This window comes from Astyanax mexicanus, chromosome 6 (genome assembly GCF_023375975.1).
Source record: "Astyanax mexicanus isolate ESR-SI-001 chromosome 6, AstMex3_surface, whole genome shotgun sequence".
Taxonomy (NCBI): domain Eukaryota; kingdom Metazoa; phylum Chordata; class Actinopteri; order Characiformes; family Acestrorhamphidae; genus Astyanax; species Astyanax mexicanus.
This window is the reverse complement of record NC_064413.1, coordinates 32,397,016-32,508,642: the sequence shown is the minus strand read 5'-3', so window position 1 is coordinate 32,508,642 and position 111,627 is coordinate 32,397,016. Positions and strand designations below refer to the sequence as shown.

Sequence of the window (111,627 nt, the reverse complement as noted above, 5' to 3'; positions counted from 1 at the left end):
CACTTAGTGAAAAAATCGGTTTCTACCTGTAGTGTAGAGGCGAGTCCGGATTTACTATGGGAAGCTCTAAAGCTCTGCTCACTGGTTTCACTCAACCATTTTAAACTTCTAGTCTCTACGAACCGTTACACAGCCTGTAATTTTTTTACCGTCAATTAACTTTAAAAAACTTTACTTCTTATCTTATATTTTTAGTTGCTGATTAAGTATATATTATCATTTTATTTTGAGGATGTTATCACTGCTATCTATGCTGATGTCTTTTTATAAGTAAGATTTTTTATGGCTTGCTTACAATCTGTAAAAAAAAGAGGGTCTGTGGAAATCAGTGAAGATTTTTTAGGTAAAAACAATAACAAAAGAAAAAAAAATAACAAAGTTTGATAAAATGGTGTGAGACAACCAATGTCTCTGGAGGCTCTAAATAATACTACAGACTATTTTGTCTGGCATTTCTTTAAATTATTACAAAACAACTCTTTTGTCTTATTTACATATGCAAAGCCCGAGACATGTCTATAGTTTTTATAATATAGCACAGTGTTAATCACAATTATTAGATACCAATAATAGTAATATTAATAATGGTAACAGTGATAAGTGATGCATTCATATATAAAAAGACAATGTACTTATCAAAGCAAAAAAAATAAGTAAGTCATATTGACAAACAAAGTTTCCCACTCATCTCAGTTACAAATTGTCACATTGCTCTCATTAATTTTAACAATTCTTTTTCAGAATTTGATCAGGACATTACTGTTCTTATCGCAGCTCAATTTATCATGGCCATACATACACATATATTAAAAATAAATTAGCCAAAATATGCATACAATATTATTTCCAATACTGTGTTGTTGGCTACTGTAAGGTCAGACAAAAGCTCTCATTTTAACTTCCAAGGTATGAAAAATTTAAAAATTGCATTAAATAATTAATTCTAAATATATAGTTATTTATCACAACAGGAACTGTTGCAGTTTATTCAGGTTTTCGAAAAGACAAATTGGAGTAATCAGTTGTGATTTCCCGTTGTGTCACCCTCCCATCCAAGGAACAACTGTTCATTCATTACAGTATCAAAATCAGATTTGGTGCTTTCCGCACCCTCCACCTACAACACAATGTAGATGGGCTCAAATCTCCAGAAGGTTCCTTATGGCCATCGTGCTTTCCATGGGACCAGTTTTCCCTATCACAATACATGCAAAACAGCAAATCCACAGATATCCTTCTTTCCTTCTGACCCGTCACTCTCCCCGCACGTCCACCTACACTCTTCTGCAAGCTCCTTGACTGCTGCACCAAGACTATGTAGACGTGCAGAGTTTTAGAGGATGCCTCCAGCAGAAAAAGGACAGTAGTATCTAACATCTTTCATGCATATTTTTGTCCCTGTCCCTCCTCACCCGTGGGCTGGTGACCTCCACATGCAGGGGGGCAGCAGAGATTCCTGGAATGTTAGAGACAACTAGACAAGCTGAAGTTGTGTAACAACAAGCAGTGTAGGCTGACCTAGAAGGATGGGTGGAGCCAGCTCTGTGATATCCAACTATAAGTGTGCTCTAACAGGACCTCTCAGCACTGAGGCAAGCACCTGTGGCTGAGTGTGGACTGCTGGGATTGCTTTGAACACCTTGAAGCTTCTTGACTTTAAAGAAGAGAGAAATCTGATAGACAAAACAAAGAACAATGGCTCTTTACAGTATCATCTTCTTCTCTGTTAGCTGCTCTACAGTTCTGCATGAAGGTAAGAAGCTGGGATGATATAGTTTTAACTGTTCTGCTTGCTTAGGATTTGCTAGAGGTTTCCTTAGAATTAAAACTGACTTATGGAAGGATAATAACATAAAATGAATATTTGTCTCAGGTGGAAACTGATTTGTTTTCTTTGAAAATGAATAAAGCTAGGAAGCAAATAAAAAAATATTTTTAACAGTGTTTTTGTAGATGTATATTTTAAAGACACATAAAACAAAACTTTACTAAACAAAAGTAAAGAAAATGACTGATATGGTTGATATCTTGTGTATTATATATATATATATATATATATATATATATATATATATATATATATATATATATATATATATATATAGGGGCTAATTTGCCCTTAATTGTCCTATTGTCCTAGTGCATTATTTTAGTTGTGTTGCTGCATGATACCATATTTTTATATAAAATAATAAAAAAAAATTCCTTTCAGGGGGTTTCAGCAAAAACCAACCTCTCAACCATAATGATTAAGTCAGCTGTAAAAATGTGTCACACTTTCAGTAGCAATTCTGCTTTGAAAAGTCAATAAAAGTAGTTTAAGTAGCATAATTGCTCCTGGAATTGAATCCATGATTATGTAAGAAAACATAGTTTAGTTTGCACAGCCTGGCTCGAACAGAGTGATGTTATAAATCAAAGCTGAAACGTCAAAAGGGCCACAGGGGTTTTTCTTCATTCTGATGCACAGCCAGAGACCATGCTGGAAGGATTTGGCCTCTGACACAGCAATTGATTGAGCAGCGTGTCCTCCTTCCGTCTTCCAGGGTTAGGCCTGCCTGTGATGGGACAGTCAGATGCCAGTAACCTGGAGCCGTCACACCGAGTGCGGACCAAACGATGCTCCTGCAACAACCAGCTGGACTCAGAGTGCCACTACTTCTGCCATCTGGACATCATCTGGGTGAATACTCCAAGGTGTGTACTAATACATACACATATGTAAAGAAGATAAATATATTCCTTTAGATTTACTTCAACTCAATTATCAAAAATAACAAGAACAAAGTGTAGAATATTGCTTGCTGCAAGTGGCAATTGTTTAAAAAAATGTTCCATTAAAAATGCATCTGCTATTTTCAGTGTTTTGAAGTATAGCTTCTAGGGAAATATACATAAATGTATTCCTTTAAAAAAAACTGGTTTCTTTTAGTTGGATGGTTGTATTTTCTCATAATAAGAAGTGACTTATTTGTTATGTTGTAACAAAATATATGTTTCTAGCTTCCTCTACTTATGCAAAGCATGATTAAACAAACACAAGAATAAATAAATGAACAAATGCAATAAATACATTCTAAGAATATCTCTAGTCAAAACCCTATTAATAGATACAGCTACATTAAGTACACAAAATTTCAAACAACTACTTGATTCAAATTATGTGACAAAATCCCATTTACACATGGATAATAGCCCAACTTTATGGAACATACACTACACTAAATGTAGCTGAACTGTTGTTGTCATTAATTTACATTTATTCATTTAATGCTTGTTGCTGTTTATATTCTATCATTTTACCAATGACGCATATCAATTATGTTGTACGTTGGTAATATTTATGGCTAGTGATGGACGACAGGTAGATAATGGTCTGTTCTTTGGGTTTTAATTACAGTAAGACAACTGTATATGGGCTGGGCAGCCCAATCGCTCGACGGCGAAGATCCACAGACCGCTGCCTGTGTGCCAACCCTGCTGACCAAACCTGCAACAGCTTTTGTGCTCACAGGTAACACACACACACACACACACACACACACACACAAACACACACACTCATACACATACACACACTTAAGAATGGTGCCTGAGTGGAAGCAGACAACACAGCAAGAGCCTGCTGTGATTGGCTACGGCCAAGATTAAGGAGATGAGAGGGAGTTTAGTTGAGGATTAGTCAGGGTCAATTCAGGCAATTCCAGCCCAGAATTGATACAACTTGATCAAGAAAAAACAAAACTGCTATTCCTGTAAAAAGTACTTTTAAAAAAATAATAGAAGACATGTAAGTATTATTTGCTCTAGCTTTGGATTTGGATTTTAATGTAACTCAACCTCTAGATTTTATTATCCAATAAAACCCCCCAAAACAATACGTTTCTAGGCTTTTTACATCCTAACTAATTGACATGGCTTGTGTTGCCCCACACTTGTCTCAATGGCGTGGTAAAGTGTGCGGTTTATTACAAGAGATCAAACTCAATTGTCATAATGACTCAATTGTCATAGTTGCTAAAATAGACCGCTGTGGGACTCCTGCATTAGGATTAATAACTGAATAATAAAATCAGGGCTCAAAAGGTAAAAGCCATAACACTCCGGGCGCATTACATGGCTTACTGTTTATTATAGAAAACAAAAAAAACTAAATATTCCATCCATTTTTCCTTCAGCTCAGAGGATGCTTCTCCCTTACTGAAGATTGAACCTGATTCAGCGCAGGACAATTCATCACATCTCAAACCAGACCTCCAGGCTGCCTTGGAAGATATTGATCCAGTGGTGGTAATTGAAGGGACTGAGGATGGCCCTTGTGCAGATGTTCTGACATTCCTCAGGTGGGTTCACAATCTCATTCACTTCACTTGTTAAATGTATACTGTCACTTTCTGTCAGGTTCATTCTAATTCACTCCATGTTTCTCTCTGTTCACAGGAGCCTAATGAGAGCTAAATTCAGAGCCATGAAGAGGGATGCGCGTCCTGGGAAAAGGGGTGCCAGGGTCCATAAACATGGATTCAGATAAACCCAGTCTGAAAACAGCACTGTGGAGCGCGAGCATCTGAACAAATGGCAACCCTCATGTACTGTGGGCTGGCAGAACAAACAAGTGTGCCCTGTTGGAAAAGGCACACTCAGTGGGAACAGAAAGGCTTACAAAGGCAGTGGTAGTGGTCACTGAAGTTGTAATGAAGCCTTTGATTCACGTTGGCTAGTATGGGAAGAGGAAGTAAAAACGAAGAAGTTAAAGGTTTTAGTGGATAAAATGGCTTTGCTTTACTTAAGGCATTATAGAAGCTGAAAGAAGTAACAATGCAGGGACAATTGTACTGGAACATTTAGGCTACGTTCACATTACAAGCCACATTTCTCAAATCAGATTTTTTGCTCTTGATGGTCCACATTCACAAATGTAAGTGATCTGTATCTGTGTGTAATGTGAATGAATGCCTCACGTGCACACTGATTTGTGTATAAACCTCGCCTTCTTCACCAACAACAAAAAAACATCAAATTTAAGAGACGTCTTTATAAAGGGAAATAAATGCGTTAGCAGCTCATATGTGGAGCATCTTTTGCTCGAAGTACATGTTCAGGTCGAAGAGGTGAAAAAAGGCCAGGCTGTTTGCTTTTGCTGTTTTTGCAGCTATAGCTTCACAGCTGCACCAAGAGATGTGTGGATATAAGAGAGACGCGTGTAGCGCATGCGTAAAAGCAAAGAGACGCATGATTTGAGATCTGATTTAAAAATACATTGTTCACACAGCCATAAAAAATTGGATCTGAGCCTGAGATTTGAGTCACTTCAGCCTGGTAATGTGAACGTAGCCTTTGTTTAAATAGTTGGACACCAGCAGGAGTGTTGACAAAAAAAGCTATATTGACAGTGACTGATGTGAGAAGGAAAAGGAAAGAAATTATGTTAGCTGAAGTTCAGTAGAGGGTGTATTTTGGCTTTTGGAAGGAACAAAGTGTACTGTATTGTTATATTACTTTTGCCTATGGTATGCAGGTTAGCTTATCAGTCATTTTGACAGTGGGGAATGTGTAACATTTCTGTTTGGAAGAACCAAAAATTTGAGAGATAAAGTTAGTGCAAGTATAACGTGTCTGTCAGCCAAAAACTTTTTGTGGCTGTGGCCCTACTCCCTCTTTAGTATTGCACTGAATAGGGAGAGACGATTTAGTTGACCAAGTAGCACTAAAAGCATGAGTGAATTTGGACATTTCTTCATTATCAACATGTGTAAACATAGTCAGAATAAAAGCGTAAGTGTCTGAGCCGTGTTTAAAGCTCTGTGCACACCTGAGACTCCTAACTAATACGGGTTTATATGAGCAAACACAGTCGGAATTGTGAGAATTTATATTTTCCTCAAAATCACATTTAAATTCCACTTTTTGATTTTTGGAGCATTTCTATTGATCCAGTCACCAAAAAATTTGGAAACAGTTTAAATATCTGCCAGATTTACATTATGTCAAAAAGTGAACAGCAGCAAAAAGGTATTTTGATACAGTCTACATTTGTGTTATCACTGAAAAACATTAAAAAAAAAAAACCTATAAAGCCTGTATGGTGTCTTGAAGATTGAGGTGAGCATTGTTTTCAATACACGTTTGTAATGTAGATTAGATGTTTGTTACTTGTCATAACAACAGTTTATAATAGGAGTCTGGTTGGCCAAAAACTCTTTCCTAGCCATAGCCCCGAAGTCAAACGTTGATTGGTTTTTAATCACTTAGTAAGTGAACAGCAGTGAACGTATTGTTAGACTGTTTGCAGTGCAGAGCTTGCAGGAAAAGACAATTGAGAATTGGCATGAAATGACTCATGAGGGAGTTAGACTGGATGGTCATAGGAAAGTTATGCCTGGAAAGTGCAGCAATTGTCTTGGAAGAGCTTTGTGTGAGATGTTTGCATTGTGTTTACTTATTGTGGGTCATGAAGTTCACAGTATATTAGCTGGCATCAAATTAGCCAATATAATAACATATATCGTTTGGAATAATTTACTTAACATATTCAGTCATTTATTTCAATATTTATTTTAATTATTTATATCTGCACATTTAATGTCTGAAGGAAGTAGTAAATGCATTTAATCAATATAGCTACAGTGATTTTGCATGAATTTAAAAATAAATTATTACAGTGTGTGACTACATGATTGATTCCTGTTTTATTTATATTGTTATAGTCTAAATTGACCAGTCACTGTTTCATATTTGTAGTGACTGAATGTAATAGGTTTCTTTTCACCTGTCTGTATGCTAATAATTCGATATAAAATCAAATAGTCTGTTAGCCTGGTCTCTAAATTAAAGGTAATAATTACAACTAACCTAACACAAGTGGAATTTTTACCTCAGCCATTAAACATAATTGAAAGAAATAAGTGATTCTAACTTTATTCTGAATAAGGTTTTACTATAGTCAACAATCAATAAGCATCAACACTCAGTTTTTATTAATAAATTTAGTAAATTATAGATTTAAACAGTCGGTGTGCTGATGAAAGAACAGTACACTTTAAAGAGCTTTTTCAAAGAGCTGATTTCAGGGTTGAGTCTATTTTTAAGTCTATTTTGTGATTTCAATAATACATGGTTCACTATTTTGGAATTGTGTGAAACAGTTTACAGTTTAAAGAGTCATTCTACACACTTGTAAAAAAATGTGGTGAGGTGAATTTTGTGATTTGTAATGACAAAAAATAAAACAAGTGGTTGCTACTGGGGAGTATTTAAAACTCTGTAAACTTTAGAAATGTCCTGCTGCTGGCCCTGAAAGAGTGAAATTCATTAAAGATGTCACATGTTTCACAGACATGTGCTGTGTATAATAGCAGCATTCCATGGAAAGAGTAATGAAAAGAATGCCTGGACGCCTGTTAGAACAAGACAATTACTGATGCTAGCAGGTGAATAAAGCAGGAAGCGGCGCAAAGGAGTATGGGAAAGAAAAGGCAGACAATGGCCATGTGAGAACAACAACATGCCTGATGCATTCCCCTTCCCTTATGGCTACTCCACCTGTCTGTGTGCCAAGTAGATCCAGAAGAAGATTGGAGTGCACTGAACGCATACAGAGTCAGGGTCCAGATACTAATTGCTTTTATATACTGTCTTTTTGACGTTAAACACAGCCTTAGATTAACAGCCAAAGTTCCAAATGCGAATTAAAGTCAGACCAAATCCTCTTGAGCAAAAAGAATCACAGTTTAGATGACTCTTTAAAACATCATGTGATATGCCTATCATGCTACACTTACAACCTCTGTTTAAAAAAAAATATTTCCCTTTTTTTATACTATTCACACCTGAATCACAAGCTTTCTACATTTCATTGTTTATGATCATTGTTTCTGTTATAAGATATGCATGAGACAAAGTTAACCCAGATTGTAAAGTCTAGGAAGTCTGGCATGCTGTTTCAACATCTAAAACTGCAGTCGCCAAGTCTAGTATAACAGCATTTACAAGGACATAATGGTGTGTACAAACCAATTGTTCTAGGCAGCCCATGCTTTCCTCTTACCTTTCACCCTGTTCACAACTTTATAGCAAAATCAAATGCAAAGTGTATGAGATTGTATCTTCTTCAAGAAATATATACACTTATTTACCTACTTGATATTATTTATATATATCAGAAATCAGTATTTGGTGGAATAACCCTGGTTTTTAATCACAGTTTTCATACATCTTGGCATGTTCTCCCCCACCAGTCTTACACATTGCTTTTGGATAACTTTATGCCACTCCTGGTGCAAAGATTCAAGCAGTTCTTCTTGGTTTGTTGTTTTAAAGTTTTCAATTTGGTAAAAATCAAAGAAACGTATCATTTTTAAGTCGTCTCTTATTTTTCCAGAGCTGTAGATCAAGAATCAGAGATCAAGAGATCAGATATAAGACAAAGGTGATTTTACCATAAATATACTTCAGCTAAAATGTGTCTTCTCAGAAAAATATCTCAGTAATCTCTACTCGTGAGGTTTAGTATATCTCTCAATTATGTCTCACATTGTGGTCAGATTTACCACAATAATAACATGTCCCCTGAGACATCAAAGATCAACAACTGAGAAATACAATTTTTCTTATATAAAACTAAATTGTCTTTATGGCCTCTGTCTGATGCTTTTATCCACAGCAACCTGTGTTTAAATCATTTTACGCAGGGAGGAGAATGTTGTGTAAAAGCGACTTTTATTGGTGTTGCATAGTGTTCTTATCCAGATATTGAACTCTAGTCTGCAAAAGAAGAAGGCAGTGCCCACTATACACTACACACACATATATAGTTCAAGGGTGTCCAATCTGCAAGAAACCGAAGTGGGGGCAGGTTTACATTCTAAATAAACAGCAGAACAACTGAATAAACATGTGCATGTAAAAAGTGATGTTTGCTCTACCTTCAGCTTTAGTTTATTTCCATTTCTCAACTTCTGAATAGAATGTATCTCTGAAAATTATTAAATGTAAGCAAAAACGATAAGATAAGTTAAGATAATCCTTTATTAGTCCCACTGTGGGGAAATTCGCAGTATTACAGCAGCAAAGGGATAGCATGGCACTCAGTACAAAAAACAGGCAAAATAAGCAGCACAATATATACAATATAAATAATAAAAGTTAAGAAATCTTAAGACTGTATTTACAACAAAAAAAAAAACATCGCCTCTTAGTTGAACAAGGAAATGAAGAAATATTTTACATTATGTTACATTGAAAAAATTATCATTTCTGTAAGTGTGTAGTATTTAAGTGTGTTTGTGTTTTAAAGTTCTTCATCTCAAAAAGGTTAGACTAAGGTAAGGTTTTATGTCCCTTAAATAATTTCAAGGAAACAGACCATTAAAGGGACTTAATAAATAGGAAATATTGAAGAGAAATTCTGTACTTAAAGGAACATATAATAAGGGCTTACGACAAATATTATTTGCCTAAGAGAAAGCCCTTAGAGTACACCTGCATTTATTCTGCAACCCACTTTTCTTAAAGGATAGTTAAAGCAACTACCAGGCACAGAGCCTGGTCTTGTGAGACTGGAAATAACAGCTTGGTGAGGTTTCAAAGATGGCCGCCCAACGAAAAGACATAGCTCATCTCATTATGACACATTATGGAAGGAATATAAGATACTTTACGGCTGCTTGAAGACATTGAGTTTGAGGTGATTATTATCATTCATCCTATTATGAAGAGTTTCACCCTGAGATCTGCGACACAGTCTATTTCACCCCTTTAACTATGTCTCCAAAGCCCCCAAGGCTCATCAGTCACTGCTGTCCCAACAGTCAAAAACAGGATGTCTTTTCACATTCCATCTAGATTCTGTCTCCATAATATGAGAAAGTGAAAAGTGCATCAGGGTCAATAAGAGGAAGCGATATGAACTCGCATGAAGGGTTGATAATAAAGTTATTAAACTGTGAACCTTGTGTTTACCTTTCAGTGAACCTGCGCACACAATAATGTTCAGCTGTATATTGAAAATTCCAGCTGTGCTTTACTCCATTCTGAAGTAGTTAAGGAAATTTGTGCATTGTATTAAGAAATGTGTGAATATCATTTGGCATTGTATAGACTTAAAATCTGTGTGCATTCAGTTATAGCTACGCAGTCACTAATATCATGCCTCCCCAAATACACTGTGATGCAGAAGCATATCGTGTAACTATTGATCTTAACAATACTTGTCTGCATTCCTGTCTTTATATTCCTTCAGGTTCTACAGTTCTACCTGACTGAATTACATCAAGCTTGCAACCACCATTTATTTATTTTTATGCAGAGAACTACCCTTTTATATTGGAACTGTAAACTAAACTTGCTGAAGGCAAAATAATCTCCTTTATTTTTTTCCCTTTTCCTTGAATGCTGATTAAAAAACTGGGGCAATCTTTAAATGGCAGCAAACAGAAATATATCAAGTAAGTTAGGGTGATACTGATACTGTAGACTGATGTCTGCAAGTGTGCCTGGTACTGTACATTGTTCAGAGGTGTCAAAAGTATTTACATTCATTACGGTTTAAGTTACTTCTGTAGAAGTTGAAGTATAGCTTGAACTCGAGCTTTTTACTCAAGTAAAAGTGTAAAAGTACTGCTTACTTACATTATTTAAAGTAAAGAAAGGGGTACAATGCCATTAAGGACACAGGAGCCTATAGAAATGTTCAGCTAACTGCCTTTCCACCATCAGGTGACACAAACATAACCTCCTCCACTGCTAACTTATGCTACACAATATGCTGTTTATATGTTCCACTTTTTTAATATCATTTTTTGAATATTATGGTTTTGGACACTATTATTTTCTACTTAAAGGTGACATCATTTAATCACTATTTTAAAAGGTTCGTTGATGCATGAACACAAGGTATGTGACTGGCTGTGGTGAAACATGGCCTCTGACTAAAACACACTACTTTTTCTTTTATGGTGAGTTCTGCTCTGAATTTCTGGTTTACGGCACTGAATTCTTCAAATATCAGAGCAATTTTCGATTTTTTGTTTTTATTTCTCACATAACAAGTCATTTTTTTAGTAGATGTGCCAAAACGGTAACAATTTAATGCAACATTTATTTTCAAGGATATAAAAATGGAGTGCACAAGAAGCTTGCTTTAACCTTACAAGTTTTTATATTAAAACTTCCCTCTGTAAAAATTGGCACAGGGATATTGTATGTATTTGGATATCTAACAGAGTCTGGTGGCAATGTGCTGTCTGCAGTGTTATTGATGTACAAAAATATTGTTTTACTGCTTTATTTTTGGAATTTTCCTGTTTGACGGATTTATCTTTTTTAAAGGAAGTGACATATTTGAGAATCATGTAACGCTACTTTTATGTATTGACCTCTAACTGGAATTCAGACCATATCACATGCCTGCCACATGTCTCATTGCACAGTACAATAATTGAATATAAGGCAAATCACATGTTATAAGAGTTATTTTGATAATCATATAGGTAGTAATGTGTACACAAGTATAACTAAAATTTTGAACGTAGATGCTGAATGTTCTAAAGGTTCTGAATGTAAGACAACTGGCACAAGAGCTAATGATTACCTATGATTTATACACTTATATTTAATGATCTTTAATCCTGGGCTTGCAGCACACTGAAGCGACTGACACATATTGTCACAATGTGGATCCTCACACAGTTTCAAGTCGTGCCAGAATTCAGCTGGATCAACTTGTGGTATGCTGAGTGAATTATAGCAGGGAATTAATATGGAATTTTTAGATACTGACTTCATTGGCTTTTATATAATAGTTTGATATGTGGAATGAGTTTGGCCTTCCTCGGGTCAGACACTGAAACATCAGAGCACACTGAAGCTTGCTGCTGTGACACTGACCTTAGTCAACCCCTTTCACCTTCTGGCCAGCATCGGTCTGTACCCACAACAGGAAGTGTCTGTTTCCTTAAGGACCCAAACAAACAATTGTCTTTCTCTATGTCCCCTTCCTGATAAATGATGGTTCTCCATCATTATGTATGTGCTTTTCAGGGGTTTGCGTGACCTGGCGACCTATAAAAATAAAATATATGACTGCTGTATTGTGTCTGGAATTTACACATTATTAATGTGTGTAAAAGGTTCCACTGGAACATAAAGGCCAAAAGGCTTAGAGTTAGTGTCAGTAGTATCAGTGGGATAAGTAACAGGATGTTGGAAAACACTAATAAATTGTAGTCAAGGTAAAAAGCTATATAGTGTCATCCATTTTCAGATGTGCCATGTGTTCTTTACAATATTAATGACTACATTTGGCCAAGGTATCTAGGATTATGAGAGAATTGGGGTAATAGCTGACCTGTGGTACATGGCTCATTTTTAACCAGAGAAAGCCCTACAAGACATACAATCACATAACACAAAAAAAACCATTATTCCTAATACTTATACTTTCATACATGCAAAGATACACCTTAACTAGGCCTGGACAATAATTCGATATCGGTATTTATCGCGATAAGAAATGTTTCAATAACGGTGATATCAATTTTGTGGTATATCGATATGTATAAGAATCACGGACAGGCGTTTTTACTGGCGTCAGCTCGCCCCAGAGCGCAACACTTTCAGCCCCCGTAGCTGGGCTACGTCAGTGCGTGATGACGTAGCCAAATAGGCTAGGCTAGGCAAGGCTAGGTTAAAATGGCTAGGCTCGGGTCCGCTTCGCTACTCAGCACATATGTCTCGCGCTGGAGCCAAACGGAGCCGGGACGAGCGGATCCAAGGCTAAGGTAGACTCGATTCGGTCGGTCCCGGATCCTCGAGGCCGGCCGCGGGTCCGCTCGCTCGGCCGCGGGTCCTTGAGGCCGGCCGCGGGTCCGCTCGCTCGGCCGCGGGTCCTCGAGGCCGGCCGCGGGCCCGCTCGCTCGGCCGTGGGTCCGCTCGCTCGGCCGCGGGTCCGCTCCCTGGCCGCTTTGCTGCAAATTGTGCCGGAGAGTGCAGCCGACCAGCAGCGGTAATGTTAATACATCTAATCTGTTCCACCACTTCAAGCAACTCCACTACATACAATATTTTTCTTATACTGACTGAAGCACTTTTGTAGCTTATGTTGTAACTAAGTTATTCATAGTTGATAGAGCCTGTAGGTTTGTTTATTTGACGGGAAAATCTTGTCGCCTTATTTATAAAGGCTTCTTGTATTCTATATCCTAGTTGAAACACTTGTTTTAATCTGTTAAAGTTGTTCACAAAGAATAAGAAGCTCTGCCTCTGTTGTAATTTAAAGTTATTTTTATTGGTAATAGTTATATAGGCTTATGTTTGACAGGGATGTCATGTTATTATTTTGCTATATGCAAATAATATTGAGCATTCATTTATTTTGACTACTTTTATTTCTAAAGTATTAAAGTTTTTGTGAAAGGAGGTTTCAAAGTCTTAAATTAAATTTTCAGACAGTAGTAGGTACAGATTTCCATTAGATAGATAGATAGATAGATAGATAGATAGATAGATAGATAGATAGATAGATAGATAGATAGATAGATAGATAGATAGATAGATGTGCATATAATGAGGGTATCTGATGCCAGCAGGATTGCAGGGCTTCTTAGCAGTTTTCTGAGGCCTTCAAAGTATTTATATCAATATCGAAATTATATCGTATCGACCGAAATTTAAGGAATATATCGTGATATAAATTTTGGCCATATCGTCCAGCACTAACCTTAACTAAGGAGTAACTGCTACCAGATATTAATTAGTTTTATTCTGATTGGATTAGTTTGACCTAGGCATGTGGGGGACATCCTCAGTTAGATTAGTCCCATCTAAATATGACGTCAGTCATTTTCACCGAATTGCGAGCTTCTATGTCAGTAAAGACACTGTGAAAAAGTAGTTTTCTGAAGTAAAAAGATGAGCAAGAAGGAGAAAGCTTTGAGCCAACATACATATTGGTAACCAATGTAAGAACCCACTTAAAGTAATATTAAAATTTCAGTTTAAAAATTAGCAACCACATGCATGTTTATTAAAATTATTTGAATAATAATTTTTTTAGACAAAATTTCCAATATTACTTTAAGTGGGTGAATAGATTGGTTACCAGCGTGTTTGGACAAAGCAACTCCCATCTCTGTCACCTATCCTGAGATTTATTGTCCCATGTGAATAGAAATATAATGAAATATTCCGTACGTAACCACATTAAACCTATTACAAAAAATACTTTTCAATAATCAAATATACCATATCTCACAGCTACTGTGTTATCACCTTAGTCCATGATGAAGGTAAAGTTATCTGCTGAACTGTATGCAGCTGATTAGGGTCCACTCCACATTGCTCTGTGTCACTTTCAGCAGATGACTTTGCATGTGACTATATTTTAGCACAGACTGATTGTCCCTACACTGAAAAAAGCAGTATTGCATGTTATTCATTTACATAACTTTATTACAAAACGTATCCTTGTCATTCCTTTTCTTTGTCATTGTCATGTAATCTCTGCTTAGTCATTTAGAAATATGTATAACTAGAAGTATTTCCCAATTCTTGAATACCTGAAAAAAAGTTTGTGTAGATGTCTATTATTATTAAAGAGACATTGTGAGTGAAGCTGGTGTTGGGTTTACGTGGGGATGAGTGTAAGGACTGAAAGGCGGGCTTCTCCAACCAGAGAGAGACGAACACATCCAAGGTAAGTGATAAGTCCCAGTGATTTTTATTTTTCGTTTTCAGCACGCAGCAAAACAACCAAAGAAAAACTGTACAAAAAGAAAGAAATGTAATAAGTTTAAAAAAAAAAATGATGAGGGCTATCTGACTAAACATCAGCCAGTAAAGGGCTACAGCTGGCTTGCTGCATAAAAACCCGATCTCCCTCTATCAGCACCATTTCCCCTTGCCACGAGGCACCCAAACCAAAAAACCAAAAAAAAAAAAAAAAAAAAACCTTGTTTAGACACGCCTCCCCTTTTAAGGCCATAGCCCCTCCCACCGAGCAATTGGCTGCCACCATTAATAGGGGTGTCTAAAATATACAAACATACACAAACCAACAATAATCTATACATTACTGGATCCAGTTATTTACAGACGTCACTACATAACCAAAATAATATTACCGGTAAGTATCTCTACAACAGTTTATTAATCACATTTCCCCTTTTCTTCCCCCACAGGTTTTACGGAGCCGTAGTCCAAACCCCCCCTCCCCACAAGTGAATCGAGGGCCCTTCGATCACCCCTGAGAGAGCTGGAAGACCACTGAGGAAAGATATGAGGTGAGTATTTACAGGTTACAAACAATAATCAACATGATGTATACAGAAGTGCTGGTGATGTGTCAGGCCTATTGACAACATCACAGACATGTATCACAAACTCTCTATACAGGGCTCTCTTCTGAGCTTTTATCAACATCTGAATAAGGAGAGATTTCCTCACAAATACATTCCATCAGAATGCTCAGATTATTTTGGTCCACAGACAATGTGAACAGACCTTCTCCATGCTGAACTTTCAAGAACTGGCAAATTACATTTGTATCATGTCAGTCAGGGATGTGCCATATCGTATCGTACACAATAATATCGCCAACATTTTTAAATATTGTGAACGATATTATACTCTGAAATATCGTGCCATATCACCCACCCCTAATTATCACATTAGGGTACTACTTCTTTCTGTTTTTAGCAAAAGAAACATTCACTGTTCTCACTTGCCATTATATATCTACTAGAGACAGATTATATCTGTCCAGCATCATTTATTTTACTTCAGTCCTGAATATATGGAGATATTTGGAGTTTATTAATATTAATATCATGACACTCTGGATCATTGACTTCTGTTACAAATCTGATAAATTTGATCCTTGAATTTTTAAATATCTCAGTTTGTGGTGTGCTATATAATATGGTATGCAATAATAAAATTGTATTTTCTTTTTGTTGCAGTAGTGTATTCTTGAAATATATATATTTTTTTTATTCAGTGTTTTGTCATATCACCAAGAGTACAATTCTACAAAAACACCAAGAAATATTGTGATATTATTTTAGAGCCATATCACACACCCTTAAAGGTCAGTGTTAATTCTGACAGGTAAATTTGGATTAAAGCAATTTATTTGTATTATATACAGGACAGACAGAGACAGACAGACACAGACACACACACACACATACTTAAATAGATATAATTTTAAATTACTTATGACCTCATGTGGGCCAGATTTCCAGATGTGGCCCTAAGGAATAAAGCCATAAAGTCATAACCATTCAATTTAATGGCCAAGCCATAAACAGCATACAGGTGATATGTATGGAATTTAAACTCCTGCATTTTAAAGCACAGTCTTGCTTGTTTGTGTGCGCACTTTAAAAGCCTGGGCATGCAATTTGATGGCAGACATTTGGCTCTAGTTTGAGTTACATCAAGGAAAGAAAAGCATTTTCTAAGACCTGAGCCTGAAATATACAGTAGGTAATATTCATCACAGACACTTATATTATAAAAAAAATATTATTACACTATTGTTCCACACAGCAAAATTGGTAGTGTTAAATTAACATTTGTAATATAAAAATTAACAATGTGTGTAGGTAAAAAATTTAAGTCTTGTTAATATTCCTTTCCCAGGAATGTGATTATATTAATGTCAATATTGTAAAGGGTGTAGTTTAGAAAGTTTCCTAGTTTAAATTGTTTTTTTACTCTTGAAACTTACTGCGTATACAAAATCTGTTTTTCAGTTGGAGCACTGAGGTTAAGCAGCAGATGTTGTGGGAAGGCATGCTAGACCTCTAGCAGCTGTCCACTATGATATTCCAGAGTTTTCTGTTTGCTGCATAGTCTCTTACTGTCTATTACTGAGCTATTATTAGAGCAGAGCTGTGGAGGAGGTTGCCCAGGAAGTATTTGCTTACAGGGCACTGTACACACTGGGAATCTCATTAAACATTATTAAAGTAAAAACAGACCAAGGAAATTCTCCTCTGCATTAATTATTGGCTTAAATCGACCCTGTCGACACTTAAATTCTCAATGTAAACATGACATAATTATCTAATTTACCAATGTAGGTTTACCTGTCAGGTTTACCTCCTGAAATATATCCATACCAAATACCTGTGCTTTCAAAAGATATAAAGTACACTAAGTATAGCTGACTACAGAGAGAGTCATTTACAGCATGCTTCCAAAGTTGACTTTACAGTACCCATATCTAAAGCAATTAGCATTTAGCAAGTAGACTCTTAAACCCCAGCCACACAATAACACAAAGACTTCCAGACTTAACTGTATCTCATGTAATCACTATTTTATTTCCTCAACAATTTTTGCCCTTTTTTATAGCAAGGGATGCCAAATAATATGAATGAGCCAATATGCTGAACTTCAGTAAAACATCAGTTTTATTTAACTTACTTTAATTTATGAAATTAAAGGCCATGGGAACACATTTTTATATATTGATTGTTTTTGCATAATACTAAACATGGGTGTTATATGAAGCATTTAGCAATGTTTAAATAGAAAACACAGGGCAGAAATGTGATAAAACACTCATGAAATGCACTCTTCAGACCTCTCTGAGAACTGTGTGGACGTGGTCATAATTTTCAAAGAAATAGACTGACAGCTGTCTATCACTGGCAAACAAACATTTGTTTAGATTACAATGGCAACATATGCGGCCTTGAGATGGAGAAGATACTCCACTTGCACTTTGGCTTTTTTAGCTTAGATGGTTGCCAAGTTACAGCTCACAAGGATGGATTCAGACAAAAGGTGTTATCTTCTAAAGTGTGCATTAGATAAAACTACTTGACTTGACTAGATCCAGATGTAAATACCTGGAAAAAAAACCTTAAAATCCCTTAAAAGTGATTTTGTCCCTCACTCATCTTTTAATATCATACCCAAATGTTTGCAGTTTACAGCAGAAATAAAGGGATTAGCCTCACTGCTCCAACACTTTTGGAGGGGAATGTATTCATTTCTGCATGTTTCAGCCATGGGTCAAAACTGTCAGACTGCACTTTTTTGCACTACTTTGAAAATGTACCTCTACTAGCAGTAAACAACCACAAACTGCATCACAAATGTTTATAAATATTAATTAAGGTAGCTGAAAACAAAAAGAGAGAGAGAGCTGTGAAATCAAAGTGCATTCAATTTAAGAGAGCTAGCAAACTGACGAAGGAGAATAAGCTTATAACTCTTGGGCTAAAACCCCCCACCTTATCCCCATCTTACCCCAAAAATATGGGAAAAGGCACTTCATCATTCCAGAGAACACAGTTCCACTGCTCTAGAGCTCAATACAGAGGTACCCTATATCCCTCTAACATACAATAAGCATTAGACATTGTGCCAATGGGTTTATGTTCATTTGCTGCAGAGTCATTTTCTAATGGCAATACTTCTCTAGAGGGACAAGACACACTGTCTCATGCATTTATTAGAAGTAGCATCCACAAATATTTGAACATACACAGTAAGTTATTTTAAAGGAATTCAAATATTTAATAACTACTACAAATTACAGAACTAATATGTAAGTTATGTGGTTAAAACTATACATTGGTGTAGTGGCTCTTGGTTGCACTTTTTTCCCTACAATGAGGTAATGAATCAAAAATCTTGGATAAACATTTTTTATTTAATTATCTGTTACCTGTTAATTAATTCTAATGTTATCGATAAACAAGCAAGAAATAAACATTACTAAAAGTCACAGTGAAATCACTTTAGATCATGTCTTGTTGTTTCTCTCTAAGTTTAAATGAAGACACACTCCACCACTGAGCTATCTGGCACTTCCTTTCTGAATCGATTATTTGATTAATACTCCATCCTTCCCCTCCTATTTATTAACTTGGTTCTTCCATTCAGTAGACTTGAATGTGCAGAAAAGCAGCAAAGTGCAAATAGTGGAGTACACAATAATCTAAGGAGAACAATCTCATTTAAAACTTCGAGTAAGTATACTACCAGCTATAAGCACATCTATGATGTAATATGTATTAGCTTATGAAACCATCTGTTTACGTTGCTATTTTTTCCTAAATACCATCTATTCATTTTATTACACTAAACCCATTTAGTATCTACAGTGAATTTATTGCTATCTAGGATAATTATAATGGTTATATTACTGTGTTGTTAAAAATTAACAGTTCTATGCGACCAGAACACTTAAACATTAAGATTAACAGAAGAGCCACTTTTAGACATGAGGACTGAGCTCAGAGACCATATGAACCATATAGAAGTTCAGATACAGATTTTATATTTAGTATTTTGCTGAGACAGGATATGTCATTACACGTGAATTAACAAATTCAACAGAAAATATCTAAAACATACAAATTACTTAATCCATACATACTATACATTTCAACCATGTTAAAGTAGACCAATCAGAACTTCTTCTCTGCCATTTTTAATAATCATAAAAAACTGTAACTTTAAGTGTAACTGTATTAACACAGGTTCATTTCTTATGATTTTGTAGCTGTCAATCCTTTCTTTACTGTTTATTTTTTACTGTAGCTACATTTGATGAAAGTGTTATATTTTTGTTATTATGTATTTATCCAGAAAAAAAAATCCCAAACATCAGCACCTTGGGTTTATTCTACAGTGTTCTGTAAAAACATTAGAAACTAAGATTAATCTCCTCTAATATTCCACTGGATGGCAGTGTTGCATTCTATTACAATTCTTAATTCAATCCAGATTTGTCATTTGTTAATATGGTTCTGAGCAGCAAAGCATCAACCATCCACCATGAATTACAATACTACCAAGAATACACATACTATATATACATTTGTTAGAAAATAAAGTGTTTTTTGCCATTATCTCAGTTGTTATAGTTAAATGGCAATGTTTTTCAAACAATGTGAGCTGCATAATTAAGTCATGTTTAGTAAGGGTTAATGAAGAACTAAATGAATATGTAAGCAAGAAAATAAAACGCTAATTTAACCTTTATTTTCAAACAGTGTTTAAATATATAGTGTGTTTAGAATTGTCTACTTGAAATTGTCTATATTAAGCTATGGTAAAAGGTTTTTTTTCTTAATCACCTAATTACCCTAATTACCCTTTTTTACATTTTGCACAGCTACCTATTATTTCTATATTAGATAAGAATCATATACGTACTGGATTATTGGTAAGGCAGTATGACAAAGCAGATTAATAAAGCACTCTTTATATTTCAATATAATTAGGCTATTTTCTTTTTGTTACTATTATCATTACAACCAAAAAATAAATAAATAACAACAAACATCACTAGCCTAATGTCAGAATTCTTGAATAGTGGTCATATGTTCACAGATTAGGCAATACATGTGCAGCTGTTTCTATTGTGTCCTTCATTATATTGTAGAAATTCGTAGTTTGCTCATTTAGAATGCTAATATTGTGCAACCGTAATACAACAAATTCTCTTATAATGATGTACCATATGGAGTCACAGACTAAAAAGGGCACTGTATAATCTTCATAATCTCTATTTCAGAAAGGTATTGGTCTCTTGTGCCCAAACAAGTTTATCCTGGGTATATGAGTCACTGTGCTTCAGGTCACACACTCACTTTCTGTTATGAGCATGGGTTTCAAAATTGAGGAGAATAACATAATATCAAAAATAGGCCTACCTTTAAAATGAGCTTGGGGAACGGGTTGCAGTTCTTCTGACTCTGCTCCTTCATTTGTGTCGCTGGAGTTCTCTGTGGTTAAAGAATTCCAAACACTCCATCTAAGGTAGATTGGCCTGAATGGAAGTAGGAGTCTTGTTATTAAAATGACAGTCTTTGCTACAAGACCAACAAGAAGAGCAGATAATTCCATTTCATTGAATTAATGTATTTAATTACATGCTTCACAAAGTGTAAAGTTTGCCTTAACCTGCCCTACCAGGCCTGATCTATTTGTGCAATGAATTATCAAGTACAGTGAGAAACACAATAAATGATGGCACCAGATATTTTCATTTCCTAACTATATCAATATTTTTGCTTACACTTTCCCACTATGATTTCACCATGTGCATATTATATTCTCAGCCTGTGTCTTGGTACTTTTTTTCAGTTTAGATTTAAAATTGTAGTAAAGCTTTTCACAAAACAGAATCGTCAAAAACAACTTAACATGCCCACTCATTTTTTGAGTTTTACTGCTCCCACAAGCAAAGCAGTCCAGAACTGGGGCTGATAGTAAACACAGCTTCTCTAGAGGCTCTAAAAACAAGTATAGACTGAATTAATATTCTTAGTGTATATTATTTAGTATATATACTAAATGTTTACAGATTACTGATAGCAAATTTACAACACATACAGTATGTTTGATATGTTAAGCATTATTTAAATGATTTTATGCATTACATTTGTTGACTATTAAAGCTTTATTCCCCAACAACAATAACAGTTGAGACTCGCAATGTTTTTTTTTTTTTAACCTGGGTCCAAGTTGGCTTTTCCAAAGGGGTCCAATCATCAAATCCCACTTTATTCTCACAGAGATCAAATGTAGGGCCCATGCATGTAGTGTACAACCCAGATGGGAATCATGTTTAACCCCTCCTGACATTCATATTTGGTTCAACATGGCTTGGAAAACCAGAACTGCAACAAATAGTTATTTTGGGAGGTACGTATACTAATCTTTTTAATTAAAAAAATCCTAATGTAGATTGGTCTGAATGGAAGAATAAATCTTTTTATGAAAAAATCTCTGTTAGAAGAGCAAGAAGAAGAGCAGATAGTTCTAATTTAAATAAAATAAATACTTTACAAAGCGTCAACTTTCCAAAGACTTAAATTGCTTCTGTTTGGCTTTACCTGTTCTACCTGTTTTGATTTAGCAGTACAACTAATTATCTAGTACAGTAAAAAAAAAGTCAGAATTGCTTTTCCTGTTAGTTGATGGTTATTTCTGCTTTTTTTTTGTTTTTACCTCTGCTTTGCATGGATTTGGCTCGTGTTCCTAGCTTTCTCTATTACTTTAAAACGACAGACACGGCTAAGCCTGAGATTTATTGCATTTAAATACCTAGAGGACATTAAATGTTTTGATATTTGGAGAATAAATATTTAATGTTGGTAAACACGCTGAATGTAATTAAAGTAAGCAGCCCGTATCCCTCCGCCGCTGTGTTTCTGTCCTCAACCCTTTACTTAGTGAATTAAATTACACATAAACGGCTGGCTTACAGTTAAGTTAATTGATTTTTAAAATTAGTTGGATAAATGTTCAGGTTCCCAGCTTTAGGTTAAACATACAGGCTCCACATTGGCAGCTTATGTTAAATTAGCGTTAGTTAACTATGCCACTAAGGAGTTGTATGATATGAAATACGAGTGTAAAATAAAAGTAATAATTATTTATGACTTTAACAGTTTAGATAAAACTTGCCTCAGTGACTAAACCTAAAGTATAATAGTCCCGGGTTTAGCTCATATGGGTATTTTGTATCTGTATTCAGCAGTAAATCGAGTTAACGCTGCTCTCCTACTCGCGAAAAGCCGCAAACAGATTTTTAACACTGCGCGGGGGTTCGCTTCCTTCGCAGAGGCTCATGGGTATTGTAGTTCTCTGAGTAACGGTGGTGACTCATTCGCTTTGGCAGCGTGGACTACATCTCCCAGGCTGCACGCGGGCTGGTTTCCGGCGCCGTTGTGAAAAAAGAGAAAAGTTTGAGTAGTGGGTGTATGTATATGTATGGCTGAGAGTGAGAGGCGGAGAGGCGGCCGTGTTTGTGGAGTGATAGAGGGAGAGAGGGAGAAGTAGTAGTGAGAGAAAGAGGAGCGCTGTGCTGAGCATACAGAGAGCCGCGGGAGAAGGTAAGAAACGGCGCGAATAAACGAGAAAACAGACCGAGTCGCGAGATCAGAGCGAAGTCTGAGAAAAAGAACAAAAAGAAGGATAAAAAAACGAGCATCTGCGGACCGCCGCGTCTCTTACAATGAAACTTGTGGAACGTGATTTAGGAGAAAGAAAGGGCTGATTATAGAAGCGCTCAGCGGTTCTTGTGCTGATCCCAGTACAGCAGAGATAGGCATGTTTTAATCGGACTCTTCCACTGTTTGGATTCATGGATCGTTGGTTGTAAACTTGGCTACAAAGGGTGGCTGTGCTTTCTGAGAGATACAATGGAGCAGCAGCATCGATGCTTCTCTGCTTCTCTACATGGAGCTACCAGCATCCAACAACAGCGCTGTTTGGAGCTGGTGTGCCTGTGCATGCCTTCAATCAGTGCGATCCATCCGTTTGATTATGTATCCATCCACCCATCCATTCATCCATCTAGTTACATAGCTAGCTATTCATCGTCCAGACTTAAGTTGTACGGTACTGGATATTATGTTGTTCTGCAATATATGTTGCAACTAGGCTGGTTACAGTAAAATGTCTCTAGCAATAGACTTCTCGTTCAATATATGCACATGACCTCAATACTTTCTGCTGACCTAGATATTGGCAATTATCTTTTCATGCATGTTTATCTACATAAAAATGTCACTGATATAGCGATCGGAGTGACACTAAAATACACTAATACACAGTCTGAAACAAACATGTCTCCCGTTACATTGCCTTTTGTATCAACAGACCCTGAGTGCTTAAAATTAGTGTAGTTTCATTTGGTTTTATTTATTTATCTTTTTTGTCTCGGCTCCTGTTTCTGTTTCTCTCTCGTGTTTCAAAACGATAGAAACCGCTGATTTAAATAGCCTTTAAATGCCCAGAAGACAACTAAACATTTAATTGTTTTGATATTTAGAAAGCAAATATTTAATTTGGGTGAACCGTCTGAGTGTAAACTTAAGTAACAGCGCTTATTCCTTTGCCACTGTGTTTCTGTCCCCAGCACTTAACTTGCAGGGCATTACATTATTTTTATTTATTTCTTTATTTAATTATTTAGGACAGTCTAACATTCCGGAGTTTGATTTCTTAATGAGCAATTGTGTTGAAAATTTAATTGTGTATTGCAGTTATTTATTTAAGAATACAGAAATTCTCCATAAAATAATAATCCAACATGTCAAAATAGGTGTTTTGATCATTTTACAGGTTTTACCATGAAATGTAGCTTACCTAGTTGTTTAACTTGACAGTTTAACGTCCTGCGACGTGACCATCGAGCACGTGCACATGTTCTGCGATGATGATGATGCTAAAACGATACATTGTGCAACCTTATTCCAGATCATGTCCTTAAACTGGGTCCTTATTCTGCCAGATTACATAATATATAAGTGCTTTAAGATGAGAGGAGTGAGGAGGGCAGCTCTGCTGTCAGAGGCAAGCACTGAACCTTAGCTGTAGCTATATAGCTGTGTGGTGCAACATCTTGGAGCTAAAACTGAATGGCCACTGAATGAGTGGATTGACAGTAGATGAAAGTGTCTGTGTGTGTGTGTGTGTGTGTGTGTGTAGTCGCTGGTTTTGTGTAAACGCTGAAAAAACAAGGAGGTGTCTCTGAAATCTTTTTCTTCTTCTCCTTCTTCTCAACACACAGCAAAAGCTCGCGGCTGTAACGATAGCTAGAAGTATCTCTGTGGTTCCTCCTCCTCCTCCTCCTCCTCCTCCTCCTGCTGCTGCCTGTAGCCTGTAGCGGCTCCTGCTTTGTCAAAGATGGCAGTTAGCTGGTGTTTAATAGCGGACAGATCTCGAGGTGAGAGGACTGCCTGTCTCTGTGTTAATGTTAGGGTGATCAGTCTGTGTCTCTGAGTGACTGAGTGGAGGAGCAGGGCTCCTGGTTTCCCCCGGCAGGTTGTGAGGTTGTGACTGAGATCTTCATCAGCTGAGTGAGAGCTGCTCCTCAGAGCTGTCAGAAGCGCCGCACGTGCGAGATCAACATGCAGGGTCTGTTTCAAGGTAGGATGAAGGGCAGGTTTGATGCTGACAGGAACTTGAACACTCTGGTAGCATTAGTATTAGCCAGGTTAACATGATCTGCCCTTAGTAACTGATGATGACCATCTTAAATCTGTGTGAAGTTTGCTTTATTTCCAATTAAAGCATTTCTTTCACAGTTTATTGCACACTAATCCCAAATATAGTCAGAGTTTGTTGTTGCTATAGTGTTTTTTTATATGAGGACACTAGAGTAGAGGTCTGTTTGTATTGCATATGGTTATGTGTTTTATGTGCATGTTTATGTGTAATATAACTGTATCTTTAGTGGTAAATTGAAGTAATAAACTAGTACTTGACAGTTTAACCTCCTGCGATGTGACCATCGAGCACGTGCACATGTTCTGCGATGATGATGCTAAAATGATACATTGTGCATCCTTATTCCAGAACATGTCCTTAAACTAGGTCCTTATTCTGCCAGATTACATAATATATAAGTGCTTTAAGATGAGGGGTACTCCAAAATATACACTGCCTGGTCAGAAAAAAAGTCACCATCAAAAACAAAAAAGCTCTAATACTTCATATTTCTTTGGACGTGCATTCACTGTGGCATTGTTTCAATAAGCTGCTTCAGTGTCACAAGATGTATTTCAGTCCAGTGTTGCATTAATTGTTTTTACAAGATCGTACATTGATGATGGTAGAGTCTGACAGATTCTCAATAGAGTTAAGGTCTTTTTCTCTTAACAAAAAAATATGTGCCAGTTCTACACAAATATTAAAGTTAGCTATATAAGTGCCACTTTCTTTGACTGGGCTGGCAGACTGTGTCTTAAACATAAGAAATGGCTATCTAAGGATAGTACAGCTAAGCTATCATATTTAAAAGAGAGCTGTCAATAGCGCTGCTACGTCAGGACATATTGTTGCCTGTGTGATTTGGTTACAGAGGATGTCCATCACTAGACTGCCTTCTAGAACACTGAAGCTGGAGACTGGGTGGGCTTCAAGGCATCAAATCAGCTACCTCCAGTTTCAGAAAGCCTTCCATATTTCAGTATGGAATCAGTGGGCTTCAGGCTTAAGGTTTGCAATTTTATCACAAAACTAAAGAGTAAGTCCCTTTAGTGGGAAAAAATGCTAACTTAAATTCACTTAGCCTAAGTGGAAAGAGCCCTGACCTCAAACGCTAGTCAGTGCACTTGACACCTGTCAGGGTGTTTTTGAAGCCAGTTTATTTACAGCTCTATTAATTCACTTCCATTAAGAGGCAAAACTGTGATATCTAAATGGACCTGGTTGGATGCAAAGCATTGTATGATGGTTTCCAGCATGGCTGTGGGGACAAGGTTCATGTATGTGTAAGTGTGTACGGTTTTGAAGGGTCAGCTACAGAAAACCGCAGGTGATGTGACTGGAGGACTAAAGTTTCGAGAGGACAGTGGAGAGCAGCGTTTTGGGCTCCTTGTTAAGTGGGCCATGGGTCCCTGTGGTGAACAGAGCTTTTCTGGGACAGGCGTGGCTATGACGTACAGACGGCCCGGAATGGGAACGAACGGAGCCTTCCGCTTGTTCTAGAGGGGGTCCAAGGAAGTGGAGGTGATCTCTGATCAGAACTGCGTAGAGGAGGGAGGCAGCAGGTTCCGCTTTACAGCTAGCTCCCACACAGACGCAAATCTGACCAAACTGAATCCAACTGAAGTTCTACCCATAGATAGAGGCTGACATCTGGAGCAACTTCTGTAAGTATGAGCAGGTGGGGTCAGCTTTCCGAGGAGTACTGCACTCCACAGCATCTTCTCCCCCGTATTTGGCAGCAGAATGCGAAACTGGAGCTCGCTGTTGGCCTCGAGTGTACATAGATACTGATTTTTCTCAACATTTGTTGCTGGCGGTTTCTGCCCAAATCTGAACTTGTGACCGAGGTGCTACATCTGAAGGTGGGATGTTATTTAAAGATCACACATGTGTTTCCATTGCGTAATTGTGTGGCTATGAAAGAAAAAACTTGCCAGTTAATATTAATGGAACAATTATTTGCAGAAGTATTGTCTAATTTAGTCTCTTTTTTGCGGTCGTGTTTGAAGAAGAAATCTTTTTTTGGTGCCGCAGACCGATGTGGGACACCAAGCCTACTTTTATGTGTGCTAAGCTATTCTTAGACTTTAAAGATGTAGGCCCAGTTTTTTTTTGCACAAGTCAGTGTCAGACTTTTAATAGCGGACGGATGCTTTTATCAAGTTTTCCACTGTTGTTTGATGCTGTTTGATGCTTCATGGCTTCTTCTTTCCTCTCAGTCTTGGACAGATAGACTGGTTCTCTGAACTCGTGTATTTTGTTTTGGGCTTGCTGTTATAAACTTGGTTTTTGGCTTATTACTTTGTTGCTGTTTCTAGGATTAGCCCTACAGTTGTTGTTCTCTGTCAAATATTTAAATACTAAGGGTTTGTTGAAAGTTTGTGGAAATCATCAAGGTCACGCAATGACATGCAATGACATGCAATGACACATGCTCACTGATTCATAACGCTAGTAACGCAGAGTTTCAGTCCATTTATAGTTAGGGATTTATGACTCTGTACGCAAGTGCTATGAAACCATACTGCTCTGTTTGTTTGCCACCAAATAAGTTCCCTGTTTAATTTACAGTACATCTGATGGTTGTTCCCTGAGGGTATTCTTTTTAACAGTCACATCTTAACTGGTGCATGGTGGCTGATGAGGAGTTAACGCTCAAACAGGAACTAGGCCAGTTACATCCCATTTTCACACTTCCTATCCTGAGGGAGGCTGTGGTGGTGATGCGGGTGGTGTGTGTGTGTGTGTGTGTGTGTGTGTGTGTGTGTGTGTGTGTATATGTGAGGGAGGGTAAATATGACCATGTATGAGGTAACTGGCACTCATGAGTGTGGTGAAGTGGCATGTGCGGTAAGGGTTTTTTTTTTTTTCTTTTTCTTTTTTTTTTTTAACCAAAAGGGAATGATCAGATGTTATCATGCCTAGCTAAGCTTGGCGCTGAAACTAAATACATGACATAGTCAAGACTCTGCAAATATGTGTCTCGCATGTAGACAAATCACACAAACCCACACATTTTGCTGCTTTGTTGTAGGAAGGGAAGTGGCCTGCACACTCTTCCATATCCCAGTGTGTGACTCACCACAGCTGAAAGGCTTTGGGTGCTGGGGTGTGAGAATAGCAAGCAGGTTTGCAGTAACCGAGACACTGACATCTGTTCTCTTACAGGATCGCCAATCCATTCACTCAGCATTTATTACAGCTGCCCCATCATGCCGTGTAGCTTGCCTCAGTCTGAAGTCATACCCCAGCATTAGCCCATCACTGCAACATTAACTGACATGTTCACAGACTGTGTTATGCCTTTTGGCAATTATTTATTTTAAATGTTTGCTTTTTTATGTAGAGCACAAGCGCATTTGAAGAATTAGCATAACTAGTATTTGGATAAATCCCCTTAGCAAGTCACACCTGCAGCAGAAGCTCTTAGTAACCAACAAGCTTCTGGCAGAATCCTTTTGGATGTTTTTTTTGTTTGTTATTTTTTGTTTAGCTCTTTTTAGGCTCCTGCTTGTTTGGGGGCACTTTGGAAAATCCATATGTGTCCATGTTTCACCTGTCTGGCTGATTTGAGGACATCCCATTTTGTGCACTGTGTGCTTGATGGTTCTTGTGGTGTTCCTAACCACCTTAACCAGTAACCTTTCTGCTAATGGCCACCGTTTGTGTCTTCATCCAGACCTTGACGACGACATTGCCACATCTCTCAAACGTTTTTATGTACATACAGTTATATAAATCAAAGATCCTGGACTCAGTAGGTGTTTCAAAAAGTGACATGTCCCAAGTGACATTTAAACAGGTGTATATCTACAGTCATCCTTCTCTACATTGAGCTCCCCGGACTTTCCCACTGTACTGTGTGCTGGTCAATTAAATGAGTGTCAAACTATTTTTACGTCATGACGGAGAAGCTACCAGCTGTAGTCATCCATGGTCACCAGTGGGAAGTTAAGAAACCTTGGCCTGCTATTAATAATAAGGTGTGATTTTTCTTATTAAGGATGTTGGTTGGACACCCCTTGCTCCCCACAAAAAGAGTAGTAAAAAAAACATTAAAAGCCAAAAATCATCACGACATGCATGTCCATGATATATATGTGTATAGTATATACAGCTCTAAAAAAATTAGAGACCACTTAAAAATTATGAGTTTCTTCGATTTTTCCAAATTGAAAACCTCAAAAATATAATCAATAGGAAGATGGATGATCACAAGCCATCAAACCAAGCTTAACTGCTTGAATATTTGCACCAGGAGTGGCAAAAAGTTGTCCAAAAGCAGTGTGTAAGACTGGTGGAGGAGAACATGCCAAAATGCATGAAAACTAAAACTATATTTCACCAAATATTGATTTCCTAACTTGAATATGAACTTGCTTTCTTTGCATTATTTGAGGTCTGAAAGCTCTGCACCTTTTTTGTTAGTTCAGCCGTTTCTCATTTTCTGCAAATAAATGCTTTAATTGACAATATTTTATTTGGGAGAAATGTTGTCTTTTTTTTAATAGAATAAAACAACAATGATAATTTTACTCGAACATATCTATATAAATAGCAAAATGAGAGAAACTGATTCAGTAACTGAAGTGGTTTCTTAATTTTTTTCCAGAGCTGTATAGTGGCATGCAAAATATTTTAAACCTGAAACTATATTAAGTGTGTAGGTAAGATTACCTTATTTCCAAAAGGCAGCATGATGCATTCCTTTAGGATTATTATTATTATTATTTTTAATTATGTTTTAAATATTATTTGTTAAGTCGTGTGTAGAAATAAGAGCCCTGAAACAAAGGTTTTGTACCCCCCAGCATGATCAGTAGGAAAGCTTAAACTCAACAAAAATGTAAAGTCTAATAAATAACTAAGTTTTAGGCATGATGGGAACCTACCTGATTAGTATGTAAAGATTTTTTTAAGAGCTTTTGATTTTTGTTTTTTGAGACAGGACTGTGTCTAAATGCATTTTTCCAGCTCGCTATTGAGGACTGTGTTCCCACCTTATTGTGGTTTGACCATATAAGGGAATTATCTCCATGACCATCACAGCACATCTGCTGCCAAGGTGGCCTTTTTATGGTTAAAATGACAAATTACACAGTCATTATATTTACTCGAGCATCTAATAAGTAAGTGTCATTTTATTGTAGCTATTTAAAAATATGTAATTATATATATGTAGTAATATACGTGGCTTGATCATAAAGTCAGCTAATTTATTTTATTTTATTTTATTTTTTTTGAGAGGAATGCTTAGAATTTCTGGCCATTCATGCTTTCTGTGTTTCCTGTCTTTATTGTCTCGCCATCTGAAGTGGTTAACTTGCATTTACACTTTTGGGCAGAATTCACGGTTCCTGAGGAAGTGCTGCACGGTCTTTGGATTATTTTGGTGTCTGAAGCCTCAAAAATGCGAGTCTGCCGAGGCTAACTGTCGCAGCTCAAATCATGCTAACCTCAGCCTTCTTTGCCCCGACATTAACTCTCTGCCTGTGAGGATGTAGGCCATCATGGTTAACATAAGCTAAAGTTAATGGAGACCCGGCTTAACCATCACTTTTGTCTGAAAGTTGGTCAGTGATAATAACCCCCATTTAGCATTTTACACAACCACAACAGCCTCGTTCTTTGTGGTTTTAAATGTGCTGTAGCATTTTGTAGCCCTCTGCTTTTTTTCGCTATGCAGTGCAATCATGAATATTTCTCTCTCATTCTCTCCCTTTCTTTCACACAAAAAGAGGCCCACACTGAACTGTTCTGTACTGTTCTACCTATGCCTTATTCTTCATATAACAATGCAGTATACCCCCACCCCCTCACACATGCTGGATGCAGAACCTATATTCTTATCCTGACCTTCATTTTCCCTGAAAGAGGCCATAGTTTCAGCAGATCTGCTCGACTTAGCAACACTAAAATAAGCTGGCAAACCTATGCTCTTCTCTCAGCACAGCACTAGGCCTTCAAACAGAAGCACCCGGTTGGAACTGCATTTGTGGTTGTGAGCCAAAATGGTTTTAAACCGTTGTTTAAAATGCTGAAATGCTTTAAAAAATAGAAACCCAGTCTAGCGAATTGATTGCACCTTCCATGAGTCATGCAGAGAGAGTGAGCTAAATAGGGCTGGTCTTCTTCCAGCGTCCTGTTCTCGTTCTGATCTGCTCCTGTGATTGGACTTGAGAGAGAGAGAGAGAGAGAGAGAAACTGGGCTGAAAAAGCACTGCTGCCTGTCTCCCTCCAATCGATCGCTCTGACTCGGGAGATATTCATTAGCATTTCTCACTCTGAATTGCTCTCTTTTTTTTTGTCTTTCTTGTGCGCTCTTCCTTTTCTTCACTCTTTTGCTTTTTCCATCTTCTACCCCTTCTCTTCTTTGTCACTTGTGTCCTTGTTCTTGTCACTGTCCAGCTTGACATGTTGTCTCAGCTTCAGTCCTTCTTCTGTGATTTCTTTGTGTTTTTAATTTGTTTAATCTTGGCTTCGTTATCAAGGTATCTTCTGACCATATACATAATATAGAAAATTGCTGAATTTGAAAATTAATAATATAGGAAATCTATCTGCTATCTTGGTTCATTTGTTTTTATAAAGGCCTATGTACACAGATTAGCCGCAACATTAAACCACTAATGGGAAGTGAAGTGAAGTGAAGTGAAATGCATAAAATCTGATTCAGTCTCCTTACTAATAAAGATTAATGTGCTGAAAGCAAGGAAAATGATTTAAGCATACAGATCTGATTGACTTTGACAGGGACAAAACATCTCCAGACCAACCAGTCTGACACGTGTGTGCAATATATACATATATAAGGAAATATGGGCTAATATAGTGTAGTATAGCATAGTATAGTATAAATCAGTATATCAATAAAGGCCAGTATAGGCTGTACATGGGGCTGTATGTATTCAGAAACGTAATGAATAAGCATAAAATAAGAATAAAAATAATGAAACAGTACCTAATAATACTGTTATGCACTTATGGATTGAAATGTCGCCATATATTTGAAAATGTCCCCCCCCCCCCCCCCCCCCCATACATGTTTTAATGTACATTTTTACATTGTGCAAAAACTTGGTAAGTGTAAAATTCTGCTATAGGCACCTAAAGCTTATTGGTACATAGGGTAAAGGCCAATTTATGTTTCTGCATTGATTCCACACATACCCTGCTCCATTGCCCGAGACACCCCTCCTCATAAATGTAACAGTTCATCGTGGACTACAGTAGCTGTAATTGTCTGCCGTACCTCGTGTTCCTGCCCAGACATTCCCGCCTTCATGATTTAAACTGCAGAGTGACATAGAGTCATGAACACAGGTATGCAGAAGGATAAACATGTACAGCTGTGAAGGGAAAACAACATGTTGAGTCAATGCTTAAGGAATTGATGGGATTTTCGACCAGTCCACAGAAAAGCTGCTGTATCCCAGTTTGTTAAAAAGTCCATGCCTTGATTGGTCAAATCTGTTTTTGGTATCATAAGGGGGATTTACATAACAATATTAGACATGTGGTTTTAATGTTCCGGCGGTTCTGGTGGTGTAAATGAACCTGGATTATTTAGACATTGTACGACGCCTGAGTCTGAATCATTACGCTTCTTTATGGGGCCACTTGAGCATGTCTTGCTTTATTGATGACTCCCATTAGCCTGTGATCACCCTGTCTCTGTGTGCTAGCTTAAGTGGTTCTCTGTCCCTGTTTATTCAGTTCATTCTCTCTCTCTCTCTCTCTCTCTCTCTCTCTCTCTCTCTCATGTAGGTCATTTGTGGACAAGAGCTCATGAGCCTTATCTGCTGGTCTAAGACCTGTGAACTGGACACACTGAGGACGAGCAACCCCTTACAAGGCCAATGACCTTCTACGTTGTACGTTTCTACTGCTATCCACTCTTAATGCTCATTGGCTGTGGGTGACATAGTAATTCAAACCTGGGGCCATTTTTTTAAGAGTAAACTCATTAATTGTGTCTTATTCATATAAGACTATTTGACCTAGTTTACTTCATCTGCATTGAGTCCAAGTGTAAACATGCCTTAGATGCACTCAAAACTGATACAAATGTGATCGCTCAAACCACTTCAGGAGCTGGTGTGAAGTGGTAGAACCCCATGTTATAGCAGTTTAAACACATCCATCTCTCCAAGATGCATTTAATATCCAAAACCTCCTCTAAGTCTGACCAAAACACCAGTAATAATGGCTGTACAGTGCTGGGTCAAATGTGTTTCAGTCAAATGTGTCTCAGATTAGTCAGACTGAAACCTGAATGTTAATAGGATCCCTAAAAATACTGGCTACCATATTTTTTGGTTTATAAGGCGCACCACCAATAAATGTTTATTTTCTTGTTGATTTTTATAGATAAGAGGCACCGGATTATAGCAGCTGGCTAGTCAGCCACGATTAGCAGCACTAGCCAGCTGTGGTTAGCAGTGCTAACCAATGCCGCCCGATAGCGGTAGACTGAGAACCCCTAAGTGTTTCGGTAACCCACTATCAGCTAGCGGTTTGTCCCATGTAGCTTGCTTGAAAAATACAGTAAATGCATTCACACTTGGTAGACTAGCTGCTAGTTAATAGTGATAGTTCCCTTGGTTACCGGAACACTTAGGGGTTCTCAGTCTACCGCTATTGGGCGGCATTGGCTAGCACTGCTAACCACAGCTGGCTAGTGCTGCTAATCGTGGCTGGCTAGCTCTGCTAATCGCAGCTGGCTAGCGCTGCTAACCGCCTTATAATCCGTTGCGCCTTATCTATGAAAATTTAACAAGAAAATAGATGTTTAGTGATGGTGCGCCTTATAAACCAAAAAATATGGTAGCAAACATTTTTAGGGATCCTATTCACATTCTAATAACATGTTTCAATCAAGTGTTTTCTTGATTGAAATAAGATGGCCCTGGAATAAATCCTTTTCATACCTATGAGTTATTGTAAACCTGAAACATTGTCGTTTTAAATACCATAGTAAATTTGATTATTTGGAAGAGTACCTTCACCTAAACTGGCATTAAAACTCATGAATGAAAGCATGCCCTGTTTACATGGCCTGCTATAGCTTTTTTTTTCTTTACTAATTCTAAGCTTATGCCCCACTCAGTGTGGACTCCAAGCCACAGCATCCATATTATCATACAATCAGTTCTATAACTACTTCTGTAATTTGTCAAGCTGATTAAGCTCCATTAACTTCTGCTTTTCATTTCTGCCCGCAGGATCTACTCAGTGGTTCGTGTCAGACTCTGTGATGGAAAATCGGGGTAAGTGATTATTTCTCGAAGCGTGGGCCCTGGTTTGTGTTCTTGCTTTGTCACAGAGGGGAGCGAATGGCTGAGGAGAGCTTGTTGAATGTTTATCATGCTGAAGAGACCTTGGGTGTACATCAGGCATATTGATATATGTTTGTGCGGAACATGTCTTTGTGGAAATAGACCTCTCGTTAAAACTGGATTTGTGGCATTATGATAGCCATTTGATACTAAATCTTCATTCATTTTATCGACATGCAGTGTCCGTGAACATTAACAAGCGTGATCACTTCCCATGCTTTCTTGGAACAAGCATAGGTTATTTGTCTTTGTTATTGCATTGGAAAGCTCTATTGATTCAATTTCATATCAAATTTGAGCGTCAGGGAAATAATCATATGAAGGTTCTACATTACAGACTGTGCTTTTGTATCTCATATCTCAGAAAAGCAATTCTATCAAGCTGCTAGGCGACATCAGACCTTTGTGTGTCCCTTTCCTCGTGCAGCGTTTTCCAGGTCACAGCAGCGACAGGTTCTGGGCTTGGGCAGAACCAACCAGCAGGCTCTGTGTGTTTGGACCAGCGCCCCTGTGTAGACGCTGTAACTGGGACACAGAGAAATAGGGCCGTGGCTCGCACACGAGTTGCTTTATTTCCAGTAGAACACATTTTCAGTTTTGGTCTGGAACAGTGGGTGTATTACCAGTGTAGGTTCTGAACTTGGTTGAGGTTTGAGATCTGGATTTAGTTATTATAGCGATCTAGTTATTTATTTATTTTATTCCCCCTCTCTTTCGCTTTTTCACTCTTGTTTGCATTCTCATTGCATTCTCTCTCTCTCTCTCTCTCTCTCTCTCTCTCTGTCTCTCGTGCTCTCTCGCCTCAGAGCAGCATTATTGTTGCATGGTTTGGGGATTTTATAGTTGCAGCAGGAAAGAAAGGATTGTTTGTGCTCGACTCTTTGTTGTTGTATCTAAACCTCAAGCATTGCCTGCTTTCTTTTACATCAGGCATGTTAATCCATGGATTGTGTAGTTATTGTGGTTTAAGACTTAACCTTTATTCACTTTTTGATTAGTAGAAATAAATAGAAATGTATAGTGAGAGCTTGTTGTATTTAAGTAAGCAATAAAATGCTATTTAATTTTACAAAATCTCCTGCCCATATGTGTATTGCTGGAGTGAGAGATAAAAAGGTGAGATTTAAGGTCACTTTTATGCTTTTTACTTGCATAAATTCAATTAAACGATACAGTCAGCATCACTTATCACACTTGCTATCAGTTGACTCCGTGTTCTATCTTTGCACAAACAGGGAATTATTAGCTCTACAGGTCAAGGATAGCAATAAACCAAATTTAAAGACTGACTGCCTTTCTCTGTGTAACATGCAATCTACTGTTGCTTTCTTTGGTCTCAATGTGGCTTTATACAAAACTACAATTTATGAATATTTTGAGTAGCCCTGCAGACAAATCAACAAAACATAATGCAATTATCTAGATACTCACCTTACCAGTTCTGTTCTAATCATAAAAGTACCTCAGTAGTGTAATTCTAGCCATAAATTACCCTAGCAGTAGTAAAATCATGTGTGATTGAAATACATGAACAAACTGATCCAAACTGTGCTACTGAAAATGTAGAATATTTCTGAAGACTTTTAGTTCAATACAGATTGAAGATGCATGAGTATCAATTCTCATGCTTAATTACTCGCTTTCCCATACATAATCGCAAACAAGGTTTTAAAAAAATACTTGTTTAGAAAAGGAGAAAACAGATTTATATAATGCAACACAATTAACAAATTAACTTTTGCATTGCACTACTACACTAACAACTACACTGTTACATAAGTAGGTATTGGCAATTGCAAAAATAAACATACTTGTACTCAATTGGGGAAAAAAATGTTATGAGTCCGTAGTCCTAAATAGTGTATTAACTCAATGAGGTATATTAGACATAGGTTGCAGGTGAACCTTATGAAACACTGATTGTAGAGCAGGGTTTTGTACACTGTTTCTGCTTGAGCCTACAATAAATTGATTCATGGTTTACTTATAGGACATATTTATCTCAGATTCCCAATATTAATGTAACTTGATTGATTATCCACAACTAGCCTTGTAATCATGAGATTGTACTATGCCAAACCAATTATCGAGCTTGACCTAAATATGTTTTAGTACATAAAACAATTTGCATAAGTTGTCACTTCATACATTTAGCTGAACAGAAAATAATAATAAAACTTTGGCCCCGATCAGTACTGCTGCTGCCAACTGCGTTCCACAGAGTGAAAAGCACTGGTGAAGAGAAAAGTGTGTGGAAACATGAAACAGAAACGTCAATGTCGTTTCCAGCATCCAAATATCATAACATATCTCAAATGCTAAACATGAAGCAGACCTTCTTTCTTCTGTTGTTTGGCAGGCTGACTGTTTCATCCTCTCTCTCTCTCTCTCTCTCTCTCTCTCTCTCTCTCTCCTCTTCTGCACTCCTCCCAGTTCTCTTGGCTCTGTTCTCCCTCATGTGCGCCATTGGTCTGTCTGAAGGCCTGCTCCATTTCTGATGGTATCTGTGCTTAGCCTCCAACCTGGAGCTGGACGCTTTTACGAGTCGAGGCCAAACGAGTTCACATTTCAGATCAGTAACTTTATGGAATGAATTAAATTGATAGAATGATGGGGGGGGGAATTATACTGGGCAGCTTTTTACTGCTGGGTAGTACAGTGTGTGTGTTTTGGCTCCTCCTCCCGTTCTCCTTGCCTGTCTCTCGCTGGGCTGAGGCCTGTGAAATACTGTGGGAGCTCCCCCACTGCTTGTAATTAATCAGTCAATTAAGTGCTTAGAACAAATCACTGAGTGGGTGAAGTGGAGGCTTTTAGAGGGAGTGAGACATATTACTCATGTAAGGCAGCATCCCCCTCCAATAATTTTAGTCTGTCATGTGATCATGTTATAAAGCTACGCTTCAGCTTCACACCCATTTCCTCTAATGGGCTGGATAACCTTGTGTGCATGGACTTCCAGTGAATAACCACTAGAGGGGTTTTACCTGCTGCTTTCTGTAGGAGGCAGAAAACTGGTGACATCTTTTATGCAGGAGTTTAAATGATTATGGTCCAGTTGAAATGGATGTGCTGCTTTTTTGTTGTTAGAATGTTCTCTGTCAAAGCATATTAAATAAATATTAATCCTAACAGACTTAGAAAGAGTTTTAACATTTTTAGACTAAATAATTTGACAGATTTAGATTTTGTCTGGTTGTCGAGAGCTCTGGTAGTCCTATAATAAGCACTTATGTTTATTCACTTTTGTTTCAACATTATAAAGATCAACATTATACCAGTGCCAGTGTTTTATACAGCTTTTAGATAATTAGATGTAGAATTTCTTCATAGCAACAAAGTTTTTTCCGTATAGAAATGAATGAGGTGGAATTTTTTTTCATCTTTTATGCTAAAATGATAAATATACTTTAACACCCTGACATCAACATAAGGTAACAAACTGATAACTTAAACACCTGACCAGTCACCTGAGCAACCGCCTGGGATACAATAGCAGCTGCCTCACAGCCAGCTAGCACTACCATGACTCACTGTACCTCTCAACTAGCATCCACACAGGAACACCACAGCAACCATCTAGGATACTATAGCAACAACCTAGTAACAAGAACACCAAAGCAATCACCTGACATAACATAGCATCCACTAAGCAGTCATTTAGCAACACCATAGTAACTACCTGGGATACCATAACGACCACGTAGCAACACAATACCAACCATTTGGCAACATTTATTGTAGCCAAGACATAACAAAAATGGAGAAAAAGTAAAGTACTTTGGATCATTTACAAAAGATTAAACTGTAAAAATGAAAACATTTGAGAACTCAAAATTTCTAGGCAACTTACTGCACTAGATTTTTGAATAAAAAAATAAGAGAGTTGTGCCAATTAGAAATCTTCAGTTCAGATAATTATTTTTTTTATATGCATAAAAACGATATTATTAAGTCTCAACAGCTTCAAAATTCACTTTGTGTTGTTAGTTGGCCTCATTATTCTAGGACTAAACTAAAACAACTAAAATAATTAACTTAATTTAACAATTAACAAATTAAACTCACATAATGAGCACAGTGCTATACTTTTTGTTAATTTAAGTTAGCAACTGTTTATATTAGCTTGCAGTAATGCAAATATGACCAGCTGGATCCAGCTAGCGTATAGTCAAACTCAGCAACACAAAATGCAGCAAAGTTGCTCTTATAGCCTTCAACACTGTGGCCAGGCAGTTGAATATTGTATAACACATTTTTAAACCCCAAGAGAAGGCAGCAGCCTGTGGGGATCGACTACACACTGATGGTGAGTGAGAGGTGGGAGGACAAGCCCAATATGGAAATAGCATGACCAACATTAAATGGAAAAACTCTAATTGTTTAGTAGATCCCGTTTAACTGAAGATCTAACTGAGCCTCAATTGTCCTTGATGAGGGTTTAACTAAAATGTGTAAATTTTGCCAACACAGATGATTTAGTTAAACCAACTTTTAACAAGAAACTTAATAACGTGAGTTGAGGTGAGTAGTTTGCTATAGTTTACGGTGCAATCCAATATTTCTTGTTCAGCTGACTTAAAAAACACATCAAGGAGAACCATTTTAGGTTTTGTGTTTCACAGTGTACCTTAAACCAGGTGAATAATATATATATATTTTTTAAATAGGCACCCAAAGGGTTTTTGATATAAGGGATACCCTATAGGAAAGTGCTCTCTGCATTTCAAGTGATAAATGGGGGTGCTGGGAAATAGAGGTAAAAAATAACATATATTTTTATTTATGTTCTCTATCCGAGCTTATAATAGTGGCATAATAAAAAAGTGCATTTTAGAGTCAGTATATTTTAATGAAAAAAAAGATTGTTTTTGTTTAATATGACTAGTATTAATCTCAGGTTGACTTTAATAAACACATGAATTAAAATAAGAATGATTTTCTGTATGTCCTGTGCTGCAATCCGTTTTTGATCCGTACGAAAACATCAAACCTCAGTTCTTTTGTTCTTCCCTCTGTATGAATCAGTGGGATTCCACTCCACTCTTCGTGCTGCTCACCATATTGTTCTAATTAAGTGGCTCTCAGTCTTTCACCAGAGTAGCCCCTTAATCTCTTCCCTCGCCTTTCCCCTTTCTCTCTCTCTCTCTCTTTCTCTCTCTCTTAACTAACACACACACTCGCACTTCTTGCACTTTGACCCTGACTCTCTGGAATGATAGGCATCCATCTGGAGTCCTACTGATCAGCAGGCTTATTTATAAAGTCACAGAGAGAGAGAGGGAGACAGGGAGGCAGGGTCAGTGTAAAGGAAAGGGGTGGGGAGAAATGGAGGGAGGAGTGAAGGACTCCAGGACCGAAGAAGGGAGGTAATGTTGGTGAGTAAGAAACTGAGAGAAGCAAGGAGAGCTGTAAAAAATCAGTGGCCTGGACGGACGGACAGACGAACGGATTGTCTCTCCTTCCCGTCCTTCGCCAAACAGCCTTACTGGCTGGTTTAGAGACCCTTTAACTGGAAATTTTAGAACAAGCCAGAGTTGAGCAGGTGGACCCTGTTGTTGTCCAGAGAGGAGGTGTGCCCGTTCCTGGGCAGGGCAGAACACTAGGCCGTGAGGGCCTCGAGCATGGGACAGAGCTTCTCTCTGGACACTGCTGCTCAGAACTTCAGTACACACAATGGTGAGTCACGTGCGCTTTAATACCTCTGTAACAGAATCTCGTTTCCCTTAAAGTTATAGCTTTAAGGAAGAAGAATTTAATATGTTTTTATGTTTAATGTATTGAAAAGGAATCGCTATTCTAAATGCATATTGTAGTGCTGAATCTGTACCTTTCATAAAAGTTTCAAATACACATATATTTAAGTAAAAAAAATGTAAGTCAATGTGACCGTACTTTTGTCTATTTAGTAAGATGCCTTTGTATCTTAGACCAGTTAATATGAGCAAAAACAGGACGCTGAGTGGTCCAGCAGTCTAAAGCTTCCATTACGATTTTTGAAATCCCTGGTTTGAATCCCAGTTATGCAGCTTGCCATCAGCTGCCAGAGCCCTGAAAGAGCACAATTGGTTTGGTCTTGCTCTCTCTGGGTGTGTAGAAAGTACGCTGACATCCCAAAATGGCACTAGCATTGTGTCCCATGACTTTTGCCATGTTAAAGATAGTACGTTATAGTACGTTTCACAAAGTCTATGGTCTCCTACGTTGAACGGTGAATGTGTGTCTGCACACATGGACAATTCTAGCCAGAAACGTCTGGTTACGATCATTACTACTTTCTGCAGCACTATCCAATGTGCATGTTAATGCACTCTATAACTTATTTCTGCTACACTTGATACTTTAGATTGAAGAATATTAAATGTCAACACAACTATGTAAATTGAATGCCCCATCCATTGCAGGCGGCACTCGATCTGACACATAATTCACATTGCCTTGCCATGAGCACACTGGCCAGTGTTCAACCTCACTCACAGGATAACACCTAACAACTTATACACTGACTACTGGGATAGCAGCATGTGTATTGATTATAAAGGTCTCTTTGAAAACAACTTGGCAACCCCCACACCTGTAGCCTTTAAGTAAAATGGTAGAAATTAGAACACAAACATGGTGGGAAGTGATGTGTTTTTGTTGATGTGTTGTGATAAAATGTTCACACATTGTATTTAAAAAAAGCTCAGTTGGTTTTCAGATAAATCAGCAACAGCTGGGGGAGGGGTGTTTATCATCCCATAGTGCAGGCTGCTCAAGACATCTCCAGGAATGTGGAGTTTTCTGTGTGTAAAGTAAGATAAAAAACAGGGCTTCTGTCAAATCTCTGCGACAACACACCTCTCTCATTCTGTCTTTAAGGAAACCGTTCAGTAAGTAAGTAAGACTTTAAACCTTTTCTTTTTTATGTATTACATACAAACAGAACACAAAAAACACAAGCATAGATGATTTTTCAGTCTATATACTGCTATATACTGTTAGACTGACTCCACACTCTTTTCTATCCTTTAAATAGTGTGTTTCATTTTTAAGAGCTCTAAAAATGTTTAATGTTGAACTGTAATTGCTGCTCTTTGCAAGTGTTTGTAGAATCAGCAGATGTTGCTGCTTTTCTTGCTTCAGCACTAAAATCCTAATTTTGAATGACTTTGTCCTCAGGAGTATTTATGTCTAAGAATTGTTTGGGGCTTGAGTTCCTGCCATTGTGATACTTTCAAACAATCTGGGTTTTCATCTTGCTTTCACTTAAGTTTCACACACGTTTTTTAAGAATTGTGAAGGAAACTAATTTCCAGCGGTCAGGATGTTCTTTGGCTTGTTTATGGGTATAGAGACCATGATCAAAGTGCTGACTTTATCTCGTTTCTCTTGTGTTTTTGTGTGGTTTGTTGACTGAAGTGATTAGAGATGACTAAATTGTGTTTGAGTCGTTATCACAGTTAGTTTTGTAGAATTGTGAAAGATTCCCTAAATCACATACAGAAAGGACCTTAATAAACGTTTTTGTTCGGATTTTCATGGATGTTGCATTTTGCTTACTTCCATTGTTTAATGATTTCTAGTCAGTGATGTGTATGTATCACCTAAACTCTTGTGTTTTTCCACAACGAAGTTTCTTTCTGAAGTGTTCTGAGACTTGTCTCTCAAAGGCAAGTTTATTATATAGCCAGTCTTCAGTCTAACCCTGCAGTTTTAACAGAATTTTGTGATGAAACACATTTACTTAAATATACAGCTCTGGAAAAAAAATAAGAGACCACCAAAAAACTATGAGTTTGTTTGATTTTACCATTGAAAACCTCTGGAATATAATCAAGAGAAAGATGGATGATCACAAGCCATCAAACCAAACTGAACTACTGATTTTTTTGCAGCAGGAGTAAAAAAGTTATCCAAAAGCAGTGTGTAAGACTGGTGGAGGAGAACATGCCAAGACACATGAAAACTGTTTTCATTTGATTAAAAACCAGGGTTATTCCACCAAATATTGATTTCTGAACTCTTAAACCTTTATTATTATGAACTTGTTTTCTTTGCATTATTTGAGGTCTGAAAGCTCTGCATCTTTTTTGTTATTTCAGCCACTTTTTTATTTTCTGCAAATAAATGCTCTAAATTACAATATTATTTTAAATTTGGGAGAAATGTTGTCTGTAGTTTATAGAACAAAACAGCAATTGTTCATTTTACTTAAACATTAAACAACAAATCAGAGAAACTGATTCAGAAACTGAAGTGGTCTCCTTTTTTTTTTCTTTTCAAAATGTCCTGTTCCAGAGCAGATTCAGTGTAGGAAATGTTCTGCCCTGATTGTGATTGTTGACAATAGTTTGTGTAATACAGTGTTCTGAATAAGTGATGAGCAAGCCTTTTCAGTGCCTTAGACCATGGCCACTCTTTATTTAGACCAGCCTTTTCCAATCTAAATGTAACTTTGTGCTTTTAAATCTTAAACTTGGCAGTGAGCAGTTTGTCCAGTCAGATACCTCATGGAAAAATGTACCTATAAGTCTAAAAAAAGAGGTTACTTAGCTAATTGAAGCTGAAGCACGTGTGGGTTAGGTACTGTGCTTTTTCCTAGCTTACTCTATTGCTTTAAAATGATAAAAAAAAAACAGCTGGAAGTGGGATTTAAATGCTTGAAGACAGTTATATGTGAAATATCCTGATTTTTAATGAGAAGTATGTAATCTGTTGTGTCTGTCACTTTTGGTATCCAGAGTGAGTGAGCTGCCTTTAACTCTCCGCCTTTTGGTTTCTGCCCACAGCACTGTGTGTAGTGCATTCTAGTAACAATATAATGAGGAGCCAACAATGGAATCTCCAGTCGACAAAAAAACGAGTCAACAAATTGTTGCAGCCCTGCCTCATAGTGGATAAATAAAGTACTAAATTTAAGCTTTTGTGATGGTCAAGTCAATGTCCTGATGTAAACACTATTGAAAAAGCAGGAACTGGAACATTTGTTGAATTACTGTAATTTACCTAAAGCTTAAGAAGGAGTTGGCCAAAATGTCTCCACAGTAGGGCTGCACGATATTGAAAAAAATACATTGTAAATATAATTTTTTCGATTATATATATCATGATATTAAACAATGCAGGGCTCATGACATCACCAGCCCCGCCCCCACCTGTGCACTGCCTCGCGTCTGGACTGATCAAAAGCTGAGTCAGCGCCAAGCACTCAAAACCCAATAAAACAGCAAAACAACAGTAATCGGCACTTTAACCAGGCATTTAAATGACTTTTTAAAGGTAAATAAGAGCGTTTTTCTTGGATTAAAAGCTTGAATTCAGCTGTAACTGGAAATATCTGCGCAAAACTGTGTCTGACTGAGGTGCACAGCTTTCGACATGATCACGTCCTGCGACGCGACTATTGCGGATGCGCGCACCGTGATGACGATGCCTAAACCATATATCGTGCAGCCCTACTCCACAGCGTTGTATATTTCTGATTAAAAAACACAAACGTTATTACTTTAATGGGGGTGTAATCAGCTATTGAAAAGAAGGGGCAATTACTTTTGCACACAGGGGGTTTAGATTAGTTCTAATGAATTTAATGCATGCATAAATGTCTCTCATATTGTTTTTTATTCCTTCAGGGTCCCTTTTATTCATTATTAGATTTTGGTTTTCGGCGCAGTGGCGTTCAGTGTTTTTAAGATGAGCACAAATTTAGGAATTCAGAGAAGAAGCGAGCACTTTCCCGGCACCGTATGACTTCATGCTCCTCCCCTGAGAAATAAGCTGTAGTAGAAATTGCGTTTTATTAGATTAGACTTCAAACATGGAATGTTGGTGTTGGAATTCACTTCCCACCATTACATCACACATTTTTGTCTCCTGGGCGGGCTGAGCTGCTTCTTCTTTCACCAACTTAAACATAGTTTATTTATGGAGAGAAGCTTCAAACCTGAATCCCAATGATCGCTGGGTTGTTTTCCCTCCGTCTAGAGTGAGAGAGAGAGAGAGAGAGAGAGAGAGCGCAATGTCCTCTTCAGTTAAGACAGAAAACACAGCTGAGGGTCTCTTTTTGAAGGCAGGCCCCTTTACTCTTCTCATCCAGCTGACCAGCCAAACAGTACGGCTAGGTTTCGTCTGACAATACAAGACTCTTTGTTTTTACGGCAGTCTCTAGTTAAGCTTGCCCTTGCCGTTGCTGGATTCGCTTACGGCTACCACGGCTCATTTTGCTCACCAGCATCTACTACAGCAACACAATATAGTGAAGCTAAGCTATAAAGATGACAACTTGTATAGCCTTGGCTTCCGTTGCTGGTTTCCCTGGGGAGACTTTTGCTGAGATGTAAAATGTTCTAATGGTTTAAGTAACGTTAGCAGCTAGCACCGCTGGACATGTGATCCTGTTGTTTTGAATAGATGCAACTTAGCAGTACTCCTGGCAGTGTTGCTGGTTGGAGGGGGAGGGGGTGTTGAGCGCAATCATGAGAGGGAAGAGGAGAGGGAGGGTGGTATTCCTCAGGAGTCGTCCCAGCGGAGCTTCTCTTACGTAACCACACAAGCTGCTTCAGGCCTCACGCCTGTCTCTAAAACAGTGATACAGCTATCTACACGCTCTCTCTCTCCCCTTAGGAGAACAGCATACACACCTGATTCCTTCTGCCCTGGACCTGAGTGTGTGTGCACACATCCCCCACACTGTGTTTGTTTTGATTTTTATATCCACACATCATGTCTTTACAGTATGTACCAGTACATAATACTGTATTGCAAATGTACTACAGTGTACCAAAAGCAAACACACTGGTAAACTGATTATTTATTTAAAATATAAACATTATTGGAATATTGAACAGACCTCTAATTTTGCACTCATCATCAAAGAAGATAACAGCTCTCAGAAAGATGCTGTTCGGAAGAACAATTTTGTAAGATTACCAGGAGCAATGAATGATTAAAAATTTAGACTGACATTTGCAACATTTATTGAGCTACAGATACAAAAATAGTGTCTTGCAGTTGTTCATCACCACTGACGAGTCTCTCTTTTATCTCTGCCAAGTTTGTGTGTGCAGGCACTGTGGTTAGCACCAAGATCAAAGGTTTTTTTTTTGTTTTGTTTTTTTTTTTCATTCATTGCGTGTCAAAGAAGACCAGGTTTTGTGGTGTGGGGTGCAATTTTGTATGATTCCAGATCTAGTCCCCTCTAGTCTTTATTTACAGTCACTTTGACAGGCCAGTATTTGATTAATAAGGTCCTGTAACCAGTGGCCCTGTATTTTCTGAATGCACATTTCGGTGCAATATTTAATTATTATTATTTTTTTTTTTATACACAAACAGTGGTAACAAGTCGCTAAAACATCAATAATGCGTAAATCTATTAAAAACATGAAGAAAGCACAAACACCATTGCTCAGAGATGAAGATTCATCAACAGACTTCAAGCTAACAAGCCTTAGTACCATGATGCACCCGTGGAGCTGCAGGGGGAAGGAGAAGATATATCTGCTTAAAACATTATTCTGGCTATTTGGCTTTAGACCTTGCCAAAATATATAATTTCTTGTTCCTGGTAACATTTTCTTTTGGAATAACATTGAAATTTGACACTTTGCTCTAGGCAAATGTCTGTCTGTCTGTCTGTTTTACTATTATTATTGTTATTTAGGTGTGTAATGGTATGTGAATTCTTTGTGAACGGTGACTGTACGGGGGTCACGGTTTGGTTCGTGCACACATGTGCAGAATACACGGTACAGGCAGCATAGGAGACTTGTGCTCTGACTGGAAGCTGGAGCACACAAGCAGAACCGCAGGTCATTCAGACTGTCCACACACAGCTACCAGACGCCTGTCGCTTTCCAGTATGAACGCAGGGTTAGGTGCTCGTAATAATATTCTCTCAGTAATATTAGGAAAAATATTTGTGGTTCAAACAGTTAAAGTAAAGCTGTTGTTTTGTTTTTACAAAACGCCACTATCATGGTCATTGTTTGTTTGTTCCAACAAGATCCAAAAGATGGATCCTCTTATGATGACAGTTGGAGAGAACCCTGGTTTTAAGCATTTAATAAAAGTGCTCAAGCCTTTTTACAACAATCCATCCCAAAAAACAAAACATGGTTAGAAAGAAGATTCTACCGAAAATGTACCAAACTGTGGGTTTAGACCGAGGTGTGAACCAAACCATGAATTTTCTGTACTGTTACACCTCTACTATAATTATTTATGTATGTGGAAGAAACAGTCTCTTTATCTCTCTCTCTCTCTCTCTCTCTCTCTCTCTCTATCGCTGTCTCTATCTTTCTCTCACACTCCACACACACACCATTGTTTGAGCCGTTGCTGTCTGTTTTACAGCTGAGATTGTGATGTGTCCTGTTGAGCTTTATACACAATTCCCAGTGTAGGGAAGAGGAGGAGCCTTTCAGTAAGCTGTGTGGTGGCTTTCCTGAGTACGTAGATAATTGTGACCGGCTCTGTCTCTCTGTGGAGGACAAAGAGATTCTGTTGTGTGTGTGTGTGTGTGTGTGTGTGTGTGTGTGTGATGGCTGACAGGGGCTTTTCAAGATGAGCAAGGAGTTCATGCTGAGAACCATGTTCCAGGCTGATTGGATGTTGTTAGGAATGGTTCTGTTTTTAAAGCTGCATTGCTGCATTGGCTCTTACAGTCAGCTGCGTCCTCGCATTCACCCTTTCTCAGGGTTAGGAGAAGTTGAGTGCTACAAACCTACAGCCTGCTGCAGTGTGCCAAGGTACACAAAAGGCCAGGGTTTCAACTACTGACACTGCTTTTTGGATGTTTTAGTCCGCAACAGTACAAATCTGACTAACTACTTAAAATATATCTCTATTCTTAGCATTAAAACAGCATTTCTTTGTGTTAAGGAGAGAAGGACAAAGGGTTTCTTGATGATAATTAACAAACAAATAGAAACAAAACTATGAAATATAAATATATACGTGTATTTACTAAATGTGGGCCTCTGTAGTTTGCCTGCCACCATCATTGCAGCACTTGATTAGCCTGTTTGATTATGTGCGATATTCTTTTAGATAGCATATTTATATACTATTTCATATTTCTGAAAACAGCATTAATTACATACTCCTTTTTTTATTTTTTATTTTTTTGCCTTTTGCCATTTAATCAAAAATCTGTTCAGTAGCTGTCAGACAATCAAATATCATAATTACTTGAAGGTCTGCTGGTAGCTAGACAAAATCAGGACTGTGTCTCATTAGGGCAAAAAAAGTCAGATTAGAGTTACTTCAGCCTGTTAATGTGAATGTAGCCTAGATTTTGTTGTTTACTCTGTACAAATTACAAAACTCCACAACTAGTAGTTTGTAAGTTTCTAACTTTATTTCTATTAGGCTTATTACAGTTAATCGTGCAAAACTGACCTGATATTAGAAACGATAAGCTGGATATAATACTGTATTTAGCGCAAAAAAGCACGCAGTCTCTCACTGTGGGTTAGTACAGTGTTTTCGATTTAGTAAAGATTCTCATGTACGAATAAAATTATGAACTGCATTTCAAGATACTTAATTTTAAGGACTAATATCTCTTTTGGTCAGTATGCACAGTATTTCAGCATTTCTATCTATTTTATCAGAAATCAAAAAGTGATGCGTCATTTCAAATAAGTGCATCAGGGGAGGGATATCAGTCTGCGCTGACGAAGGATGAGTGGTTCACTATCTGATGCTGATGTTGTTTTTACACATCTGTTCTAATATGTTTTCCACTTCACACTGGTGTGGTTACTGGGTGGGGGTCCCCTCTATCAACCCTCCACCTCCCCTTCTTCCCCGTCGCTCAGGATCAGGGTGGAGTACCGTTTCCTCCCTCTGTTTCCCAGGCCTTGCCTCCCTCCAGCCACCCCCCCCCCCTTTCTCGCTCTCTCTCTCTGTATCTCTCTCTCTTTCTCTCTGTGCCACTCGCACAGTCCTAGCACAGGATGTGATGCCTGCTCACTCCTCTCTCAGACGGATATTATCCACACGCTGCGCGGTCTGCATCTGCCTCTTCCAGATCGGCTGTTCTCTCTACCCAGAGCTGCTGTGAGAGATGCGAGGTTGATTTCGGTCCAGTATCTGCGTTCTAGGCTGGAGCTTCGCTAGACTGCAGCGTTTGTTTTTTTCCTCACACTCTCCCTCTCGAGACCAGAGGACTGGGACTGGTGTGTTGTTGCGATCTGTGCCGGCTGATCTGTGTCTGGGGCTAGTTTTGTCTCAGCTCTGTTCCTGTCTCGGATTTGGACGGTTGCCCGAGTGGGGCTCGAGTGTACTGTTCTGCAGGATGAGTTCGGCGTGAGAGACTGTCAGTGTTCGTGTGATTGGCTGTCACTGGCTTTAGTGACGATACTTTTAGCTTTCAGTTTCTCCTAAATGTAGCTCTTGAGTAGGTCTGTCACATTTAACATTGATTGATTAGACATTGAATTGGCAGTGAATTTTTGCTTATTTGCAAGATATTACAACTCTGGATACGTTTAATACTTTTTGTGAGGTGTTTTTTTAGACTTTTGGTGTATCTTGTTCTTAAAGTTTAATACTTAGCCATTCTATTTTACTACTTAATTGAGTGTAAAACAATTAACTCAATTTACTATTTAACATCCTTCAAAATGGGGTAATCTGAAACAAAATGGGCTTGTGTCTCCGTCAAGAAACCTATGAATAACTTTATATGTGGCAGTGACTTAAAAAAAAAAAGAAAAAATGTATTTTCCTCTTTTTCTTAGCTGAAATACATAAAGGTTATGTTTTTACTTTTTTCATTATAAAAGCTGCTTGTAAGGTTAAAGGGAGCTCTTTGCTGTTAAAAGAATAGCTAAATTAACTTTTTTTTAATACATTGGTTTAATATATATATGTGTGTTTTTCTGTTTGAGCATAGTTGTGGCAGCCTTAAAAATTAAATAAATATTAGCTTGCATATTAAGTAGCTCTAAATGGTGTTGTTTGCTACTATTTGGCACATTATCTACAAACTCTCTGTAGTAGTTATGATATTTTGAAAATTATAGGAATGAATTGCATTTATTGTTTTAATTTTTGACAAAATCGCAGTTTATCCTATATTATCAACAGATGTAATGCAATGTAATTAGCAATGTAATCAGTGACTGTGACAGTCCTATGTCTGAGCATGAGAACTTTTCTATTCGCCCAGTAGACAGAAGACTTTGGTCTCCCCCAATTTCTGAAAAAAAGATGACTCCAAGGCCTAAATGGTTTTTGGGCGCTAGAAGATTATAGCTGGTCTTTCCACAAGGATCTAGCTGGCTGGCTTTTCTTTTTGGGATCTTCCAGACGCCCCTCCAGTTTCCCCCAGGCTCTCCAGGACAGGACAGGGGGGCGTACAGTGGGGGGGCGAGTTGTGGACACCTCCGCGTCCCCATGGCCTGCTGCCTCCACACCCGTCGCCATAGCAGCTGGAGCCCAGGTAGCGCTGCTCTCCCACTCACACACTTATGGATGGTACTGTGCAGCCTGTGTCGGGGTGGGGGATGCAGACTGCGTCTGAACCCGGCCGAGTGCGTCTGAGCTCGCTCTCAGCCTGTCTGTGATGTGTTTTTTTTTTTGTGAGTTTTTGATGTGCAGAAAGAGGAAGTGCAGCGAGAGGGTAATTCAGATTTGCAGCTGCAGATCTCGTTACAGGAAGTAAAGGGGGCAGCGGGTCTTATATCACTCATTAGCAGTGGATGTGATGTATGGCTCTGAGGGCAGATTAACAGACAGATCTACTTATCTATACAGATCTATTTATTTATAGTATCTCATTATTTACCACAGATAAAGAGAAGTATTGCAGTGTCAGTTTTATCCACCACTGAAATATTATAAACAGAAATCAGGAATATAGAGCATTACGTATGATATTTGAATAGTCTTTTTCAATTGGTGAATAATCTTTACATTTAAGTTACAGGTTCTGTAGAACTTTAAATGGTTCTGAGCTCTCAGAGACATCTCTATTATACACATGTTTCTTTAAAATATTATTTTAAATATTGTATTAATTAAAAATTATGAAGTAACACCCATGGCATAATGTTGTAACCAAAAAAGAGATAAAATAATTAGGGAATTGTTTTATACTGTACTATAGATTCTTTAGATTCTTTAAAGTAACCACCTTTTGCTTTCATGACAGGTCTGACAGACACTCTTAGTATTCTCAGTCAGCTTCATTAGCTAGTCAGCTGAAGTTGTTTTCCATCAGTCTTGAAGGAGTTCCAGGAGGGGCTGAGCATTTGTAGTGTGCTTTTTCTTCACTCTGCAGTGCGAAGTGCAATTTCTATTTATGTATTTGTTTATTTGCTCTAAAATTCAGTTTTTGCTATTTGTTCCATCATTCTTTAAATGTCAATACTATTTTTAGCCACTATCTATGTGGTTTGCACTTTTTAGTCAATTACTGAAAGTGAGGAGAGGCTGTCATCACCATTTGGTATTTTTGTACATCTATGTTTCTCTTTAATTCAGCATTTGTTAGTTTGCAGTTTGTTGCTTTGTGCTATTAATCTAAGATGTAGTAGTACAGTCCTACTGCTTACCTCTCTAATCCCAGTGCACTTGTCTCTGTCAGGGCCAGATCAGGTGTTGTCCTGCTTAGAGAGGGTGTGTCGTCTGGGTCAGGGGAGCAGTGAACAGCTGGCCGCTGGGCTGGAATGTGCGTGGCATGTTGTGGGAATCTCTTCGCAGAGCAGCGGCGGTGCCGCCAGGACATCCTGTGTTTGCTGAGCTGGACGCTGAGCTGCTGGCAATGCTAATGCTAAATTATAAATATTTTGTTGCTTTGGGAAGAGCCAAATCAGATAGGAAAAACTACAGTGCTGACAGAGACCAGATTTTTTAAAAATCCCATCTGCTGTGCTGTAAAGGGACCAGACTGATACAATTCATTTGCAGTGTGATTTTTTTGCCAGTCATGCAAGGTTTCCTCAATCACACAGGTGCTGAGAGAATTATTTTAGGTATACCTGAACATGAAGACTCCTGGTGCAGCAAAAACACTCTTCTAGTAGAAGCAGAAATGTACTTGTGAATAACTCTGTACTACTCTGTCTACTGGGTTAGTATAGAATCTTTGTTCACTGTCAATGACTTTTCTGTATTTCTCAGCTTCTTAAATGCGTGTAAAAAGTGTGTTTTTTTTAGGTGTGGCTTAAAGTGTAAATGTAACTTTCCAAGTATACCAATATATAATATGCCAGTTTTTGCACAGAGCTGCTTTAAACTATGACCTTTTAAGGTACTGTATACTTCAGCTGTGATCTGACTGCTTTGTTATAGAGTGATTTATTTATTTATTTATTTTATATATAACCCTATTGATTTTTTGTTGAAAATTCAGCTTAGACCCAATATGCCAAATATAACAAAATTACTAGGACTACAGATGCTCAACTTTAGTGCTCTACTCTTATAGGATCTTATAGGAATGTGAGGTTTTTCTTTCCTTTTTTAAATTTTACCTTAAGTTAATAAAACACTTAATAAAACACATTGATTAGAAGTGAATCCTGGCCAAGACAGCAACATAAACACCAAAACTACACTCAAACTAATAACAAGTACAGAGTATACAGAATATGTATACACATACAAAAACAGTTGGAGTAAAAGCAGAGTAATGTCTGTTTCAGTTCTAGCCTAGCAGAGTTCAACCCCGTCACATATAGAACATATCCCATGCTGACTGATGGGTACAGTAAACACGAGCTGGTGAGTGGTTGTGCAGTGGTTCACAGTCGTGTGTGTTGGAGGAATGTGAGTTGCTGGTGAAGTGTGGCAGCTGCTGGCGGGGGACGAATGAGGCTCTGTGCAGGGGTATGTTTGCCTTCAACTTCATCTGCCAGGAAACACACTGCTGAGGAGTTTAAAACAACAGCCATTCTGATGAGCCTCAGCAACTAGATGTGTTTGAAACGCAGTGAAGCAACATGCAAGGGGGGGGGCGTGGCCTGAACCTTTGCAGTGTGGTTGCCAGGTTAGCCTGAGTGATATTGTTCAAATCGCAAACTACAACAAACTAAAGATCAGTTAGTACTGTCGGTGTCCCTGTGTCGGTGTCCCTGTGTCGGTGTCCCTGTGTCGGTGTCCCTGTGTCGGTGTCCCTGTGTCGGTGTCCCTGTGTCGGTGTCCCTGTGTCGGTGTCCCTGTGTCGGTGTCCCTGTGTCTAATGCCCAAGTTAATATAATCACGAAAGTATTGCATTGATTTTACTCTGAACATCCTCACCATCATTCCACCAAAAATTTTATCTCCAAAATAACTGCTTTTTAAAACAGAAAAGGGTGAGAAATTGAAAAAAGGTTTTTGGTGAGAATATGTAATTACACTCAGTCGTACCAGGAATGGTAGCAGAATTTATTGCCATTTATTATATCATTTTCCATCACTAATCTCAGGAACACTATTACTTTCAATTCAAAAGAAAAAAATCGTAAGGACTGCCGCTTTAAACTATGGTATGTTTAAGCTATGTTTAAACTCTGCTAATCTGTTGAAGTGTTGATACAAATAATGAGACATATGATTATTTTATTCACTACTTATGGTTGCACAGTTCTCCTGATGTATAACAGAGATAAAGATGAACAATGTAGCTTTGTAAACCTGTTAACCACATTTAGAAATAGTTTTCACAGCAGTGCAACTGAAAGTGGCTTTGTTCCTGTTTTCCATTATTCTGTGAACAATATTGTTCAATTTCTTCCTTTTACCAGTTTTAATCTGTGCTAAATGTGGTCAAAACCTAAAGTTATACTCATATGACAAACAGCACAATGGGCAAATAAATAAATACTGAATTATTGATGTATACATGTATTTATTCCTGTTAACTGACTAATAGAGCAGCTAACACTGCATTTCTGCACAGAGTCAGCAAGACTAAGCTTAGACACATCTGTTTGTGCAGCAAAATGCACTGATTTTGCTGTACCGACAGAGAAAGTGTGAGATTGTATCTTTTTTGTAATTGTCAATGATAATAATGTTCAACAGAAAGTAAATCTATTTATATGCCAAAGAGGAGAGAGGTCTTTGGTTACTGCTTCACTAATGATCACTAATGATAGCCCAGAAATGTGGCTGTTCTCTCCACAAGTGGCACTGCATAGCTCTTGACCTGGCAACATGTTTAGGTCCCATAAATAAGAACTTTTATATTTTGATTGATTTACATCAATCAAAAGTTTTTGTATAATTCCTAGTTTTCAGCACAGAGAGACACCAAACACATTTCAGTTACAAAAATGCTTATTTATACAACCGTCAGTGTATTTCTTCTGTGACATCATTCAAAGAACCATTTAACTCATCTTTGTATTGAAGAAGTTTTATGAAAGATTGTTCACATATGAGCGTAGCTGCTCATAGACCAAAACATATTTCTTGTTGTCTGTGACAGAGTTTTACTGTAGTGTTCTCAAATGTGACCTTGTTTTAATCCAACCCAGTCGAATTCTAGCAGCTCTCTTGAATAAGGGGATTTCATAACCACCATTGATCTGCTGCAATGTGCCATTTAACCATTTTTAGCCTGTTTGCTCATTCTGGCTTTAACTTTGTTCATCTCTCTTTTCTCCCCCGCTTTCCTTTCAGATGATGAAGGCGACCACCAGCACAATACCACAGGGAGTGAGGGCGGCAATGCGGGGGAAGGCACCCCTCCGCCCAAGCGCAAGGGCAAGTTCTCTACCCTGGGCAAGATTTTCAAACCCTGGAAATGGAGGAAGAAGAAAAGCAGTGAGAAGTTTAAGGAAACTTCAGAAGGTGTTTATTTCCTCTTGCCATTTTATGAGCCCCTGTGTCCCCACTGTTAAAGTCAACACATTCTTCTGCTCGCTTTTAAAACTGTAAAAGTCTATAACGGCTTCTCCATGGCTTTTCCATCATGCTAACTGTTTAACTCATAGTAAACCTCATAGACTTACCATTGAGATTCTGTTGTGTAAAAAAAGGAATTATCTGGAGTCAGTATGTGTGTTGTAGTTGTGTTGTAATAGTAGAAGCAGTAATGCTGTTACTGTTATTGTCCAGTCTATCTGAAGAATGCAGACATAGTTTAGGGCTCCTGAATGGAGCAGCACTTAACTGAATGGAGTGCTCGCTCTATAGGTTGTTAGTTAGATTTCTGGCAATGGTGCAGCATATTCACATCCTCCTTTCCCCCAAAGCACTTAATACAATGTTAACAGATGGGCTACAGCAGGTAGAGGTGGTGACATTTCACATTACTGAGAGGAAGCACATGCTTACCTTCATTTTTCCAGTAATGGAAGCATTATGCATTCGGGAAACATAACTAAAAGGCGGGATTATTATACAGTGATTATTTTGGGGAGAACTTAATGTTGTTGTTATTATTATGGAAATTTCAGTACATTTAGACATTGTCAATTTTAAAATATTTCCACATATCCATATCCTTTTACTCTCCTGATCTTTGTCAGCTATTTAAAAAAAAACAAAAAACAAAACAGGTATTTCCAAAGAGTTTACAGACTTTTTCTTACAACAGTTACCTCAGTAAACACTGGTTGAAAGTTTATGTGCTGCGTTTTCCCAACAGTTCTGGAAAGAAAGATGTCGATGAGAAGGCCAAGGCAGGAGCTGATAGAGCAAGGCGTACTGAAAGAGCTTCCCGAGAATGGTAGGAAAGCCCCTTTAGCCATTTTAAAAATTCCTTTAGATTAAACAACATTTTGTAATTATGGTGTCCCTTAATTTAAGTGTGCTATACCTGCTTTTACCCGTCACTGGCTGTGCATCCACTCATCTGTTCTGTCCAGCAACCTCCTTCAATAAGGTCATAGCAGTCACAGCTGTTGCTATACTGTCCCTAACCCAGAGGGAATAATAAATTCACCAGATTGTGAGACAGATAAAGGAGGGAAATTCAATTTGATGCTTTTTTGACTGTCTAACTTCATATTTTTGGATGAAAATGACATGCCGTTTTTCTTAAGCTGAGAAAAGTGGAGCAAATTGTGCCCTGCAGCAAAAAGCTTTGAAAGTCATACACTGGATGCTGTGGAGGCCCATTTATCTGAGAGGTATTCTGAAACATTGCAAACTCACTTATGTGAATTGCCTCTATCTGTTTTATACCTTTATAAAAAAAGTTCTTCTCCACCTTTCTCTAAGCTGATTTTAAAAGATCAGTCTTGCTCTCTATCTGTGGTCTTGCTTTATTTTATCATTTTGGCAGTCCTCTTTGAGCTGTATGTGTTAGCGTCACTCTAAGATGATGTTTGTTTATTTATTTATTTGTGGAGTCTTTTATTTTTTATAGAACTTACATATTTGTGTTATTTTTTTTCTTTGTGACAGAGGTAGACGAGGCTCATGGCCCTAAGCAGCCCTATGTGAAGAATGGCCACACGCTTCCTGTAGGGGTCAGCGGTGGAGGTGGGAATCGAGGTCTGGAGCCCATCCGGTCCAATGTCGAGTCGGAGCTCAGATTGAACCAGCCCTGGCTGTCCCAGCCTGAGGACAGAAGGATTCGCGCACCCTCTGACGGAGAGCGTCGTGGAGCAATGGGCGTCCGAGCCACCGGCCAGGACGAAGGGAGGAGAGGAGGTCGTAGCAGTGCGGACGAGTGGAAACCCAACCTCAGCTGGCAGGTGGAGGAACCTCGGCGCGGAGGCAGAGGAGATGAGCGAAGGCCCGGCCTGACCAAAGCCCCGTCTGAGGACTGCCGTAGGACACGCCCTGAGCCAGAGTGGAAGCCCACACTCCCCCGCCACTCTTCCACTGAGGAGGGTAGAGGAAGACGAGGTGAGTCTTCAGCCTCATGTAACTTCTTAAACTCTACACAAAACACCAGTGCTTAAACTGTTTTCTAACCACTGGTATATCTTGGAAACAACTCAGCCTTTTTGCATTGCTTTTCATCTAGTTAATCTTTGTTCTAAATCTAATGGAGCATAAGGGGTTAACATACCTGATTCAACTTCTCACCTTTAACTGGGTGTGTGGATAAAATTAAAACTACTGAACACAGCTCAACATGCGCTGTGTGTCAGATGAACACAGGAGTCCCTTAATTTCATTCTTGCTACAGTAGTATTCATAGAATTGGGAAAGTAAATTTAAGTATGGTATTTCCTGTTCTTGGAGATTTCATTTAAATTTTAGGAGAGATAATTAATAGGTTTTCTCTTGTACAGCTAGGATTCCATTCAGGGTTCGGTTTATATAAATGGCACAAAAAAAGTCAAATATTAAAGAGTTACTAAATTTAGTGTGTTAGTTACAATGACGTTTTTATATGCCATTTTCTTTAATATTTTTAGATATTTTTTTATGTTATTTGACATCTGGGTGAAAACCTAGGGTCGCGTTGCTCACAGAAGTGTTAAGCCTAAATAGCGCCCCTAGTGGAGTGCATTAGCCTGTTTAAGAGTAAGGCTGTGCAATATTGAAAAGACAAAAAAGATGTTATAGGCGCAATATTTTTATTCTGTCAAATATAATGCAATAATCTAAATGTAGGTGCTAACACACAATATACAGCTATATTAGAACTTAGTGTATCCAGTATATTTGTTATAATTAATAGCATACTGCACCACTTTGCTACACAGAAACTAATACATAAATGTTGACTTTTATTTTTACACAATGTTGCTGTGGTATTAAATTCTCAGTCTGTTGTTTTATTAAAAAAAAACACAATCATTGTTATTGTACACTGTGTTCTACAGAAGTAAAAGTAATTTCTTCAGTAGCATGTTTACATACATTTGGAAAGGTACCAAATTAATCTAACAATGTTAAGGTTTATGATTCACTAAATTGTTTGCATACAGTCAGATCAATATTAATCAGTTCATGTTACTTTCTACATTACGGACATGCTAAAGGTACCCAAATAATCCCTTTTGTTCCCACCCTCCACCTCCTACATCCCACTAAAGATATCTGTCCATAGATGCTGATTGACCACCTGAAATTAAATGGACAATAGTACAGATCAAGTACAAGCATTGCAGTTGCAGATTTTCATTTCATTCATCTACACTCTAATCTTATATATTTAATAATGCCTCATTAAACATTGTGTTAATGTATTATTGCTGTATCTACTGTATGAACCTTCAAGTCTTTTAACTCGCTCTCTCTAAAGCTTCCTCTCACCTGCTAGTGCACACTTTTCCTCCAGCGCTTTCTCCTCATCTCCTGGCCCTGCTGGAGAGGAGAGCGGCTGTGCTCCCTCGGGTCCTGCTCCAGCTAAGATTCTTATTTAGGAACAGGGGAGGGACAGCTCAGCTTATTCTCTCTTTCCTTCCTAATTAACACGCCTGTATCGTTTCGACTTGAACCTCTTTAGATCATACTCGTTCCTTTTAGCCACAAACCTCCTTCGGGGATACATTGCCTGCTCTATCAGCACTAATAGCCCATAATAATGTAAATTTAAAAAGTCCTGTCAGGATCCTAATATTGACTTTAGTTGTTGACTAAGAATTACATGGGGAGGATGAAGAGGAGTTGAAGTTGTGCTTCACTTCAGCTTCTCGCTAAGCTCTCTCTCTCTTTTTCTGGCTGTCTCTCCTCCGCGCTGCTTTGACCCACTCCCCGTAGCCGCCTGTGCCTTGGCGTGATAAAGGGGCTGTAAATAACCCTGAGCCTAAAACATCAGCTTTGAAGAATGGAGAGGGACTAACAGGGGTGGGGGTGAGGGAGAGAGACAGAGGGAGGTAATTATGGCAGCCTGTTTATCTCCCATGGCGGCTGATGAGCTGATTAAGAAAAGCACACAGACGAGCAGCATGGGAATGATAACAGCTCGGTAACACGGCTCAAACATCCTCACAGGATAGATGAGAAGAACTGAGATTTCCGTGTTTGATGCTGACGACCCTGATTTAATCATTCAGCCGGATCTTTATTGGTTAGCACGCCACGCAAGTTCAACATAAATAACACGCAGGAAGGTCGTTAATGAAATACATTGATCTCATGGTGACCGTTTAGCTGAGCTGATTTTAAAATATCACTCAATTTCAGTAAAAATAATTTTGTGTTCATTCACTGTAGTAATTTAAATCCTAGAAATTACTTAATTGATACTTAAATTACATTTGTAAACACTTAAACTAATTCTGAATCTAAATATATTATAAAATCTAATTTTTTTTTTTTTTTCAATAATGGAAAATAAAAAATAGTTAACTTTTATGTTCAGTAAGATGAATCAGTTGTATCACTACCAGGCTTGCACCTAAAGGCTCAGGAGAAACATGTTAGTTGTTAGAACCTTTTGACTCTGAACTGGCCTTTTACGATTTGACAATTTATTTTAGACCAATATTTTTACATTTTTGTTGAAACAGATCATATAAAACATTTGGCCAAATACTGAACATGGTTTTTCTTAAGTTTTCATTAATTTTGCCACTTATTTTACCATTCATTTAATTAAATAGCCAATGAAAAGCCTATTACAGAACTGCAATAAATATAAAATATCGGTTGGATACTTTTTGGTTTATTTTTAACACTCCAGCAACTTCATTTTTCAGTAGAAATTACTAATTGGGTCCAGACGTTTTGGCTGCCAAATATCTGGTGCATCTCTACCCTGCTAAAACGCAACCTGACAAAACATAACATAGGATTTTTAGCAGGGTTGTGCATTGCTGGTCACTCATGCCAGCATAAAGAATGCATAGGAGTATGTGGACAGTGGCTGTTACAAAGTTTAAAATGTGTAGCTTATTCATTTTAAAACATAAAGGCAGTATCCACCATCTGCTTTCAACATCTCTGCTTTTCAATATCTTGCTATTTTTCTGATCTCTCTTTGTGGATGGTGACCCATCACCCACAATTAAATCTAGACAAGACAGAACTCCTTTACCTGCCTGCAAAGCACTTGACTATTGTAATTGGCTCATTTCCTGATTTTCCCTATTCCCTGATCATGTCCTATTTTTACTCTTCAAAGCATTTAGTGTGCTGCAGCTCGTCTGGTCCGCAGCCTCCTGAAGTTGGACTCCTCTGCTGAGATCACTTTAGTGACTTTCTTTTGAGGCAGAAAGCAGATAAAAAAATCTGTTTTTCAAAAAAAATAAAGATTTTTGGGCAAAACTGAACCAAACAAACTGAAAACACAATTGGCTGGCTTCCTTAGTAGTGCTATTTTAGATCAAAATCCAGAACCTAGCTAGCCAACTTGAAATTTCGACAGACAGTTGACTATCACAATCAAATGCTAAATCTAAGTTAACTCAGCTAAGATTTACTACTGATTTAGCATCCAGTTTGTAAATAGTTAAGAAGATACTTGGTGAGATAAGAGATCCTAGATGCTTTATTAAGTTTCATTCATTTTTGCGAGTAGTGTGTCAGCATAAACTTGAACCTGCTGTTTTATGAAAAATGAAGTAATTTTTTTTTTTATTATTCATCCCTACTTCAAAGTGCTTAGATATTTCTTCAGTTTGGTGAAGATTTGAAACACCTACACATCAGCTTAGGTTGTCCTTCCTTTGAAATTCCTTTCTTAAAATCTAATCATGTATGTAAGGCTTGCTTTTGCTGCTTCTTTAAGGTTCTCTCTTGTCTAGCGGAACTAACCTCCCCTGGAACTCAGCACTGACCAATCACAGAGTTTGTGTTTTATTTAAAATATTAAAATGTTAAGTGGATAAAGCTATGTTTTTTATGCTTCTATAAATAAGATAATCTGCTTCAGCAAATTCAGCAACGCTTATCAGAGATACAGCCATTAGATTTTACCTGTTATTTCTTTGTATCCTCGTAGAGTCAGACAGCGGTCACTACGTTCCAGACCCAGAGGCTATGCGGGACACCCTGCGGGAGCCGCTGCCCCCCAAGCAGTCTATTTTGCCGCCACCAAAGTGGCTTATGAGCTCCACCCCTGAGCCTGGCATGGAGGGTTCCCCCCGAACACCTGTCCACAGCCCCGCCACCTCCTTCTCTTCCTCTTCCGCTTCCTCCAGCTCACCTCCGTCCTCGGCCGCCAGCGCAGCCGGAAAGCCCCTCCGGACTGTTCAGTCTGCTGGGTCCAACACGCAGGCCTCCAGCGGAGCGCCCCTCACTCCTTCTATACAGTCGTCCTCCGCGGGCTCAGCCCCAAACCAGCCAGTCAAGCAGCCTCCATTGCCCCCACCAAAGCCAGTCAACCGCACCACCAACCCTGCCATGCTGGGTGAGTGCCTGCTGTCTCTCTGAAGTGACCCTCAAAAGGCTCAGAGCAGGTTGTCTGTATACTCAGTCATATGGCGAATTCTAACTAAAAGCCAGAGACCTCAGTAGGCTCTGTACTTCTTAACCGTATTTATGCTCATCTTGGCAATCCAGGCTTTTCATGTATGGAAGGGCATCTTTAATGAGATGTGTCTCAAGCACATCTCTTTCCTGGCATCCCTCTGTTCTAGTGCAGCATTATCTCTAATGACTCTGGGCTTGGCAGGGAGCTTTCTGCTGCAGTGCTGCAGCAGTTGTTGTTGCTGGTGGTGTTTTTGTATTTTTTTTTTTTAGCTGTTGTTTTGTTGTCTTTCTAAAGTATGAGGATGCTTAATATATCAAGAGCTCTATAGACAGTGGCCCAATAGCCTCAAACTCCTTATAATTCCATGTGCAGTGTCTCTTTCGTAATATGTAAAGTGTATGTGACGGAACTGCCTAAATGATCTTGCCACAATTTAGGCAGACCAGCTTTTTGGGGCGCTTGCTTTAAACACATACACCTCATTCAGAGCTTAGACTCAGCTTAAAATGTGTTTTTGTGTTGAGACACGTTTTCATACAAGTAGTAAATGACATAATATGTTAAAGGCTTCCTTGTCTTGTAAATGTCTTGTATGAAAGATACAACATGCGTAAGTGTGCACATAGATGGCACGAAGTTGAGAACTTTTTGGCTGTAACGGACAGCAAACAAAAAAAAACTTACTGCATACCAAACATGTTTTTTCACAGGTTTTCAGCAGTGCTATCCTAATCATGAATTTACTTAAGCAGTGCAGTTTTAGTCAGCAGAGCTACTTAAGCCACATTTGAAATTCCCACTGACAAAATAATGTCTGACAGTCTCAATAAATAATAAGCAAGTCGGTTATTCTGAAAATATGGAGGAAAAAAAAAAAGTTTGCTACATGGCTCCTGGTTAAATGACCACATTTTGAGCCTTTTTTAAACTGTTATCAAATTATAATCAGAAATTAGTTACTAAAATATTGTTATTAAGTAATTAGTGATGGTGAGGGAGGTTTTTCAGATGTTTGAATTCTGTGTAGATGACAGATGTCTCCATACTGCCTCCTGCAGGTCACTAGAATCAGAAGAACTGTGAAAGTGTGCTGGACCAGTGTGGAGATTAGGAGTGCTGGATTACAATGGTCCTGTGTTTTTCATTTAGCTGGAATGAGCTGAAAATTCTGTTTTTGTGCAACAAGCTCTTGAGTAGAAGCTTAATAATGACACTTCTATAAACCCAGTTTTCTTTGGCTCTGATATTGATGTAAATTGCATTAGCAATTGCATAGCACTTTGGAACACCTTTTTAAAAAGCAATGCGAACTCAGTTCTTCATTCCATTTTACCTCTTTAAGCAGGGCCTATGCTAGACTATGTGTATATATGTAGTACTGTGCAGAACTCTGGGGCCCCTGAACACATTATTTAAAATCATCTCAGCAAAAAGAGTATTTTTGTTTTAAGACACATATGAACAGATGCAGATAAATATGCATTAAAAGTAACAAATTAAGTTTTTTTTTTAAGAAAGTGGTTGAGATCTTGGCAGCTAGTCTTCTGGGCACTCCCAGCCACTGTGCAGAGCTCTGATTTACACTGATCTGCCAAACAGTAAGTGACAGTAGGCCTGTCAAAATCAATAAGTTATTACCTTAACGTGTATGAACAATATATGGACATAGCCTCAATATTTCCTATTGCTTCTAGAGCACAAAATTTACATGTTGGCTCATTGATTTCAAAGTTTTTCTAGTATATTTAAATATTATTCGGATTACAATGCTTTATTATTTTTGATCATTTAAACTTTTTGGCTTTTGATTGTTTAGAGAAAAAGTATAATTGCCTTATCAAGCTATTATATTATTACTAGATGACCATATAGATAGTAAGTGGCACAAAATAGTCTTAAAATGATATTAATTTATTTTAGTTATGTTTGGAACTGTATAAAGTCCACTTGCTCAGAATTACAGATGATTAATAGGAATTCATGCTGTATTAAGCCTCAGATCTCTTACTGTTTCTGTGTTGACGACTGTAGCAAGTAATCGTAACAGTTACTGCCCAGGTGCTTAAAACATTTGCACAGCACTCTTTGTATCAGATGTAGTGTATTTATTCAGATATTGATCATATACAAGCGAATTAGCACTGAATGGCTGGTGTTTGACTCCTGCGGGATGGTTTCTTACCCCTGCCAGCCTCCACCCTGCACGGGGGTGACCCCTTTCCCCTCTACTGGTCCTGTTGGAAGCGCGAGGGAGACTATGATGTGTACCTGTCCCTGCCTGTGTACCTGTGCCGGCGGGCAGGAGGCGTGCGCGCAGGTAACGCCAAGGCCACGCCTGTCGCCACGGCAGTGCCACTTCGTCTGTCATGTCGTCCGTCTGCTCAGTGTCTGCCGGCATCATCTTCCTCCTCAGCTTCGCCACCGCATGCTCTTAGCCTGGCTGAGACGCTGGACTAACATGCAGTGGCTAGAGAGCCCCATTTTTTATTTTCTTCTCCTCTTTTCCCTTCTCTCTCTCTCTGTTTGTTTCTCTATCTCTCTTTCACTTGCGCTCTGTCTCGCTCTTCTGCTCTGCTGCTAAGCTGCATGTCTGAGGCACTAAATTAGCAGTAAGCGAGCACTACCATGCCTCACTTTTAACAGTATGTACTAAATGGCATGCAGAATGGTGAGAGGGCCATTATCAGACCTGCCAGAGCAGCAGGAGTGCTCCCACCACTCCGGAGCAGCGGCAGCGAAACACCAGCTGTAGCAGCTAATCCCCACAGCATCTGCTCCAATGAGATTAGAGAGCAGCAAATAAGTCCAATCTAATGCACTGCATGCCGAAAGGTCACAGGTTAGTTAGATTAGGCTGAGAAATCAGCCCAGGAGTAAATCTGATTTCAAATCTGTTTATTTCAATGCAGCGCTTTGTTTGATTGCGATTACTGTCACTTCGCTCAGCAGTGCGGGAATTTCACAGGAATGCATGCTGATGCTGTACTAAGCCTCAAATCTCTTACTGTGGGTTTCTGCGTCTGTGATGACTGTTCTAAGTTCATCAGGAAATGGAGCATGTTAGCCTTGCATTGTATGGACGGCAGCGGAATGCGCAGTTAGTCCAGCTACATGGACATGTACAGTACGTGACAGTCACAGGATTGGGTTCATGTTCCTGTTTCTGAGCATGTCAGTTCATGCGATTGTACATTGCCAATGCTTTAAATGTTTATCATGCTAATAAGAAATGATTTGATGCTTTGGCCAGTCAACTTGGGGTTTCAGTTTTAGAGGACAATCTGAACGAGACTATAAGCTTTTAAAACCCTCATAGGGAAAGATACTTTGACCTGTGTACTGTAAATTGAAAAATGAGGATGGGATGGATAACTGTTTGTATTTAAAATAACATAATAGTAAATAGTCCAATAATTAATACGTCTTTATAGTTTTAGGGCCCTATGAAACCAGTATACATTTTTATTTTTAAATTCTGTTTAATTTTTTCTTGTATCTTAGTTGTACTTATACAAACAATAGCAAAACAGTGCTGTAATAATTTAAAACATATTTGTATAGATTGCAAAAAACATATAAATAACTAAATATTTTTGTACAAGTGTAGAAAATGCACAAGCATTCGTCTAGCACAAGAAGAAGCACTGGGGATTTTGTTGCTCACCATTTAAAAATGAGTGAAATACACGCACAAACTGAACATGCATATCATTGTGCACAGTATTTTCAACATGCGTTGTTTTTTTGCTACAAAGATGAATAGTAATATTTAAATAAAATAGCAAGAAAATAACCCTAAATGTGTATTATTGTTATTAGTAGTAGTAGTAGTAGTATAATTAATGAATAAATAATAATAAGGCAAACAGCTGGTCTGTAGTTTAAAAAGTCATGGGTTAGGCTTAGGCTTTTTAGGTACTGCATCCATGAGTTCAAAAAACTCATTCGTGCATATCTGAAGATTTTTATTTTCTTGCAGTGCAGCTCCATCTTAACAGCGTTTCATTTTAAAAGGACGTATCTTCTTCATTTGTTAAAGTGTTGTGTTTATCTCTGCACAAATAACAAAAAATCTTCCACAAACCGACTAAGGCAGATTTGCTGAGCCTAGTTTCAGCTTTTTATGAGTTCTGTCCTGGATTTAGTGTGGTTGTTGCAAGAGTATTTTTGGTGCCTTATCTATAATGTATTGCCAAAACTTGCAGAAAAGCATCTGCCCGGATTTATAAAAATGTTTGTGATGCTGTTATGTGCTGAAATTTGCAGTTAAAACTGCATTTTTTGATGCTATTGGCATTCCAAAATATCTTATATCTGTTTTGTACAATCAGTCCCACTATTCTGTCTTTGTTCATATCACAGAAATCATAGGGCCCTATAATTCATGCAAATTAAAAGCTAATTGCTGTAGTCTCTCTGCAAAACAATTGCCAAGAAAGCTCATGTTTACAAAGTCAACATCAGTCGAGATCAAAAATATTTAAACAGCAAACAGCTGCAAAACAGTAGCAGTGTTTGGTGGCTGTTACACATATGTATGTTAATAATAAATGAGTGTTTAAAGAAACAGGCTCACAATAAGTTTAGAAAAAATATATATTTAAATCTAATTTAAAAATGCAGCAGTAATTGTAAAAATGTATTTGCTTTGTTCGCTGGTATCGTAAACTTTATACCATCCCATCCCTGATAGTATCTTTAACATGAATAAATGACTAGTAAAAACAGACATCTGTCAACTGTGTCTCATAACCCTCTGTTCTTCTCCAGCTGAACTTAACCAGGTGACAGGAGGTGCCCACCTAGGACCAGCCAAGCCTTCCCCACCCATGCCTCCAAAGAGAACCACCCCCGTCACCAAGCGCAACACTGAGGACTGCTCACTTCCCATTTCGCTGACCTCCATGCTGTCTCCCGAAGACAGAGCCAACATCCCAGGGGGATTCCCACTACACCTACCCCCACCTTCACCACCTCTACCCACTCATATCCCACCTTCCCCACCCCGAGGCCACACCCACCACCTCCTGCATCAACATTCCTACCCACATCCTCTTCCTCAACCGCTACCTGTACATTTTGATCCCCCGAGTCCTCTGGAGGAAGCACCTGCCCGTCAAGCCCCAGTTCCCCTGCACATCATGATCCAGCGTGCACTAACCAGCCCTGGACCGGCACTCCCTCATCCGGATGGCTCCCAGCGTGCTCATTCGCTGCTGTTTGAGACCCCTCCCGAATACCAAGGAGCCCGTCCGCTTCCTGTCACTATTCAGCCACTCAAAATGTGAGTATAGAGTAAATGCTAACAAAAAAATTAGGGAAGCAACTAATGATTATTTCTGTATTTTCTTTATTTAAATATTTGGCTTCTACTTGTTCAGTTAAATCAACTTTATGTAGCATGTTCACCTTAAAATAACAGCTTTAAAGTCATTGTGATGTTTAAATGACCTGTAATAGATAGGATAGCTTCTCTATCATAGCTTAAACTGACTAAATGTAGTTTAAGTGGTGAACCATGTAAGTCTTTTTGTGTGAAATCCTGTAATATTGTTCTACTGTGCCAGTCCACATGCCTCTTTTATTGTAGATGGTAATTATTCTCTGTCTCTTAGCTTGTCCAGAAATGCATGTGTAAAGAGTGTCATGCAGTGGTGGCACAAAGCAAGTTCATGGGGAGCCCAGAAGCCTAGAATGCAAAAAACAAATTCTGTCTAGATCTGTGCAGTATATGTTTTCTTCTTGTAGGATGTGAACTATATAGATAAATAGGAAATTACATCACTACCAATCAAATGGCAGACTGTGCATTTTTTTTTACATTAACTTTTAGTCCCTACGTTTTATGACTGAACAGCATGTAATGGTGGATAATGCAGTTGGCTTAGTTGACTTAGGCCAGTTTTAAATAATTTAATATTTTGTCATGTTGTCAAGTCCTTAGTTTTTTTTCTGTTTCTCAGTAGTGAAGATGACTATTCTGATGAGGAAGAAGAAGAGGAGGAGGAGGAAGAGGAAGATGATGAGGAAGAAGAGGAGGATGAGGAAGATGTGGATGAGGATGAAGATATGCCTCTTCCTGAACACCTGCCTCTCCCTCAGTCTCAGCCGGAGCTGGAGCCGCGTAGCCGCAGGTGCCTGGTGGGAGACCTGAACGTCAGTATGATCCCGGAGGGGCCGGACAGCAGTGAGGGAGAGGAGGGAGATGAAGACCAGCATGCTGAGGAAAGCGACTCAGACGGGCCGGTGCTCTACAAGGACGACGAATCTGATGAAGATGAAGAGGACGACAGTCCACCCAGTACGTAAACAGTAGGAGTGGAAATCTCTGACCTTGCGAAGATTTATTGTATTGTCACTGCCATGCCAAAAAACAATCTCCAAAAAGGCAACTTTAGAGGAGAGGGTGGGGGGGACTTCTTGGCTTCTAATGGAACAGTGTAAATATTTGGTGCAATTCACTGATTATGATTTAGTGTTCAAACACTATGTTCAACTCAGAAATGGCTTGTTAATTAACTAGTGATCATTAATTACTGAGCACTAAAATATGCTAAAATATGCCCTTCTAGGCTGAAGTTGGAAACTCCTCTGCCTTAATTAAGTGCATTTATGCTGTGCAGAAGTCTTACCTAAGCAAACTGTGGGCTGCCACAGTGAGATGTTCGGAAATGGTGCAGCAAGCACATTGACTAGGGGGTGTTGGGGAATATCGAAATTTGAAAGTATCGCAATATTACGTTTTGCAATACTGTATAATTTTTTTTTAAACGGACCACTAGAGGGCAGTGTTGTAATTTATTTACTCAGTGTTCTGATTTATGCATTCGATTGTTTGTTTTTATACTATTACAGCAAGTCTTTTCGTTGTTCACACCAAGCGATGTACAAAAAAGCCTCAAACAAAGCCAGTTCTTCAAAAACCCAGAGAACAGTGATTTCTGTTTCTTTGCTCTTGGACTCCCAGCCATAGGTTTCACACTAGCATTTTCCTGACAGGGAGGTGAAACCTTAGACACTCAAGACATCTTGGCCAAGAACATGGTGTGTTCTGTACTGAATGCTATTAAATATTGTTTAACACACAAAACGCTTATTTTTGGGCCAAGGAATCCGGAGGGAGAGTTCAATCAGAGTTCTTCTGTGTCTTGTGTTTTCCCTGTTCTGACATACCCACTAAAACTTGGCAGTCTGTTGCTTGAAAGCACTTCAGTGAGGTGGGTGACTGGAGTTCTCTGTTCAGGATCTAAAATTTAAACTCTTTGCCAGCAAAGACTTAGCTTGAATATAATATAATTAATACAGAAGACCTCTTTGTTTCTACATTCAGTGTCCATCATATTAGCTCTAATGTTCCTGAAGGTCCTAGTTCTTTAATTCTATAGTTTTATAGTTAATTACGGTTTTATAAAATTACAAACTATAGTGCTTCTGTTTCTCTCTGTACTTTATCCTCCTAACTCCCCGTTCCTCAGTGGTCAGAAGCCCACAGCGCCACCACAGAGCAGCTATTATTTGGTTGGTGGTCTTTCACCGCACTGGAGTGTTTTTTTTTTTAAAACACTCCCTGCCCACTCTATTAGACACTCCTAGCTATTGTACCTGCTACACCTTGAAGATGTAAGGTCAAAAACATCTTCTGCTCAGCTGTTTTTGCACAGTTTTGTTGTTGTTTTCTAGTACTCTAGTATCAGTGATCACAGGATGCTGCCCACAGGACACTATTGACTAAATGTTTTTGCTTAGTGAACTATTCGGACAAGCAGTCATGCTGAGGTGTTTAAAAACTCCAGCAGCACTGCTTTGAGCTGAGATCGGGACCAAAATATCCAGCCCGACCCGGCTTAAGCCTGTGCACGTTCTTGCTGAGCCCGACCTGACCCACCCCATACACTATCATCATGAGCCCAAGCCTGATTTAAACCAGACATTTTTGAGATGTTTGAATCGGCGAAATCTGTTCAGAATGATGTTAACTAATATTGCAACCCTAAAGAAAATGTATTAAAAAAAATGTTTGTTAAGAGCAGATCTTCAAAATATTAAAACACAAACAATACGAACAATGATCCACAGACCTAATCAGTAAATTAGACTACAAGAATGATGTCTGAATACAATTTGATTTGTTAATTTGCTATGTTGTGATTATCACGCAATAACTTTACATGAAATAAAAATAGCATTAAAAAATATTTGATCTGACTATTAAACAAGATAAAAGGAGGAGGAAAAAATATTCCGAAAAATGGACAGACTTAGATCTGTAATTCTAGAACTACAGTGTGCTCCTGTATGGTCAGTGGAGCTGAACAAAATGGTTAATGGACTGTAGAAACAAAGAGGGCAAAATATTCTAACTGCACTTTATTTTACTCAGCAAAACGCTGCATTTAAATCATGATGAACTGATTCATTTTAACACCTCTTATGAACAGTGCTTGCTCCAGTTCCACTTCCTGCCAGATAATTTACTGAGCCATGTGGCACAGTAGCCCTCCAGTGGTGATTAAGTGTTAATATAAGTTCACTGAGCACAGGAGGAAGCTTCTTTGCTGATTAAATTATTTGTTTGCACATCACTGGTTCGGATTGCATGTGTTTTCATCTATAAACAAGAATGTTTTTGTTCATTGGCAGTAAAATATTACAGTATTTGCCATTAGAATATAGTGTAGACACCAGCTTATGCTCCCTGTATAGTGGAGATCATGCTCCTGACTGTGTGTGTGTGTTGTGTGCAGGTGCTCTGGCCAGCAGGGTGAAGAGGAAGGACACTTTGGCTCTGAAGTTGAGCAGTCGGCCCTCGGCCCCAGACAGGCAGGCTCCTGAGAGGACGGGCAGAGTGGAGCACATGGGCCTCTCCTGGCAGAGCAAGGAGCAGTGGGAGGCCATCCGCACACAGATTGGCACAGCACTTACACGGTATATACACACACTCTTATACACGCACACACACACACACACACACACACACGAGTGTACTCATTCATAACTAGCTCACAGAGATAGAGATCAGGCATGAATAAGAGTGCCTTCCAAATGTAAATATGGTTAGTAATAAGACATCTGTTTATCTTCAGACGACTGAGCCAGAGGCCCACTGCTGAGGAGCTGGAGCAGAGAAACATTCTACAACGTAAGCATCTTCCTTATCATCCGTTTTATTGGCGATATGCTCTATGCTCTGCAATGATGCTCGAGGGAAGTTAGTAACTAACCATTAAAAATATGATGGGACAAACAAATATATATATATGTATGTATATAGTGCAGTTCTGTCCTAATACTGTGTACCATGTATTCTCCATGCGACCGACCTCTGAAATATTTCTACGAATACACATTGCTACTCCCCTAGAATAAAGCAAATCATTTTTACCTATTTGTTTAATTTCTCTCCAGCCAAGAATGAAGCAGATCGGCAGGCAGAGGTTCGGGAGATCAAGCGCAGGCTCACCAGAAAGGTAAACTTTATTTATTTATGTTTTAAAATTAGAATAGAACATTTAAATACGCATGTATTTTAATGGTTTTATTTTCAGAAAACTAATACAGTATACACAAGACCTGTCACAGTAAGATTTTTTCAGGACAATAAATTGTTTTAGAAATGATGGAGATAAGCGATATTATTGGCATTTTAAGACAAATAAATGGTACTCCAATAATATTAATAGACTAACATAACAAAGCATTCATACCCTTTTAAAACTACACAAGTTGACTTAATTGTATATACTTTTTTTTTGCCTACTGCTGTCCACACTATGTGTATGGAGTCATAAGTATTGAAGCATTAGTCATTATTGCATGACCGTTTACTTATATGTGAAAAACACACAAATAATCACAATACGATATCACAGTTATAATTGAGGTCATGTCCATTTATTGTAGGATAAGTCAATAATGTAATTATTGTCACAGGCCTAGTTTAAACAATGTAATGTGTACATTTTCAGTATTCAAAATGTTTATGCTCCTTAAGGCTTATCGTCCTAGTAATTGCTGAAAAGAGAGAGCAAAGTTTCAAAAGGCCAAATCACCTAATCTATTAAAAAAAGCTTTGTACTTTTAGCTCAATTTTAGCATATATTTATATACACATATGAAGATACCAGTTAGAGGTATGAGACACTGTGTATATTTTTAAAAGCACAGTAATAGATGCAGTAACGTTGTTGCAAGCAACATGTCTGTAAAGTATATTGTTGCCCCTCTTTCAGTTAAGTCAAAGGCCCACAGTTGCCGAGCTGCAGGCCAGAAAGATCCTGCGCTTCCATGAGTATGTGGAGGTCACACACGCTCAAGACTATGACCGCCGTGCTGACAAACCATGGACCAAACTCACACCCGCAGACAAGGTACAGATTTAGTGTTTTTTAATCCAGCTGATTTTTGTCAAATCAAATTAAAATTCTAAAATGATCATCCTAACCTTGTGGGTTCTGCTTAGGCTGCAATCCGGAAGGAACTCAATGAGTTCAAGAGCTCTGAGATGGAAGTCCATGAAGAGAGTAGAATTTATACAAGGTAAGAAATGCAAAGCATACTAATGTTTTTTTTTTTTATTATTATTTTTATTGTGTGTATATGTTGTTGCTGTAACACCCAAAATATACAAAATAATATATTTTGAGGAGAAAAACCTCTTAACTTACAACAGAATGGCCGTCATTCATCAGGACATATTGACATAATGTAATGGACAACTATTTTTCATTTTCCCCCATTTTCCACTTTATGCCATTTCTACAGATTTTGACTTGGGAAGCTACACTTTTTTTTTTTTTTTTTTATAAAAAATATTTAATAGAAATGCTCTAAAAAGATAGTTGCCACTTTTGAAATAAAATAGTATTGCCCACATGTTTATCTAAATGTTTGACACCTCTTCAAATTAAGGCATTCAGCTACATTAAGGTGCACCCATTGCTAACAGAGATTGTCTAGTCCCTGTCGAGGTATATTGGCAATAGAATAGGGCACTTCGGAGCAGATAAATACGAGCACCATACCCAATACTTAAGCAGCAGTGGAACCGTGTTCTCTGAAATGATGCCGCTCTATTCAGTATGATAGGGTTGAAGAGTTGGAGAGAAGGTGGGTTGCTAATAATCTAAGACTACGCTTACAGTACCAGGCTAAAGTGACTCAAATCCGATTGTTTTTTTTTTTTGCTCAATGTGGCTCAGATCTGATTTTTTCATGGCTGTGTGAACAAGCCAGGTTCGATTTCGAACTCAGATTTGAGTTACATTTATATGTGGTTCTTAATCAGATGCGTATCCGATCTATGGAGATGCAACATGAATGAACAGTGAAATTAATGGAATTCATGCATCTTTTTGCGCATGCGCTATGTGCTTCTTTCTCGAACTCACACATCTCTTGGTGCTGCTGTGCAGCTTTAGCTGCAAAAACAGCAAAAGCAAACCGCCTGCCCTTTTTTCTCCTCCTCGTCCTGAGCATGAACTTTAGACCAGCTGTTTGCTCTCCTCTCAAGCAAAAGATGCTCCACAATATGAGCTGCTAACTCATCTATTTCCCTTTATAAAGCTACAAGTCGTCTCTCAAATGAGTTTTTTTGTTGTATGTGAAGAAGGGAACATTTTATACACATCAATTTCAGAGACAGATTCGCTCACATTACACACAAATACAGCTCACTTACATTTGTGAATGTAAACTGTCAAATCCAATCTGAGCAAAAAATTGTATTTAAGCAAAGTGGCTTGTAATGTGAACTTAGCCTAATATCCTAGCCTAATTAACTCTCTTGTCTCTGAATGCTATCAAATCTTCGTCTCAATGATGCTCCAAAATCTAGTAGAAATCAATCACTGGACAGTAGAGACAGTTACTTTAACAAGAGTAGGATACACTTCTTAATGCCTGTGATTTCAGAAGAAACTATGAATGAACATGTCTGAATAGATTTCTATTTCTATGGTGTATAGATGCTTCTACATGTCTTTCATATTCTATTTTTTGTACTTTTTTTTAGATTCCATCGTCCTTAACATTCTCCATTGTCTGGAAAGTGAAGCACTTCAGTGCGCGCTGCAGGGAGAGAAACTGTTGTGTATTCAGTGAGGAGCCTCTGGGTGTTGGTGCTCCCTGACAGACTGCCTTTCAGTGAATGTACTGTACAGATACCTGGAACAAATCGAGAACTTCTTCTCCTCAGTCCTCGGCCCTTGTGTAAATAGGGTGAAGGTGTGGGCTGAGCACTGGAGGACAAATGCAGTATTTCTCCCAGAAACTAAAGGGAGACAGATATGTGCCAAGTCCGAGAGCCGATGAAGGACTCTCTGAGGGGTCTACAGAGTGTGTGCCATCAGGAGACATCATTCAGGGGACTCGCTCCTCAGTAACCGATCCCCTCTGCTGACATCACTCTGCCCTCGGAGGAGAAGGGATGGTCTAGAGTGGCCTTTTTTTTTTTGCTCATGCTTGGTATTACACACTCTATTTCCTTTTAGGGAAATGTAACAACCTTAACAAATAATAGTGATAAGAATGCTGGTGACAATAATAAATACAGTAATAATAAATGTTTGTTACTGAGGGTGGCCGAGCAGACGTGTGCACAGATGGACCCTGCATGGGTGACCATGAGGATATTTGTGTATTTGTGTATGTGTGTATAGATTGCTGTAATTTTCTCTTAAATTCATTCATTGGAAAGTAATAATTAGAAACTGTAATGCACAAGATTTTATGATGTAATGTTGAATTTGTGTGAAGTGGCCACCTTTTCATGCCTCTCTTACCGAGACTTGAGACTTGCGCTTCTTTTGGAGCTCACTGTTACAGAAGGGGAAGGGGAAGAAGATGGACTTCTCTTTCCTCAGTAGTTTGTTTTTGTTTTAATTTGTTTTTATTTTATTTTTTCCAGCACATGAGTTTTAGATTTTAAACATTTCACTTCATGATTTTAATTTAAACATTACCACAATACATAATATTTTAAACTCTTTTAATACATGAGTTAAATCATTTCATTTGAAGAACAGCATCTAGATTGTGTTTTTAAAAGATATGACTGCATACTAAATAAGAATAAATTATACTTTTTTTTTTTTCTTTTTTTAAGAAAGTTGTTGCGAAAGCAAGTATTGATAACTCACTATGAATATTTTTTTTTTATAGCGTAATGGTTGACAGGGAAATCATTTCGGCAGGAACACTATTCTTTGTTTTCTCCTTTTCTTCTTTCTTTTTTTTAACGTCTATGGCCAGTAGAACACTAGAACCTATTCTGCTGTACAGAACTACTCTCTAGATTAAACTGACTGTTGTGTATATCTTGTCTTCCTATTATTTTGGAACATTTAAAATATCCTGAAGGTTAAATAGGTTGGTATTTTTTTAAGCACAACTTCACAACTCATTCACATACTATTCAACACTACCAGAACGGGTTCACCATAATGTACCTGTTCCATGTTACTGGTGCATTGCAGCTCATTTTATGTTACAGTTTTTGATTATTTGTGAACTTTTAGAAACTGACTATTTTTCTGTTTAGTTGTCATCTATAAATCTAAATTAAAATGCTTATGAAGAGTTTATTTCTGCTCTTTTTGTCTTTTTTTCATATATAAATATAATCAATGGAATATCAATGGAAATGAGAAACACAAACTGAATAGTGGATCATGATGATGAATTGCATTTTACATTAGCCTAAATCAGCATGGGAACATTCACGAGAGACATATTGTATGACTTAGTCAACTCTTAACAGCCCAATACTCTGATAAATGTAATTGTTCAGCATTATTCGGTTAATCATTAAAAGGACAATTTCACAGAGTATTTTCTGAGCAGGGGACACAAACATATGGCCCACCTAATCAAATCAGAATTTTAAGGGTGTGGCCCTTAAACTATTATACTACTTTTATACTAATTACTCATACTAACTATACCCAAAATTGGTCAGTTATGAAGTGTGAAAAACAGAAAGGGAGAAGCTACTCACATTTGGGACAACTGTCAGAGAAAAAAAATGCATATTTGTGCAAGTCCAGCGGTGGTGATCAGGAGAACTTGTGGTGACATATTGGAAAGGGAAAGCTTCATTTCTTCCTGTTTTATAAAAAAAACTGGGTCCAGTTTCCCTAAAGCCTCTTAGCATTAAGAACATTAAGATCTTAACATGGAGAGAGATAGAGTTAAGTGTGAAGTTCCCTTGACCATCCAAATATCATCTTGGTGCTATGAACCTTATGGGAAACCCCCAACCTTGGTTAGTACATGCTGACACTGTTCATAAAACCATTCTGTGAGGTTATTTGGTTTAATTGTGTTTTTTACTCCCAAGTGGATATATATATATATATATATATATATATATATATATATATATATATATATATATATATATATATATATATATATATATATATTTTTTTTTTTTTTTTTTTTTTTTTTTTGCTGCTGTTGTGTAGAACATTATTGTAACACCGCCTTTGATACAATTGTTTATTGGCAAACTAAGACTTTGTACAGGGAATTAAAAAGTGGATTAAGTGTGCGTATAGTCCACCTGGGAGTAAAAAACACAATTAAACCAAATAAAAAGAATATATACACAATGCTTTTTTTTTTTATTTACTATGCATCAACGTTTAAACTATACATTTACAGAGGGTTACATTACATATATAATATGAATCCAAATAATTATAAATATAAATATTATGTGACAAATTAATTAAAGAGAAAGTGTTGGTGGGTAAAGTGCAGAGTGTTTATAATCACCTGTAGTGCTGTGTGACCAAATATATTTACTCACTGGTAAATCATACCTGTCAAGTTTTAGATTTTAAAATAAGGGATATTTTCCTCAGTCCGCTTAAAGTCGTCCCACCAGCCCAACGAAGGTTCAGTATCCCTTACATTTTAAGACAGGTTTACAGAAAATCTAAAATAACCACATGTGAACCATTTACACACTACAATTAGATTACCAGGATCTGAAATGTTGTGGACATTCCTACATATGTCATTCTTTAATACAGCCAAATTAAAAACCCTTTTCTAGATATTTAAAAAAAAGTTAAGATTTCATGTATTTTTTGGCATAAATGCACTCTTTTATATAATATATTTTTTATTTATATAATAGATTTAAAATTGAACAAGGGGTGCACAAATTCTGCAAAATGACTGTAGGTGACCTAAAAATAGTATCATGAGCTTTTACTAAAATTAGTCCTAAGGGGCCTACACAATTAATATTTTTTAATTAATACTTCTTTCTTTTGATCACTCCACCCCTGATCAGTTCAGGTAATTTCGGTCCTCTCCACATTTCTAGTTAAACTGAGTCACAAGCTGTATTTTTTTTATTTTAAAAGGTTTAATCTGTGTGTTTTATTTCGGAGACGAGTATTTTTAAGCAGCTTTCAGAAAAATCTCATCACAGTTTACATGATTAGCCAACCGTTACCTTTCTTTTAGAAAAATCGCTGTTTATCCAGGGCTCTCACTAAAAACCAGGGGTTTCGTGCATGACGTATTTTTGGGGGCGGAGTTGTGGGAAGGCTGTTGTCGTAAGGGGAGGGACTTGAATAGGGTCAAGGAGCATGCGCAGAGAGGAACCCGCACAATTCAAAAGGCTGGTGTGAATCTGCTGCCGAAAAAAGAAACCGCTGGAGCAAGAAAGGTACAGTATAAGCTTTAAAACACATTGTTTGTGAAATAAAAAATGCACGTAACGAATACAATTATTAAAATCTAGGAAGAACAGTGTTTATTTATGGTGCTGTGTAATATCTGAGGCTCAATTCCATTTATTTATCAATGTAAAGCTCCAAAACGCCCCAAAGTTAGCTTTGCTGAACAATATTATTGAATGTACAGCAGTGTTGGGGCATCTGAATCTTAAATTACACCTAATTTAGTTCGATTGAGGTGACCATATCTGTTTAGTATCTTGCTTACATACCTGGTTGGTCTGGGGGGATTTCATGTTAGTTTAGTTCAATCTGATTTATATATATCTGGTATCCAAATACCTGGTTGGTCTGGCGGGTATTTCATGTCAGTGCAGTTTAATCTGATTTATATATATCTGGTATCCAAATACCTGGATGTTGTGGCGGGTATTTCATGTTAGTATAGTTTAATCTGATTTATATATATATCTGTTATATATATATCTGTTTTATATATATCTGGTATCCAAATACCGGGATGGTCTGGCGGGTATTTCATGTCAGTGTAGTTTAATCTGATTTATATATATATCTGGTATCCAAATACCTGGTTGGTCTGGCGGGTATTTCATGTTAGTTTAGTTTAATCTGATTTATATATATCTGGTGTCCAAATACCTGGATGTTGTGGCGGGTATTTCATGTCAGTGCAGTTTAATCTGATTCATATATATATGGTATCCAAATACCTGGTTGGTCTGGCGGGTATTTCATGTTAGTTTAGTTCAATCTGATTTATATATATCTGGTATCCAAATACCTGGTTGGTCTGGCGGGTATTTCATGTCAGTGCAGTTTAACCTGTTTTATATATATCTGGTATCCAAATACCTGGTTGGTCTGGCGGGTATTTCATGTCAGTGCAGTTTAATCTGATTAATATATATCTGGTATCCAAATACCTGGATGTTGTGGCGGGTATTTCATGTCAGTGCAGTTTAATCTGATTTATATATATCTGGTATCCAAATACCTGGATGGTCTGGCGGGTATTTCATGTTAGTATAGTTTAATCTGATTTATATATATCTGGTATCCAAATACCTGGATGGTCTGGCGGGTATTTCATGTTAGTATAGTTTAATCTGATTTATATATATCTGGTATCCAAATACCTGGATGGTCTGGCAGGTATTTCATGTTAGTATAGTTTAATCTGATTTATATATATATGGTATCCAAATACCTGGTTGGTCTGGCGGGTATTTCATGTTAGTTTAGTTCAATCTGATTTATATATATCTGGTATCCAAATACCTGGTTGGTCTGGCGGGTATTTCATGTCAGTGCAGTTTAACCTGTTTTATATATATCTGGTATCCAAATACCTGGTTGGTCTGGCGGGTATTTCATGTCAGTGCAGTTTAATCTGATTAATATATATCTGGTATCCAAATACCTGGATGTTGTGGCGGGTATTTCATGTCAGTGCAGTTTAATCTGATTTATATATATCTGGTATCCAAATACCTGGATGTTGTGGCGGGTATTTCATGTTAGTTTAGTTTAATCTGATTTATATATATCTGGTATCCAAATACCTGGATGTTGTGGCGGGTATTTCATGTTAGTTTAGTTTAATCTGATTTATATATATCTGGTGTCCAAATACCTGGATGTTGTGGCGGGTATTTCATGTCAGTGCAGTTTAATCTGATTTATATATATCTGGTATCCAAATACCTGGTTGGTCTGGCGGGTATTTCATGTCAGTGCAGTTTAACCTGTTTTATATATATCTGGTATCCAAATACCTGGATGGTCTGGCGGGTATTTCATGTTAGTATAGTTTAATCTGATTTATATATATCTGGTATCCAAATACCTGGATGGTCTGGCAGGTATTTCATGTTAGTTTAGTTTAATCTGATTTATATATATCTGGTATCCAAATACCTGGTTGGTCTGGCGGGTATTTCATGTCAGTGCAGTTTAACCTGTTTTATATATATCTGGTATCCAAATACCTGGTTGGTCTGGCGGGTATTTCATGTCAGTGCAGTTTAATCTGATTAATATATATCTGGTATCCAAATACCTGGATGTTGTGGCGGGTATTTCATGTCAGTGCAGTTTAATCTGATTTATATATATCTGGTATCCAAATACCTGGATGTTGTGGCGGGTATTTCATGTTAGTATAGTTTAATCTGATTTATATATATATCTGGTATCCAAATACCTGGATGTTGTGGCGGGTATTTCATGTTAGTTTAGTTTAATCTGATTTATATATATCTGGTGTCCAAATACCTGGATGTTGTGGCGGGTATTTCATGTCAGTGCAGTTTAATCTGATTTATATATATCTGGTATCCAAATACCGGGATGGTCTGGCGGGTATTTCATGTCAGTGTAGTTTAATCTGATTTATATATATATCTGGTATCCAAATACCTGGTTGGTCTGGCGGGTATTTCATGTTAGTTTAGTTTAATCTGATTTATATATATCTGGTGTCCAAATACCTGGATGTTGTGGCGGGTATTTCATGTCAGTGCAGTTTAATCTGATTCATATATATATGGTATCCAAATACCTGGTTGGTCTGGCGGGTATTTCATGTTAGTTTAGTTCAATCTGATTTATATATATCTGGTATCCAAATACCTGGTTGGTCTGGCGGGTATTTCATGTCAGTGCAGTTTAACCTGTTTTATATATATCTGGTATCCAAATACCTGGTTGGTCTGGCGGGTATTTCATGTCAGTGCAGTTTAATCTGATTAATATATATCTGGTATCCAAATACCTGGATGTTGTGGCGGGTATTTCATGTCAGTGCAGTTTAATCTGATTTATATATATCTGGTATCCAAATACCTGGATGGTCTGGCAGGTATTTCATGTTAGTATAGTTTAATCTGATTTATATATATATGGTATCCAAATACCTGGTTGGTCTGGCGGGTATTTCATGTTAGTTTAGTTCAATCTGATTTATATATATCTGGTATCCAAATACCTGGTTGGTCTGGCGGGTATTTCATGTCAGTGCAGTTTAATCTGATTAATATATATCTGGTATCCAAATACCTGGATGTTGTGGCGGGTATTTCATGTCAGTGCAGTTTAATCTGATTTATATATATCTGGTATCCAAATACCTGGATGTTGTGGCGGGTATTTCATGTTAGTATAGTTTAATCTGATTTATATATATATCTGGTATCCAAATACCTGGATGTTGTGGCGGGTATTTCATGTTAGTTTAGTTTAATCTGATTTATATATATCTGGTGTCCAAATACCTGGATGTTGTGGCGGGTATTTCATGTCAGTGCAGTTTAATCTGATTTATATATATCTGGTATCCAAATACCTGGTTGGTCTGGCGGGTATTTCATGTCAGTGCAGTTTAACCTGTTTTATATATATCTGGTATCCAAATACCGGGATGGTCTGGCGGGTATTTCATGTCAGTGTAGTTTAATCTGATTTATATATATCTGGTATCCAAATACCTGGATGGTCTGGCGGGTATTTCATGTTAGTATAGTTTAATCTGATTTATATATATCTGGTATCCAAATACCTGGATGGTCTGGCGGGTATTTCATGTTAGTATAGTTTAATCTGATTTATATATATCTGGTATCCAAATACCTGGATGGTCTGGCAGGTATTTCATATTAGTATAGTTTAATCTGATTTATATATATATCTGGTATCCAAATACCTGGATGTTGTGGCGGGTATTTCATGTCAGTGCAGTTTAATCTGATTTATATATATCTGGTATCCAAATACCTGGATGTTGTGGCGGGTATTTCATGTTAGTATAGTTTAATCTGATTTATATATATATCTGGTATCCAAATACCTGGATGTTGTGGCGGGTATTTCATGTTAGTTTAGTTTAATCTGATTTATATATATCTGGTGTCCAAATACCTGGATGTTGTGGCGGGTATTTCATGTCAGTGCAGTTTAATCTGATTTATATATATCTGGTATCCAAATACCTGGTTGGTCTGGCGGGTATTTCATGTCAGTGCAGTTTAAACTGATTTATATATATCTGGTATCCAAATACCTGGTTGGTCTGGCGGGTATTTCATGTCAGTGTAGTTTAATCTGATTTATATATATCTGGTGTCCAAATACCTGGATGGTCTGGCGGGTATTTCATGTTAGTATAGTTTAATCTGATTTATATATATCTGGTATCCAAATACCTGGATGGTCTGGCAGGTATTTCATGTTAGTTTAGTTTAATCTGATTTATATATATCTGGTATCCAAATACCTGGATGGTCTGGCAGGTATTTCATGTTAGTATAGTTTAATCTGATTTATATATATCTGGTATCCAAATACCTGGTTGGTCTGGCGGGTATTTCATGTCAGTGCAGTTTAAACTGATTTATATATATCTGGTATCCAAATACCTGGTTGGTCTGGCGGGTATTTCATGTCAGTGTAGTTTAATCTGATTTATATATATCTGGTGTCCAAATACCTGGATGTTGTGGCGGGTATTTCATGTCAGTGCAGTTTAATCTGATTTATATATATATCTGGTATCCAAATACCTGGTTGGTCTGGCAGGTATTTCATGTTAGTTTAGTTTAATCAGATTTATATATATCTGGTGTCCAAATACCTGGATGTTGTGGCGGGTATTTCATGTCAGTGCAGTTTAATCTGATTTATATATATCTGGTATCCAAATACCTGGTTGGTCTGGTGGGTATTTCATGTGCAGGATATGTATCTTATATCGTTTTCATGTTCATGCACTCTATAGTGCTAATAACTTTATTCATATTCCTCAATAGCCTGTGTTACTCTTTGTACTGGTCCTGATATTCAGGGTACATTTACTCTGTTAGTTGTAAAATCTGTGTATTTTGTTTAAAACTGTGATTTTGTAGTAATCTATATTTATTTACTATGATTTTTCCCCAAATAAGTCATAAATCTTGTTATTGTTGAATTTCTTTGTGATAAATAAATGTATATATTTTTTTCTAGGTGGCGATCGTGTGAACAGTCAATCATGAAGATCCATCAGAACTTCTTCTGTACTGTCAAGAACACACTCAAGTGCCTTCTTGTCTTTTAGAGAAAAGTTGGTAAAATGTCCATGCAGTTTTTCCTCTTAATTCTGATACCAGCTCCACAGTAACCGAATACTAGTCTTTATTGCAAGTGAAAAACTTGCTGCATCGTAAACCTTAGACTGCAATGTACAGGGCCATCTCACAAAGTTACTATTTCAGTAATTCAGTTAAAAATGTGAAACTCGTATATTATAAAGATATATTACACACAAAGTGATCTATATTTTAAGCGTGTGAAATGAAAACCTAAAAATCAGTGAATCAGAAAATTAGAATATTATATAAGACCAATTGGTACTTTCTGCAGTGTGGGAAGTGTGCCAAGTCCTGCTGGAAAATGAAATCTGCATCTCCATAAAAGTTGTCAGCAGAGGGAAGAAGCATGAAGTGCTGTAAGATTTTGGGGGGAAACAAAACTGCACCGACTTTAGACTTGATAATAAAACACAGTGGATCAACACCAGCAGATGACAGACATGTCTCTCCAACCATCACTGATCATCAGTAAATTTTACATTTTATTTGGAAATCAAGGGAGAGGAGTCTGGAGGAAGAGTGGAGAGACACACAGTCCAAACTGCATGAGGTCTAGTGTGAAGTTTCCACCAATCAGTGATGGTTTGGAGAGACATGTCTGTCATCTGCTGGTGTTGATCAACTGTGTTTTATTATCAAGTCTAAAGTCAGTGCAGTTTTGTTTTCCCACAAAATATTACAACACTTCATGCTTCCCTCTGCTGACAGCTTTTATGAAGATGAAGATTTCATTTTCCAGCAGGACTTGGCACACTGCCCACACTGCAGAAAGTACCAATTGGTTTTAAATAATATTCTAATTTTCTGATGCACTGATTTTTGGGTTTTCATTGGCTGTAAGCTTCATAATCATCAACAATAAAATAAATAAATGCTTAAAATAGATCACTGTGTTTAATACATCTATATAATGAGTTTCACATTTTTAACCAAATTACTAAAATAAAGTAACTTTTCAAAGATATTACAATTATTTGAGGTGGCCCTGTACACTCTATAGCTAACTTCAAGTAATAATTTTTGTACACAGTACTTTTGATGTTTGATAGTGCACATGTAAAATGTTTAAAATAAAGTGTCTTTCTTTTAACTGGGTGAATAAAGTGACTATTTTTGCATAAGAGGTTGATTATCGTTGGTTAATATTTATATTGTGTAATATAGTAGAAAATAATACAACATTCAGTTTGAGACCACATTAGCCAAAATGTATTTATTTATTTTTTTTATTGGATACACTTTCATTGTTTTATATAATTATTTTTTCATGCATTAACTCTTTACACTGGGACTACAGTTATCCTGAGTCGGAACATAGTTTGCCTCTGTGTCAGATGTATGGGATTTAATACAATCTAGATATAAGGCATGAAAACAATGTTAACAATAAAAGTATGTTTATGAGCATATTGTTTCTAAACTCAAATAGCAAATGTATTAAATTCTGAAGTATACAAAAAGAGAACATTATATTGACCTAAATGTAGTTTCGTTGCGGAACATATTTTCCAGCTTTTTCTATCTAAAAAGGGCACAAAGTTCATTTACATTCTTTAGTCTCAGCAAGTGAGGGTTAGCATGTGCTGTGTCAAAATAAATAGTTGAATTAGCAAACTGTAATTGATGGAAACTATAAAAGGTATTGTCTTTAAAAAATAAACAACCTCAGGTGACAAAGTCTACAATAAAGTTATAACATACATCTTTAAGGTGTGTTTTTTTTTAACATAAAATGAAAAAGAAGTCTGATTAGAGTTGTTGGAAAACAGTGGTAGCAATGACATTTAAAAGCAGGGTCAGCGGATGAGTTAGTTGGTAGGGGCTGTCTTATATCTTGCACAAAGGGCAAAGGAACTCCTCCTCTTCAGGTGAGTTTCCGACACATGAATGGTGGAACCACTTGTTGCATCAGTCACAGGCAATCTAAAAAATCAAGCAATAATTAAAACAATTGATAACATGTCAGATTTTAAATGTATGTTTTCTGACCTTATTTTTGCATTTAAAATCTGTGACAACCAAATAACTCAAAATATATACAGAAACCAAAATTATCTTCATTTGTACCCATTTAGAAGCAGTAGCAGTGAAATAAATCAGATTAAACTAAACTAACATGAAATACCTGCCACAACATCCAGGTATTTGGATACCAGATATATATAAATCTGATTAAACTAAACTAACATGAAATACCCGCCACAACATCCAGGTATTTGGATACCAGATATATATAAATCAGATTAAACTAAACTAACATGAAATACCTGCCAGACCAACCAGGTATTTGGATACCATATATATATAAATCAGATTAAACTATACTAACATGAAATACCCGCCAGACCATCCAGGTATTTGGATACCAGATATATATATAAATCAGATTAAACTATACTAACATGAAATACCCGCCAGACCATCCAGGTATTTGGATACCAGATATATATAAATCAGATTAAACTATACTGACATGAAATACCCGCCAGACCATCCAGGTATTTGGATACCAGATATATATAAATCAGATTAAACTACACTGACATGAAATACCCGCCAGACCAACCAGGTATTTGGATACCAGATATATATAAATCAGATTAAACTATACTAACATGAAATACCCGCCACAACATCCAGGTATTTGGATACCAGATATATATATAAATCAGATTAAACTATACTAACATGAAATACCCGCCACAACATCCAGGTATTTGGATACCAGATATATATATAAATCAGATTAAACTGCACTGACATGAAATACCCGCCAGACCAACCAGGTATTTGGATACCAGATATATATAAATCAGATTGAACTAAACTAACATGAAATCCCCCCAGACCAACCAGGTATGTAAGCAAGATACTAAACAGATATGGTCACCTCAATCGAACTAAATTAGGTGTAATTTAAGATTCAGATGCCCCAACACTGCTGTACATTCAATAATATTGTTCAGCAAAGCTAACTTTGGGGCGTTTTGGAGCTTTACATTGATAAATAAATGGAATTGAGCCTCAGATATTACACAGCACCATAAATAAACACTGTTCTTCCTAGATTTTAATAATTGTATTCGTTACGTGCATTTTTTATTTCACAAACAATGTGTTTTAAAGCTTATACTGTACCTTTCTTGCTCCAGCGGTTTCTTTTTTCGGCAGCAGATTCACACCAGCCTTTTGAATTGTGCGGGTTCCTCTCTGCGCATGCTCCTTGACCCTATTCAAGTCCCTCCCCTTACGACAACAGCCTTCCCACAACTCCGCCCCCAAAAATACGTCATGCACGAAACCCCTGGTTTTTAGTGAGAGCCGTTTATCCAGATCTGTTTTAACATCAGCAGCTCCGACTAGCTGCCTGAACTTCCCCCACTGACCCTCCTTTGCAAGCTGATTGGCTGTTTCTCCTGAAAGGCGGGACTTTCTCCTTGAACCGGCTCCACGATTGGTTAAGAGACACAGAGCGGTCAGTGCCCTGTCTCCTCAATAATATATATATTTTTATTGTAATATAATACGGGACATTTACGGGAAAATACTAATGCGAGAGGAGGGCGGGAAAGAGGAGTAAAATACGGTAGGTTCCCGGCCAAAACGGGAGACTTGACAGGTATGTGGTAAATTCCCATTCAAAATGTATTTAATAAAGAGGTTTTATGTTTTAGGATGTACATCAGTTACTGTAGGTGTAATCTGGGCAGACGTAGTACAAGTCAAAAAAGTAAAAGTTGAAGTGCTCTTTAAACCCACCTTCCCTTAAAAAAAACATTGTAGATTAATTTGAGAAGAGTTCCCATAAGAAAGAGTCAGAAAAAATATAAAAATTTAGATTCAAATCAGACACACATACTTTTATGTACAAAGGAAAGGAGTATTCAGCCGATAAGAAGAAAAACATTTTTTAATATTTCTATAAAACAATATCGTTATCTGGTCTAATTTAAACAACATTTTAGTGAAGTAACTCAACTTCCTTACTATACATCTCTGAATCTGGGTCAGTGTGGCGAAGGGTTGCCAGGTTCAACAAAAATAATCAATCCTAAGTCAGTCTAAAAGCCACTTTCTGAAACTTAAACTAGCAAAAAATATACTGCCTGTCTGTCACACGTTTAACAATTAGCAAAACAACTATGAGTGTACGATTTATCAATATTGCTATGTACCTTAAAGTCATTATAACAGTTTTATATCCCAGTCAAACAAGACTTTTACTTACTCTATTTTGTTCTTGCCTTTTCTTTAGATTTTTTTTTAAGTAGCCTAAAAAATGCACCTCTAAATTTCCACCAGCGACTGGATTTTAAAACAAGCCCAAATTGACGGATAAAACGCGAACCTGGCAACTCTGGTGTGTCGGGTCTCCTCCGCTCCAGCAGGTGGTGTGTGTGTTCTGGTGTCAGGGAATAAATGAAAGCTCGAGGCGCTGAACTCGTTTTCACACTCAGAGGAGAGAGCGGGGAGACCGGGCTGAGAGAGACAGACGAGCCACAGACCGATACACCGCCGTTAACCTGCTGATTTACGAGGTAAGAGCACCTTTAGAACAGCACGAGTCTTACAGAGGAGCACTGCGGGCCGGCTCCCACACTGTGTACCGCCGCGCCTGCAGCCCGGGGCTGGGGATCATGCCGGCTAGCAGCTGCAGCTAGCCAGCGTTAGTTAGGTATGTTCAGTGACACTGGGGCTTTTAGCTACTGAACTAATGAACCGGCGAGCTGCAGTTTTCCCTCTTTAGTTTGAGCAGTAGCTGGTAGTTGGTGTTGCTGTAAAAATAATACATATAATACCGGAAGTTGGAGGAGTTTAGTGCCGCTCTGTGCTTTAGCTTGAGTTAGTTAACGTTATTTAGTTAGCTAACTGTACTGTAGTTAGGTTAGCCACGTTAGCCTGCTAACGCTAGCTCCTCCACAGACACCGACAGACCCACGTTGGGGGGACTGGCGCTGTTTAAACCTGACGCGGGATCCGTTTGTGCTCAGCTAAGTCTGTGTTAGCCACCGCCTGTCCCTCCCCGAGCCTTTAAAACGACTAAAAACACAGGAGCTGCCCTGTGTTGATCCCGTGGCCTGTTCACACATCCAGCACTTGTGTAGAACACGAGCGCCCGTCAGTCAGCAGCGCGTACTGCCCCAAAAGATCAACAGCTGTAACTTTACTCCATTAATGAATGGCACATTGAGCTCCAGCCTCCTGCTGCTGCGCTGTGACTGTACTCTACTGTACACACTGTCCTTATTATCCCAACAAATAGAGGACAAACTGCTGCCTGAGACTGAGTTCATGAATTACAGGAGGATCTCTAAAGGGAAGTTTAAGCTAAACGCGATAAAGCAGTCAACTTCTCTTAAACACAGGGGTGAACTTAATCAAATTTATACCTAGAAGAATATAAAATGATACCCTTGTTCAACCCCGAAGAGGAGCCCATGGTGACACAGGTGCGATACAGACACTTTAAAAGATGTACAAGGTTATTTACAGCCCTCTGTCCTTTACTTTATTTAACCCTCTCAGATCCTGCATCCACTACAGTGGACATGTAATTTTTGTTGTTGCACATAGCACTATTAAAGAGCTACTGTCCATCAGAATATACTATGAACCAGCCAATAAACAAGTTTATAAACCAGTGAATAAGTACAACTTAAACATGGCAGAATATAGCAAGATATAGTGAGGCAAGAAATTGTAATATCCTTTCAATTTTTTTATATATTTATATCTATTTTATATAGTATTCAACCACTAGCTGGATTGTTATAATTCAAATTTGAATGTAAAATAATTTAGTGTGAATAATTATTTGCCTATAAAACCTTATAAAACCAAAAGTTTCTCAAGACTTATCCTGGGTATATAAATAAATAAAAAAAATAATAATTAATGTGGGAATTCTGGGCCAATATCAATTATTACCAATGTATATTGTTTGTCTGCTGATTACAACTGAGATTTTTTCAATTTTTTTGGTTTTATTGTTATTTAGCTAGCGGAGCAAGTAAGTTTATCTCCAGTGCACCGCTTAATATCAAACCACTCTTTAATATAAATTCTTCGAGTTTTGTGCTTAAATTCAGCAACCAGGAACAGCTCTCTGAAGAAAAAAGTTATTTGATGCTCACAAGGCAAAGAAGACATTAAAGCAAACCATAGAAATCAGCTTCTACCATGTGGTGTATTAGGAAATTACAATTCAGGGAACATGTGGAGGATCAAAACGAGAAACTTTCTTTATTGATTGTTGTTTAATTAATTCATTAATTTTATTTATTTATTTCTTTTTTAGATTTTTGAGCTGCCATGCCTGCTAAAAAAGCCCCAAAGAGACAAAAAGAGGTTGAGGCGGAGGACTCTGCAGCCTTAAAAAAATTGAAAGGTAATATATACATATTTAAATAAATGTTGCTGGATTGTGATCTTTTTATAAATTACTTTTTTTAAAAAACACTTGTGCAATTGTCGTATTTGAATAATCTTCATTATTTTTGTGTTCGTAAACAGTGTCTCACAAGAGTCATGGACAAGAAAAGGGACTGGTCCTGGTTCTTGGACAGGGAGATGTGGGTCAGCTAGGCCTGGGAGAAGATGTGCTAGAAAGGAAGAAACCAGCTCTGGTGAATCTCCCAGAAAGCATTGTGCAGGCAGTGGCAGGGGGCATGCACACAGTTTGCCTCAGTGACACAGGAAATGTAAGTGTTTAGCTCTGCACAATTTTATTTAAAGAAATCTTAAAAAATTCACATGTAAATTTGTTATAGTGATGTTAGTGTTGTGGTGCCTCTTCTTTTGACAAGAGTGTTAGTGAGACACTAAAGCATATTTTCTTTCAAAAACAAAAGGTCGTATTGTGATTTTACACTTGCGCTATTCACAAATACATTGAAAAATGACATTTGTATGTTATTTGTATGATGTTTATCATCGTTGCAGGTCTACACCTTTGGCTGTAATGATGAGGGCGCTCTGGGTAGGGATACGTCAGAGGAGGGCACAGAGATGGTTCCGGCTAAGGTGGAGCTAGCAGAGAAGATTGTGCAGGTGTCTGCGGGGGATAGCCACACTGCTGCTCTGACGGAGGAAGGAACGGTCTTCGTCTGGGGCTCTTTCAGGGTAAGGCGTCTTTTAATCAAACAATTGTCTTTATTTAAAACATTTTTGGAAAGGCCACTTATAAACTAATTGCTGCCATCTGATGCACACCATTCTACAAACTGATTAAAGTTGGGTATAGGGAGAAGCAGGTGATGACCACACAATGAGGCAAAGTTATTCTGGACCAAATGTAACAAAATGAACATAGAATGTAACGGGCACAGGAACCTACTGCATCAGAGTTTTGTGTTGTGTTGTCAACTTTCCCAATCAAGCAGGTGATTTGCTTTCTATGGACAGTTATAAATGTGGTTAGGGTTTTGAGTATTAAATTTGTCTGTAAAAATGTCCTTTCTTTCTGTCTTTCTTTCTGTCTTTCTTTGTCTTTCTTTCTTTATTTATTTCTTTATTTCTTTATTTATTTTTCAGGATAACAACGGTATTATTGGTCTTCTTGAACCTATGAAAAAATGTACCGTACCTACCAAAGTCCCCCTGGACAAAGCTGTGATCAAAATTGCATCAGGTGAGGTTTCAGTTTCTTTGTTTCATATATAAAGTGCCAACACTGCACCTTCCATACTAATGAAACACTCCTGTCTCTGCACTAAAGGGAATGACCACCTGGTGATGCTGACTGTGAATGGAGAAATCTACACCTCTGGCTGTGGAGAACAGGGCCAGCTAGGGAGAGTCCCAGAGCGCTTCGCCAATCGAGGGGGCAGGAAGGGATTAAGTATGTGTTATCTTTATTTCAATGATTGCGTGAGATGTGCATAATTTCAAATAAATATACTGTACAAATGGTCTGAGATTTTATTTATTTATTCCCTGTGTTCTCCCTCCTTTTCCATTTAGTGAGGTTACTGGAGCCGCAAATGGTCATCATCAAGCCTCGAGGGAAGGTTCACTTCACTGATGTCTTCTGTGGGGCATACTTCACTTTTGCTGTTTCTAAGGATGGCCATGTCTATGGCTTTGGCCTTTCCAACTATCACCAGCTTGGTAGGTTATGATTACATTCAACGATGTGTCAAATCAAAGTGCCTATTCATATGGACTCTTTAAAAGATGTGTCAAGTTCCTTACATCACTTTGTCCACTATTTACTGTATGAAGTTCCTAAGTCACTCATAGCAAGAGTATCACAGGACAGCGTTTGAATTTGTGTTCGTTCATCTCCCCTTATTTACAGAATGTAGATATACTGGGTTAGGAATGGAGATAAACCTAGCTCCTTTTTAAAAGTGGATTTTTAAAAGTGGATTTCTTATCATTTTAACAATTCAAATGCTTAATGAGATGTTTTGCAAGTGAAAGTTATGAAATCATTTTATTACATCATAAATAAGAGGAAAAAACATTATCTACTCCCTTAATTCTGAATATTGATATCAAATTTAAAATTTAATCAGATGAAATGGGTCTGGTTTAGTTGACCCTTTCCTCATCCCATTAACAGTGTAGCAAAAGGATTCCCACTTTTAATACTTCATTAAAAGTGACATCAGTAGCGTAATACATTGATGTACCTCTGGTTAACTGGTTTAGACTGAGAGCTCATTATATAAACCTTTTAAAAATACTGCTTTCCACTTAAGCTCTTCCTGTAAATGATGCAATATCAATTGTATATAACCAATGTTGTTGCATTAGTATGAAAACACCACCCTAGTTCTAACTATGTTAATTTAGTAGAGTTTTGTCACCTTCATATCCACACCTGTTTCCTTTGTCTATAATGGCTGTTGATCACTTCCTGTCAAAAGAGCTGTTGACTTAACTTCCCTCTTTGCATCTTCATATGCAATATAAGTCAAATTGTCTCCACACTTGGAGACACACTCTTGATTTGGACATTAGTTAGTATGTTAATGATGTCTTTGAGTGCAGCTAGGGAGTGCAATGATGTTTGGGTCTATACTGTATATGACCAGTCTCTTTAAATATAATCCTGTAAATATAATTTTAACATAAATGTGATATATATTTTATATTTTTCATTAAAGGTACCCGAAGCGTAAACACATGTTTTGTACCAGTAAAGCTCACTGCTTTCAAGAACTCCACTACCACCTGGGTAGGTTTCTCTGGAGGACAGCACCACACTGTCTGCTTGGACTCTGAAGGTAAGATAACTTCTTTAACTACATGCTGTTACAAATAATAGCTTAAGGCAGTGGCCTGTACTCTGCAGTAGTATGGATTATTGAATTGAAACAGTGTCTCTTAATGATTTATACTTTACTTCCAGGACAAGTTTACAGTCTTGGTCGGGCCGAGTACGGGCGTTTGGGCCTGGGAGACGGTGCTGAGGAGAAGAGTGAGCCCACACCAGTTAAAGGGATCAGTGGGGCCTGCGTGGTGGCTTGTGGGGCATCTGTGAGCTACGCAGTCACTAAACAAGGTTGGAACATTCATTCAGTCATTCATTTATTCAGCTGTGATTTCTAACCCAGATTGAGCCTCAGCAAAACTTAATTTGGGAGAGATTTATTTGGGTATTGTTTTGCCAATATTTAAATTTATAGTGTAATAAACCTACCACTGAGATTTCACCACGTTCAGTGTTTAATGTCTTTTCTCAAAAGACTAGGCTTTGCTTCATATTGAATGACAATGTATTAAAAAAAAAAAAAAAAAAAATATATATATATATATATATATATATATATATATATATATATATATATATATATATATATATATATATATATATATATATATATATATATTAATTATATATATATATATATATATATATATATATATTATATTTATATATATATATATATATATATATATATATATATATATATATATATATATATATATATATATATATTTTTTATATTATATTATATATATATATATATATATAATTTTATTTTATAAACAAAATGATCAAAATATCAGTATTTTATACACATTTGTATTAGACAATATTGAAGTCACTATTGCATGCAAATTAAAAAAAAAAAAAAAAAACCTTTCTGCTGTACTGCCTTAACCTAACAATACCACACAATTACTGAGGAACAAAACATAAAAATGCCTGTTGCGTTACCTAACATGTTTGTTTATAATAAATTTTCATTGCTAGGGACAGCTTGATCCCAGGGATAAAAGGTGTTAGCAAATGTAAAGATAACAGCAGGTTCAGAGTAGTGCTGTATATCAAGTCATCTCCAAGTAAAAGAGAATCTTTAACTTTTAGTAAAAGTCAGTGACAGAAGAAATTATTCTGTTTTTTTTTTATGTTACTTATTTTTGAAAGTATGCATTACTTCTCTGTACTGACTTCCATTCTTTCTTTATTAGGCTCGGTCTTTGCTTGGGGCATGGGCACCAACTTGCAGCTGGGTACAGGGGAAGAGGAGGATCTGTGGAGTCCAGTAGAGATGTCTGGAAAACAACTAGAGAATCGAGTAGTTCTGTCAGCCTCCAGTGGAGGGCAGCATACGGTCTTGCTGGTCAAGGACAAGCAGGAGAGCTGATATTAAACCTGAATCTGGTGGAGCTGGGCTGGAACTACTGTGTCAGTGGTAACTGTAAAACCATAGCTTGAACCGGGATGGGGACTCTGTGGTTGCTAAGACTTCCTGTACTGAACCAAGCCAGCCAATTGGCGAGATGGTGATTATTTGATGAGGGAAAGATGGGTGGGGTCTCATCTGATTTAAACTTTCTTCCACTTTGTGGAGAGCTCAAACCTTCACTGGATATGTTCCGGTAGATCACGATAAAAGAGTATTTTTTTAAAACTAATTTTTTGCTTCATTTTTTTCTTAATTCTTAAGTCATGGGTGTTGTGAGGACTGCCAGCTGTGAGTAAACATATGCATGTGAGTGCTGAGGAATTATTTGATAGTTCAACAGGTCTTTTAGAAAGTTCTCTGCAGTGCAGTTTTAATATGTCATGTTTTTTATTTTTGGTCAGAGCAATAAGTCTATGCAGCTACAATGCGATCTTTACATTTTTACAGGAAAAAAAAGATTGATTTGGCATTGCTGTAAATTGTATGATGCTGTTTTCCTTAAAATGCGAATACAAATTGTTGATTGCATCCATGATGTGCCGGCCCTATGGGAAGTAATAAAAATTTAAATCTTTTCAAAGTTGTTGTTGTTTTTTTACTCATAACTAGAGAAGTATTGTTGTGTAGACTTCTGCAGAGGTTTGGAGACACTCAAAATGTGTTTAGTTTCTTGTCATCCGCATTCTAAACCTTGGTTAATATTTATTTTTTTAATTTAGGTTTTCTTGATTCTGGTCATGGAGGTGTTCTGCCCTCCACATTTTAGTGACTTTTCTTCTTTATTCTTACCACAAAAATACTTAAATGATTTAGTTTATTCAAGTGTTAGGAGAAGCAAAAGCAATAAATGTGCAGTGCAGGGTTACTCCTGGATCAGGTTTGAGAAACACTCGCTTAATTCAGGTTATTATTATTATTTTTTTAAAGACCCAAATGTATTGGGTGCAAAATGAGTATATTAACTTGTGGTGTGCTTTTCCTGCTCTAGCACACCTGATTCCAAATGTTAAAATATAAGGATTTTTACGATATTAAAGTATCTGATGGGGTGTTAACTGGTTTCAGAGTGAAACTGATGGTCATGCCTTAAGAAAAGCATATAGACTAAGCCTAATCCCTGTCCAGGGAACGGACCCTAAGTCTTACATTTGCTTTAAATTGATGAGGATGAGTGATGGTTATAACATTTCTAGATTAAAGTCTGACTAGGTTGAGTGTGTTGTTCGTGTGCTGTGGGTCTTTTCTCCTGTTACCACAGTGAGTCATGCAGAGATTGTTGTGTAGGGCATCTGAGTGAATAGCCCTTCTGAGCTCTTTTATTCCCCCATGAAACCTTTTGAAATGCTAACAGCCTCTTATGCAAGCTCTTCATTGGCCACCTTAATTTCATCTTCCTGTAGTGGGGATTTTGTTTTTCCCTCAAAGTCGTGTTTTCCCACTGTAGCAAAATCACGTGTTCATTGGAAAAACCTCTAAAGATCTAAAGCTTTACAAGTTTTATATAACGCTTCAGCATATTTATTATTTCACCATATACAAATGTACCCCCTTGCACATGAAACCATCTTTGTGAAATCAGCAGGATCAACAGAAAGTATCTTAATTTATGCTGCTCTGCAGAACTCTTCATCAAGGAAGTCCTAAAGCTAGGTTTTGGTACTTTGGTGGGAGGGTTATTCTGTCTGAGAGCAGTATTGGGGTCAGGTAATGATGTAGACTGGTTCATTCTGGATCATAAATGCATCCAATCCAGCTCATCCCAAAATATGGAGTCAAATTGGGGTCTTAAATGGTGAAGAGAAAATCTAAATATCGCAAAAAAAGTCTCTTATCAGTTGCAAAAATAATCCAATATTGCAAACAAAGAAAAGAACACCAGGTATCTTTTTTTTGCTTTAGTTTCTGGGATAAAGCTTTTGCAAAGCCATTTTGAAATAACCTCTGGCATGTGTGAGCGTCTGCTATACAGCATCTGTTACTGAGCAATGTTCCTTACAGGGAGCTTTTAAGTTTATTGCCAGTTATTCTTTCATTAATTCGCTCTTTGCCTAAAATGTATTTGAATTGTACAGTCTTAAATAGTTTGATTAGGAATGTGATTAAATTAGATTAATTAATCACAGTGCATTCATTTTTTTATCACCTAACAACAATGTTACAGACCTAAAAATCCAAAATGTGATAAAATAAAAACAGAATTAGCTAAAAAATAAAGCAGATTTTATAAACTGAATTTACGTTTCTCATTTGTGTAGTGTTAAAAATTTCTTAAAAACTTTAGAAATGGAATAATTAAATACATGCATAAGAATTAAGGTGGAATTAGTGAACATTTGCAAATCCAAAAGTTAAAGCAAAGTATGATGTCGCTTTGGACAAAAGTGTCTGCCAAATGTTATGTAATGTAATATAATGTAAAAAGACTGGATAATACTTCACGGCTGCAGGAATGAGATACACAGTGAAGGCAAAGACTATGTAATCTTCCTCTTGTCTTTTTTTCTTGGATATAATCACACAAAAGATTGAATAAAATGGTTGTGGAAACTCTTGCATGAGAGATTATTGAGCTGAACAGCTGGCAGCAGAAGGAGAAAGATGACTGATGAGTTAATGAGCGCTCATTAAACGGTATTTTCTCTTTTTTTCTTTGATTTTATAGTCTTTGTTTTAGTGTTTTGTGGATGTTACACAAGACTTTGTGGGGGTTATTTTGCTTTTGTTTGTGGAAACTGTCATTTAAAGCTAAAAATCTTTTCATACATACCAACTGTGAGAAGACTTTGAATCTGTTGGGCAGGGGTGTTGAGTTCTGAAGGTGTTTATATATATTATTAGTGTCTTTATTCAGTGTTTGAGCATCTCTTTGTTCTCTTAACATTTCTGAGTCCTTTATATGATCCAATCATACCAGAACGTGTCAGGGACACTGCAGTGCTGAGAATGGTCAGCCACCCATATAGTAACAGCTGCTTTGTGATGGTCCTGTGGGATCCTGACCATTAAAGAACAGGGTGAACGTAGGATAACAATAATAAAACATACAGACTAACAGAAGAACTCCAGTCTGTGATTATAGAACTACAAATACTGTATGCTCAGTGGAGCTGATAAAATGGACAGTCAGTGTAGAAACAAGGAGGTGGGAAAGAATGAAGTTACACTTATATAACACCTTTTAAGAAACCCAAGGGGCCTTTAACAACACTCAGCACTCAGCAACACACCGACGAGAAGAATCCACCAAGTACATGCAGTGTACTTTCAAACAAAACAACTGTCTCATGTTAACACGGGGAGAACATGAAAACTCCACCGAGATAGGACTTGAACCCAAGACCCCAGTGCTAAAAGGCAGTTGTGCTAAACACCAATCCATAATGCTGCCCAATAATATTCAAAAGGATGACATAATATTTTATATATTATATGACTGCATATGTTCTGTGTAGTGGTTGGTGAAATATAATGGGTAATAACATAGCTGTCCTCCTTGTCCACATTCAATAATCACTTCCAATAAAATGTCTCTAATTATTGGAGGCATTATTTATTATGGATTGATACTAGTAAAGACGTTATTAAACATTACAAATTTTTAAACTGATGTCTCAATTCATTATTATTTACAACATTCTAGGACAAAATTTTGTAATGTTTAATAGTGTCAACAATTTTTTTTTTTAGACAATACACTTACAATACATTTAACAATAATTATTACTGTCATAAATGCTGTTATTTGTGGCCCTTACTGTACAATGTTACAGATAAGTTTAGAAAAATCTATACATTATTTAAAATATATATATTTTTATTCCCTGTAATCAGAACATGGCTACAAACCAATCACCATTTAATAACCAATTTAATTTAAGCTTATTTATCTGGCCAATCCTTATCAGATTATAACCTTGTATTTCCAAAATTACCACCTAACTAAAGAAAGAATAACATATAATTTTTGTTTATTTCCTCCTTGTATTTGTTCTGTACATTTTCCTCTAATAAACGAATGACTCCACCTCTTCACTCCCATCCACATCGTTTCCACTGATGTTCCTCCCTCTGGCATGAGTAATACGGGGCTATCTAAGGTGACGTTCATATTTTGATCCCGCTGATGAAAGTAGCTGCTGTCAGGGCCTCCCCTCACCATTATAGAGGCTCTCGCTGCTGCTTTTCACCCACTCTCTGTCTCTGTAAGCGACAGAAAAAAGCTTTGCTCTCTGACACCCTTCCTATTATATAATGGCACTCAAATCCTTGAGAAAAATAGGGAAAAACTGCAATTCAGAAGAACATGTGACATGTGGAAATCTTGTTATAGTATGTGTCCACTGTGCCACACCTAAACTGAACTCCAGCTGAAATCCAGCTGTGTCTCGTCACAGTTCTCTCGGTGAATGCTTCTCTTTACTCTAGCTCTGTAATTTGATGGGATTGTTGGGCTTAAGCTAAGGTGTCCAATCTAATCGGCAATCTAATCGGCTCAGTGTAGCTGCAGGCTTTCGTTCCAGTGAAGCAGGAGCTCCTCTGATAACCAGTTTAAAGACTGAGATCAATAAAATCAGCTCTGCTTTGGCTTGTCTGGAATGAAAACCTGCTGCAACACCAGCCCTTTGCTGATACGACTGGACACATACGGCTTTGGTGTGTTTATGGGTTTGATTTTAGTGTTTCTGTGTGTGCTGTGTGGACAGAAAATGTAGCCGATCTGAGGTTCTCTCAGATTTATGGAACGGCTGTGTGTGGAGTGACCTTGTACCTATGGAACTAATGGAACTGACTAAATCAAAAGAAAGAGCTAGTGTTTGATTGAAGCTGTGGAGAAAGCCTTAGTCCTTGAGAGAAGGCCTAATGATTTCTGTGAATCGTAAATCAAGTCAAGTCAAGCCACCTTTATTTCTATAGCACATTTATAGACAAAGCGTCAACTAAACTCAAAACATAAAATAAATAACAGACAAAGGAAACATTAAAAAGAAAATAAAAAGAAATAAAAAGAACATTAAATAACACGGCACCTGACTGAGGTAGATGTACATTCACGGACAGGAACTCAGAAACTAGGAGGACTATACATATACTGTACATTAAGAAGAAAACAGGAAATGGGAAACACCTGGTAACTGGTAACAAGGGGGTGGAGCTACGAAGACAGGAGCGGAGACACGGGATACACACAGTGCAGGTGCAGAGGGTAAATTACCCAAAGCAGAATTTAAGATAATTAAAGCGTTAAAGCGTTTTTACCTTAATTTAAATCTCAAAATCACTCCAAATAAAGTTATCATATTGAATTACATCATATTGGAAAATAAATATCCATAATTTACTCTTCTGTATGGATGCAGGGATACTAAACAGGATGACTATATGATTATATCAGACTGTATAAATAAATACAATTAATATTAGCTGCTCTGATTTGGCTGCTTTTAACGTTTAGATGGGCAACCATACAACTCAATAATTGCAAAAAGTGTCACCAGGATGTCAGTAATGATGTGCTGTTTGAAGAGGTTGCCTAGGGCATGGGAAGCAGGTGAGCTGTGGATGAAAACCGATCATCTCTGACAGGTAAGTGCAGACTGAGTATATGTAAAAATATCACCAGAGAAAAAACACTGACTGTTCCACTTTTTACAGATTTATATGACATATATAAAATACAAAAAAAAACATAAAATATAACATACAAATAAATATTTAAAACTACAGTTTAAATATAGAAAATGTATATATGTTTAATAATTTCCTTGTTTCCATGTTTCTATTTGCAGTTATGTGATACATTAAATAAAGCACAACAACCACAAATGAAAAGTATTTTATTTTATTAAAATGATAAAGAATCGACAAACAAGCTTATTGTCAATTTAATGTATACATTCTGTACAGCAGAAGTGTTATTAAGACAACTTTTACAATAATGGTTCTATGCTGGGAACGGATGATCCATCCAAGTTTTTGTTCAATTCAAAAACAAAAGTTAATTTTCTGTATCTGTAAGTATTTTACATAAGAGTCATGCTGTACCTTTATGGTAATTTATGATGGCCCTACTTAGATATTATCACCAATTCATGGATTCATGGATAAGGTTTATTCTTACTTTATAGATATTTTTTCCTTGAACCAATATACCGTATGTCATAACATATATTTTACATAGCAAATAATATTACATAGGAAAAACACAAAAACAAAGATGCATACAATAACAAAGATCAGTTCATATAAATACCCAAACAACACTTTACTTTTTGCAGTTTCAGTTTTCAAAAATGCAGACAGAAAGACCTGATGATGAAGAAGCTTATTGGGCTTAATTAGTGGCAATGCAGGACACCACAGACAAATAAGCATGTAACCAAAAAGCATTGTATATCATGTCATTTACATTTTTAGTTGCACAAAATTCATCAACACTTTAATATATACATATAAAAATACATGAAAGTGAACTTCACATTAATATCCACCAAGTTCATACTGTAATAAAATAACAATTGACTTGATTTTAGTGTTCAGGCTTGTTGAACTTGCTGCAAAATGTCCTGAATAATTGCATTAAACTGCATTAATGTATGTATTCCAAGCACCAGAAAATACTGATAAAACATAATTATTGGCATTACATCAAAAGTACAACCTGTTTTACAACATCTTTGGAAATTACTTTAGTTTTGACATTCAGTTACATCTAAAAAGTGTGAAAAACAATTGTAATGTTTTCTTTTCTGCATAAATGAAATCTGAAATAATAATCTGATCCCTAGAACTGAAGCCCCGTTAATCAAATGACAAAAACAGTATTTATGTTACTTTAATCACCCCTTCATGCTAGTACAGGTTCCAATATTTTTTCTGTCCCAGTTACTGTGGTCCTCAAATTAAATATCAAACTGGTTTATTGAAGTTTGCTATGATAGTAATTAAATAGATAACTTAACACTTTAGAAAAAAAAGATTTAACAGGACTACAGAGTAAGAACAGATGCTTAAAGTTACTGTTGCCAGTAACATAAATAAAACCTGTGAATAAGACATAGTCACATTTCAGGTCAAATTCATGCAGACAAAATAGGAAAAAGTAATTTTTAGTTTTATTGTAGATACTTTTTGAAGTTGAGCAATCATCAGTACACTGTCATTTACGTATGCAAATGAATATATACATACAACCTCTTATTGGCGTAGCAAATATTCTTCACAAAGTATGTAAGTGATCTGTTGTTAGCTATGTAAAGCTTATATTTTTGATTAAGTTAATAATAATAATGGCAAAATAAGCTATTCTACTGTTTGCTTAATGTGTTTTTAGCTACTAGACTTGTGTTTTTTCTTTCTGCTTTCACTATAGGCTTGCTTAAAAGTTTGCTGTAAGGTGCATTGTGACATTGCCTGATGATAAAAGCTCTACAAATAAAATGTATGAATGAGTTGAAGCATCACCAGTACTAGATTGAGTGTTAGCACCTCCACCTCACATGACCTGGTGACGACTGGTGTGTAATAATCTCTGCATTACACTCTGAAAGATGAGCATCACCAAAAATGCTGCTTAAAAATAATGAAATTACTGAAGAAGCATATGGCATATGTCATGTGTAATTTGTAATCTGAGCTCTGAGCAGCTATGAGAGGTCATTATCTTAATATGCATCATTGCATTCAGGTCAGCTGTTTATTCTGTAATTGGTGTACCAGCAGATTTCAGGAATTTTCTTTCTTTTCATGAAATAAGACAATCTACAAAACTATCATGTAGACTTTCTTTCACTACTGTTATTCTTGCGGTTCTACCTAGTAATTCTTTGTTGGAGATCATGGTGCTGATAAAAAGGAAATGAAGAAAATATGAAAACAAGAAGCTATACTACAAGCTGATGACGATTCATATGTGCAATATGTGTATTAGTTATATAGCAGCATATTTAAGCAGAACATAGTTGTATGTAGTGCCTTTTTACATACGTTTGTGTAAATTCTATTTATGTGTGAGTGAGGAAACATTGTATCTTTAAAGGAAAATAGAAAACATATTTTTTACTTTGTCTAAATTTCCAAACATATAAAAATAACTTAATTTTATTTTGGGAACAGATTATTTTTAATGTATCATTTTAGTTTAGTGATATAACATGTAACAAACAACATTTTGCTGTACATTTAATATCATCCTCTCCATAAGTAGTTTAGTTTGTTTTATATTTCATTTTTTTAAATTACAAGTCATTAAGAACATATTATTTACAATCAATAGAAGCCTGGCAAGCAGCCATTATTATTTGAGGCAAATGTCAAAAAAATAGACTGTCAAATTCAGTTTGTGTTGCAATTTATTAAATTCCAAATATTTCATATATAGAGGTACAGGGAGATGATCTTTGTCATTTTGGCATTTTTCTGCAATTTACTGAAGGTTATATTAACTCTGCTGTACAATTGAAGTCCATTTCATCTTAACAGCAGGACAAGGCAATGATCTTACATTTCTTACAATTAAATGTACTGTACAGTTTACAAAAAAAAAGCAAAAACCATGTTTCAATGTTCCAGCCAATGAAAACCACCTGTAACTTTAGTTCTACCCAAACAGACTCAGAACTCTGTGGTAGTGATCTGAGTGCCGTCAGACTGCAGGTCCTGCTGGGTCCTCTTTGGTGCTCTAGCCGGCACCTTGTCCAGGTCTAGTCATCTCGGCCTCTTGAGCGACTCTGACTGGCCGCATACTGAAATGGGTTCCTGGGTTGTATTTCGAGCTCGAGAGAAGCTATTCTGCTCCATGCAGGAGCGAAAGGGCAGACAAAACTCCCTGAAGCATCTCTTGAAGTTCTCATCCAGGAATGCGTACAGCACCGGGTTCAGACTGCTGTTCATGTAGCCCAGAGCAATACAGAAATGCCAGCTGATGATCACAAGTGGGTTCTTCTGGTCGATCTCCACCAAGGTCTTAACGATAATGAAGATATGGATGGGTGTCCAGCAGATGATGAAGGCTGCCACCACCACCAGTACCATGCGAGTGATGCGGCGCATGTTCCTGTCCTTCTCTTTGGATCCAGAGAGCAGACGCACGCTTTTCAGGCGCAGGATCATCAACCCATAGCAGATCGTGATGACCAAAACCGGCACCACAAAAGCAAAGATGAATACACAGATTTTCGTCACGGTGTCGTAATACCAGTCTGGATCTGGAAATTTCAGCATGCAGACAGTTTTACCTGGAGAGAAAGATAGGAAAGGTAGAAAAGGTGTAAGTCAGAATGGTTTGAACAAATCAAATGCCTTGGACAGTGTAAGTCTTAATAACTTAAATGATTTGATCTTAAATAACACACTGAACCTAACACACACAATGCACTTGTTAAGTAACGTCTGGACCTTGAAACCAGAATCCAGTCCTGGACTTTGTAGCTCTTGTTAGGAGTAAGCCCTTAACCTAGTACTGGAAACTAGATTTAAGGTCCAGATTTTAGCATTTAGCAAACATAAAGCCACCCTCAGATCAAAGACACGATTATCTTGCTCTTATAGACTTTAACCCAGAGACCAAGCAGCTGGACCACAATACAGCTCTGGAAAAAAAAAATAAGAAAGCCTCTAGAATATAATCAAGAGGAAGATGGATGATCACAAGCCATCAAAGTGGCATAAAGTTATCCAAAAGCAGTGTGAAAGACTGGTGGAGGAGACCATGAAAACTGTGATTAAAAGCCACCAAATATTTATTTCTGAACTCTTAAAACTTTAATATGAACTTGTTTTCTTTGCCTTATTTAAGGGCTGAAAGCTCTACATCTTTTTTTGTTATTCCAGCCATTTCTCATTTTCTGCAAATAAATGCTCTAAATGACAATATTTGTCAATATAATACAATATGAACAATACAATGTTGTCTGTAGTTTATAGAATAAAACTACAATGTTTATTTTACTCAAACATATACCTATAAATAGCAAAATCAGAGAAACTGATTCGGAAACTGAACAGCTATTCATTTTTGAGTTAGTTTAACTAATAAGCTTCAGTGATCCCAAATTTCTGTAATATTTAAGATATGTTACCTTAATTAATTTAATAAGTAGGCCACTTATATTTCTCTTATATTTGATATTACAGACAGTCTGTTCTCAATCTTTTAATGCAGGAAGCAAGATAGAAATAGAATGAATACAGAGATAGTCAAGTTTTGTAGACCTCAACATAGGTTGCAACATATTGTAAATATGATAATAATCACTGTTTAAAATCTATTGCGACTTGTGCACTAAAACCATTTACTTGTGGCTTTTAATATTTTATCTGATATGAAAAACAAATGAAACAATGGAAGATTTGCAATTTAAATATTTACACCAGTTTCAGGCTCTTTCTTACCTTTGTCATTCACTCTGGTCACTGCAATAACCATGATAGGAATTCCAATGGCAGATGACAGAATCCAGATGAACACATTGATGATCTTCGCTTTGACAGGTGTCCGGAACTCCAGAGCCTTCACTGGGTGACACACGGCAATGTAGCGGTCCACACTCATCATCGTCAGTGTGAAGATGCTGGTGAACATGTTGTAGTAGTCAATAGCAATGACTACTTTACACAACAGCTCCCCAAACGGCCAGGTGCTCATCAGATACTTGGCACTCTGGAACGGAAGTGTGCTGGTGGCCAAAGCATCTGCCAGAGCCAGATTAAAGATGTAGATGTTGGTTGCAGTCTTCATCTTTGTGTACCTGTAGAAATACAATACAATATTATGTATATTAATTCCAAATGATCAAATGCTGCTTAATTACATAACTTCATTATAGTTACGGTATTTGTAGTAATTTGCTACTACAATTTTGACTGCTGGTAGGACAAAAAATAACAAAATTCAAATAAAAACTATTTAAAAAAGGGGCTCCAATGATAAATGCTGTATTTTATATTTACATTTTATCTTGCTTTAATAAGTCAAACTCTATTTTTAATAGCAATGAAGATGCTAGAATTGTGTTTTTTTTTTTTTTTTCACAGTTTGTCTACATGTCAGGATGACCCAGGCAGGGAGACGAGGAGACGGATATAAGTGCAGGTAAGAAAGAAATGTAATAAATATATAAATAAACAAAGAAACGAGAAACAAGTAAACACGTAAACATAAAACAGGGAGATATATGCAAGGAACTGGGGAATAAACTAAATAACAGAAAATAGATAAACAAATAACCAAAAACCAAAACACACGAGAGAAACTAAAGAACATAAACTAAACCAACTAGGGATAATAAAAAGAAACAAACTAAACAGGGCAGGGAAATATATACAAGAAATAAACTAACAAATAAACAAGGAAATAGACAAAATATATAAACAAGGCAAAAACAGAGAAAAACACAGAGCAAGGAACCAGGGAAAGAGGAGAATAAACTAGAGAAAACGAGGAGTGACAAAACCACAGAGGAAGGTGCAAAGACCGGACAGACAAGTGGCACAGGGGATCTATTTAACCAAACAGGAAACACACTAGAAGTGGAAACACCTGGGGAAGTAAAATCTGGTGCAAGAAGAATCAGTCAAATATATGAAACCAAATACAATAAAAAAGAGAAATAAAGAGAAAATACTACATAATTTATATTAAATAAAAAAATTAATAATGTGACAGCTCTCTGGTGGACAGCAGGTTGGCTAATTGGAAATCAACTGCTAATTGGCTGATTGTAGCATGGGGACTGTCTTCAGTAATACACCAGAGCTTAGTTTGTCATGCAGCCCTTCATAATAGCACGCTGCTATTAGACTCTCTTCTGTGTGTCATTCTGTAATGATCACGTCCTAATTATCTCTGAGAAATCTCTAAACCTCGACCTGGCAACAGCTGACAATTAACCAGATGAAGAAATAGCTGTGGTTTAAATAGGCTGGCATGTATAAAAAATTAATGATTTAATAAATGTAGCAAAAAATTGAGAGACAGGCCTTTAAAGCAGACATTAAATCCCAAAGAAGAAAGGTCTATCTCAGATCATCAAAGCACTATTTTATAAGCACTAAATAGCTGCCGGTATTGTATCCTATCCATTTATACTACATCCAATTGAGCTGAAAAAAACTCTTGCATTCACTTTTCCAAAATAGTTTAAATAGATTAACATTTATGAGCTTGTACATTTGTGGGTTGTACAGGGTAATGTTGTCCTAAAGCATTGTATATTTGGGGTAAACCTTCATTACGTTCAGTCTGTCTTTAGTTCAGGTTTTTGCACTAAAAAAGAGTGGTGCACAAAGAAATGTGATGTGTGAAAACGTCATTTCACATTTCAATATAGATGTTAAAGACAATAAATTAATATCCTTAATTAGTTTAGGGTTAGAGAAGTAGTTTGGTCTGTGAATTCACTGTGGGCCTCTACCTCGCTTTACCTCCAGCCCAGTTATGTCACATGACCATAGTCTGCAGTACGAAGGGCTCTATCAGTTGTGGCTTGCAGGTAAAGCAATATGATGCAACTCATATTTTGATAATGACAAAAATAGGAATTCAAACACACAACCCTATTTTTTACCTTTATATAAAAGCTTCAAAATTCCTGAGATACTACGCTAACTGGGCTTGCTACTCTTACTCTCTTGGCTTGTCATGATGCTAACTGCATCACTTAATGTTGTAAAAATGGGCAAGACAGAAGTGCTCAGAAGAACTGTGCAACACTTCAGTTATATTCATGTAATATCTGGTAATTTACTGCAGTCCACACAATTCTTTCACTTTTAGTAACAGTTCTGTATCCCTCAGCTTGTCCAGAAAAATGTGTCCTTTAGAGATGCTTCAAAGTGCAAATTATATTTACTAACTGAGGAAAAAAACTGATATTTGCACTAATAATAAAAAAAATACGAAAATAAATATTACAATTATGTGGTGTAATGTGAACATATTTTATTCAGTGATAAATCGAATTCTTAAACATTGTAAGTGTGTAGCAAGCTAGAAACATACACAGTAACATACACAAGTATAAGTCTGATGTGAGTAATTATTAGAGTTATGAACTACCCAAAAATCTCCCATGTTTTCCCATTTTTATGATTTTTCATAATAAAACACAAATCTTTAAAATCAGTAAATCAGACATTTTTCCTCCTTTGCAAATATCTCCTTCCTGTACCTCCTAACTGTTTATATTATTAGATAATAATTTTTTTTCACACACTCATTTTCACTAAGTAAAATTCCATTCCTACTAAATAACAATAATACTCTTCATATTATAAAACTGTATCTCATGGCTAGAGATAATTGGGTCAGGACTGAAGTGCCCTTGCAGATGCAAATGGGAACATGTTCATCATGTTAGCAGAAACAAAGTGGGCTGGAGTGACGGTGCAGCACTGTGCATGAAGCACCCTGTAGTGCACTGTAGTGCAAGTGCTCTACTCACACTGTACTGCATGAACACCTGTAATGAATTATGTGTTTGACGTGAAGCAGTACATGTATTATTCCCAGCACACTTACAACTCTATATTATTCATATATTTTTAGTAGGTATGGAGTGTTGCTTAATGAAAACAATATACTGTTGGGAAAATGTATTGTTTCTTAGAGGAGATGATTCCTAAACAAATTCTGTGCCTTGATGAAAAATCCAATGCTTTTGCTGCTAGCTGGTTTCAGAAGGTCTTAGCTGGCCTTTGATCATCACTGTGGTTAAAAAACTATTCATCCAGGTGAAATATCAAATGCTGGTAATGCTTGGGATCTTCTTTACATTTACTTTTATAAACATCTGAATGATTCGTCACACATACAGCCTATCACAAAATGTTCTGTTGTATGTTTTTTCTATGGGCATCCTTTGTAGCACATTATGTTCAAGTATACAGTGCTGTAGTGATTAGTGTCGTTAGCAGTGCAGTTATTAGGACACTTACTGGAATCAACATTTCTTTTTGTGGAAAAGACATTGCGGCTGGGCTGACTCCTAATGTGCCTGCTGAGTGGCAAGCTGTCACCAGTCCCTTGAGAAAATCATAATCTCTCTCTCTGTCTCTCTCTATTTCTCTCGTCTTTCTCTCTATACAGCTCTGAAAAATAAGAGACCACTTAAAAAATTATGAGTTTCTTTGATTTTACCAAATTGAATAACCTATGGAATATAATCAAGAGGAAGATGGATGATCACAAGCCATCAATTCAAGCTCAACTGCTTGAATTTTTGCACCAGGAGTGACATAAAATTATCCAAAAGCATTGTGTAAGACTGGTGGAGGAGAACATGCCAATGCCATTAAACACCAGGGTTATTCCACCAAATATTGATTTCTGAACTCTTAAAACTGTATGAACATGAACTAGTTTTCTTTGCATTATTTGCTATGCATATTTTTTGTTATTTCAGACATGAAGTGCTCTCTTAATTTAATCCAGAGCTGTATTTCTCCCCACTTATTTTCCTTCCATTCTTTTGCTCTCATTCCACAGAGAAACTGACCATCACAAATGTCCTCTGTCCCCTTTTTATCATATCACACCCCTAGTCCTAAAAAACAGATTTTTCTTAGCAAAATGTAGCATAAACATGATCTCTGGTGAATCATATAACTGTAATAAATTGGTGGTTAACAGTCTGGGGTCTTTCCTTATTGTCTTTTTTCTCAGTTAAATTTAAACTACCCTCTTGAAAATCCAGCTCAAGACCAACATCAGGAAGGTAAACACATACCCTATAATTTTAAGCTACCTGATTAACCAGCTCTGGATCAGCATAGGGTGTTGCATTTGATGCTGGTCTTGGCACCATGTCACCAGTGTGCTCTTTCTGGTCATGCTGGTTGATCAGCTTGGTCATACTTAGTCAGGTTAATGTTGTTTGAAGACCATCTAAACCATTACATTAAAACTAAATCACACCCTATTTTGGTAAAACTCTCAGCTGGTCAACCAGCTTAGCCAACTTGAACCAGTCACAGTCACTGCACTTTAACATTAACACTGGTTTGTATTTTTGATGAAATGACTGGAGGTCTCTAGGGGTCTCAGAGTATTAAAATTGCGTTACTCTCCTCTCAAAGTTACAGCAATAAAAGAAGTACACTTAAGTACAGTGGAATAAAATTATAAATAATAAAGGAATTACACTAAATGTACAATACAAAAAAGTCACATATAAAATAGTCAAATAATGCAAAGAAAACAAGTTCATATTCAAGCAGTTTAAAGAGTTCACCAGTCTTACACACTGCTTTTGGATAACTTTTATTATGGATAAATTTAATGGTGCAAAAATTCAAGCAGTTCAGCTTGGTTGGATGGCTTGGGATTCTCCATCTTCCTCTTGATTATATTCCAGAGGTTTAGTAAAATCAAAGAAACTCATCATATAAGTGTTCTCTTTTTTCCAGAGCTATATATGTGACCTTGTTTAGTACATTTGGTGTCATTTCTTTGTCTTTTATAATTTTATTTTGCTGTACTTTAGTGTACTTGTTTTATTGCTGTAACTTTGGTAAGGAGAGATATATCATCAGGATCTTTAAAATCTAATTGTAGGTCTTTTGGTTGGGTTTAATTTGAACCCAACACTAGATTTTTTTTTTTTTTTAATCACAAGATTCAGAAAATTGGTAAGATGTAATGATGTACATACACTTTTATCAGATCATTTAGGACAGTTCCGATGTTCCATGCGTGTTTTTTGTATAAAGAAATGTGCGTTTAATTCCAGCAGGTCCTGCTCGGGTCTTACCTGACCACTCCGTACATGACCAGCAGGTTTCCGAGCAGCCCGAGCGCGCAGATGGCTGAGTAGAGCGCGGTGATGGAGATGGAGATGATCAGCACTGTGGATCCGCTCAGAGCGCTCTGATCTCCGCTCCTGTTCGACTCCAGCCCCGCAGATTCCTCCAGCCTGCTGCTGTTATTGTAGAGCATCGCTGAGTACAGATCCCCAGCATCGCTTACAGTGACCGCGGGAAACTCCATACTGCCCCACAACTGATTTAACACTCAGGATTCAGCTGTTCTTCAGAGAGAGAGAGAGAGAGAGAGAGAGCGTGCTGCCTCTGTCTGCTGGACTGTAATACTGAAGACGAGCTCGTTCTCTCATTCCTCCAGCTCTTCTCTAGATGTTGGTCTCAGCAGGCTGCAGTGTGGGTGTTCAACTCAGGAACACGCAGTCTAGAACCTCCCAGGAGGCTCAACTGGGTCTCCTGCTCAAGCAGCTTTTACTCAGTTAACACCTGTTTTATATACAGAATACCACAGAGCTACACACATGCTTTAACTTATTTAGCATAAAATGAAAAATAAAGATAAATGGATTGACACGTTCCAGGACAAAACATTGCCCATACCAGTTGACTTCTAATATTGCTTTCCCCCCATAAAATAATCATCATTATATAGTCCAGACTTTAATCTGGATACTTTTAGCAAAAAATATACTAGCTCTACAAGATAAAGCAATAAAGATATACCAGATATACCGCTACATACTAGCTCAATGTAGACTATAATTTCCTTTCAATGGAAAATCTCCACACAAAATAATGTGTAGTCCCAGACTAGGCTTAGCTAGGGTTAATGTATGTATATACATATATATACAGATACATTTACTGAGCAGCTTCTTCATTTTTTTTTATCGTGGACACAAACAAATCACATATTTTTTAAATTGGTATTTTAACTCTAGAAATCATGTAAGTATAAGTCATATGGAATGTAAAACATTTGATCAAAGCATTTGAATGGTTAAATGGTTGGAAAAGACCTGCAGAATAAAAAATACACTTTTAGAAAGCACTACCCCAGTACATTCTACATTCTGTAAATATGGACAGATGGAAGAACACACCTTCACACATAGCAACTTTACAGGAGAGAGATAAAACCTTACAAACTTGTAATGTAAAAAGTTGATGTAAAAATAGTTCATTTTAGGTTATTTTGGAGAATTTCTATTGTTTTTTCTATTCTAAAAATCAACAAAATGGAGATATTTGACAGCAATAGTATGCCAATTAGAAACGTAATGAGTTAAAATGATGGATAGGGTGCTGTAATGGACTGTGGACTGATTTTCTGTCAGTAGTTGTTGAGCAGCCTGATGGTCTGGGGGGCAAAGCTGTCTCAGAACCTGCTGGACCTTGGGAGGGTGGAGCTCTATATAATAATAAGGACTTCCTCAGGCAAGAGCTTGCATATAAATCACAAAGGTTTATGAGCTGTACCCCGGTGGTATGCTGGGTATTGTGCAGTTGCCGTACCGTGTGGTGGTGCATCCTGTCCAGAATACTCTCCACACAGAGCAGGTGTACAAAGTCTTGAGGATGTAGGGATTTTATTACAAACCTCAAAAACTGTTGTGCGTCTTCACCACCCGTGTGGTGTGATCTGTCCATGTACAATAAGTTCCTTGCTAATGTGAACACCAAATACCACTTAAAGATGCTGATCTTCCAGTAGTAGTCACACTTATAGAGAGAGGGAAGTGCACCCTATCTCCATCCTATGTCTTGTCAATGTTTAAAAAGAGGTTGTTCTATTGGCACCAATTTGTCAGGATGTTAACCTCCCACTGAGGTCTACTATGAGCAGTGTTCCTTCATTTTGAAGTCACTAAAGGAACTGTCCAGTGCTGGTAAAGCCTTATGCATGGAGTAAAGGTTGTTCTGCAGCATGGATGATAACTTAGTTCCTTTAGGACAGAGCTGACACTCTTAATGGGTTTTTCTAGTATCCTATTAAGGTTATTGGGAGTGCCTTCTGCTCTCTTAAGCAGGTAGATGTTGCACTTGTAAATGAAACATAGAAACATACAGTAGCTGCTTTAGTAGTTGCAGATTTAATTGCATTGATGAAGTCAGTGGATGATTATGCATAAATACTTCTAAATACAAACAAACAGAACTCCACACTCACAGAATTTTAACATATGGAGCGCCATCACTTCAAAGAATACAGTTCCACTGCTCCACACCTCAACGGCAGGAAGCTTTGATGGTGTCCTAGAATAGAAAAATGTATTTTCATGGGCATAGTTGAATAACGAGGGTACCCATGCAAGTAAAAACCAATGTAAGCAAATTACAAAGCCCCAAAACTGTTATCTAACTATCCTGACTCACTCAGATGACTGGTGAAAGCATTTTAAGAAGAAGGAACTGAGTCTAAAAATAAAAATAAAAACAATATAATACAAAAGCTAATGATGCTAAGGCCAGTCAGATACAGGATCCATGGAGTGTGCCAATTGCTGGAGAACAGCATCACAGTACGCGGAAGCTGGTAAGCTAAGACAAATGCTAAAAGCTAATGCTAGGCCAAGCACAGAAAAGAGAAGAAGAAAAGAAAACACTAAGAGGACAGTAACAGGGGCTGAATGGCTACTGTGATCTGTTGCAGTGACGTAAAGCAAGCCAGTAAATGCAAAGCCTATAAATTATCATACATAAATGGAAAATACTCATGGTTCACTCAGTGGAAAAATAATAGGATTGTAAATGGGAATGTAAACCTTGTCTGAGTGTGAAGTCTTATTTACTAGTTATACATAAAAAAAAAAAAACATTAAATATTGAAAAAATTTACAGCATGTTTAAACCCTCTTGTCCAGCTGCACACAAACTAAAGTAGTTTTGTGCACTATAATCATTCTAGCAATAAACATTAATATAAATGTGTCTTCATATAGTTCTTCATACTGCTTTTATATTGCCCATTATACCGTTGTTGTTTCCAACATTTCCAGCTGTTCTTGAATGGTTGTGGAAAGTCAGAAGTCCTTGAGCTAAGTGGTCTTAGAGGTAGAGATGGTGGAAGATAACCTTGTCCAATGTGCTTGATTGTCCACTCTTTTTTCACCTTTGTATTATTGAGATATGATATAAGAAAGGCTGATGACACACACACATGCCATTGTTGAGATCTATATATTCAGAAGAAGATCAAGAACTGATCCATATTATAGGGAATAAAACCTGACACGAAGAATATTCCAGCAATTTCATTCTTTGTGTGAAGGTTAATTAAGCAGGGTAAGAGCACAGCTTTGCTCAAAATATTGCATTGCACACAACATTATGGGTGACATACCAGAGTTCAAAAGAGGACAAATTGTTGGTGCACGTCTTGCTGACGCATCTGTGACCAAGACAGCAAGTCTTTGTGATGTATCAAGAGCCACGGTATCCAGGGTAATGTCAGCAAACCACCAAGAAGGACGAACCACATCCAACAGGATTAACTGTGGACGCAAGAGGAAGCTGTCTGACAGGGATGTTCGGGGGCTAACCCGGATTGTATCCAAAAAAACATAAAACCACAGCTGCCCAAAACATGGCAGAATTCAAGTGCACCTTAACTCTCCTGTTTCCACCAGAACTGTGACAATTATAATAATGGCAATATTAAATGGCAATATTACTCTACTGTACACCTTCTACAGCTCTTTGAAATCTACTGCCTGCCATGTTGTGTTAAGAGATAATTATCTTCCACTATTATCTAGACACTGTTCATTTTTTTTTTATTATTTAGAGCATATCTTGCTCACTTACCTTTTAAAATTTGTGGATGTCCTACATTTACAAGTATGT

At 37.4% G+C, this 111,627-nt stretch overlaps 4 protein-coding genes and 2 long non-coding RNA genes across 15 annotated transcripts; 4 read left to right on the top strand and 2 right to left on the bottom strand.

The window, feature by feature from the left end:
* The first annotated feature begins 1,393 nt into the window (after positions 1–1,393).
* LOC111193338 (endothelin-2) lies at positions 1,394–7,085 on the top strand. The gene is made up of 5 exons (XM_022673680.2): positions 1,394–1,753; positions 2,547–2,697; positions 3,401–3,514; positions 4,179–4,343; positions 4,441–7,085. Exons 1-5 carry the CDS (start codon positions 1,696–1,698, stop codon positions 4,529–4,531), a joined length of 579 nt encoding a protein of 192 aa, XP_022529401.2. The 5' UTR covers positions 1,394–1,695; the 3' UTR covers positions 4,532–7,085.
* Positions 7,086–22,708: 15,623 nt separating this feature from the next.
* phactr4b (phosphatase and actin regulator 4b) lies at positions 22,709–74,129 on the top strand. Of its 9 annotated transcripts, none has more exons than XM_022673684.2 (17): positions 22,709–22,865; positions 32,737–32,843; positions 34,194–34,238; positions 53,907–54,077; positions 54,877–54,957; positions 55,274–55,360; positions 55,638–56,084; positions 60,079–60,486; positions 62,741–62,866; positions 65,320–65,833; positions 66,513–66,850; positions 69,294–69,474; positions 69,633–69,688; positions 69,955–70,016; positions 70,779–70,916; positions 71,009–71,085; positions 72,560–74,129. In XM_022673684.2, exons 3-17 carry the CDS (start codon positions 34,226–34,228, stop codon positions 72,573–72,575), a joined length of 2,715 nt encoding a protein of 904 aa, XP_022529405.2. In that variant the 5' UTR covers positions 22,709–22,865; positions 32,737–32,843; positions 34,194–34,225; the 3' UTR covers positions 72,576–74,129. The 9 variants fall into 9 exon arrangements, with proteins under 9 accessions (XP_022529405.2, XP_022529406.2, XP_022529403.2 ...); XM_022673685.2 differs by lacking the exon at positions 22,709–22,865 and adding an exon at positions 26,505–26,633; XM_022673682.2 differs by lacking the exons at positions 22,709–22,865; positions 32,737–32,843; positions 34,194–34,238 and adding an exon at positions 39,676–39,983 and having other exon boundaries at positions 66,516–66,850.
* Positions 74,130–76,050: 1,921 nt separating this feature from the next.
* Positions 76,051–82,475, top strand: LOC125802494 (uncharacterized). Its single transcript, XR_007439628.1, has 2 exons — positions 76,051–76,231; positions 81,261–82,475. It is a non-coding gene; the product is annotated as an uncharacterized LOC125802494 (long non-coding RNA).
* Positions 82,476–83,129: 654 nt separating this feature from the next.
* LOC125802493 (uncharacterized) lies at positions 83,130–84,706 on the bottom strand. Of its 2 annotated transcripts, none has more exons than XR_007439627.1 (2): positions 84,524–84,706; positions 83,130–83,308 (listed from the first exon to the last, which is right to left on the bottom strand). It is a non-coding gene; the product is annotated as an uncharacterized LOC125802493 (long non-coding RNA). The 2 variants fall into 2 exon arrangements; XR_007439626.1 differs by lacking the exon at positions 84,524–84,706 and adding an exon at positions 83,453–83,540.
* Positions 84,707–85,787: 1,081 nt separating this feature from the next.
* rcc1 (regulator of chromosome condensation 1) lies at positions 85,788–92,608 on the top strand. The gene is made up of 10 exons (XM_049480595.1): positions 85,788–85,923; positions 87,684–87,773; positions 87,899–88,086; positions 88,328–88,507; positions 88,919–89,015; positions 89,103–89,225; positions 89,348–89,494; positions 90,499–90,618; positions 90,744–90,896; positions 91,811–92,608. Exons 2-10 carry the CDS (start codon positions 87,698–87,700, stop codon positions 91,984–91,986), a joined length of 1,260 nt encoding a protein of 419 aa, XP_049336552.1. The 5' UTR covers positions 85,788–85,923; positions 87,684–87,697; the 3' UTR covers positions 91,987–92,608.
* Positions 92,609–98,919: 6,311 nt separating this feature from the next.
* oprd1b (opioid receptor, delta 1b) lies at positions 98,920–108,074 on the bottom strand. Its single transcript, XM_049480596.1, has 3 exons — positions 107,775–108,074; positions 102,418–102,773; positions 98,920–101,261 (listed from the first exon to the last, which is right to left on the bottom strand). Exons 1-3 carry the CDS (start codon positions 108,008–108,010, stop codon positions 100,732–100,734), a joined length of 1,122 nt encoding a protein of 373 aa, XP_049336553.1. The 5' UTR covers positions 108,011–108,074; the 3' UTR covers positions 98,920–100,731.
* Positions 108,075–111,627: the final 3,553 nt, after the last annotated feature.

Excerpts from the sequence above, each read along its gene's own strand:
- LOC111193338 (XM_022673680.2), top strand. The coding sequence starts at position 1,696 with ATGGCTCTTTACAGTATCATCTTCTTCTCTGTTAGCTGCTCTACAGTT. Across the intron at positions 3,515-4,178 it reads AACAGCTTTTGTGCTCACAG|CTCAGAGGATGCTTCTCCCT; the intron begins GTAACACACACA and ends TTTTTCCTTCAG. Across the intron at positions 4,344-4,440 it reads GATGTTCTGACATTCCTCAG|GAGCCTAATGAGAGCTAAAT; the intron begins GTGGGTTCACAA and ends CTCTGTTCACAG.
- phactr4b (XM_022673681.2), top strand. The coding sequence starts at position 39,929 with ATGGGACAGAGCTTCTCTCTGGACACTGCTGCTCAGAACTTCAGTACA. Across the intron at positions 55,361-55,637 it reads GAGGCCCATTTATCTGAGAG|AGGTAGACGAGGCTCATGGC; the intron begins GTATTCTGAAAC and ends TCTTTGTGACAG. Across the intron at positions 69,475-69,632 it reads ATTGGCACAGCACTTACACG|ACGACTGAGCCAGAGGCCCA; the intron begins GTATATACACAC and ends GTTTATCTTCAG.
- rcc1 (XM_049480595.1), top strand. The coding sequence starts at position 87,698 with ATGCCTGCTAAAAAAGCCCCAAAGAGACAAAAAGAGGTTGAGGCGGAG. Across the intron at positions 88,508-88,918 it reads TCGTCTGGGGCTCTTTCAGG|GATAACAACGGTATTATTGG; the intron begins GTAAGGCGTCTT and ends TTTATTTTTCAG. Across the intron at positions 89,495-90,498 it reads TTCCAACTATCACCAGCTTG|GTACCCGAAGCGTAAACACA; the intron begins GTAGGTTATGAT and ends TTTTCATTAAAG.
- oprd1b (XM_049480596.1), bottom strand. The coding sequence starts at position 108,010 with ATGGAGTTTCCCGCGGTCACTGTAAGCGATGCTGGGGATCTGTACTCA. Across the intron at positions 102,774-107,774 it reads GTCATGTACGGAGTGGTCAG|GTACACAAAGATGAAGACTG; the intron begins GTAAGACCCGAG and ends GTATTTCTACAG. Across the intron at positions 101,262-102,417 it reads GACCAGAGTGAATGACAAAG|GTAAAACTGTCTGCATGCTG; the intron begins GTAAGAAAGAGC and ends CTTTCTCTCCAG.